This window comes from Tachysurus fulvidraco, chromosome 2 (assembly GCF_022655615.1).
Source record: "Tachysurus fulvidraco isolate hzauxx_2018 chromosome 2, HZAU_PFXX_2.0, whole genome shotgun sequence".
Lineage (NCBI taxonomy): Eukaryota > Metazoa > Chordata > Actinopteri > Siluriformes > Bagridae > Tachysurus > Tachysurus fulvidraco.
Window position 1 is genome coordinate 31,389,722 of NC_062519.1, and position 121,896 is coordinate 31,511,617.

The following is a 121,896-nucleotide window of genomic DNA, read 5'->3' on the forward strand; positions in this document are numbered from 1 at the left end:
AAACAGCACAACACTGAATGTTTTATTCCTTTCATACTGTATCTCCCAACCAAATAAAATGAACTAACAAGAACAGATTTAATGATCTTTTACTCAGTGGAATAGTCACTATAACAACTGATGTGGCTATGAAAAGAAACATCTGAACAAACAAATCAAATACGATGAATTTGTCTATAATAAGAACAGAAAACAATAAACAGCTTTGAGGACTTTCAAGAAGACCCTTGTCATATACATAGAGTTTGTCGTGACATCATATAGAAACTGTTATATATTAACCATTATTTCTCATCGCTAATCTTTAACTGCACAGTAAATCCCCTCGAATGTATTTGCCCAAATATGCTAAACATTTTTATATATTCCTTTCCTCTGGTTTGACTCAGAGCCTGGTCATCTCTACTGTATCCAAGCCTGATTGGGTTTCAATGGGTCTGCATGTGAGCAGGAAACAGAGCCAGGCTTGCTTCCTGAGCGCCTCCGAGAGGAAGGCCTGTGATAGGCGAGGGGGAGTGGGTTAAAAATAGAGGCTATATAAGCCTTGTTCGAGGTCTCATTCCGGCTTAAACTCTCACTTGCGTACTTTCTGGCAGGACTTTGGTTTTCTTTTTTGCCCGTGCACCTCGAAGCAGACTGAGAGTGAGCGCGAGGCTGAGGTACCCCACTCAAAGAAGAGCAGGTGTTTCCCTGGGGTTTGAGTTAAGCCATGAAATATGTGTTACACTAGAAAACCCAAAGACAAGAAATGGCCATTTCCAAATAAAGTTTCTGTGTGTACTACTTAGAGAACAAAATAGATTCTCCGTGATCACATGGAGAACAAAATAGATCCTTTTTTCAGTCTACTCAGGAAGTGAAACTGCATTTATATGCATTTATGAGTTCATTCACTTTCTTGGTTTGAGCATTAGCACACAAAGCCTGTTTTGACTTTTAATAGCAAATCTAAATAATCTTCTATAAATTCAGACAATAAGTTACAATCACAGCATTTTTTACCTTCTAGAAAATGAGCAGTAGAAATATTTTAGTCAATTTTTTGAAAACCTCCAAACACCTGCTCATTTATGCAGTTATCTAAACAGTAGTCAAGAGCATCAGTTAATGTTCACGTCAAATGTAAGAACGTGGAGGAGGTGTGTGATCTCAATGACTTTCAATGTGGAATGGATGTTGATACCTGTGAGCAGAGAGTCTACACGCTGAAACACCGTGTAGAGGAGAATGACCAGACTGGTGTTTATGTCTGTATTTCAGGTTATACTGTTAGAAACACTTGCACTCTACAGGTGACTCATACGCTTATTCCATACTGAGGCCCTAAAGTTTATTTGATGCAATTCTCATTCAGCAGGTGTCTATTCAATCCTCAGGTGTCTATTCGTTTAACTCCAGGACAGTTTAATAGTTCTATAGGTGTTAATCTAGATGTTTTTTTAGTGCAGCAAATGTTACCCAGGTTCAATACTGGAAGTGTTGTAAGCTACAGCAATATAAAATAAAAAAAAAGACACACTGCAACACTGCAGGTGTTAATTAGGTGATTTAGCAGTGAGAATTTGGTTAGCTTGATATAAGATCATCTGTAGAGAGAAGAGCCTGATGTTAGTGAGTGTTTGGCCCCCTCACCGCCCCAGGACATTTTGCACCTGAATAGACTTTTAACTTGTAAATAACTGTGGTTTACAAAGAGCTTGCAGTGAATAAGATGCTGATAAACTTGGTGCCTGGTGGCTGTGAGACTGTACGAGAGCGAGAAAAAAATCACTTAACTGTAACACAGCCTAATGGAGTGGAAACAAAATTGATCAAGGAACCTTCTTTTAGTGCAAATTACTGAAGAGCATAAATTAACTCTAATCAAATCGCAATCCGAGAAATTATTTGGTCTGTTTCTATAAGAACAAGAATTACACTGTATCAAGAAGCAAATGTTGGAGGTTTGGCAGTACATACACATTTCAAACTAATAATATTTTATTTGCTGGCAGTTGTGTTTGTCTGTTTCAAAATGTTATTGACTTTTATGAGACACCTAAATGTAAAGTAAGTGGCTCAGTCTGTTGCATGCACAACGGTAGGTACCAACTGTGAGGAAAAAGAGTTTAAACAAAAAATGGTCACATAACAGCATAAACATATATGTTTGAGGTTATACACTATTCTTACGGCTATTCTTTTGTTCTATGGTTTCCGCACCAAACCATCTTAGTTTGTGGAGAAAGGGGGGTGGTCTCAGAGTTGCTTTTTTAATATTCTGAGTTAAAAAATGACAAATTGGCAAAGTGACAAAGAGGATTTTTTTTATGATTCATGTTCTCTTAGGGCACGGTGGCTAAGTGGTTAGCACGTTCGCCTTTCACCTCCAGGGTTGGGGGTTCGATTCCCACCTCCGCCTTGTGTGTGTGGAGTTTGCATGTTCTCCCCGTGCCTCGGGGGTTTCCTCCCACGGTCCAAAGACATGCATGGTAGGTTGATTGGCATCTCTGGAAAATTGTCCGTAGTGTGTGAGTGTATGAGAGTGTATATGAGAGTGTGTGTGTGCGCCCTGCGATGGGTTGGCACTCCGTCCAGGGTGTATCCTGCCTTGATGCCCGATGACGCCTGAGATAGGCACAGGCTCCCCATGACCCAAGAAGTTCGGATAAGCGGTAGAAAATGAATAAATGTTGTCTTATGGTTTAACAGTTATTTAAAAATGTAAAAGTTATAGTTTGGACTAGTTTATACTTAGTGTGTAATTCAAAAGTATTTTATTGCACTGGAAAAATGAAACTGTTATTACAGTCACCAAGTCAAGTAACACTGAAGACAACTTTATGGTTTCTGTAAGCATTTAATTTATGCTATTCCTTGAATGTGTGTGTGTGTGTGTGTGTGTGTGTGTGTGTGTGTGTGTGTGTGTGTGTGTGTGTGTGTGTGTGTGTGTGTGTGTGTGTGTGTGTGTGTGTATGTAAGGGATATGGAATAAGGGATGTAAGGGATATGGAATAAAACACACACAACCTTCTGTCAACAACTGTGTCATATGTTTTATCTAATCATCGTTACATTTAATGTCTTTGAAAAAGTTAGTTAGTCACGTTATAGTAGCTATAAACAGGTATTCCCTCACCAACAATTTTTCCCTTTTCTTGTTTGTCATTTTACTGAGCAACATACATATGTACATAATTACATATATAACAATCAGCCATGACATTAAAACCACTGACAGGTGAGGTGAATAACATTGATTATCTTATTGCCACCTGTCAAAAGGGCAACAGAACGGTCAACTGTTGAAGTTAATGTGTGGGAAGTAGGAAAAATAGACCAGTGTCAGGATCAGAGAGCATTTGACAGGGGCCAAATTGTGATGCTATGACTGGGTCAGAGCTTCTCCAAAAGAGAAGCTCTCATCGCTTGTGTTCCCAGTATGCTGTGTATATTACCTAAAGAGACTTGTCCAAGGAAGGATGGGGCTGCGTACCTGTAGATTGGACAGAATGTCCGTGCTGACCCTTGCACACCACAGAAAGCACCTATAATGGGTACGTGAACAACAGACCTGGATTATGGAGCAATAGTAGAAGGTGGCCTGGTCTAATGAAACACATTTTCATCTACACCAGCTGGACACCTTGGTGTGTGTTTGTGACATTTCCCTGAGCACAAGAGATGGCACTAGGGTGCACTATGTGAAGAAGGCAAGACAGTGGAGGCAGTGTGATAATCTGGACAATGTTCTGCTGGGAAACCTTGAGTCCTGGCATTCACTCGGATGTCTTTTTTCATACACCACTTATTCATCAGTATTCCTTAATGGCAATTACATCTTTCAGCAGGATAATTCACCCTGCCACACTACAAAAACTGATCAGGAATGGTTTGTGGTGCATGACAAAGCATTCAAGGTGTGGACTAGGACAGATTGAGTAGAAGTAGTAGAAGTTTTTTTTGAGCAACCTACATACTATTAATAAATCACCTGTGTCACAGATGTTACTCAACTGTTTGTTTCAGCAGGTTAAATGGAGGCCTTTAAAATATTTATATAGGTATGTTCATGTACTTGTTTAGAGAGTTAATATTCTTATTCAACAGATTAATTAACTACAGTAATTAGCTTGCCTGTAATAGGGTGTTATCTGAGAAGAGTGGGTTTTGTTTCACTCTGTTAAAACACTTCTATACAGCTGTAATGTAAAGTACATTTTATTATCTTCATTGTCTCAGAATAGTTGTTGATGGTCAAAAACACACTGGTTAAGTATGCTATATACTCTCACATAGGCATGACTCTAACATGCTATATACTCTCACATAGACTATACTCTCACATAGACATGACTCTAACATGCTATATACTCTCACATAGACATGACTCTCACATGCCATATACTCTCACATAGACATACTGTAACTCTCACATGCTATATTAGGGCTGTCAAGTGTCACGCATTGAGACTGACAGTCACACATTTGGGTCTTTTGTCACGCTCTCCCGGCACACATTGTATTTCTCACGCAGAAAAACTTTTTGACTATTTATCATATATTTAATATGCTGCAGCGCCCAAAATTTATCAGTCCGCATCACTGTCTTTATGGAACCGGGCAGGAATCAAGCACGTCTCCAATGGAGCTCTTAGTCGAGCCTGACACTTATCAGCCAATCAAAAAAAAAGAGGCTACACAATAGGCAATCAGAAAATAGCACTATCTGGGTAAGGTTTAACGCAACAACCAATGAAAAAAAATACATTAGCGAGGGTATTTTCGATGGTCGGTTTGAACAAAACCTCAACACGAAACAGCTTGTCTCTGGACGGGACATTGTCCTCAATCATGACCCTAAAAATGCCTGGGTTTGAGCCGAACTGTTTTAAATGGGAGCCAACATTACAAATGATAAAGGAATAGTTTGAACTATGCTCTCACATAGACATGACTCTAATATGCTATATACTCTCACATACTCTCAGACGTTTCCTTGGTCAAACAGCTACTGTTTGTTGTTAGCATATGAACACATTCTGGTGGGTTTTACACTGAAGACGCTTTATCACGTTTTATTATATGAACATTGTTTACATTATTATTAGTTTGTACGTTTGCTGAATTACATCCAGATGATACCCAGTAGCAGTTTTGGTATTGGAGCATCTCTAGGAATTAGTATTTGTTGTGCAAATGATATTGTTTACATTCTCAGAATACAGTAAGTGACAGTAGCTAAAAGCTAACAACAGCTGTTTATTCACCAGTGCGTGTTGTATTGTGTACACAAACGTGTAAAGTGAATTAATTGAGTTTAGAAACAGCGTTAAACTTTCACGCCAGAGCTCCTAGAGCAGCTCTGAGCTCTGACTAAAAAACTTCGCCTAGGTTTTATATACTAGAGCTAAAATTAGGGCCGGGCGCGTTATTTCCTCCGCCTCGCGCAATTGGTCGGCACTGAGCTCGCGCGTCGGTATTTATGTGCAAAGCAGCTTCATAGAGAGTCATAAAGAGAGAGAAAGAGCGACATAGCACGAGCTGGATTTTTACTAACACACACACACACATATACACGTATATATATATATATATACGTACACACTGAGTGCTTGTGCACGGATCACGGATGCTCACTCTTGAAGCTCGAGCAGCCTTGAGAACGAAATCCTTTCTTTAATACCTTTTTTTTCTCTCCCTGAATTGACTGGAGATGGCCTTAAGCGGGACCATTTTGCCATCTATTTCAACTTTCTCCGCACAGAGGGAAAAGTGCTGGGAAAACGTGAGTATCGAATGTTTGTATTTGCAGGTTGAGATTTGTGGAAAAGTGTTGAAAGAGTTTAAAACGCAGAGATAGGCGTCTGATTGTGCGTTTACATTCATTCACGTGTTAGGGTAACAATCTTTTTTTCTTTCTTTTTACACATTTTGGAGTCTAAAAATCTCGACAACAACAACAAAAAAAAACAGCATGACGGATTCAAATAATCTACAGTACATGCATTATGCATCGAGCAAAATCAACATGTATTTGAACCTACAACCTATTGCATGTATCTTTAAAGCTGTTTCTTTATTATCCTACGAACAACTCTAAAGTTTTGTAAACTAGAAAATATCTTCCAAGTGATTAATCAGATCCAGTGCAAAAGCAAGCTAAGTCCTACTTTTATCGTTGCAGAGATGGAAGGATGATTTGGACAGGTCCATACTGTCCAGCTGCTCAGCTGATCTGTCTCAGAGCATGGACGCCTTTATTAGAGGAGATGACGAGGACCTTGACAAATTCCTGGACCTGGAATTTATTCTGGCCAACACAGCAGGGTCCGAGAGCCTCTCGGCACAAGGCATGAGTGTGGCAAACGATTACAGGATGCAGGAGTGCAGAAGCGTGTACACATCAGCTCCTTCTTCTGTCTATCCAGTGCCTGAGCTGAACACTTCTCCACCACCTTACGGTGTCAGCCTGATGGCCGAGCTCTTGCGTCCAGAGGTGGATACGTACTGCCCACCTCCTCCCCATCCTCATCCATCTCCTTCCAACAGCAACAGCATTGTCCAGGGAAGATTCCTGGTCCGATCAGCTTTCTCCACTCAGGATGTCGCAGATCATATCAAAGTGGAGCCATGTGTGGATGGTTACGGACCTGTAGTGGGCATGGTGCCTAAAATTAAGCGAGAGAGCGACAGTTCTTGCATGAGGGCTTACGAACAGCCTCTGCTTGCTCATTCGCCTCAGGGATCTGGGAGCATGACGCCGCCTTTAAGCCCAGCCGAGATCAACGCTCTTAACACAGATGCTCAGAGCCAGCTGTGCCACTCGGTGCCATATTCACAGAGCTACGCATGCCACGGCCCCTCACACATACAGCTCCCGTATCAAAGTGCACCGCCTCGCTTTGACACCATGGCAGTGCCCAGTGGAGGGCAGAGGGTTCTCCTTACACCGCCTTCATCCCCATTAGAGCTAGATACCAAACCAAAGAGGGGGAGACGCACGTGGCCGAGGAAGAGAACGGCAACTCATACCTGCACTTACGCTGGATGTGGCAAAACTTACACAAAGAGCTCACACCTGAAGGCACACCAAAGGACACACACAGGTAAGATTTCTAGTATAATTAGCAAATATTAACTTTTTATTAGAGTTTAAACTATTCCAAGATGCAATATCCTGAAAATATTTAAATATTGTATGATGTGCTTTTGGCAGGTGAGAAGCCTTATCACTGCAGTTGGGAGGGTTGCGGTTGGAAGTTCGCCCGTTCTGATGAATTGACTCGTCATTTCCGGAAGCACACTGGCCACCGACCCTTCCAGTGTCACCTCTGCGAGCGTGCCTTCTCCAGGTCCGACCATCTCGCACTGCACATGAAGCGTCACATGTAGAACCCGGAACTGAGCATGGACTAAAGTGCAGTGCTATCCTGGGACCATTTAAGATGTTTTTCTTTTATTGCTTTAGACAGCAGAGATTCTCAATCCAAACCTCTTGAGAAACTCTAATCTATAGCCTGGACATTGTGCTCAATGTTATGCAACCATTTTTGTTTTAGGGTGTAGCTGGTACTACTTTTTTGTATTTGTCAAAGAAAATATGAAAAGACACAGAACCACTTTTAAGAATGAGTAGGCTGGACCTGCACAACTCTGACGCAACTGGAATCAGTAGAATCATAAAACATGATGTGCCTCGCATGTCACGATCGTGCCTTTTTATTATTGTGTAGGATATACATCTCAAGTGCCATAAAATGCTTCAGACAATGTTTTTATCTTTTAAAACTGCCATACAAGCCATGGGAAAACTGAATGTTTTAGACAGTATATTTGTATGTTAACCTTTTAAATCAGGGTCTTTTTTATTTTAAATTGTATTGCAAACTGTCCCCATGTTCAAAATAACATGAAATGGGCTATAATTTTGAACTGTATTGGGACAAAGTCTTTTGACTTGTACATAATTTATGTGATGTAAATAGTGTATTTACTGTACATATTAAACTTAACTGAGATTCTATACATTGTGTTGAGTGTGATGACTTCATCAGAGAAAGCTAATCTTTTTAAATAATCTTTGTTCTTTGTGTTCAACTTTATAAGGTTTCAAATTGCACAAGTTAAGTAGTCAATGTTTTGATTTTTGAAGAAATCTAGTGAGCTTTGAGAGAGGCCATTTTACTGAGATGAGGCTCGGCTAGATTCAAGTCTGTTCAGGAGGCTCAAAAGCTGCGTTAGTGTTTGAGGTAATGTGAGTTCATGACCTTCAACCTCAGGTCTTATCTTGAATTGCATTCAGACTTGTAAGTCATTTCAGATACAAAAAAAAGAATAATATGAACTCAAAAATATACAAGAAAAGATATATCAAAAAAACCTACAGGCATCTAACATATTAAGAAAATAACAGATTATTTAAAGTATTTTTACATTTAAAAACAGGCAAAGAATATAATCCTGTCCAATATATACAGCTCAGCATCAGTGTGTACAACGAAGACCTTGTTCATATCATCAGTGGAGATGGACCATCATGACCATCCTCACTAATGAAAGATAAAATAAATTATGAGAGATCTCAGATTTGAGATTAAGGCGTTATTTTGAAATAAAAGAGGAACTGAGACAGGTATATTCAAAAAGGCAAAACAGAAAAACTCTCATATCACTTTCAGGTTTTCTCAAATCACTTTTTTCAGCCTGGGAGTAAAACTATTCATTTTGATAGCCCTTACTTATTATTTGGAACATACTGCGCATATCAGCCTCCACACATCTGTTCAGGTAATCAGGACACAGTATGACTTGGAAAGGTTTGCATGACAAGTGGGGATTACTATCATGTGAGTTTAAGAATTAACATTATTTGTTGATCTGATGAAGCTTTCTGGGAGGAAATATATTATTTAATGTTTATCGATGGTGTCTCCAGTGTCCAATAAAAAATGTAGGAATAAAAAGCTTCATTAAAAATAAAGGAAAATAAATCAACCTCAGGGTTTAAACATAACTCCGCTTCATCACACCACTTGATCATTTTACCAATATCAGGACAACGAAGCAATTGCTTTATTCCTTACAGCATAATGTCTTCTGACTCATCAGGAAATTGCAGATTTCAGACAGATATTGAAAGTATTTTCTTGTTGATTGTTAGCATGAATCATAATAAGAAATCTTTATGGGTTACAAGGCAGTCAGTAGTCAGAAACAACCTAGTCTTCCTAAACATCAGTGCAAGAATAGTGAAATATTCAGTGACACATTCCAAAAACACACTTTTATATTAGGTCATTAATATGTTAAGCATATCATAGCTGTTCGTCTGAAAGGAGTGTGGTAGGAATATCGGCTTCAGTCTAAATACGAGGGATACTAAAACAAACAGATTAAACTCCAGAAGCTGTAAAGTATATCCCATTCTGACTAATATTAATCACACCTTATAGAAGTGCAGGTGTCTTCTGGTGGTAAAACTACACCATTATTGATACCATGTGAATAATGCTTTAAAACATTCTGGGATGGTACAATGCATATCTCAATACTCAAACAGTGGAGGCTTGACAGCAGTCAGACGCCATTTGCTAATTTATTCCTAAAAGGTTTCATCTGTGCCATGAGCTGCTTCTTTTTCGTTAAGGAAAGCAAGAATTCAATCTGCATGGGATTCTACCTGAAAAAACATTGGAATGGATGGAATGAGCTGAACCCATTAGGCTGTATACACAGATGTAAGGCTCTTGAGAATGCTGGAATGCCACAGGAAGAGTTTGCCACCTGCTGGAATGCAACTGTAATTTCCCTGGGATAAGTTAAGAGTCCAGAGGAAAGAGTAGGATCTGATTCACGTCCATGGAGTGGAGACAGGACCTGATATAGCTCTTTATACCTAGGGTGGAATTGAACTAAAAGTTCCGGAGGTGAAGCCTGGACATTATCTCATTATCCTCCCCTTGCTGGACAGAGATGACTCAAAATTCCAGAACTTGGGATTTGACCTGGTCCTACTCTCCCTACCTGAATGGATCAACATGGTTCCATGTTGTAGAGTTGTATATTGGGTTAGGATAGTAGAAGGAGTTGAATCAGGTCCAGCTTTACTTAAAATTTTGGGTATTTTGTTCTACCAAAAGCACCAGGCACTAGTGATCATTCAGAATCAATCACCAATGCAATATGGGCCAAGAGAGATTTGAGCTATTAAATCTTGCTGAGATGGTGACGACACCATCAGGATCTGGTATCACTTATTCTGCACATTGTTATCGCACACACCTTAGCGGCGAATGCAAGGGGATAGTCGCCATGCCTGAGAGACAAGCATAATCCATCTGGCTCCCATTAGCTAGTATAACTCACCTGACAATCCGGTTGTTTGTGTCAGTACCACAATATTCCCCAGGGCAACATGACTTTACAGAGAGCTTTCAGACCCAACACCAGCCGATTAAACTCAATCCGCTTCACTGTATCTGGAACAACTCAAGGGCAGGCCAATCTCAGATTAGATCTCAGTCAGCATGCCATGAGGAACATTAAATGCATTGTGGGCAGATCTTTAAAACAGAATTTCACTGAGCCGACTAACCCCATGTTTATGTCTTGGACACTCATTTTTTGAACAAGCAGGAGGGATTGTGTTACTAGTATGATATGTGCTGCTCTGACATCCAGAGCTCTCAACGGACCACTATGCACACGTGTCGAAAGCACAACATTCACATTTTCCCAAAATAATATCATTCTGCTCAGCGAACACCTGCAGATAGTTATTTTCCACCATATCCTACAGAGAAAAGGATTAATGTTGTGTTCTTTATGCTGAAAAGTAAAACAACAGTAGATTAATCATTAGTTAATTTAGCATGAGAAAATTTTCTGAACAGTTCCAGGTGAAACGTTACGATAACATTAAATCCCTTATGAGTGCTAGGGTTTATTTACTTCGTAATTCCAGTGGTTCCTAGACCTGACCCTAACAATGACAAATTGTGTCAGTTTTAATTTTCTGGCTAATTAATTCTGACTAGAGGTATCCATTTTCATCTGGTTCAGACCTGGTTGTCATCACATTTACATGATTGCCTCTTTCTTTGGGAGTTCTGCAGGGTTCAGTTTTAGGGCCACTCTAGTTTTTTCTAGGTGCTAAATGATGAATCAAGTATTGAGATTACTTTATGTACCACTGCTACACTCATGGCATTTTTCGTTTCTTTCAAACGACTCTTACATCTTTCAGGAGACTGAAATAGTTGCTGTGGTCATTTCACTGGTCTAAGTTTGTTATAATCCTGCTGATGTTCCCCAGTGGTTGATTGAGCAAGGCAACTCCAGGACCAGGACCGGAAAACACAAGAAGGAAATTGGAAACAGCTTTATTCAGCCTTTACTAGTTTTAATTATTTAAATATTTTATTCACATTTTTATGTATATATTTTAAACATTTATATTTAAAGGCTCTCTATGAATGGAAATACCATTAGATTAGGGTTTCTGACTTATTTGGGCAGTTTTGAGGCAACCATCTTAAAAAATTACTGATCAGAATTAGTAGAAAGCAAAGGACTACTCCTTCAAAAAGTCATAAATACTTGTACAAACCACAGAATACACTGTGTTCAATGAGCAGGCTGGGTGTGTCACACTAGAGCATATCAGTCAGGAAATTTAGATGAAAGTGTGCATCTGATCTCTGCTTTCAGGACTGTCTTGATTTGACGCACTTAAGACCACTGAAACTTGTACCTTATAAGCAAGTGTTGCCAAATAGTCGGTTTAGTGTCACATTTGATATTTTTTACACTCATCCAGGGTCTGGTGTAAAGCCCAAATGTATTAATTAAAGATGCAATTACACATTATGACCAAAAGTGTGTGTACGTCTGACAATCATACCCATATGTGCTTGTTGATCATCCTGTTCCAGATTTAGTCATAGTATCATCAGTTGCTGTTATAATATCATCCCCTCTTCTAGGAAGACTTTACAGTAGTGTGGCTGTGGTGATTTGTCAATTCAGCAAGAGCATTAGTGAAGTCAGGCACTGATACCAGGTGAGGAAATCTGATGTGTAGTCAGTATTCCAGTTCATCACAAAACTGTTTAATGGGGTTGAGGTCAGGGCTCTGTTCAGGCCACAGGAGATCATCCACAACAACCTTGAGGCTCTTTGTATTCATGGACATTGCTTTATGCTGTGCTGGAACAGATTTGGGTCTCTTAGTTCCAGACAAAAAGAAAACTTAGAAAGCTAGTGCATATATTCTAGACAACTATTTGCTAGACACTTTGTGGTAACTGATTGTGGATGGCATCAAGGTATGATTTTTTTTAAATGTCCATTCATTTACAGCATTTAGCAGACACCTTTATCTAGAGCGACTTACATTTTTCTCTTATTTTACACAACTGAGCAATTTAGGGTCAAGGGCTCAGAGGTGGGGGGACTTGATAGACCTGGGATTCAAACTCATGACCTTCTGATTGGTAGTCCAACATACATTTGACCATATACTGTGTTTCATATAACTGAATTCCTACAGAGCTAAAAGACAGGCAAATCAGATCATTCTTCTAAACGTTCAGAGCCATTATTAACTCCACTGCAGTTCCTGAATATTGTGCTTTGAGCTGAATGATGGCTTGAATAATAAGCCAGGACTTTCAGGAAGTTTAGAATCTCAAAGAAAACAACGAAATATCTACATAAAATTGCCTAATCAGTCCTTAAATCTATTTGAATATCTCTAAATTTGTATTATTTATTCTCTAGAAATCAGTGAATAAGACCTCCGGGAAAAAGGAGGCAAATAAGCAGAAAAGAATGCAGCGCAAGTAAATATTAGACAGAGAATTTGGCAGGTAATCGAATATATCTGACTCCCCTTTCCTCCATTTTCATTGCACCACCATCAACACATGTCAAGTAAATAAAAAAACATAGCCTGGAATTTCCTGTTAGTTCACATGGCTTGAGTTAGCCAGCGCCGGCACAGGTTCATACTGCAGCTGCGCTTCGTTTTCATTTTCTCAGAGTCATAACTCTCTCTAGAAGCTAAGGCGCAATTCAATTAGGGGACATGAGTGCAATAAAATGCAGAATCATCACCCACTTAAAGGGTACATCCCTGCTCCATATTAGGCACCATTTAGGCACCCAAATCTAAAGAGTATATCAAATAATCATAGAAGACACATTTATTTACCTGAAATGGTATACATTTTATTCTGTGAAACAAAGGACCACATAGCAGGCATTGGTATCTTCAAATAAATCCAAGCTTTTCTAGTGACACTTCATTTCTGTAATCGTTTTTTAAATGCTTCCAGTTACATGTTTGGAGTTTTTTTTTAATAAGACAAATATAATATGTGATATTCATTATGTACTCATGGTTTTTAAATGCATTTCAGTATGGTGATTAATAATTTGGTTTGTTGGATGTCTACAAGCGAGGGAATAAATCAGGCCAAAAAGAACGCAACCAGCGCAAGATCGGTGGATCATCTGCTTTGACATGAACAGGCATTTAAAACACTCACATTTCCAAACAGAAATAAGAAAGTTAAAAATGAGTTTACAGGTATTTTAGTACACAAATAAAAATATACAAACTATTGCACAATGGAGGTAACGAAGACAAGTACAGCACGCCTGGGCATCTAATGAAATGTGAGGCTTCGTGTTATTTAGCTCCCAAAAAAAAAAAAAGAGGAAGTGAATGAGCTTAAGATGGTGTAAACTATTAACAGAACCTAACATCTGTCTGTACAGAATTTAACAAGACTTATTTTCAGATATAAATCTATTCAAAGGAGGTTTATCAGGATGTAGAAAAACAGTTCATCCAGACTAAAACTGTAACACTGTTAACGCTGAAACAAAAGTGGCGTGTTTCTGAGTAGGCATGTGCTCATGCTCCAGCTGTCTGCCCATGAATTCTGACCGATCAGAAAACATTGATGAATTTTCTATAACAGCAGCTCTGTTATAAATCACAGGTTTATATTGAAGTGCTCATTCTTATACATAATTGTTCCCATAGTAACAGTGTCCATGGGAACCTGATGGTTGATGGTCTTAAACATGTTTTTAACCTTTTTTTTTTTTTTTTTTTTGTCGTTCTCTCTTTTCATAGGAGTCATTACCGGTGTAAAATATTATAACTGTATTATAACTAATATTATAATCTTTGCATCACACCAACTAAATGATGATTATGTGCCTAAAACACAATGTTTCACTCCTTATTTGGTGTAGAACATGATCAATATTCTGCACATGCCTACTCATAACAGGAAGGGAAAAAATAAAAACTAAAATCACACCACTGATTGGCAAAAGAGTATTACAAGAGCAAACCAAAAATATTTGATTTTCAGTAGGCTATGTTACAGTTAGCAAGTGATTCTAAATTGCACACTGAATATCAGCGGCACCTTCATTCCAACTCTGCTAGTCCCTGAACCAAGTTCATTTCCCTGGCCAACAGAGAGGACTGCAGCTGAAGGGTGAGCAGTTAATGTTCGCAGCTTGAGGAAGTCTATAAAGTCCATGTGTCCATGGTGAGAAAGTTTGAACAAGAACAAATTCACTTCAAGCAACTCAAAATATTAAAACCACAGGTTTAAACATGGCAGGCAGTTCAAGTAAAATACAATAATGTTTTAGTAAAAGAACTCAGGAAACATCTTGATTAATACTGAAAGGGTAAAGCAGGGAACTGGCAATGTTAGCAGAATTTGTTCACAAGCTGTTTCTAATCAGAGTCTGGAACACGATCAGAACAAATATCATTGCATCTCACCATCTTTAGTGGATTGTACTTATGGAGAACAAATAAGCTTTATTTGGGGGGGGCGGGGGGGGGGACGGCAGGTGTCTCAATTATCGGCAGCAAATTAAAACAAAATGAAAATGATATGAGTGGATTATTTCACAGCCTCTCCTGCACAGGGTCAAGGTTTATACATCATGCGTCCGTGAACACTAACAAGTTGCAGAGCCGAATCGGCAAAGACGATCTGAACCTGTGCAGAGACTGGAGCTTTGTGTGTGTGTGTGTGTGCGTGTGTGTGTCAGACCAACAATAATTATATTAGACACCAGTCACATACCAGGCTGCTCAGCTCAGTGTCTATGACAGGAAAATAGAGAAGTGACTAAAACTTAAGAAATCATGAACATTCTAGTTTTAGTGTTTTGTCTTGAAGGCAAATTACAGAATTTCATGAATGGTCTTGCGTTTAATTTACCCGATTTTATACTTTGTAGTCTAGAAATGTTTGGTGTCTTTTTTTATACAAGAACTTTGCCAGTTTTTAACGTCTGTACAAACAGTGCTTATCTATGTGGAAGAGGGCCGACAGCAGTTTCCCAGTGTATTACGCTGCCCTGAGATGCAGCATTGATATGGCTGGCTGGCTTTACATGCTTCGGGTCTGTGAGAATGTTCTAACACAAAGGTAATGACTTTACCAACATGGAGTTCAGCAGCCAATGAGCTTCTTCTTCTGACAGCACATGTTTGGGGTGTTGTTTTAGCTCCATTGGACTGCACATTTTCTCAAGCATACAAAAAAAAGAAAAAAAAAAAGAAAAAAGAAAACCCTAAAAATGCATACGAGAGACACCAATCATGTCTTTGGGGTAAAGTTGAAATGTATTTTTCTTGTTTAAAATCAATATGGCTAGTAGAGTTCGCTCTGTCTCTCACTCTCTCACACACACACACACACACACACACACACACACACACACACACACACACACACACACACACAGGGTAGTGCAGGTTAAGTCAGTGCATGTAGAATGAACAAGCCCATTCACATAACACATGGGTTGCCCCGTCAGTACATTAAAATAAAACGTTTAAGACATTAAAAACTAATTACACACATCTCAACCACTCTCCATCACTCTCTCAGTCTCTCTCACACACTCACACACACACACTCACTTTCCTCTGCTGCAGTGATGTAAAGATGGTATACGAGATGGAAGAGCAGGTGTTCAGGTGTTGTTCATCTCAGCTTTGCTGAGTGCAATGGCCAGTTCCAGGTCCTCCTGCTCCTGCTGCCTGAGTCTCTTCAGCCTCTCACGCTCTGCTCGCTCGCTCTCGCGCTTGGCCCACTCCATCTGCTGCGCCTCATTCCCAAACTGGAGTATGAGAGAAAGAAAGAAAAAACAGTGGAGCTTGTGATCAGTGCTGACAGTTTCAACAAGTTGGCACATATAAAAAGATTTGTATGAGACTAAACTAAAATACACACACAGACAAAAAAATGTTTGGCCTTCTGTCAACATTGACCACCAAAACACGACATTTTTAAAATCGCTCTCCAATACAATAAAAAGTCATTGATTTTAGCAGAGGTGATAACACTAACAAAAGGGGACGTTCTAGAAGGCAGAGAGAAAGAAAAACACAATAACCAAATATTAGAGGACAAGAAGGCTATTTTTCCCCTTAGATGTACAGCAAGGAACAAGAAGAAAGCATTCCAGATATGAAGTGCTACTTAATAATAAGCAAGTCCTTCACTTCTTTTAACAGATTGACCACAAGCCCACCATCTAGTTTTCTATTGGCTCACAAGCCCTAAACTTGGGAAATCTCAGGTCAAAAGTTCACTTATTAATAATAATAATAATAATAATAATGATAATAATAATAATAATAAAATAACTCTTATTCTTGACTTTCACATCCTACTGTTCTTGATAAGACTGCTACTTGTATTGTCTCCTAAGTCACAAATGAAACAGATGATCTATAAATATCTGCACCTCTGAGCTATACAGTGGATGCAGAAAACATCACAATTGTCACATGATCTCAGCTTCCCATCAAAATACAGCCAATAAAGAAAATACGATAAACAGGTGAAGGATGTTTTGACACAAAAAGGTGTTTTGAACAAACCCCAGACCAGGAAAATGCCAATGCAGAATAACTGATTATCTATTAAAGGTCATCCTTCTTAATAAATATATGGGCTTGTAAGTATTCAACCCCCACTTGAACCTTTCCACATTTTATAGCGTTATAGCCTGCAATGGAAATATACTTGACTAGGATTTTATATCATGAATCTACAAAAATAGCTCATAAATTTGGTCACTTCTTTGACTAATGCCCCCTTTACCCGTATTGGCCTTTTTTGGCCTCCTCTAGGCAGTCGAAGTGTTCAGTGAGATTTCCAAAGTGTTTTTTTTTTAACTCTTAATTTTCCAGAACTGTGAAGTATGGTGGTGGTGGTAGCATCACAGGAAGGGTTATGTTTGAGCTATTGGTTGTTTCTCTGACTAATCCTCTCTGTACCCAGCCAGTGATTTTTAGTAGATGGACTCCTCTAGGCAGAGTTGTTGTGGTATTGTATTCTTTCTATTTAAGAATGGCATTAATGGTAGTGTGACTGATGATTGCGATATCCAAACCACTGAATGAATATTGAGGTCATGTGACACTTTAATTGCATACAGCTCGACTCAATCAACACATTATGTGATTCCAAAGGTTTCAAAGAAATGGGGAGTGAAAACGTCTACAATCTTAATGTTGTTTAACTGAAGATCATGTTGGTATTTTCCCATCACTTCAATAATAAGGGTCTATTTCCACTTAGTGAGATACAGGACGTAATACCCTTTAAGGCTGTTCTTCTACGGCTGGAAGAGTGTAAAGGGGGGGGTGAATATTTATGCATATAACTTTTTACATTTCTACCAAATTTTCTGATGATCTTACCTTCTTTTTTCCACTCCCTGCAAGTAAAAATTAGATCACACACAAATTTGTTTTTGAGAACACGTGTCACAGAAGACTGAGTGACTTGCACACAGACATAAGGCAGGATGAACAGACCACTAACACTAAGAACACACAATGGTCTTAAAATAAGGATTTTTAAAAGCAATAAACTCAAATAGGAAAATGAAACATGCACCAATTTCAAAATGTGAGGCTCCGAAACGCACAATTTCCATTGTCTTTGAGAACAGAAACTGATCAAACAGGATGGACATGAGAACAACATGCACATGACAAGGGGAAAAAAGATAGTGGCACTGGTGAGAACAAGGTCACCACTGCACAAAGGTGTGAAAAAAATAGCATTGCACTACAGAGCTGATCAAATCTGTATACTGTTTGATTAATTTCACATAACAGCAGCTCTCACAGCAGTGTAGCTCTGTATTACAGGTACATTTTACTGTGCTCTTCTAATACCTTATTGATTTTATAGTTACTTCCCCAGTTTCATTCATGTGTGAGGGGAAGTTTACAGAATTTACATTTTAAAGAAGTCTCCAATGTCCAAGTCTTATTAACATGCAAAAAGAAAGAAAAGAACGAGGTTAGTGAAGGAGCAGCTATTGCTCTCTGTCAATAATGCATCAAACTATAAATGAATACAAAACAAAATATAATGTACTTTAATAAATTAATCTAACTAACTGAATTACTCTCAGATTGTTGTGATGTAAGAGGAATAACACTGCGATGTGCTGTTACACGAAAATAATCAACGTCTATGTGGTAAATGCAAGTTTGCTTCACCCTGCCACCCTTTATTCTTCACATAAAGTCTCAAAGAACATTAAAGGCACTTTCTGGCAGAGGTGACCGATATTATTAATATTATTATTATTTAAAAATAATGGAATGATTTTATATTAATATATATATATATATATATATATATATATATATATATATATATATATATATATATATATATATATATATTTAGCATAGCCCATGTCCTCATTGCATGCACAAAGCACAAAGGCAGCACAAAGACAGGAGAATGACAGCTGAGAGAGATGATTAGAGATGAGTTATAAATAATGAATGCACAAACAAATCCCATGCTGAGAAATCTCCAGGCTGAGAGCTGAGTAGTGATACTGCTCCTTCCTGTCAACCAGTCACCATGGAAGCACCTCCAAAAGCCCCCTACTGCCAGTAACCCAAACCATTAACAACCCTCGGCCCCAATAAACCTACATGCAACCTTTTCACTTCCTGTCCTGTCTCAGAACAGTCATGTTTAACTATAACTATGAGAATGATAACCATTTATGTTGGAAAAAACATCTGGAAGACACTTTTATCCAAAGCAACTTAAATTAAATGTGAGGGGGAAAAAAAAAAGCCATGCTAACGGTCCAACAGTGGCTTTTTCTCTGCATGCCATGGGTCCGAAACCTGATGCTGATATTAAACAGATCATTAAAACAATGTTTTAATGCTATGCTTGCCTTGATCATGTGCCAGCTCACCATTCAGCAACACTGGCTATCAGGCTATATTGCAGTGTTGGAAACCTGGATTCTTATTGTTCAGAAGGTTCATTTACTACAACAGTCACGTTAAATTGTGAATTATGATACTGTGATATAAATCAACAACAAAATTTCCTGGGAGGAGTGTCAAGTGTCAGCACTTTTTTTTTTCCAGTTCTGCTTTGCAATTTCTCAAGATTACGACCGTCTTATTTATAATCTTTTTTTAATTTTATCGAGAGAGAGAGTAAAAATAAGCGAGGCTATTTCATGGACGTTCTCATGATTGTGTCTTTGATGTCTGAGGATAAATGGAATTTCTTTTTTTGCTAATAAAACTAACACCAAACATAGAAAGGTAAAGTACTGTAAATATATATATATATATATATATATATATATATATATATATATATATATATATATATATATATATATATATATATAAATATAAAATCATTTATAGAAAAATCTTGTTCCTCTGGCTTGTACCTAGTTAAGGTGAAACATGCTGATGAGTTTTATTTAAGAATAAAACTAATATATTAGGAGATTTCTCATCGTGATTTTTCATCGCAAAAAAAGTGGCATTTTTGCCCCTGGAAGGGTGGAAGTAGTGACCTTTTTGTCAAAGTGCCATATGAATCAGTATCAGCATAAACTCTTTGCTGGGGATTTTCCCCTCTCTCAACGTTCTACATCATTTCACGAAGTTGGTTAATCTCAAAGAGTAATGGCAGTAGAGATGGAGAGAAGCCAGCATGAGGCAACAGCATAGACTGAGAGCTACAGAAGCCAAATGGTGTGGTCTGTTCCAGAAACCTCACTAGAAAGCAGAGAGAATGTTTGAGGGAACAACGAAAATAAAAAACAATAAAGAAAAAAAAAAAGGTGGACTGGACAAGAAGAGTAGTATCACTAAGCTCAACTTACAGAGCTGAAGTCTGCAAAACCCAAGGAAGAATCTTTAGTGGCTTTACTTGAAGCAGATGGAGCAAACGGATCTTTGCCACTAAACGGGTCGCTGGGGCCCTTTTTATTCTGAAAGGGGTCATTAGCGTCTGAGCCAAAGGGCTGGAAGGGATCGCTCGACTTGGCTGAATCCACAGATCCGGATAGGTTAGTTGGAGTGCTTTTACCTGGAAGAGTTAAAACATAAAAATATTTTTTTCATTTATAAGCATTAGACAAAATGTGAGTCACATCCACCAACAGCAGCAGCTTCGTGTACAGTACACCAGGACGATCATAACTGAGCAGTAAAGAGGATGGGAAGTTTGTTGGTCAGACCATGAGTAGGGGTTTAGTGAAGTCACAGTTAGTCAAAGCATGTGATCCGGCGGTTACCTCAATGCTGACTCCACAAACATTTTACTCCTGTCCCTCTGTACTGTATGCTTTAGCTGTGTTTCATCTTGCATTACACTGCTACTCTCAGCATGTACCGAACTTTATCATACACAGCAGCTCTCAAAAACACAAAACAACATGCACTGTTTACCACAAATTAACCTAAAAACTGTTTGTTTTTAGCCGGTTCTCTTGTTTTTTTGGCTCCGCTTTTCTTTACAGATGCTCCTTCTTTAAGCTTACAACAACTGCATGATTAGCACGGACAGTGTACACTGTTTACTAACAGCACTTAAAGCAAGAATCTCATGACTTCCAATTTCAGATTCTTTGATTTTTATTTTAAACCCTTCATGGGCTTCCTGACAAGCACTCAGACCTTATTCTCAGCTGCCAGGTCTCTGATCTGATCCTTTTACATGTTTGCTTTCTGTCATATTACATTGGATGCCAGTGTTGGTTTATCTTTGTATGCTAATTCCAATTCATACTGCTGTGAAATATCAAGTCAAGTAGCTTTTATCGCCATTTCAACCATATATAGCTAACGCAGTCTCCAGGACCCTGGTGCTACACAGAACAACATTTTGCCGTTTTACAAAAATACCCTGTAGGTAATGGATGTGAGCTTATACTGTAACCATGACGCTGCTTTACTGTTCAGGAGCTGCATGTTATTTACATTTCCTTTCTGACTCCGAGTTATGAACTGTTAAAACTGTGCCACACCCTGATCAAGACTTACGCTTGTTTTGAGTCAGGAGAAGACTGTTTCTGCTCCAAAAACTGAACTGGGGAAGTGCTTGCGATAATATTTATAAAATGTACTGATTACCAGACACATGCATGCCTTTATGACTAACACAAAGCCTCTTCAAAAGATTAAACACCCACCCCAAAATCCCACAGCCCTTTCAGTCACACTTGTGGTGTGCCAATAATGCCACTTAAACTTCCAGTACAATGGCATAACACAAAACCAACTGAACTAAATTATAATAACATTATTATTGTTATATAATAACAATATCATTTATATTACATATTTTTAGCCATCATACCATTTATTATTAAAACTTGCATGTAACAAAAAATGTAAAACGCTGATGTTTGTCAATTACATAAAGCCAAAACACACTAAAAATGCTTACGTGTAACACTTTTTCGTGGGGGTGTGTACAACTGGCATAGCATCTCTCATGAGAACTTTAAACTGGTTCTTGGTTCCCCTTAAAGGTGTTAACCACAATGTGAACTGGGCTGTTATTTATATTAGACCAGCAATCAGTTTCTCTCTTTCTGTAAACGGAATAGCAAAACCACAACTTCGAGCTCCACCCTGACAGCTCAAACCCAGCGAAAACACAACCAGTGCTCATCATTGCTCCATTCACACCTACAATAGAAGAGTATGTGAATATAAGACTCAAAAACCTTTAACATAACGGGAATGTTTCCAGTCACCAACACAACCTGTCTGCAGTTTCATTGTTTTAACAAAAAAAATTCAGTGTAAAATAATATAGGGAAAAAAGGTAGGATATAAAATGGCAAATAATCTTAATTAGACAAAACGTGGATAATGTTGTGATAATATATAATAGTATAATTAGATGTGAGAGAGTTTTAGATGTGAGAAACATTTTAAACAAGAAAAAGAAAAAACACCGACACACACACACACACACACAGAGAAAGAGAGAGAGAGAAAGGAGAGATAAAGAGAGAGAGAGAGAGAGAGAGAGAGAGAGAGAGAGAGAGAGAGAGAGAGAGAGAGAGAGAGAGAGAGAGAGAGGAAGTGGGGAAGGGCGTGGAGATCAGCATTATGCTGCCATTGCAGGCAAACCGCAGTTGACGTGAGGCGCTCAAGTTTGTAACCATACCCCCTTTAATATACCAACTAAACCTCTACATCTAACCTCTTAAACACATTCACAATAAATAACATTTAGGAACAAATAAAAACATCTGTAGGAAGAGCTAAAAATAATTCAATAAAAGTTTCACTGCTTGAGTGAGCTATGCTGATTCTGCGGGAAAAAAATGTAGCTTTCTACATATAGTAAAAAAAACCTCTCATATAGTAAAATACACAGCATAAAATGTGCGTGTGTGCATGTGTGTGTGTGCGCATGTGTGTGCATGTGCATGTGTGTGTGTATGCTTGTGTGTGTGTGTGTGTGTGTGTGCGCGCGTGTATGCGGATTCTATTTCTTATTTTAGGAAAAAAAAATGCTGGTGTTTACTGCAAAACCCTTGTAATCATTTAGGTCATTTTTTTGGCTGAAAAATTTCAGTAGCGTCCCTAATAAATTTACTGATGTTCACTACAGATGTGCCTAGTGATAGCCAAGTCAAGTTGATCATACCAGCAAGCGAGGCTGAAGCTTTCAAGCAAAGAGAATCGAGTTAAATTGTGTGAAACTATTGCGAGACTAAGCGGGTTGGTATGAAGCCTTTCAGCTAATCGGTTCAGATCAGAGTCCAAAAACACAAACACAACTGTCAGTCACTCCAAATTCTCACAGAATTCATGGTGTAATTTTGAGTGTGAATTTATAACAGTGTTAAGTAGGTCAAAATGAGGCACTCCCATGTATTCAAACACCATCCATTGCTCCCTAAATGAAAGAGAGGAATTCAATACAAAAAGTTGAACTGAAGAAAAAACATCCTACCCACTATAAGAGATGTACATGCAGTTTTTCATTTACAGTCTTTTAAATTATTATTTTGTAAGAAGTAAGGCAAGATGAGTTAAAAAAACCCAATACGGATCTATTCTAACCCTTCAGTTCCTGTTTACCTCAGGGAAGAAAAGAAAAAAAAAAGAGTGATTAATCTTCATCTTGATAAACTGTGAAACTGAGTGTGAAACATGTGGGCAGGTTTGCTGCTAAGCGAGTCACATGAAACACACACGGAGACCTAAGAATGAATAGTGTAAGCACTGTGTGACCTGTGTGACCTGGTGTTCGCCACTAACACGTAAACCTACCGCTGGGAGGCTTGGGCCGAGGCGGTATGGTCTTCTTGGGTGGGAGAGCTGGAGTGTCCTGGTTTTGGTCGAAGGGGTCCTCAGAGAAGGTCTGCTGTATGAAATCACAGACATGGACATGAGGTCAGACTGACACATCAAGAGGATGTTCAATCACACATGTACGAAGGAATAATCTAAGTTTGAGAGGGACTGGAAAACAGACACCGAACAAATTTTGTTTTTTTAATGTATCTCCTTGAGAGCTTGTAGAACTGTCAGAGCTACTGTTAAAGAAAATAAACAAACACCATCTAACTAATCAGAATCGAGAATTCACCCTTTGAACTTACCTTCGACATCTGACTGAAATCAGCAAAGCCACTGTTGTTGCTGCCAAATGAGCTGCTGCCAAAAGGGTCCAGAGTCCCAAAGGGGTCTGAAAGGGGGAAAAATTGTAATCATTTTAATTTTATATATATATATATATATATATATATATATATATATATATATATATATATATATATATATATATATATATATATATATGTGTGTGTGTGTGTGTGTGTGTGTGTGTGTGTGTATATATACACACACACACATATATATATATATACACACACACACACACACACACACACACACACACACACACAGACACATAAGTACACACATATATACATACAAATGAACATTCTTTTTAAGACTTTTTCAGACCTAAATATCTAACAAACTTTCTACTACAGTTTGATTGTCTTGTCAAAGGTTACAGAAAGTCTCACTGCAACATTTCTGTCTGCTTCTTGCATTCATGTAACATTCTTCTCTTGCATATATATATATGCATAATCATTGTCATTCTTTTTTTTTTTGTCTTCTAACCACTACAAATAAAAAACACAGCCATGCACTTCCTGGCATCGCTGTAAAAACAGTGTAACAGAACATGTTTACTGAAACAGCAGAGGAATGTCACATCCTTTTTAAAATTGGCAGAACACTCGAGAGCAAGCAGTCAGAATGCTGAGCATGGGAACTCATTTCACAGCATCTTCTTGCTTCACAGCTTTTCAGAGCCCTGTTTTGGGGACCAGAATTGACTCTGGGGTTAATATGTGTGAAACCAGTAACCTTTTAAGAGCCACAACACTAAGACTTTTAGAGAAGAGCTGAAATGGATTCAAAGCTAGAACTGTCATTTACTTTGATAGCAACTTTTATTTCATGACAATTTATATAATCTTGACAACAGTTATGTCAGTGTGATGAAGTGGGAGATGACTCCGCAGAGACGCTGTACCTGAGCCTTTGTGTTTGGGGCTGGTGGAGGCGAAGGGGTCGTTGCTCGAGAAGTTATGAGACTACAAACAAAGAACAGAAGGGGTGAAAAAAATTATTATTGGCCAAGCACACGTATTTTTAGACAGCACACACTGTAAGACATTAAAGACAGGGACATAGAACCCCAGAGATAAAGTGTAATAATAAACACACAATTTTACAAAAAAAAAAAAAACAAAAAAAAAAAACATAGCACGTGTCAGGCAGTGTGGCCCTGTGCTAACAGCAAAAACAATCAAATCGGAGTGTATTTAGCTTACTCTGTATTTAAAATGAACACAAGTTTATGTAGGTTTATGCAGTTCAGTTCATGTAAGAGGTAAAAAGCAAATCACCTACATAACACAAACTTCAGTATATTACATTGCAATGCATAAAAACCGTAAATACTCTAATACGATTTTTCACCATGCTATTTAATTCACCAGTGGTTCAATCAAGCTACATTAAGGTAACAGTGGTGACATTGTCGAGTGCCACTTGCTATTTGAGGTGAGTCTAGAAGAAGCAGTGGGTAAAAAAGCAGTGTGTATGTATGAACTTTTTATGTGCTGTTTGTGAACTCAGACGGAGTCTTACAGAGCTGGAAGGGTTCGAGTGGGTCAGTTTCATTTCAGTTCGAGTTTATTTACGTTGAGACGTTTCCATGCTGAAAAGTGAGTTTAAACAAAAAACAAACAGATCCACACTCTCTCATGCCTGCTTTCTGAGTCCTCTTTCTCCTCAGCCAGTTCAGTGAGCCAAACCTATAGAAAGAATGTACATTCTTTGTGTTTCACCATTGAAAGAGCCTACAGTCATAATTGTTTTCTAAACTGTAAAATGCTATGATTAAACTGTAAACGCTGGCAGAGCTGTGAACAGAAATGGATACTAAGCAATTAAGTGCAAGTTAAAAAAAAAAAAAACATAACAGTTTGCAACAAGGAGAGAGTCACGGAGACAAATACTGGTCAAAATAATGTAGGTGTCACGGTCCTCAAATTTATGAGGCAATTGATTTCATGAGGAAATAAGCTCTTCTGGTTTCTGTTGTTTTTGACACACACTGAAGTGAAATCAAATATGCTGTGACCAGGGGGCGAGAGGTCAGTTCTCTGTTTGATGATTGTTTTCTGTTCACTTCATGGCTCTGAAGGAGAGTGGGTTTTTGAGGGAGGACAGGATTGAGTATGACTGGCTGAACAGTTTATCCATACAATAAGAATGACCAAAAGCTGTTCTAACTGTCAGCCTTCCACGTGTTCAGTTTAAGTGGGAATCTGGGTTAGGACCAGCGTTAATTCAAGAAGGATGATGTAATGAAGGAATATTTTTAAATGCTCAGTTATGGACAATGTTAATCTATTCAATTATCGGTAATTTTGATTAGATAATAAATATTAACCCATTTTTACCCACCGGTTGTTTGTACTGTTTAAAAGTCTGGTTCCAAGTTGTCCGATATCTAATTGTCCACCTCTAATTGCAACAATAATAATGATTATGTTTACTCCTGGGAGACGCAATTATTAACCCAAACTATGTAATCATTATAGAATATATATACACAGCAATAACTTTATAATCAGCTGAAAACAGTCTTTTTGTTCCAGTCTTTTGTTCCATACACATTAGTAGCATAAAAATCCACATAAACATCTTGCAATTTAATGGTGCAAATTGATTTTTTCTTCTTCTTTTGGCTGCTCCCTGTTTGGGAACACCACTGCAGATTAGGTGGTCCGAATATTAGATTTGGCACAAGTTTTATGATGGATGCCCTTCCTGATGCAACCCTCCCATTTTTATCTGTGCTTGGGACCGGCACTGAGCGTTAACACTTTAGTGGCTGGGTTTGCTCCCTGCCCAGGAATTTGACCCTGGCCATGGCAATAAGAGCACGGGATCCTGCTGCTGGACCACCCGGGGACTTACAATTTAATTTCACAAATAGAAAAGTTACTTTATAAAATTAAGTGAATAAGTTAAAAGCTTCCAACTTGAACAGTTACAATGTGCATACAGTAGATATAACTTACATCATCAGTAGTTTAGTCTGCCTAATCAAAAGTATTTGTTTTCTATTTTTATTGTCTAAAATGATTACACACAAAAATCACATCACAAGCCTTTTTTCCCAGCAAAGGAATATCGCAATCATATAATGTAGCAATATAATTGCAATATGCTATTTTTGTTCTCATTTTGTAGCCCAGTGTGTTTGGCAACACAGAACAGACATTTGTCAAAGTGCATGGCGAAGGTTGGTCAAGGTTTAAAACATATAAATGGGAGTTTACACTGATAACTAACATCAGAAGTCACTTGTTCTTAACTGAAAATGATGGCAACATTATGAGGCGGATTCAAATGAAATCAATCTGGGTGAGAATCTGGCATAATGTCCACATAAGCTGTGACTCTTCAACATACATCAGCTGCTTGTTGTTAAAAAGAATTAGCAGTTTATAGCCTCGGGTAGACTTTTTATTGGCTGTATGACAGAAGTGAGCATAATGACTGAACGTAGTGACTTTTCCTTAACTGTGACTTATTGTTGATCCAAATCTTGACTATCATCCAAAACAGAATTTAAAAAAAATAAAAAATCTAAAGCCATTAAGAACAGTTACAAGCGGGGAGGGTAGGCAACTCCTTTTTGCCAAAGGCAATTGGTGCCAAAAAAACAAAAACAAAAAACCCCCACACAAACCACACACACACACAAGATGATTCTAGCAATCTACAGTGCTACTAACTTTAGTGATAAAGGACTGTTGGGAGTTCAACTATTTTCATGTGGCTTGAATCCAAAACACACCAGATTGAGCATTCTGCGGAGTTTCTTTTTGTTTTCAGCATTCAGAACGTCTACCACTAAGTGTATAAAAAGGCGTGCCTCTCATGACAAACATCTTCCTGTCCTAAAATGCTGTGAGGATATTTTTGACTCACTTATGATATATATAGCCCGCCGTATTGTACCCCTTGTCTGGCTGCATGGTTACCTTTACAGGAAGTGTAGCACTTTTACTGAAAGGGTCCGAGCTGGTGAAGGGATCAGCTTTGGCCGGTCTCTTGAAGAAGTCTTCTGACATGGACTTAAATGGGTCGGTCTCTTTGAATGGATCTCCGCCAAATGGATCTGTGTGGGAAGAGAGGAGAAAGTTTTCATAAAGAGATACAGTATTAGGCATCAACCAGTTCAGTACCACAGATTCTACTTAATTTCTTTAAAAAAGTTCCTTTTGTCGGATTATATAAGACGATATAGGCACTGTAATTATTAGAAAGTGCATTTTACTGTATTTAATATTTTAGTCTTTTCTAAATTCTAATATTTTATGTTTTTTTATTACAGTTCTAATATTCTCCTTTAATTACATATACTAATATTATATAGATTCTATTAATATATATCAGTCTTATCAGTATATGTTTGGAGTATGCCCGAGATTTTATTTATCGGATTGAAGGCCAAATGTTTTGTTCTTTTTTTTTTTATTATTCCTATATTTTCTTTATGATTATTTGTAACAATATTTTATTGGCAGCTTAACTGTAAACTACATTGTGTGCACATTCATTTCTTACACAACCTCATTATGATGCCACACCTTTAAAACAAGCCCACTGTACACTTTCCAAATGACCTCGATATAGTATGAGAGTTGGAGAACTGAAAGCTGAATATGAGAAAGAGAGAAGTGTGCCACTGCAACCCAACATGATGCTGCAATCCATGCAAATCTCAATGCAAGACCAGACTGTTTCCCATCATGCATTAGGACAGAGCAGATACCTGTTGCTGTGGGAGGCTGCTTGGCAAAAGGATCATTCTGGAAGGGATCACCTAGACAGAAAGTGAGCACGGACAGAAAGAAGAAGGAAAAATAGGAGAGAGGAATTTATATGCCAGCGCAAGCCAGACCTCAAAGACTAGTCACATGATGTCTCACATCCAAGTAACAAAAACAATCATTTCAGCTCAGAGACAGACTCAGACTTGTGAAGGACAAGGGTTTAACAAATGTTTACAAACACACACTCTCACACACACCGAGAGAGAGAGAGAGAGAGAGAGAGAGAGAGAGAGAGAGAGAGAGAGAGAGAGAGAAAGAGAGAGATAGAGAAACAAGACAGACAGAGAGAGACAGAGTGACAAAGACAGAAAGAAGAGAGAGAAAGAGAAATGAGGATATGAGCAGAACCTTTGAAAGGGTCAGATTTGAAAGGGTCTTCAGACTGAAAGGGGTCTGTGTGCATCTCCTGAGAGTTCGTGCTGAACACACTAGCCTTCACTTTAAATGGGTCGTCCTGCACACACACACACACAAAAACAACACAATGACTATAAATAAAATGTATAGTTACGTAGTTAATTCAACATCATTTTAATAATATGAAATATTATGAAAAGAATATGAGAAACAATATGAAGGTTATACCATGACACCAAAGCCCCCGTTCTCCTTGTCGGGAAACCCCTCGCTCATGTCAGCTAGGTTAGTCATGCTGCCTCCATGTGTACCGTTCAGAGCACTGCTGTACTGCTCAATGCTTTTGCTAATCTCGTGCTGATTGTCCTGAATCTGAGAGAGCTTGCTGCGAGCCTACAGCACAAAACACAAACATAACTGGAACATATAGACAACAAATACACTTGCGAAACAATATTAGTCTACATTCACAACATATTACTTCTATCGTGAACACTGATGGCTAAGTGTGGACACATCGCCCTCTAGTGGACTGCAGTACAATGAGAACACCTACACATGACTACACATGTAACTAAACATAACGTGTATATTTTAAGCTGTTTACTGATATGTAATGTGAAGTCTCCCTTTAACTGTGGCAAACAACCTGATCCCCAGAGTTCCATCATTTGTCTAATGTTTTCTACTAAGAATAAGAAAATCAAGGTTACAAGCTAGCTTAGGTAATCAACAACAAACTGGTCGATATTTCTTCATTCGTTCATTGGAAATAAAAGAAATATTTTTCGGCAGTGTCTTTTTACTACAACGAATGTTACTATAATAAATACTATATATTTTACTATATTTCCTTTTACATTACTGGTGAAACAGCTTCATGATGAAATCCCTGACTCAATACTATGAGACTTATGATGCAGAGGAGTTAAAAGCTCCACAGCTGTGACCTGGTTGATCTCGTCTTGCGTGGCCTTCAGGGACTTGATGATGGTCTCGAGCTGGATCTTTCCGGCCTGCAGACTCTGCTCCAACTGACTTTCCTCCTGCTGTAGCCGGGTTAAGTCCGCTTTAGCCCGACTCAGCTCCTCCTCCTGGTTCAGCAGGTCTGACTCCTGACAATGGATCTGACTCTGAAGCGAGGAGATCTGAACACACACAAAAATCAAACTTCTTTTCTTTTAAACATTGCACTCATGTCAAATGAACTCTTGTTCATGTTGCCCTCACCATTTGGGACTCTTCCTGGCACTTCTGTCGTACTTCATTGAGCATGTCCTCCAGCTTGGCTTTCTGCTGATCCATCTCGTCCAGTCGATCCTGAGCGTCCTGTTTCTGGGCCTCTAACTCCTGCAGACTGCATGTTTCTCTGTCCAGATCATTCTGCATTTCCTGATTATAAGGACCCAAAGTAAATCAAGTCCAGTGTCCTCGGAAAAGATTTACAAACCCCAAATATTAATAAAGTTACTAAAGCAGTTGAAGTTGACAGTGCTAGCATGATCACAAGTATAATAAATAATGTATAAATCTAACTGAAATTGCTGTTCAATATAAATTTGTGGTCACAAATTAAGCAATGATTAATTCCTTTTTTAATGTAATCAATTCATATTAAAAAAAAAGAAATAAAAACTGCTACATTTTAAAAAGTAACGAGTTATTGTACTTCACTGTTGTATAAACTTTGAGTGAACCTGGTGGTATACTTTAAAGATGTACTATATATACTTTAAGTGACATAAAAAGAAAAATCTATACATTTTTTTTAAAGAACACCGTGCACATCATTCTAGTACATTCTGCAGCATTCAAAGTCACCAGGACCAAAGCAGCTTCATACGTGTTGACATGTCACCACACCTGAACCTCAGTAGTTTTGTGTCTGATGGCTTCCTCTGCCTCCCTGATGTCTTGCTCCAGTGTGTATTTCTCCCTGATAACACAAAGAGATGAACAACAAAACACAAGATTAAACTGTGTGTGTGTGGGGGGGGGACACACCTCATCGTGTCCTCTCTCCATCTCAGGTAAACCTCTTTCTCTCTCAGCTCTTTGGCTTTGAGTTGCTGTGACACTGTTTGCTGATGTCTCCTCCATCAGCAAACAGTGTCACAGCAACTCAAAGCCAAAGAGCTGAGAGAGAAAGAGGTTTACCTGAGATGGAGAGAGGACACGATGAGGCTTACGTTTTAAGGAATATTCACAGACAAAAAATTTTTTTATTCCGTAATGTAAACAGCTGCAAGCCTAGTGATTTCTGTGACCCCCAGTCTTGACCAGCCAACTTTTTTAATCCCAGATTACAGCTAAGGACTGTATGCTTTACCACAAGTGAATAATAATCTATGAAATATTTCCTTCCATTGATTTATCAGGTCTATAAAGCAGATGTGATAAAAAAAAATAAAATAAAAAAATAAAATCATGCCAGGGTTAGAGAATATGGCTAACTGTAAAGAATATTTATAAGTGATGTTTGTGTGTGTGTGTGTGTGTGTGTGTGTGTGTGTGTGTGTGTGTGCGTGTGTGTATTCACATTCATGCTTGTGCATCTTGTGTATATCTGGGTGACTTAAAAGGTGACATCCACTAGATGGCACATCAGAGCTGAAACTTTCCTGTCTTGCAGATTTCCAAGTCAGACAAATATGATTAGCATTTTCATTAATAGGGATTAAATGCACGGACAAGCACTGACTTCCATTAAAAATTCTGCCGTCATCGTCACTGTTGGCACTCTGTGGTCATTCATTCAAATGTATGTGCTAATCGAGACAATCAACATAACTGGTACACAAAACAGAGCTTTCAGTGAGTATGAAGGTGACATGAGAGGTTTGTAAACTTCAGTCGCTAACTATAACAGGAAAGCCGGTTAGTGATAGAACTCAACAGCAAGCTAGAATAGAAAATCAGTTCGGAAGTGGTAATTACGAGAATGTTGTCTACACATGCTTTGTTGTCAAAAAGAAAATGAAACATGGATAACGTCAGGTTCATTCATGCAGCATTCATTTAATTGTGGCTTGTTTGAATATGGTAAATGGTAGCTCAATGGTTGAGATGCTGGTCTGATCAGAAGGGTTTGAGTTCAGATCCCAGGACCACCAAGTGGCCACTGCTGGGCTCTTGAGCAAATCCTTTACCCCTTCACTGTTTATTTGTAGAAATGCGATAATTTTGCACTTATGCCTCAACTCTGCCAAAAATAACACATGCCACATGGAAAAAAATAAACATAAACCCTTTTCTCATAACAGAAAGATACCTCTGCAGCTGAGAAATCTCCTGACTCAGATCATCCAGCTCTTTGATTCCTGTAAATTCGCCAGATCCCACAGAACTGGAGCTGTCCTACAGAGGAGTACACACACACACACACACACACACACACACACACACACACACACCACACACACCACACACACCTCTTAGTCTTACAGCCTTCAAAAGGAAGGCAACACCACAGCACCTAACAAGCAGGAGGGCAAAACACCACACATGAAACCACCAGGAGAGGAGAAGAGAAGAGAAGAGAAGAAAAGAGAAGAGAAGAGAAGAGAAGAGAAGAGAAGAGAAAAGAGACAAGGTGCTTAGGGTTCACCTCCATGTTTTCTACAACACACATCACCACTCACAGCACAAATGCTTTTTAACACAACACTGCTGCTAAAAGCATTTGCTGATTTCTTTTTTGGTACATTTTACATACCCAGGAGTTGTACATTATTGTCTGATATAAGAAAGACACATCAGCAGCATTAAATATAAAAAAAGAAAAGAAAAAAAAGAAAAATGTTTAATGAGCTGCATTCTCCTTCTGTTTAATTTGTTTTTTTTTGGGTTTTTTTTAAGAAAAATAACTGACTACCAGTGTTTCTGGACCATAAGTATTAAACACTACCTGAATGTTGTCTGCCACATTAAAGCACAATGCTGTGGTGTTTACTGACTGGGGCCATCCTTAAAAATATTCGTGTTTGCTGTAACCCGACCAACTCAATTTTTTTCCGACCGACTTGCCGGTTGTAAATTTGCGTTAAGACCGACCAACCTTTTTTTACTCTTGCCTAGGCCTACATACAAACGAAGGCTACGTTCTTTCTTTTAAATAAAAACCCGTGACGTCATCCATGTTTACACTATTGGTTAACGGATGTCACACTATGGCCTGTGCTTTCGCTTCGTCTCATTCTCTCATTCACTGTCAGAGTCAACGGTTCGCGCTGCAGCTATAGTAAACAAAATGTTCGCGGTCACCTTTCAAAGTCATACGGGTTCGGGCACCATAATACATCTAAAAAATCCATTAAAACAGCTCGACACCGCTTTAACTTGGCGGTTGCAAATGAGGTTTGCAATGATGCGCCCGAAGGCACAGGTTGAAGACCCAGTCAGTGACGTCACGATATGCTAATCTGTTTAAATTCATACCTACGTAAATCACCATCACCAAAATTGTACATAAAAAAATATATAGACCTACCTACCGACCCCTTTTTTTTTTTTTACTGTTACTGCAAACCAAAATATTTTTAAGGATGGCCTGGGGTTTATTCAGTTTACAATAGCAATTACTATGTTACATTTTTTCTAAAGTGACAACGTGAAAAGTAAAAAAAAAGACGTATGTTGATCTGACAACATTTTCTGTAAGGAACTGTTTAAGATTATTAAAAAGAGTTAAAGGTAAAACTAGGGTTGGGAACCGACCCTATTTAAAGCGGTCACTTTAAATAGCCATGTCTTACCTCATGAATATTAATTGTTTACAATGTTTACCGTCACGCACCCAAATTAACGCAGCTTATCACAGAAATCAGTCACGGTGCTGAGGTACACTTTGTGTTAAACATGTCTAAAAAAAAAAGTCTAAAGTGTGGATTCATTTCCAAAGCTACAACAATGAAGCAAATCTACCCCCTCTGAGCGAGTTTTCTCCACAGCTGGAGATAGAATAAGCCAGGAAAGGTCTCGTCTTCGACCAGAGAAAGCAGACATGTTCGTTTTTCTTCAGAAAAATTGCTGTTTTGCTAAGTTGTAATTCTGGATGTTAAATTTGATGTTGGATTTAGGCCATCCTTAAAAAATATTTTGGTTTGCAGTAACAGTAAAAAAAAAAAAAAAAAAAAAAGGTCGGTAGGTAGGTCTATATTTTTTTTTTTCAAGTTTCAATGTTACAATTTTGGTGAAGGTGATTACGTAGGCATGACTTTAAACAAATTAGCATATCGTGACGTCACTGACTGGGTCTTCAACCCGTGCCTTCGGGCGCATCATTGCAAACCTTATTTTGATGCTGAGCACAGTTTTTCCAGAACTTCGTTAAAGCGGTGTCGAGCCTATGTTTACTGCCACCATAATACATTTTTTAAAATGTACATTCTTTTTTAAAATGTATTATGGTGGCAGTAAACATTTTGTTTACTGAAGAAAAGTTCGGTCGGACTTGAAGCAAAAAAAAGAATAATAATTTGAGTCGTTCCTAAATTGACAGGGTCGGTCGGGTTACGGCAAACAAGAATATTTTTAAGGACGGCCTTATTTAAATTGATATGAATTGAAATGCTCTGTTTAAAATATTTAAGGAGTGATTAATAAACACAAATGGAATTGTTTAAGTATTGTGCATTATTTTTCACATTTCTTTAATTATGGATTCGGAATCAGAACCGGGAATCGTAAGGCAGAACTGGAACCAGAATCGGAACCGGAAAATTTCTTTTGATACCCAACCCTAGGTAAAACTGTTACTAACCGTTTTGATAAAGAGGATTTTTATGGTTCCTCAGTACAATAATATGGTTTGATTTCCATTTTCACTGGAGCAACGAGATTAGTCTATAATTTGTCATTTCTGCTTACACATTTAACATTTTTAACCTGACATAATGCTTAAATAATACTGACAGAAGCCAGAATTGTATCACAAAGTAACTTGAATCTACATATTTTATTTGATAAATGCCTTTATTTGAAAATGAATATATGCAACATGTTTATTTATGTGTGTGTTTAGATTTACATCATGTCTTGGCTGATTGAGTGCTTTTGAAAGACATCCGTTTCTCTGATACATTTCGTTCTCTGATTAACTTTGACGGCTTTTAATCCTACTGTCGTTGCATACACATTTATATACATGTATCAAATCAACAGCATGGACTCACTCTGCGCATTTCAGTCAGCGCTGCCATCTCAGAGCCCACAGGTGTCATGTACCCTGACATATTCTGTGGAAAAAAGAACCATATTAACAGTACACTAAACTTCTCCTTCACTTAAGCAGTACACTACTCCATTACTAAGTAATATAAGCTGTCTCCCAACTCAGCAACCAATTGTTAAGGTCTTCATTAGGGTGTTGAAAGTGTTTGATATTTATCTATTTATTTTATAAGCAGTAAAGTTTAGTTACTCACAGGGGTTCCTCTCTCGGACGGAGGGATCATTTCTGGGGTCAGTGCCTGTGGAGGATCCAATCCTTTGCTCACTTTCTGCTGAATGAAGTACATGGCCAAAGCAAACTGCTCTCGTGTCAGCTTCCCAATCTGCCGTGTGTCTGACAAAGCCCTAGACAGACAACAGGCTGAAAGTTACACTGCATATACTCACCTGGCCACGCCCCTTCCTCTCTTAAAAACCCTCACCTGACCACACACCTTCCTCTCTTAAAAACCCTCACCTGGCCACACCCCTTCCTCTTAAAACCCCTCATCTGGTCATACCCTTCCTCTCTTAAAACCCCTCATCTGGCCATACCCTTCCTCTCTTAAAACCCCTCATCTGGCCATACCCTTCCTCTCTTAAAAACCCTCACCTGGCCATGCCCCTTCCTCTCTTAAAACCCCTCACCTGACCACACCCATTCCTCTCTTAAAAACCCTCACCTAGCCATGGCCCTTTCAGCTCTTTCCTGTGTCCACCTGCCCCGACCCCCTCTGCACTGTACTCCTGTCCTATTACTTTCTTGACAGTGAACCAGATGTGTATTATTTCTCCATCAGTACAATGGTTCTCACCATATATGTGCCAGAAGGTTCTGTGGAAGGCCAGACTGCATGAAGATGTCTTTCACTTCATGGCCGCTGACAAAGCCATCGAGGTCGGCGTCGGTTTTGAGGAAGATGTCATCGTAGCGTCCTCTGTCTGCTGCTGTCACCACCCAGTTTACAGAGTGCTAATGACACATAAATGGAAAAATAAAGCAGGAAGCTTATAAATTATGTAAAATGCTTTTAGCGGTTCACTCTACACACTGAAACCGAGCTTCATCTGAGCTAATGCACTTGAGCTGGATGTCAGCATTAATAATTCACAACTTTTCTTTAGAAATGATCAATAAAAAAAGAAATGGAGTGTGAAATGGTATCAGTCTTTAGTGGTGCCATCTGCTTCCTCTTTCCTACATTCTGTGTTAGTGTGCCAGGTACACAGTGTTTGTTTCACAGTAACAGTAAAGAAAACATTCAAATACAACACCAACCTAAAGAATTCAGAGATATTAGGTCTGAGAAACATGGATAGAAATCTTATCTGATACAAAGGCATTAAAAGTGTGAGTGTGTGTACCTGTGTGGATTTGAGTGTGTGTTTAGGTGACAAGCTCCCAGCGCTGTTCAGTGAGTTCATGCTGCCGTGTGATGGTGTGGATCGCAGGCTGTCTTTAGGAGGAGGTGGGCTTCCTGGCAGCACGGGGGTCATGCTGGATAAGGATCCCACAGACTTCTTGCGTTTGGATGGAGGGATGAGAGACGAGGGCAGAACAGAGGGAACAGGCTCCTTCTCCAGAGCACGATACACCAGGTGCATGGCCTGAGATTAAAAACAGATCTGTTTTCTCCATCATATTTAAACATGCTTTAAAACATCCACTATCACATTCATTTTAAAGACTATATATATATATATATATATATATATATATATATATATATATATATATATATATATATATACACACACGTATATATATATATACGTACGTATATATATATATATATATATATATATATATATATATATATACGTACGTATATATATGTATATATATATATATATATATATATATATATATATATATATATACACATACATAGCTGGGCAAGTTAACGAGTTTTTATCGCGTTAACGCATTAATTAATTAATAATTAATTAACGCAGACAATTAGTTTATCGCGCGTTAACATACTTTTTATTTTAAAAGTCCGTTGCTCACTGCGTTTGAATACACATAGATAGACTGGGTCACAGGAGGGGTGGGATGTATATTAGTAGGCTACTGGCTGCTTGGGATAAGCGTCATCACGCGTCTCAACCAATGAAAGCATTTGTTGTGTGCCTAAGAGAGCTACAGCATGAAACAGAAAATATCTGGTGCGGACAGAAAAAATGGAAAAAGGTACCGAAATCTTCTGGACATAATTTTTTTTTTTTACAAACTAAATAAAAACGTTAGTTTTTTTTTATTATTGTTTTAATGTTTATTTATACGTTAATGTTATATTTAATTTGATTACATTAATGTTTAAGTTAAGATTTACAAGAAGTGTTAACTGCTACTAACTTTTAACTGCTGTAAAAAAAAGCACTTTATTTGTTTAAAGTTTTGACAAACCAAAGGTTATTGCACTTTTGTTCATACAGCAGTAGTTTGAAAGAATAGAATTACACAATACACTACTTTTGATTTCATTATTGAATTTTGCGCATGCTGATATTGATCGCGATTAATCACAGAAAAATCATGCGATTAATCGTGATTAAAATATTTAATCGTTGCCCAGCACTAATATACATATATATATATATATATATATATAGTTTTAACATATTTTACATATACACAAGAGGTGTTCCATGTCATGCTGGAAATTAATCAACAAAGTTTCTGCAATCTCAATGACTAGGTTTTCCTTTGAAGAGCATGTCAGAAAGTCTTTTAGTGAAGATCAATGTTCTCATTTATGTTCTAGCTCAGGGGTATTCAATTAAAATTCAAAGAGGTCCAGTTACTAAAATTTCCTCCCAGCAAAGGTCCGAATCTTATATTGTCACTTAAAAAGTGTACCCTCATGTTAATAAAATCAATAATGCACATACAATTCTATATAATTTATTGTTAAATTTCAAGTGTTTTCAAAGTCTGAACTTGTATGGCACTTGAATGGAAAACAATCCTGTAGTTGCCTTTACTACATGTCAAGTAACAGACAACAGACACTGAATTTCTTCTGAATAAAATAAATAAAAAGTGCAAACACACCTTTGAGCAGCCTGAACTTAGGGCCTATATTTCAAGTAATGTAAAACATTCACAATCTTCTGAACAAAATAAAAGTGCTTTTAATCTTTAAGAAAAAAATTCAACAAAAGACTTTTGAGCTGCCCCTTTTTTAAACATTAACTACATTAATAACACAGGAACCTCAGGCAAAAGAACATTTCAAGTAAAATAGAACAGGGCAGAATTTACTGAATAAAAGAAAAGTGCAGAGCTTTGAGCAGCTCCCTTTTTCCTCTCTCCTTTCCACCTCTCCTTACTCCCTTTCCATCTCCTTACTCCCTTTCCGTTCCTAGTGAGAGAAATGGGCATGTAACTGTCCTATCAGCAGTTTGAATCTTAATTGTCCTGCCAGCGTAATTAGGTGCATTACTGCCACCTTCTGCTCTGGAGTATGGAACTGAAACAATCTGTTTTTGGCTTGGCTTTTAATGACGCTCCTGTCGTAATAACGATTAACTGCGCATGAATTTTATCTTTTTATGAATATCAAAGAGCTTATATAATCTTATAATATTAGATTATAATAAGGAGATGCTTAATATGATAATATTAGAATTTTAACGGGTCCGGGGCTGACCCGTCGCTCGGTCCGGATCCGGACCGCGGTCCGCCATTTGGTGGCCCGTTCTATTAGCTAGAATCAGTTGTACATTCACCTATATCTTTTTTTCGCTCTCTTAAGAAATGCAGTTGTCATGTTACCAAGAAACCACAAAACAAACTCCTATCCTGAAGATGTCAGAAAGCTTCAAGTTACTTTACCTCTGACTCTTTTAAATTCTAACACTAAAGACCCCTTCCATAAATGTTACATAAATGCCCACCTATAGAAAATATCTCCATATCATTGATCACACATTATTCCACAGTTGTTACCAATGAAAAGGAAAATATATAGGGAATTTAACTCACCACTGCAAACTCGTCCCTGTCCAAGTGTCCATCTTTATCAATGTCACTCAAATCCCAAACCTGGTTAAAGAAACATTACAATTTATATCCCATACAGTCAATCTAGCAAACATACAAATAGGCTGTAAAAATGACACACAACAGGTTCATCATGATTAAATAATGAATTTACCTTTCCTAGCACATCCACCGGCAGCTTCGAGTTCATAAGGACTGGCTTCACCTTTTCTCCAGACAGTAACCCATTTACAGGCACAAGACTGTCGAAAATACCATCAAACTTGCTTTTCTCTTCAGGCTGCAAACCACAAGCATAATGAATATGGGTTGAGTGGATCTCAGAAACAAGGCTCATAAAGAAGATGCTTTCTAAAACCACCAGACAATGTGCAGTACTAGATATTTGGTTTCAGGTTACACTTTACATTTTCTGTGTCCTTGTAGAAATATTTGCAGGGCAACGAAAGCCTTGGACAAGGACAAGGGCAAAAACTACAGCCTCTAGTGGTTAGAAATTTGATTTATGTTTGATCCTTTAACAATAGTTAACTCCTGCAGCACAGTAAGAGCAAATCATGTCAAGTTTATATTTTGTGTGTGTGTGCGTGTGTGTGTAAATGAATATAATATGCAAAATATGTCATTTAAACATTTTGCTCCGTTACATGATTCAAAGACTTACTCTAACGGCCCAGTGGCTGTCAGTTGATGAAGCGCCACCTAATGACGGGCTACTAGGGTCCTTCTGTGATACAAAATCATGTTAGAAACAAAATCAAGTTTCATGGTAGGATTTTCTTATTATATTTATTTGATATTCTTAAAGGTGCTTTCACATAAAGAGTGTTTAATGAATCTGAACAGAACCCTGGTGTGTTCTCAGATGAAAACATGCCGACACACTCGACTGTGAAACGAAACAAGCGAGAGAATCGTTTTAAAGTGATTTGACTCAGACAGCTCCATAAATTGACAGCTTCATTTGTACTCTATCAACAAAAGATTTTTACAAAAGCATTTTCAGCCCCACACAAACCTCTGTTCTGTATTTTCACCTTATTAAACCCATGCATGCAAAGTGTGAAACCAAACCAAACAACAAAAGACCTGAAAGTAAACAGACTTATGTGAAGAAACCCCAACAGAGACCTTCTCGATCGTTTGCAATATTAAACACTTACGAATTTAGGTGGGGGAACGGTGAGGTTTAAACTTGTGAGAGAGACATCCTGACCGCTCTGTGCACAGGCCACAAGCCGCAAAGCAACATAAAATCCCTGTTAACATAAAAACAAATCAAATATACAAATCAGATGACTTGCCTTGTATTCGGTCACTCAGTAATAAGGAATGCAGGATTATTTACAGACTAGCAGATGAGAAAATGTGGGTTTGACCTGCTTGTCCAGGAAACCTTTTCCATCTGGATCAGCAAGGTCCCAGATCTGTGGAAGAAACAGGAACCTCAGAGAGAATCCAGCAGAGAGACAGAATTTCTATTTTCAGGCACATTTACAATTCCCAGACAGATGCATTTCTCTCCTGCACCTTTCCCAGAGTGATATCCGGCAAGCCTGATTTCTTCAGAAACAAAGCGGCCTCTGTAGGTCCGACCCTCCCCGTGTTTCCTGGATCGACCTTTCAGAGCAGAAAACCATAAGACCATTGAGACGGTACTGTGGGGTCATTTACATGAAACAGTTTTGTATGATTAGGCCTAGACTCGGCAACGTTTAAGGGCATAATTGAAGCAGAAAGCCAGAAGTGATGGAGATGATACCTCAAGCCTTGTCCTGGCTGGTGCACTAAGCCCTGTGTGTTCCATGATTTGTCACTATGATTGAATCCAGTTGAACTGATAAACAAATCATGTTTACAAGTTTAATAGTAAAATCTACCTTATCTTATCTTTGTAAGTGTATGATCATCAAGAGCAGCGTTATCGTGGAACGAAATTCAGTATATTTCATTTCAACTCTTTATCTTCATTTTGGTCTATTTTCCTACATTACCCACGATGCCTTGCTCTCGAGACGAGAGTGATGCAGCACTGCTTTAGTCCTCTAGTGTGTCTGGCCTTCCTCTTCTGCCTCACTTCCTACTCTATACACTCTGCTCAAATGGATCAGATTCCACAGCTTTAACTTTCACCCCGTGTCATAAACACCATCACGCTTGCATATTGTGTTATGTTTCAGAGGGGACTTTTCAGCACTGATACAGGGATGTCAGAAACTGGCTAATACTCAGAACTCTGATATCAGTTTCGTACAGAAAATGGAAAAATAAAAGTAGTATTGATGCATTTTTACTGAAGGGAATCACCAAGATTTGTTTAAATTACAAAAAAAAAAAGAAAAGAAAAGCAACTGCATTAATCTGAGCAGCAGGTGACTTACCTGTCTGTAAAATGTTTCATACACTGGGTTCCCACTCGACAGCTGAGGAAGAAAGTAAAAAAACAAGCATGTTTCAGTGTTGGGTGTAACTTATATACTAGACTGAAGTGTGGCTAGAAATATCAAAATCTCTCTCTAATTTCTTCCCATCCCTTTCCTATTAGAAATCAGTGGTGTGATCAGATCACTGAACTCGCTGTAGTCCCTCAGCTCTGATGCGCACGGTCTGATTTGGTAGCTTCACATGGTTTCTATTCATTATCTCATTTCATTGAGGAGTTTCTTTAGATTTCATTGAGTTTTTTTGGGAAGTCAACAATGCTTGATTTTTCTTTTCAAAATGTATGAAACACTTGAATTTTTGGAATTGTAAGCAGAGGATTCTTCCCTCATACCACCAGGGAAGACGTGCATGTAATTACTTTGATGATGTCTGTACTCATGTTTGACACGTGTGAATTGAATAAGGCTTTGTATGTATTTTAGAGTGGAAAAATAACATGTTCTAAAAACATACACCCACCACTGGGATCTGATATAGAGTGATAAAAAGGGATAGTGCTGCAACGACACTGTTTACATTCATCTCGCGTAATGGCGGCTACTGCTCCTGGGAATGGAGAAAGTTCCAGTCTAGACCACGATTATCAAAAGTATGGGAATACTTTAAACAGAGGCCAAAATAAAATGGCAGCACAACTGCGATGCACGAGCACCTCAGAAGAAAACATCCTGGTGCTCTCCGACCTCAAAAGGACGAGCCATCTTTGTAAGTATTTATTATAACAATTAGTTTTGGGAGTAATTGTTGCGTTCTTACCTGCTGTGTTTTGGTCAAGTATTAATTAATATATGCTAGGTAATAATGGTAATGCTAATCGCTAACGGGATAAACTGTAAATATATACTGTATTTAATGTAGATAAATAGGCTACTAGTGCATTATTGTTTACTTTTGGCACAAGCCAATTAAATAAAATATAATCATAAGTATGTGATTAATAACAAATTATCTCATTAGTTAAGAGTTTAAAATGCTTTCTGTATTTCATAATAAAATGACATTCACTACACTTTCTGAATACAATTAATATTGTAAAGTAATCATATTAAACATTGTAATTAATCACATTCAGTTCATTTAAAAATATGCAGATTTCAGGAAGAGGTGTGTACAAGATATCTTTCATAAAAATGATGTCACTGTTTGCATGCCCCAAATGGCCATTCATGCAGTGCTTTTGTTGAATTTATATGGCATTTTGAATGCTTTTGAGTTTATATGGCATTATTTGTGCCTGATGCTAAAGTGTTGTTTACATTTTATTTTTGGCACTTTATTTTTGTATACTGTAAAAACTTCAACCACGTTGAAGTATTTTTTGGAAAAAAAATTAATAAAAGTTGAAATATTATATTAGAAGTTGTATTTATCATTTTTGTAAAGTTATCCAAAGGATTAACTAGTTAATCAAAAAAGAACACTAGATTAAGCAAATAGATAGATAGATAGATAGATAGATAGATAGATAGATAGATAGATAGATAGATAGATAGATAGATAGATAGATAAATAAAACAAAATCGTTATAGTCGTCGACTAATCGAAAAAATAATTGCTAGACTAGTCGACAGAAAAAATAATCGTTAGTTGCAGCTCTTTAAAGGGATCTGATGAATTTATAGATTTAACCTTGCTTTTCCTTTTCCAGTCAAGCAGTAAATGGGGACAAATTGTGGGTAGCAGCTTAAGCTCTAAGCTGAGAACAGAGATGTGAGACCACATGTGCCATAGGATTGGTCTGAAAAATCACTGAGCCTCATACCAATAATTTGTATAGAATTGAAAATCCTGACATAATGGTGCTTGAGATGGCAGCTCTGTGGCTTGCGGCTATATAGAAAACGCTTTATCACTTGCGTTAGTCTGATATTGATGGCATTTCATTTTGCATCCATAATCGTGTGCCGTGTTCGAATTCTCACTCACTGTCACCTCTATACAGCGTAATCAATAAACTTAAGCTCACTGTAAGGTACTGGCAGCTCCATAATACTTTATTGCTTTCTTGGCTGATCAATCAGCACGCTCACTTTTAACTCCCTGATAACCAAAGACACTTCACTCTGTGTAAAAGAGTCTGTGTGTGTGTGTGTGTGTGTGTGTGTGTGTGTGTGTGTGTGTGTGTGTGTGTGTGTGTGCGTGTGTGAAAAAGTTTCAGAATTACATTATTTCTCAACCGCCACCTCAATCTCTTCTTTTCGCATTCTTTGGGTTTAAACTCTTTCAAATACATGCTGCAAGTTAAACATTGGAGATCATTTACACACTTATAAATATTTAACATTAATGTATCTTTCAAAACTATTGTCACCCTACACTCGTAGTAGTTGTAAAAGAAAAGTACACATGAAAAAGGAGTGGTAGCACAGTGCTTAGGACATTGGACCATGTTTCAAAAGGATGTGATCAAATCCCACAACTGTAAAACTGCGACCCCTGGGTCCCTGAGCATGGCCCTTAACCCTCAACTTCTCAATTGTATTAAATAGGACGTATGTAAGTCGCAAATGTAAATGTAAATGCAATAATTCTGCTTTAATTGAAAAAAATAAAGCTTGGAGCAATACCAGTATTCAATGCAAAAGAAGCTAAGATGTGGCTAATACCGGCTCCTCTCAGTGGCAGGACAGATGGTGTTTGAACTTGTTAACAAATCATTAACAGTCACTATGAAATGGTTTGAGAGCCATGATTTGACTTTGTGCTCGATGGCAGTGGAGATATGCCAAGCCACAACCCTACTCAATTTATACAGACCTGACAGTAGCTCAGTGAAGTAGCTAAATACAGAGATAGTTTCTGCGTGCATTTTTGCTTATTATGTGTGTATTTTTTAACCTGTGATGGATTTCTCAGCATGCCTTCACCCATGCCTCTTCATTTTCACCAGGATGAGGCTCTAGGATAGCCTAGATGCCAAAACATTGTGTGTTTTTGGAGAAATGCCATACAAACAAGATTAATGGTTGAGTATCAGTGACCAAGAGCCAAGCTCAGCAACAGGAGACCTGTGATGCATCAGAGTGGTGAGGTTTAGTTACATATTACGCTACGCACAAAAATACTGACTCATGCTGATGGAGACGCTGTGTGCAAAATCATGTTCTATGTATGTCTGAGGCAGTTATATTCTGCCACTGAACAGGAAGTCACAATATCACCAACTTGCAAAACTCCACCCACTTTCAAAACAAATAAAATCCAACCGTTATATCTCCACTAAACAATGACTGGAAAAGGAGGTCAAAAACACACTGACAAAACATGTTTACTGCTAATGAGCAGTTACTGTACAGCAAAACACGCCCTTGGGGGCGGGACATAGACATTGCAGAAGGCATTTAATTGGACAAACACAAAACAAGTACAGGATGAGTCCGTTTTTATCCTTTTTCCAAAAAAAAATTTTTTTTAATTGGACAATTTTTAGATATACTGTTTGTAACCTTAAGGGACGTGAAGAAAAAAACTGAAACGCCAAATTTGTGAGACAAATGCAGCGACTTAAATACCTTAAACACCGGTAATAAACATCACAACACAAGGTTTATTTAAATAAATCCCGCTAGCTTTCATTACTGTTAAATTAATGCGCTAATTGAAAAGCTAGAACATATTCCTCGATATTTATGGTGAATATTTCCTATAAATAACCTCTACAGTTAATATTTGGTCGGTTACAAGGCATTTTAAGGTTACTACATCCTAAATGGGCTTTATATAACTCTACTAAATTCATACAAACGCTTGTTAGTTAGCTAGTGACGCTACTAAATCATTTAGATCACAGAAGTATTAAATCATCCTCCTATAATCGATTAACGATTAGCCGGCTAATGTTAGCTGGCTAATTGACCGTTAGCTGTGATAAGCAAGGTCCATCGCAATTGGCACAAAACCACTAATTTCGTTGACAAATATCTAACAGAAAATTTCTCATCGCTATTCTAACAAAATGCACGTCAATAAATCAGATTTCTCCACAACGGAATATGTTTTTAGCGGCTATTTACCTGAGTGAGGGTGGTGAGGGCTGCCATTTTCCCTGTTGCTCCGGGAACGGCGGGGAGTGCGGCATTATGTTTTCCCAACCGTATTCCGACAAGCCCCGCCTCCTGGTCTATTATTGGGTGGTAGTATAGCGGTTATGGATTACTATTTGCTAAAACGATGCTGCCCGCTCAGAGAACTGGATATGAACCAGTCCAAGAGTTGTGGGCGGGACTTGTATGGATACGGGTAGGAGAAAAAATTAACCAAATGAGATTTCCAGCTATTTTCTCATATGGTACAGATTAGGTGATGGTGCGCCCCACGGTGGACATGATGCTGCTTCATGTACATTTTTACATTCAGTATAATGCAGTATAATGTTGTTCCTCTGTGAGGACAAGGTTATCAGGGATTTGTCCTACTTGTCCTGTTTTTCTAATCTGAGTAGAGTTGCAGATAGCATGACTTTAGGAATAAAGTAAATATTCGTGTCGAATGAAGAAAAAACGGTACTTAACTTAGCACTTTTACTTCTTATGTTGGAATGTAAAAAAATATTATATTTCTTTTGAAACTAAAAAGCTTTAAATATAAATGATTTATCAATTTTTTTATGTAAAGGACAACTGCTTGAGAAAAACACTCCAGTTCCAAGAATTGTAAAGAATATCTGCAGATATACAGCACACGTGGGATATGTTTCAAAGCTGCCTCTAATTCAAATGTAAAAATAAAGTTCGTCATCTTCATCAGAATATTGATCTTAAACAGGGTTATTTTAGACTAAGCTCAAAAGAACTGCCAAATGTCAGAAAGTAAATTCTGACAGAATGATATGTAGAAGCAAAGCTGGAGTTGATTACTTTCTAGCCCAGGCTGTAGACTCATGCAGACTATCCATCACAGTGGTGTAAGGTGATTACACCCTAGATTTGATCCACATTTAAACAAATACAATCAGATTTACAATACAATCAGTGAATATGTGCATTGCCGATGCATCTTTAAACTACTAGACGTTTATTGATAGGCGGAGATAAGAAGGCACGGTCTAATTGGTCGAACGCTACTCTGCTGCGCTGCTATTGGCTAACCGTCCTGTCCCGCCATTGGCGCTTAGAAACAGCGCCACAATTTATTTTTGACTTAATGGAGGCGTCTGTTTTGTTTTTACTTGACAAGCGCATCACACACTGTTGCTAACGTGTTGCTAACCTACCGAGTGAAGTAAACCATTAACTAATCCGTCAAACCGGATTTACTTTTGCCGCGGATGATACCGCGGATGATGTTGGAAGTTAAACGGTTCATGATATGAGACATTTTAGCAGAGAAACTAGCCAGAAGCTGCATTTAGCTTAGCTAGCTAGCATTTAGCTTAGCCAGCTAGCCGCCCTGGGTGGAGCAGAGAGCCGAGCTTTACAGAGCGACGGAAATGCGCTGACTGAATCCCTTACAAAGTTCAGAATAGGTGAGATGAAATCTTACAAAACACCCACTGTTAATGATATTGTCTGCTTAGTTAAAAGGTCACGTAAATGTGATGCTACATCTCGGTAGCTTACTAGCGTCCTATGCTAACACGACTAGCCTTGCTATTTAAAGCGCCAGGAAACGAGTTCTTAGAGAAATAATTTTAATATGATTATTTTTTTCTTTCATATGAAAATGACATTTACAGCGGAAACATGAATCGCATACAGGTGAATTTGCGAGGTTTGCCGTCTCATGTATTGGAAGCAGTGTGCAGACCAGATACAGCACAAAACACCAGGTAAAAACACCCCAGAATTTCTACATCACTATAAATAATACAAGAGAAAAACTATTAATAATCTCAAGAATTCTATTATGATTATTATTATTATTATTATTATTATTATTATTATTATTATTATTATTTTAAAGGTTACCAGAAAGCATCATCAGCCCTTTAACATTTCCTAAATCAAAAATGCACCTTTGGGATCCGACTTCTAATGGGGATCTGGTCAATATTCATCTTACATGCTACAGGTGAGTCTGTGTTAAAGAATGAATAAACACTGTGGTATGCTGTTGTTGGAAATTAATAAACAAGCAGATGGTGGGATAAAGCAATTACTTTGACCATCTGAATGTTGTGTAATATTCTATACGGCATACAATAATCCTCTTGAAGGTTTGTGAACCTTTTGGACATTTTCTTCGTCTTGAATTAAAAAAAAATGAAGAAAAAAGTTTGAAGATGGTGAAAAACTTCAGGTTACAGCTTTACCTTTGTTACAAAGCACTAGCACTGGAGACTTCTTAAAAATTTCAATTACACCTTACATGTTTATGTAGAGCATTTACTGTACAAGTATACATGATATGAATCACATGCAAGCACATTAATGTAAACTGCTGTATTAAATTATGAATCCGTGTCATCAAGCCAATCAGATTCCAAAACTCAGCAGTGCTGTTTCATGTTTTTTTTGGTTTGTTTTTTTCTCTTCAGTTGTTGCTTCCTCATGAGATGTTTGGGTTTGTATATTTCAGAAAGCCGAGGCTGCTACTCATGGAGAAGGCGTTGCGTTTGGCTCATCGTCATGCACGACAGAGCAAGAAGCCACAGTTTTTCTGTTTCCTTATTGGGATGCTAGTTGTGGATAGCGGTGAGCACAGTACTCTTCAGTGACCATTTTGTATATCGATTCACTGATAAATGATGTCACAACATTTCAATGCCATTTATTTGTAGAGCAAATTTAACAACAGACTTTATCACAAAGATAAATTTGTAGGAATTTAGATCTTTAATGAGAAACACAGAGAAACACTTCCAGGAAAGAACATGAGGAAGAAACCTTGAGAGACCCAGACTGGACTCCCAGATCAGGGAGTCTCATCTGAGTGATGCCTGAGAGTGGCAATAGGAAGCGTTACATTATCCTGCAATAGAAGAGTAAAGTAGTGTGGTTACAGGAAGTTTGGTAAGAGCAGATTGTGGAAAAGGTATTTAAGGTAAAGAAAGCATTTACGATTACAGCAGCAGCTCTTGTGTACAAATCTAGAGTATCCAGGTGAGAAACAAGAAATATTAGACAAAGTCTGTAAACTAGCTTTTGCATCTTATCTTGCAGATTATTAACTAGTTGAATTTCAGTTGCATTATATAGCTGCATTGCATTCTGGGATTTTGAGACCTCCACTGAATTCTGCTTTGGATTCCTTATTACTCTGACCCTGAATTTAACACTGCTGGAAACGTAAAAGTATGGAAAGAACGTTTGGTTTTTGTGAGATAAGAGTGAAAACTTATTGAAATTTTTTGAGCTGCACAAGCTATGACAGAATCAGCCAGTGATAAGGGTGAAACACAACCACTAATGTCTCTCAGGAATAAATAAAATACTGCACCATCCACTAACCACATTAATGCTAGAATCGCTGAATACATGGTTTTGATGGATGTGTTTCATGGCAGAGTTTTCCTATGTACATCTATAATCTCTCATTTCTGCCATGTAGATGAGGAAGGTGTATCGATCACTTTGGATCGGTTTGATCCTGGCAGAGAGCAGCCTGATGGCTCCACAAAATCTCCGACTGCTCTCCTCCCCGGCGACGTTCTAGTGCCATGCTTGTTCAACACTCAGCATGTTCCTGACAGTACTGTGTACTCCGCACATGACCTGGACATCACCTTTAAGGTAGCTGATCATAGTGTGTTCTTTTGTTTGTCGGTTATGTGTAAGTGACATGTGGTGATGATGGAGCAGCTGTTAAAGAAGGTCTCAAGACACTCAGGTCATGGTGTGTCACAGCAGTAATGAACGCTTTCTCTGGCAGTTACTCCAACCTGTCTGTACCAGCTGCACCTCAGGGAGAGGCAATTACTGTGGTGTGTGTGTGTGTGTGCGCGTGTGTGTGACTCGGGTGGTATGTGCACAAACAACCTTTTCATTAAGTATTTATTAAAAAAAAAAAATTAACATTCCTGATTCTTGTTATATCTAAAGTGTACATTATTATTATTAGAGCAAAGAGGGCCATGTACATTAGTTGGTTTTTTTTGTATTTTTTTTTTTTTTTTTTTTAAGTTAAGAGTTAAGTTTTGTTAAGAGAAGACCCAAAATTTGTTCCCTGTATTCAAATGTACAAAATCTGATTTTAACAATAAATAAGCTGATTTACAGAAATGTGTATTTTTATAATCTGACCACTGGCCTTTGTTTATGAATAAGCTGTTTGCTAGATTTATTTAAATAGAAAAGGTGTCATTTATATTCTAAAGTGATATTTTTCTGTAAGCCTGATTTGTGACATTGTACATTAAACTTAGTGTGTTAAATAGATTTAGGGTGAGGTATTTCAGGACCCTGTTTACATCACCGCTTCAATGAATTGTAGAACTGTGGAAAATCCTCTTATAAGTATGAATGGATCTCAATTTAAAAAATTTAAGTTTGACAATATTCTGCTGCTGAATCTATTATTTACGTTTCCCCAGTGGGGATAAAGTTTCCTCTTGTCATGTGTTTTCTCTCTTCCCCTGTATTTCCTGATCCCTCGGTCAGATGTTGGAGCATTCATGTAGCAGCAGAGAGCTGATGGAGCTGTGTAAGCTGATAAGTCTACGTGCGCGTCTCAGCTGTGTGGAGAACATGGACCGGCTGAGCTTCGGCGTGCACTGGGCAGGCGTGACGCTGGCAAGCTCACTAGAGGCCGTCCCTGTGCGTGTGCTGCCAATCATCCCTACTGCACTGGCCAGGAACCTGAGCAGCCCAGCCAGCATGGCACAACCACTCCACACACACACTAATACAAGGAAACGAGGGTGAGTCAACACACTTGTAATCACATGCACTGCATGGAAAAATGTGTGGAAAACTCTAACTAAAAATGTCATTCATCTAAAAGTAGAGATGGCACAGCAACACATTTTCTTTTCTTTTTTTAATTGCTTGTATTTTTTTGTGTCTTCAATTTACAGACCATCTTTGTAACATTTCAGTGCAAAAATCCATATTAAACCCATCACCCCTTCCCCCAGATCCCAACTCAAATCATCTGAGGAAATCCATACAAATTAAAACAGCTCTTTAATATGGAAAGCATGGCTCTTTTATAACTTTTAATAATAATTTAATAATCCATTCCTACTGTGCATGACTTCGCAGAATTCTTCCAACTTGTAAGAAGAATCAGTGGTCCTATCATTAACGCTGTCAGCACCCACAGTCTGTGGGGAAAGTCCACATAACACCCCCCACGTCCCCCAGGACAGATGGCACAGGCACTTTTTCTTCTCTGAAAGCTTGATATTGATATTTTCTGTGAAAACTACTAAGCTTTATAAAAATTTTTTAGTGAAAGCACTTCTACAGGCAAATACATGAAGAAAGATCAAAGCTAAAATCTGCTTGTACAAAATCATTCCCACTTCAGAAAATGTTTTACAAATCCAGTCTTTTCCATCTGATACAGAATTCAATCAAATGCCTTTTCTTTTCTCTGGTATCAGATCTGATTTTGCTCAGGTTTCATTCTGATACCGATCCCTAGCTATCAAGTCGATACCTGCTCTCAGTCAAAATGCATTCTGAAAGCAGCAACTTACAGCAAAATAATAAAAGCTAAAGTTAAAATGTTTCCAAGCTGTTTTTTTAGCATTAGATATTTGTAAGTGATTCATGTTTGAGGCTGTACCATAATTCTGTTATACTGTCTTATATCATATTCATCAAAAACAAATTGTTGCTTTTCTAATGATTTATTACATTACTCGCCTTTTATTTTATTACATGATTGCATATCAATTAGATTTGTTTTCCTGTTTAGATTCCTGACCATGGACCAAACCCGCAAACTGCTTCTCATCCTCGAGTCAGATCCAAAGGTCTACACGCTTCCACTTGTCGGAGTGTAAGTATTCTCAGTTTTGCACGGGTTATGTATCAGTTCCACATGACCTAGAATATAAAATAGTACTAAAATTACAATTAATTCTGCCACTGGGAAAGGGAAGAAAGTATATGATGAAAGATAACATGTACATATGAATGCAGATGGGTGAAGAATATGACTGTGGAATAAAGTGCAGACGTGACAGTGTGCAATTATAGTGTAGAAAAAGGTGTGTGGTACGTGTAGTAACTGCTCACCTTTTAATCCTGCTGCTGTGGTCATTTAATCTACATTAATCACAGCCTGACCAAAGCCTCATGGGAGATTTGTAATTGTTGTGTGTGGATAGTGAAGGTAGATGAAGGTTTTTTGTTTTTTTTTTCCTGCATCTCTCGTGTGACAGATGGTTAAGTGGCGTTACACACATCCACAACCCAGCAGTGTGGGCGTGGTGTCTGAGGTACCTGTACAGCTCCTCCCTCCATGACAGGTGAGTGCTGCGTCCATCTGTTCATTCTGACACTGCTGTTTAGGCTCTCTCTGTCTCGTTCGCTCGCTCTCACAATGAAATTTTCACCAGATGTTGGTAACAACTAGGGCAGGGCGAATTGGCCTAAAATCAAAATCTCGATTAATTGAACATTTTAACTCGATTACGATTAATGAAAGATTATTTAATTTTTTTTTGCCCTCATTGTTCACTGACAAGTTTTGTTTAGTAAATATGCTCACATATTACAAGTGAGATTTTTGACTGAAGGGTGCATTACTTGATTTTAAAATAATTGAAGGAAACATACACTATCTATTATCTATGATTATTTATTGAACATCAATGTTGAACAACTGAAATTAAAGCACACATTGCCTAAAATGAACAGTCACTTTGTTCTTATTAAAAAAAATAAAAATAAATAGCTTGCACTTTTGGAAAAAAAATAAATTATTTTCAATGTTTTTCAGATTAAAAGTAGAAAATAAGCAGTATCTCTTCTTGTATATCCTGTAAATAATATTTTAAACAGTGCATTTCATTGTCTGTCGTAATGGCTGAAAGTTTTTCTTCCCGTGAAGTCCCATTCAGAAAGCATATCTTTCAGACCTTGCGCAATCATATCTGCCGTGTGATCAGCTGGAAAATATGCCGTCTCAAGGCATCTCTGGCTCAGCTTCCAATCGTCGTCAATGTAGTGCAAAGTAAGGCTCAAGAATGGGTCCATCGTCCTGCGCAGTTTTAGAAAAATGTGATCGCGATGGCACAGTGTATCTTCTGTCAAGAGTTTTAACGAGGTGTTTAAACCCGCTTCGCTCCACTGTAGCCAAGGGAGTCATATCCTTTGCGATGTAATAACAAATAGCGTCAGTGATTTCATTCCATCTTCTTGAACTCTTCACATACTGTGTGGCATTTGTGAATGCATTTGTTATCGACATCTGCTTTGCGGAGGCACTTGTTGCTGGGCGCTTGTTATTCTCTTTTTGGGTTTTTTTGAGCCATGCACTGTTCATATTCAGTAACGTGATTGCGCTCCAAGTGTTGAAACAAATTGGTGGTGTTACCTTTGGGCGTCAAAACTGTTTTTCTACAGTGTCTACATCTGACTACATTTTGTTCGATGTCATCCTTACCGAAGCCAAAATGTGTCCAAACAACTGAGACTGTGTTTCTCTTTGATACAAGCTGCTCTTGTTGCTCAGTTGTCTGAGTGTTTAAGCTCTCCATGCTCGACATGTCGGCGGAGTAACGTAACATAACGGAGCGGGGTCACGTGACTCCACATGCGGTAGTGTTTTTAATGGGAAAGTAATTCGAAATAATCGACCTGGAAAAATTTGATCGATTATAGGTTCTGAATGTCGATTTTGATTACTTTTCAATTAATTGCCCAGCCCTAGTAACAACCCATTCAATCCACACATGCAAAGAAATCAAACCATAGATGTCTGTAAATTAAGTTATGTTTAATAATGTTAAATGACACAGGGAAAAAGTATTGAACATGCTTACTGAAACACATTTAATACTTTGTACAAAAGCCTTTGTTGGTAATGACAGTTTCAAGAGTTGCATGCATTGCTGAGGTGTGATTTTGGCCCATTCTTCCACACAAACAGTCTTCAAATCTTGAAGGTTCCGTGGGCCTCTTCTATGAACTCTGATCTTTAGTTCTTTCCATAGATTTTCAATTGGATCCAAGTCAGGTGATTGGCTGGGCCATTCTAGCACCTCGTTTGGGATCATTGTCTTGCTGAAATGTCCACCCTTGTTTCATCGTCATCATCCTGGTAGATGGCAGCAGATTTTTATCAAGAATGTCTCTGTACATTTTCCCATTCATCCTTCCTTCAATTATATGAAGTTTGCCAGTACCGTATGCTGAAAAACAGCCCCACACCATGATGTTCCCACCTCCAAACTTTACTGTTGGTATGGTGTTTTTGGGGTGATGTTCAGTGCCATTTCTCCTCCAAACATGGTGTGTATTATGGCATCCAAAGAGTTCAATTTTGGTCTCATCTGACCAGACTATATTCTCACAGTATTTCACAGGCTTGTCCAAATGTTGTGCAGCAAACTTTAAACGAGCTTCAGCACGTCTTTTCTTCAGCAGTGGTCTTGCTTAGTGAGCGTGCATACAGGCCAACTATGGGTCCAGTGGTAGTGTGAAGAGCGAGTAAATCAGAACGTGATTGGCTGGAGTAGACGGTGGGCGGAGTCCACCTATTTGTGGATTCTTGTGCACGTCTTGACATTAGAAATGTTTCAAATCCACAAATGCACAGAACGCAATCCACAAATGCGTGCAGTGATTCACAAATGCACAGAACGCGATTCACAAATGAGCAGGAAGCAATTCGCAAATAAATACAATTTATAAATAATCCCATTTTATTTATTTGTGAATTTCATTTCTTTTTGTGAAATTTGTAAAAATATTTGTGAAACTCTTTATATTTATTTGTGGATCATAATGTATTTATTCAGAATAATGAAACAATTCTGACCCCATAGTCAACAACTGTACCTGCTGATTCCAGGTCTTTCTGATACGGATTATGGCCCCAACAGTGCTCACTGGAACATTCAGAAGTTTTGAAATCCTTCTGTAACCAATGCCATCAGAATGTTTTGCAACAATAAGGTTGCGAAGGTCTTGAGAGAGTTCTTTGCTTTTACCCATCATGAGATGTTTCTTGTGTTGATACCTTGGTAACGAGACCTTTTTATAGGCCATCAGTGTGGACAGAACCAGCTGATATTAATTTGCATTGACAAGGGGCAGGATTGCTTTCTAATTACTGATTGTCTTGGCTTTCTATGCCTTTTTGCTCCTCCCTTTCTTCATGTGTTCAATACTTTTTCCCTGTGTCATTTAACATTATTAAACATAACTTAATTTACGGACATCTATGGTTTAATTTCTTTGCATGTGTGGATTGAATGGGTTGTTACCAACATCTGGGGAAAATTTCATGTCAATAGCACCTTTAGAAATAAATTTACTGAGAAAAATGGTGACGTGTTCAATACTTATTTTACCCGCTGTATATGGGTACTTGCATGTTTTTGGTAAGTCTCCATATAATATTTTTTAGATTTTCTGTTTCCTTATTATTGTGTATTAATTGTCAAAATGAAATTTATATATTCTAAAACATACAAACAAAATCAGATTATAATGAATGTAATACCAATGTGATGTAAGTAAGGCAAGCAATAATCAGCTTATTGATGAAAGTGTTAGAGTGAAGCAGCTGGTGGAGTGACACTAAAACTATACATCATTTTGAATAACAGGCGTGTAATCGTGTCTTTTCCAGAGTGATGTCTGAGGATGATGCATTTCTAGTGGTCCTGTACTCGCTCACTCACCGGGATCCTGAGTTTTACCAGTGCAAGCTGCATGGGCCAAAAGATGTGAGCTTTCAGCTTCTCAGCAGCAAAGAGTCCCTCACACTTTATAAGGTCTGTTCACTAAGTGTGTTGAATTTCACCCAGCATTCACACTAGCAAGCAGTGAAGCAAGACTTGACCATTCATGTTAGGCAGATCAGGTTTAAATGAATGGATCTTCAGTTATTTCTTGGACCAGTCCTTTGGCATGCTTGGTTTGAAATTTCTCTCAATGTTTATTTTCTACCTTCAGCATGTTATTATCGTGTCGTTATATATATATATTATATGACCTCTTATTAAATGTCTATAAGACATTAAGAGAAATACAGATTGGAAGGTTGAAGCAGAGATCATTGGGCCCTCTGGTGAGTTTACATAACTAGTACAGTTACTAGTTATGTTACGTTACTCTCTCTCTATTTGTGTGTGTGTGTGTGTGTGTGTAGAATGTGGAGCCAGCAGAGGGACGTTTGCTTCACTTTGAACTCAGTGCTGAGAGTCAGAATCAGGAGGCTGAGCTCTTTAAAGAGGCACTGTCTCGTGCAGCGTTATCAAGGTACAGTAACCTTTCTGTATTCTGACTGGTTAGATGATGCTGAATTTTCTATAACAGCAGCTTTGACAGTAGTTTGGCTACCGGTTTATATTAAAATGAGCATTTTATAGTGGAAATGGTAACTCCATCATACTGCCATGTCTAATGGAGAATCCATTCTCATACCTCAGATTTGCCTGCAATCAGTATTCATTGGCAATGACTGTATATTTTTCTTTCCATCAGAGCTGGAGCTTCATCTTCAGCTGCAGTCCAGAACAAACTGTCCATCAGTGACCATGACTCAGGAGTGGAAGATGAGGATCTCTCTCCTCGGCCATCTCCTAATCCTCACCCCATCAGTCAACAGGTCTGACAGCTCTTACATGTTCATCTGCTGCATTACTCAGTAAAGATGTGACGCTAGTATTTTCTTTAAAAACTGCTACACTTTGTGTGTGTGTGTGTATAATATATATATATATATATATATATATATCTAAAATTTTTGGAAACATATCATAGCACATATCATGGAAACATCACAAAACCACTTGCACTGTAAATCTATAAATATAAATCACTGTAAATCTTATAAATTAAATATAATCATGTCAACAACAAAAATAACTTTTCTTATGGTCTCTTTATATGTAAATATTTCCAGTCCAGAAACACATTTGTTTTCTTAATCCAATTTGTGTCGGTTTTGTTACAAGGTCAGATATCTGATACCTTTTTCTATCTGATCCTCCTTTCTGATTCTGGTGCATTTCTATTACTCAATAATAAGGATATACATTACGTTCAGTCACATGTTGTAATTACATTCATGTTAATGAAATTCACTCAAATGTGCCATTCAAAGTTTCCTGAACTAAATGTCAGAATTTGCATCTCTAACATTGGGTTCTTTCTTTCAGTCATTGGCAGTCTTTGTTTTCAAGAATAATTTGTTTCTATTTCAAATGTGGGGAAAATTGTAATAAATATACTATGAAACTGAAGTGTTTGTGTACAAAATCATTTGAATGGTTAACCTGAGACTTTGTTAGTAATTCTCAATGAAATTGATTCATTCTGTTTAAAGGTTTATGGCTTGTGACAATGTCACAAGCCATATTATTATGGCTTGCAGATTATTACAGACTGATTATATATATATATATATATATACACATACATACATATACACACAACACATCCTGCACAATTATTTATTTATTTATTATTTCCCTTTTTTTCCCCAGACTAGACAAGTCCAGCCTTCTGTCCCAGAGCTCTCCATGGTTTTGGATGGCAGCTTCCTTGATGGGAAGGTAGTGGAATCCCATGAACACTCCCTCATGCATCCTGCCCAATCCAGTCTTCAGCTTAGGGCCTGTAGCAGTAACACACCACCCTCCAACCCGGTACCACGACCAACTGCTCAGAGTGGCATGGCTGGTCCGCCACCAATCAGGAGACCTCTGACCCCAGTTTTGTCACAGCCAAAGCTAAATAGAACACACTCCTCAATTGGGCACCAACCCTCCACATGCAGAAAGTCGGTTTCCTCTGTGGTCCGAAGATCAGGCAACAGCTTCTCTGCGTCATCGTCTTCCTCATCATCGTCCTCACCCAAGACTGGTGCATCCCCAAATGGCTCTCTCCATCATCACACACCGAGATCTGGTCACCAAAACCAAAAGAGCAAAAAGGTGACCATCATGCCAGATCAGACACCACTTCTGCCTCCTTCTCAGCATATGGTGTTTCACAGCACCCCAGCTTTTAATTCTACCTGCAGCTGCTGCCCCACACACCATGCCCACATGCCCATGTACCAGGGCAGTACCTGGCAAGGGACTCCGTCTCCACCAGTGCAGAACCCTGTATATTGTCCACCTGATGGCAGTCCACATCGGGACTGCAGTCTCTCCACTTCCAGGCCTGCGTTATCTCTGCCGTGCCGCGTCTCACCTGCTAAGAGCCCTGTGTGTCATGCTGGTATTCCCCTGCATTACACTCCATTACACGGGCAACACGTCCCCAACACCAACCCCTGTGGTGGAGCTCTGGACCAGGCGGTGCCTGTGTGTCAGACTCAGTGCTGCCACCACCAGCCTGGTCCAGTGGCAGTCAGTGCACCAGACATAGGCATGGGCCTTCTTCCTGCTGATGCTTACAGGATGCTAATGGAGCAGGACCGGCAGCTGAAGCAACTTCAGGCTCAGGTTCGTTGTTTATGAAGCCATAAGAAGTCAGGAACAGCACTGGGTAATAAAATTCCATAGCAATATTATCAGGTGACTTAATCATATTAGTATGATTTCCTATAACACCATGTCAAGGTTTTTATTCTGTGATGAATATAATTTTATGGCTGTAAAAACATGAATTGATTAGTCATCAGTTACTGAAGATAAGAAGATTCATTAGCAAGTATAATGAGTGACCTGAGGTCTTGTGAAATCCACCAGACCGTGGTCAGTCTGTTATGAACCTTTATTTTATTTTGTGTCTCTTAGATTCAGAAACTTCTTGATGCCCAGAGCAAAGTGTCAGAGCCACTTTCAGCATCTCCAGAGGTGCAGCAGGAGCAGGTCATTCAGACCTCTACACTTTCTGACCCCCTAAAGAAGACAAGTGTGAGCATCGCAGTAGGAACAGGTACACAGAAAAACTTTGATTCCTACAGCCTTTTTCAGCCTTCAAGAACCCATCAGCTCAACACCTTTTAAAAATGTTTATACAGGAGCCAGTTTGTTCTGGAGCTCTCCCAGTTACAGCTCTGTACATGAAGGTCAGTCTATTGAGTGTCATTCTGAGGCTAACAGCACAGTGTCCTCCAGACTCAGCTCAGAGAACATTCTCCATAGTACAGTAGAACAGAGCCCTGCAACACCTCGACTCTCCACGTCATCGCCACAACACAAGTAAGACATCTGCTGTTAATACACTTTTAAATAATCTGCTTTTTGTGCTACACCGTATATGTGATTACATTTAAAAATGTATTAACTATTTCTTAACTCCCATTTACAACATAAATCGCAGGAATAGCTTGAAGAATGCTGTTGTAAAATGGAGATTTTATGGAAAATAATGAGTCAGTCAGGGTGGAGTGACAAAGTTCCTACCCCAATAACAGCACTTCTGAAAGTGCTTTGTTCCTCTTGTAGCATAGCAGAACAGCAAGTCGTGCTTTCTTTCTGCTACATTTAATACCGTTGGAAATACAAATACGAGCTAGTTAGTGTTTTTACTTGCATAATAGTAGTAGTAAACAATTGTTCCCTCTCTAGCCTATTTATATATTTTATTTTACATTTAATTAGCACATATTAACAAGATCATTGCATAGCATACTCTGTCTGTACATTTGAAATAAACGATTTTTAATAACTTCAACAGAAAATCACTATAAACAGCTATACACTATAGAAATGTTAACAATATGTTTCAAGCTGTGATGAGAATTACAGCCAGATCTATTGTTAGAGCTGCTGTTATTGAAAATAAATCAACACCGTCTGAATAATTGAGAATTCAACAGTGCTTTTAGTATTTTGGAAAAATAGTATGATTATAGATATGTCATTGTAAATCTTGTGAGAACAAGAATAATATTTGTTTTGTTTACATTCTTACTCCAAACTATTTAGATTGGTGTTACAGAACTTGTCTGCTGACGTTTCTCTCTCTTTTCGCAGCACATCAGATGCAGCAGTTTCTTTTCAGAGTCCTGTGCTAGGAGAGAGTGCAAGCATGTATTTTAACTCTCAGTCTAAAGACACAGAGGGCTTCTCTCAAAATGGAGAAATACCTGATCATAGATTTTATCAAGAGTTACTAGTAAGATCTCTTTCTCTAGCTCTCTTTTACTGTAGTCTGGAATCTTATATTGTGACGTGGTTCATCCTTTTGTTCTCCACCCCACCCCATAGGGCCAAGTGAAAAGCCGTCTCCAAGACAGTGTAACTGAAGAAGAAATAATGGAGCAAGATGTTTACAGCCTTCATCCCAGACACAGTCTTTCACCAAGGAATTCTTCTCCAAGTAAACCTGCACTCAGAGAACAAAAAGTTGAGGGTTTAGAAGAAGACCGGGTGTTCAGCGCCACACTAAAACAGCTGCAGAGCCTCGGCGTCAGCGTGGAGCTTGATACAGGAAAGTCCATCCGCAGCACTGTAGAGAGTGCCAGGTACGTGAAGCATCCTATGCTGTGATATGTGTTGTCTTTTTCTGTGCTCACACTGTAGCTTGCCACTGGCCACAGGCTGTGTATCATGTATTCACAGTCCTGTGAAACTTCATGCATGTTTCTTTGGCAGCTCTACATTTTACAATTCTGAGTATTCTGCTAGAAATATAAAATCTTTATAAACCTCTGAGATTTGTTTTGTTTTCTAATATGAATCTTGTTTGTGTTTAGCACACTAGCTTGCATAAACCCTGAGGCAGTCATCCCAAGGCTGGCTCTCTCTGAGTCCGTGGGCACCAGTATCTGTGGGTTGAGCAGTGGCGTGGATCTGAGTTTAGAAGCCAATGCCATCGCTCTAAAGTACCTCAGCGACTCTCAGCTGTCCCGTCTGTCACTGGGAGGCAAGACTCCTGGAGCCCAGTCCAATGCCAGTGCACTGCTTTTTGGAAGAACTCCGCTGGATAAGAACAGCACCGGACTGAGTATTCTTTCTCCCAGCAACATGTCACTAGCCACCTGCAAGTACATGAAGAAATATGGACTGATAGAACGTGGAGAGGAACAGGATGACTGCGGCATGAGAGCACAGACTGACTCTGCGCTTGGCTGCTCCATGCAACTTGACACATCAGAAAATGTTTTGCGAGAGAAGGAAACTGGTTTTATTCTAAAAAATGTAACTAATAAGAAGCCTGAGCCACTTTTCTCTGATCAAGAATCTCAAAGCAAGCTAATACGAGACCTGAAGCCTAAAATGCAGCTTCTTACTCACACAAAAACAAGCCCAGAGAAGGAGAACATCCCGAAAGACATTATTTCTCGACCTCAGCGGCGATCCTCTTTATCTGAGAACCAGAGACTTGCTTTAGTGGCAGAAAATCAAGGCTCTGTTGGGAATTTTCTCGACCTCAGCAGGTTGCGACAGCTCCCTAAATTGTTTTAAATACCTTTTTTCTAATGCAGGAATTGTATGGATCTGAAATTGTTTACCTTTTAATTGTGCCTTTCTTAAAAATGTACATTTACCACTAATGCTTGTATATTTTATGCTATTATGAAGATACACTTTGGAGATTTTAACGTGTTTGTGTGTCCTATTGTACAGTCTGGAATACTTTAGCTTTCTTTTATGGTGGTGTTAGTTGTATTTTCTTGTAGTTGTAGAAAGTGATACCAGTCTTTTTATTAATTAAAGAACCTTAAACAGAATTATTTCCTCTTTCTCTGTGCATACGTGTGTGTGTGGCTGTGGCTCCTAATGGTCCAGTGGCAGGATCTCAGACTCTCATTGCTGCAGTCTGGGTTTGAGTCCTGGCCAAGGAGCTAACCAATGCCCCTGAAAAGTTAACTCTCAGCGCCCATCCCAAGCCCGTATGCTGTGAGAGGGCTGTGCCAGAAAGGCAAATTCTCTAAAAGTTCACTGGAAAGCATGTAAAGTATATTTTAGAAACAAGATCAATTATGTTGGGGGGGGTGGGTTTACATAATTATAGTCTATATTTATACACACCACTATGTATAGATGGATAACCATTTCCCCACATACCACTTATCTTTTTTTGTACACACAAGTACAAATGTTTTAGGTGTGAAAAGATGATATAAAGTTAGAATGCTTTTTTTTTTAAGTGAATATTTTTAGTCAATTAACGAAATAGAAGGTAAATGAAATTAAGAGAAATCAAATCAGTTTGGTGGCCACTCGTTGCCTGAAAAATTTTTTTTTCTAATTACACTTGCACTTGAAGGAACTCAGCAGGTAGGTTGTTAGAAACATATTTGAGAACTAACCTCAAATCTTCTGTAGATGTAGGTTGCCTACAATCCTTCTGGTTGTTCATATAAATCCCAGACAGACTTGATATTGAGATCAGGTCTCTGTGGGGGCCAAATCATCACTTCCAGGACTCCTTGTTCTCTACACTGAAGATAAATCTTATTGATATTGGCCGTATGTTTGGGATTGTTGTCCATCTGCTTGTATTTCTCAGTGTTGAGGACACATTAATCCTGACCAAATCTCAAACACCTCTTGCAGAAATTCTGCCCCAAACTTGCAAGGAACCTCCATCATGCTTCACCTTTACCTGCAGACAATCATTGAAACTGCTGTACAGCCCTTTGGTGAACAACATGATACTTAATCAACATAATATGTTTATATTTATTTGTCACTGAGCAAGCCTGAGGTGACCAGGGTGACTGTAGCAGTGAAAGATCTTCCATTAAACTGGCCAGATTTCTTTAGACCATAAATAGGTGTACCTGGATCTCACTGGTTTCCACTGATGGTACTGCGGGATATCTTCCAGTGTCAAAGGGAAGTAAGCATGATATGTATTTCATTGGCTGTATTGTTTCCCTGCCACTTTGTCTATGGGCCTCAACACTGCCTGGTTCTTTGTGCTTCTTCAAAATAGCTGGAACAACAAAGCCCAGTCTGAAACCCCAGTCTGCTTTGAAATCTTTGCCTGGGAGAGTCCTTGTTAATGCAGGTTGTTCTGCTCAGTCTTTCCATGGTGTAGGGGCTATGACATGAAACTGTCTTCCACAGTCTCACCTTAGTGGCACAGCTGTTTCAGTTGATTACTGTGTTTCAACCTACACATAAAACTATAATAATGATTATTAGCACCTGCTTGGTATAATAGGTTAATCATACACCTGACGTTGATCCTACAAAATAACTGACTTTGTGCAAGTGTAAGAATTGATGCTGCTTTAAAGCCAAAGTGTAGTCACTAAATATTGATTTAATTTAGATTTTTCTTCTGTTTGCTCACTTTGCATTTTGTAAATTGATTAAAAATAAAATTAAATATATATATTTTTAAAGCATTCTTACTGTACAACATTTTTCACACCTTCCTAAAACATTTCCACAGCACTCTGTGTGTGTGTGTGTGTGTGTGTGTGTGTGTGTGTGTGTGTGTGTGTGTGTGTGTGTGTGTGTGTGTATTTGTGTTTATGTATTTGTGTTTATGTATTTGTGTTTATGTATTTGTGTATATGTATGTGCCCCATCTGAGAGTTAGTTTCAGTGCGCATGCGGGGTTTGGTTCCTTGTCTGTAGTTTTAGCTAAGCTGATGCTGCTTTGCTGTAGCGCGCGCACATCCCCGTCGAGATGATGACTGAAACGAAAGCGTTTTATTTGTCTATAGACCGCTGAAAATGGCACGACTTAAACACATATTGTGAGTATATACGTATTTACTTAATTTCTCTTGTCGGTGTACTGTTCTTTTTGAGTTACTAGCTAGCTAGCTTGCTTGCTAACAACTAGCAGGTTCCCTCACTTGCTAGCTGGTGCGTAATGTTGCTAGCTCGCTTGTTAGCCGCACAATAGAGTTATCTCACTGGCTAACTTTGCTGATATTAATGTATAATACATTTTAAGGTCATTTTTGTGCACGATGACAATTCTACAAAATAACCACAAGATACGCTATTAAACGCATTTGTTTTCTTGCTTTTACTGAAAACCCGTAAACGATTAGATACGCTATGAAATATGTGCTGCTATCATTTGATGAACTAGCTAAGATAGCCCAATCGGCATATTAGCTTGAATGTACAATACACGTTATTTTAATAGACCTTGGCGTTACGTTTGTTTGTTTTGTGATTTTATGCTTTTGTTTTTTTATACAATATCTCTGTTGTTAATTTAAGCACTAACTTTGTTTGCGGTGCTAGTGGGCCAAGTTGAAGCAGCTTAGCCATTTTTCAAAATGGCTTTTCAGTGCATCTGCAAGAGTATCTGAAAACAATCGTTTATGCTAGAAATATGAAAGAAATTCGTGTTTGTCCGTTACAAAAAAAAAACGAGCAAACAGCACTCCCTGTGACCGGTACGTTGTAAATAAGGAAATGATTTATCTTCTAAAAAGAAATTGTTTAATAAACTAGAGCTGTTATTGTTGCGTAAGTAGATTCGCTAGTTGTTCGGTGATCATCAGCGCAAATTCACTTTTATTAACAAATAAAATGGAACATAATCTTCTGCTACTGATGGAAATCGATCGAAAATAAGTGCTTTGTTTTTTGTGTGTATTAAGTTTGATTTGTCCAGATGAGGCTATAACGAAGCAGCCAGCCATCGCATTTTGGTCCTGCGATTTACGAAGCTTGTGTTTGGATTTATTTAATCGCTCAGCATCTGGACAAAAACCCCACATTTATATTTGATGACTGATCATCAGTACAAACTTTGATGTGCATAAAATGCAAGGGACGTTGTGTGTGTTCTGTCTCCCAAACCAGGCTTTGTCTAGAGTGGGCTAGCTTAGCTGTTTGTGCTAACGTGGTGTGTGTGTGTGTGTGTGTGTGTGTGTGTGTGTGTGTGTGTGTGTGTGTGTGTGTTTCTGACCTGGATTCCACCTGCATTACACACACTTAAGTAATTTAGAGATCACACTGGGGTGTACACACCCGACCCCACCCTGTTGGCTATTACTTGCTTAAACATTTTCATCAGCCTAGAATTTGGAAATTTCCAAAATACACAAAAGCGAGTTTCGGGAGCGTGACTGGAAAATACAGCTCAGGGATGTGCCGTTTTGGACACATTGTTTCGACTCTTTTACGGTGAACGAGTCGATTCTTCAACACGAGTAGATTATGTCGATCACAGGTGGAGAATAAACTGTCTCGTACATATCAGCTTTTACTACTTACAGTCTACAACTCAGGAAGTGCTGTTGATTAGCTGCCAAGTTTAAATCAGTTGTGTTAGAATAGAGAAAACATTAAACGGTGTAGTGTGTTCCAGGACAATTGTTAGGAAGGTTTAGATGTAAGCATGTTCATTAGTGAATTGGGTGTGTGTGTGTGTGTGTGTGTGTGTGTGTGTGTGTGTGTGTGTGTGTGTGTGTGTGTGTGTGACTCAGATATATGTGAATTAGCGAGACAGGGCTGATCCACTATTCTACTGCTTGTTAAAGATACTATATTTGGCCTTTGTGGCAAGCAAAAAGCATGTTTTTATTGTTTTGTATTGAGTTTCCTGGTTCAACTTTAGCATAGTGCTGTAAAATGACTGCTCCAAATGAACGCATTGTAGTGCTGTGATTTTAAAATAGATTTTTATGACACAATATCTTTGTTCATTAGAATGTAGAGGTAGGTTTCTCAAACTGGTGTTACTCAGTGCTAGACATCATATCCTAATATCCCTAAAAATTCACACGTGGGTTTATATTTAAAAAAAAAAATCACTGAGTTTTCCTAGAGTCAAGACCCATGTCATCTGTGTCAAACAATTTGAAACATTGGAACATCTGGATTTCGCATCTCTAGCAAGATTGACTTAATAAGATTATTATGGGCATAAATTTCCTGACTGACTTAAAGTGCCATTATTGCATAACAGCATAAATCCTGTTTATGTAAATTTTCTCATGATTGGGCCAGTTTTTATTTGACCTGTCATGGCTATAGAAGGGTAATGGTGCTGATGTGAAGCGCACCTCTTTTAGCATGTTTGATGTGTTCATGATCTGCTTTTAGTTAATGTTCCACCAGTTTGAGAGAGGGCATTGATAATGTAAGCGTTGTCAAGAGATTAAAGAGTTTAAAATCCATTTTTGTCTGTTACTGTTTACTCACGCTTAACTTACTCTAGAGGTCCTCATCACTTTTGTGTCCGCTGTAACTGGTCCATCCATCTGGACTCATTACAAATCACATGTCTCTCAGTGCAGGGACATAACTGTACCACAGGCTGTATTTTAAACTGCACTTGCTGTAAAGTCATTAGTGTTACCTCTGCTGTCACAACAGGTATCAGACATGCACAGCACCAAACCATTACTGACCACAGATAAACCAAACAGCTTGTTACAGCTGCTTCGTTTTGTGGTTCAACATCATTTTTAAAATGATCTTTCAGTATTAAGAATTTTTTAAATGATGTTTGTTACATTTTTACATCTGGTTTGACAAATGGATAATTAATACTGTGATATGTTTGAGTAGTTTATTGCACTGAGAAGCATTTAAAATATAACACAGCAAATCTTACCTTTAACTCCAGTTTAGTTCAAATACTGTAAAGTGTGTTAGTATTTAAATGACTAATTGTACTTCTCCCATGTTTGGCTTGTTTTCATAAAGCTGTGAGAAATGACAAGCTCACAAAGAAAAATATGAAAAATGTGTGAAAAGCCACGTGCTTGAGTGACGTGAATAAGAGTCATGTAATTCCCAGTGGACTGTTTACTCACGAGAACTTTATTTCCCGCTCATCATTACAATGCACTTTCAACTCTTCTGTACCTACACACACACACACCCTGGAGATGATGGGAACTGATCTTGTTTACACTTTGGCCCAACTTTCTATGCATGTGTGTGCTTGCGCACAGAACAGCCTGCCCACAAAATGAGGATCATTTTCTAGTGAAGTTTCAGCCATCGTGCATGTCTTATCAGTACTTTCCAAAGTTCCAGGTTTGTAATAATCTAGGAAAGAAAGAAAAAAACCTTTCCAGTACGACCGCCCCACAGTATCTAATTTTAGTAGTGAGGGAACTCCTCCAGATCGAAACTTGCGCTGGGATAGGTGAGAGTGAGGCGTGTCTAAGCATTGGTACAACCATCAAAACAAGGAAAGAGGAAGTTTCTCAGGTCAGCGTCTGCGAGACCTACATAGGCATGACGAGATTACCAGAACTGATTTGAATATACTGCGTGCAGATGTTTAGACTGCAGATGTATGCTTTTAGCAAATGGTATTTCCTTAAACAGTTCTTACTTTAAAAACAAAAGAAGTGTCTGCAGTGTGCTGGCCGAAAGCTGTGTACATACAGCACGATGAGCTGAAAGCGTTTCTCTGAAGGTGAAACTTTCCTTTTTCATTTTTTTTTTTTTTGCCTGACTTGACATTTTCTCTTCTGAGGTGGTGTTTTTAATCTTGAGTCACTTTCTGAATATATTTTTCTTGTGTAACTCTTGTTTTTGTCTCACATGGGTTACTAATTATAGCATTACAGTTCCTGCTGATGATTGACTGATGAATCAGAATGTGAGGCCTTTATTGTTTTGGCATTTAACCTCTTCTGCTTAGTGTTTCTTTGTGTAGCAGCCCAGAGCATGCAGCATGTTGATTAGTCACTCAAAATCCCCTGCTTTTTATTTCCATTTAAACATTTGTAACATTTACACTCTGTATTAGAATTAAAGTCGGTAGCCTGAAGGGATGATTGAGACGTCTGAATAATCTCTCTTCACTATTATAAATGAAAAGTACTCTAGATTTACATTCTGACTTTTTAACTGCATCTCTACAGTGGTTCCAGTAAGTGTACTAAAATTCTGCCATTTCTTAAACTCTCTTTTGCAGGTTATGTGTTCAGCACTGTGTGCTACAAGTCCACGATGCCTGAAGATCTTTAAAACCACTGTTCAAGGAGTTTTTGATTCCTGTGGAATCTATACATTTGTCGCCTCTTGTTTGTTTTTCTTCTTCTTTTTTTCTTTTTTCTTTTGACAAAATCTACCCACGTCTGTGAGCACGTGGATATCCGAGTCGTGTCAGACATCTTTTTTGGTCAACGATGCCCGTACAAGCGCCGCAATGGACCGAGTTTCTGTTGTGTCCCATCTGCACACAGACATTCGAGGAGAGTGTGCGCAAGCCCATCAGCCTGGGCTGTGGTCACACTGTCTGCAAGATGTGCCTGAATAAGCTGCACCGCAAAGCCTGCCCTTTCGACCAGACTACCATCAGCACGGACATCGAGCTGCTGCCCGTCAACACGGCACTGCTGCAGCTCGTCTGCCCTCAGGTCAGTCACTTGCTGCTAATTGCTTGGGCTGTGAATACAAACCAGTATAAAAATGATAGAATCATGATAAATTACACACATCGTAGGAATGTTAACACTCATCTTGATTTTAGCAAAACAAAATAATTATGAAAAATCATAAAGTAAGTTGTCCTTGCTTTATTAACATTTGTTTTAAATGTTTCAAAGCATTTATAGTTTTGTTTTTATGCAACAGTTCAGTTTCTTATGCACATATGAAGTAATGTTCATCATTTTTTCAGTATATATGACAAATTGCCTATATACAGTTAAGAAGGAAGCCAAACCGCTTTCTGCTGCACACCGTCATGGTAGTTTGAGCCCTTTTTGGCTCATTACACCGTGTTTCCTCACAGCCTCACTCACTTTTTCAGTAAATAAAGACAGCATGAGGAATATGAGGGTGTAGGCTTGGGGTATGTGTGGATTTGGTGTTAGATAAATTTTATCAGTTGTGATGGCTAACAGTCTTGATGATTTAAATGTCTGTCGGGAAGCAAAGTTCTGTTTTATCTCGCAATGTTGTTACCTATTTTGAATTCTAAACAAACCTCAGTATCGTGTTCTGGCTTCAGAGCAGAGAAATAAACCATCCATCTCTGATACGTCTTAGCTTACCGTATCCATGCTGCCCAACTGATAAATGTGAATGTCTTCTCTCTCTAAAGATGAGTGGGGGGACTTGAATATAAAAAAAAATAATAATGATCAATGCTCAATCAATCGAGTACTGTCAGCCACAATATAGGAACACAGTGCATAAAATAATGGGGGTACAGTTAAAGATCTCCAGTCAGTGTTTACAATGAAACGTCACAATTCTGGGCATCATGCAGTATGATTTTACCAGAGGAGCTGGTCTGAATATTTCCAAAACTGCTGTTCTCCTGGGAATTTCACACACAGCAGTCTCTCGAGTTTACACAGAGCAGTAAAGGGTGTGGTCTCAGTCTTTTTTCATATTGGCTAGCAAATGGCTGGCAGATCATCCAAAAACATGCTTAAAAACTAAAACACGTACTGGTTAAATGCACATATGAAGATTTTGGAGCATGGGTTTATAGTGGCGCTCATATCAGATCATAACAGGAACTAACCTGTCTCACTGACGTTCCAAAGCAGTAAATATAGTCATAAAAGATGAACACTATGATGTGACCCGTCTTAATAAATTACAAATGCATAACAAGTGTGCTGGGACAGTAATGTCATCATGTTCTTGTAACAAGGCAAATGATTCTTGTTTTATTCCTTACATTACACCACACCCTAAGATTGTGATGCTCTATGTTCTTGAGCCTTTCCAGAACAGCAAATACTGATATTCATATTCATTCCTAAACAGAAGTGAAATGCAGAATAAATGATAGGCAAGGAAAATCAAGCAGGTTATTTAACACAATTTGGTTTTTGTTCGTTGTTTCGTTATGGTGTTGCTGCTGCCGCTTCCCTTCATGGACTAGAACAAGGAAACTGATTAACCAGCAGAGTGTGTTTTGGCTGTACCCAGATAACTTGCTGGTTTTATTTTGATAAGTCTATTTTAAGAAGCATGCATGTAATGCTGAATTGCAGGTAATGAATAAGAAATGTGGAGATAGAAAAGTGGGCATGGCCAGTTTGTTATTCAGCTGCTTACCGGTGTGTCCAATTACGCAAAGAGAATTAGTTGTGGTTCTTCTGATCTGGTTGGACTGCATGGTGTGTGCGCACGTGCGCACCGTGCGTGTGTGTGTGCGTGTCTGTGCACACATGAGCATTATAAACTGCTTAGTCACTATGGTCATATTTATTCATACGGTCTAAAGCCACTTCCTTTTCAGTATGATTCCCTTCCCTGGAAATTGTAAAAGTGGCTTTTAAAAGACCTGAGACGATATTATTGTCAAACATTGTCTTTTATCTCTGTAAACTCCCAGGACACATCGCTGGGTTCTGACCTGCATTTATGTTGTTCTCCTATTAGTGTCTCCCACGCGACCTGCCATCCTTCACATTGTGTGTAGGAGCTGTTACTGTGCAAGTCTGTCACTTATCTGTTTTAGTTAAGAATATGGAAACTAGTGTAAATTACATCCACAACAGGAGACAAGCAGCTGTTAAACACTGCCTGAAATACACGCTTCAGATATTTGCTCAGCATTGGAACCTTTCAGTATGTCACTAAAAGGAATGATGCACCAGTTTAACTTTGCTCAACAATGGAACATCTACACATCATTTCACTTTGTTTCACATACAAAGCAGGAACACGTATTGTCTGAATACACCATGTTCTGTTGCATGTAGTAATTAATATAAGATTAATCACAACTTTTGTTTATTATAATTATTATAGAATTCCAATATTGTCCTTCAACCTTTCTGCAGGTACCCAAATCTCCACCTGTCACCTTAGTGAAAGGAGCAGAGGACATCAAGCATTATGATGAAGCACGCACATGTGTGGAGGAGCTGGCTCTCTACCTCAAACCCCTCAGCAACACCCGAGGTCTCCACCACCTTTATATACCTTTCCTGTGTTGCATGACATTTTAGATTAATAAAAGGCCTGAATCCACTTCAGCATCAATACATGATTTAAAGTCAAAGGCATGTCCATATTTACACCATAAGAAAATCCAGATTCTATCAATACAGAAATGCAGTTCTTCTTTCTCTAATAAACTGTTATAGCATGGATTCACAGTGTCAAATAAATCCCTATGAAGGATTTCATTATAAACTGCCATACAGTTAAGTACATTTCAGTTTCATTGCTTATATGTATTTTAAAAAAATGTACACACCACAACAGCACATTTGTGTGTCACTAATAACAACAGCACAATGATGTGTCACTAATTCTACAGGAAGTGGTCAAACTGCTGACTGCAGCTTCTTTTTTTCCATAGTACAGCCTGTGAGCTTAGGAGGAGATTTGACAAAAATATTTAATCACCAATATTCCAGTGTTGCAATGTGGCTAAATGTGTAGCTATAATCCTCCATGTGTAATTTTGGGAAATTCACTGGTATTTGATGACGTCCTACCTTATCTCAGTCATAGGGAAAAATTCTTGAATTGTTTCTTGCAAAGTCACAATAATTTCAAAGAACCTTCTTATCTTCAGCATTACACCAATCTTAATTTGATTGGCATTACTGATATAACTAGGAAGAAAGATAAGGGTGATAAAAGTACCGATTGTTATGACCGCAGTGTGTGCTGCATGAATCCCTTTTGATTTTGACTCGTTCTACCTAAACTGTCTGCATGCTGTATGGATTTTAATATGGACTGAATAAAAGAATGCAAATGATGCTCTGTTTATGCTCTTAACCTTCATGCAATGATCACATGAGATACAGTTAAGCTTCAGGAAAGACTTCTGTCTGTCCTCATCTAAAAGGGTTTGTTTACTCTGTGTATGTTTGCAGGTGTAGGGCTGGGCACTGCGAGTCAGAGTCTCCTCAGCAGACCCATGCAGAGGAAGCTGGTGACCCTGGTACACTGCCAGCTAGTGGAGGAGGAGGGCCGTATCCGGGCCATGCGTGCAGCCCGCTCTCTTGGAGAACGTACAGTTACTGAGCTTATCCTACAACATCAAAACCCCCAGCAGCTCTCTTCCAACCTCTGGGCTGCTGTTCGAGCACGTGGCTGCCAGTTCCTAGGCCCTGGTAACGTCATATTCACTGTTCTTCTGATTGACCACTCATTTAATAGTTTTAGGACTATTTTAGTATTTTACTTTTAACCATTTTATTTCCTTCACTGCCATGATGCCATTTATTCCAGTCACTCTAAAGGAGTGTTTATTCCGACTTAGTCTGCACTTTGAGTTCAATTTGAGTTCCTAGAATAACAATAACCTTTGTTTATGTCCAAATACTGTATCTACGGACCTTTCTGTACATTGTGATGCATTCTCTAATAACAGCTATGCAGGAGGAGGCTCTAAAGTTGGTGCTGTTGGCGTTGGAGGATGGCTCACCTCTATCCCGCAAGGTTCTGGTTCTGTTTGTGGTCCAGAGGCTGGAGCCACGCTTCCCTCAGGCCTCAAAAACAAGTATAGGGCATGTTGTACAGCTTCTGTACAGAGCCTCATGTTTTAAGGTAAATTGATGGTACATGTAAAGTACAAAGTTTGCTAGATATTAATGGCTTACTATATAACAGTTCTCATGTCTGATTAGTCAAGTGATTTATCAACAGCATTAACGATAGGAACTGTACATTACAGATTTATATAGCTGCACTAGTTCTTGTACATTTATTTAGCAGCTTAACAGCTCAGTCACAGGGATTTGTACAGTAGACCTGCCACATAAAAAAATCTAAATAAAACATAACTTCCTGTTATTTTTATTGATCTGGTTGAATCCCTCTATTTTCTTTACGATATAAATTGTCAGAACAGGAACCGACTTGTTTGACAGATGTTCCAGGACATTAGATGTAGCTGTAATGGATGGAAATAATGTCATTTTTTTAATCAATAAAATGTCATTGTTAGCTGTAGTATAATAGGAATAAACCACTTCACAGCATTTTGGTTTTTTCCCCACTTTGAGATGGAAACAGTTACTCATTCATTATACAACAATCTTTTAAACATAGTTTTATGTAAACACAAATGTAAGGGAATGCCGTGCAGCCCCACACTACAACATTTCTCATGACCACGTACATGGTTGCATTAATGTTTTTTTTTTCTCTTATCTTTTTCTTTTCCAGGTGACAAAGCGAGATGAGGACTCTTCTCTGATGCAGTTAAAGGAAGAGTTCAGGACATATGAGGCTTTGCGGAGAGAGCACGACTCCCAGATCGTCCAGATCGCCATGGAGGGAGGCCTGCGTATTGCCCCTGACCAGTGGTCCTCCCTACTCTATGGGGATCAATCCCACAAGTCCCACATGCAGTCCATCATTGATAAGGTATGAGAAGCAAGTATTACAGTGTGCCATTTCTGCTCAGTTTGATTAAAACAAATCATAGTTTCAACAAAAGAAATACAAATTATGCCAGACCAGTTTGACTGAACTCACGTCATGAGTTTCATACACACAAATGGATACGGAAAACGAAACTTGTTGCTCAAGTGAAGCTAGGAGGCAGTTTTGTTTGTCACAGTTCAGTCATTCTTTTGAATAGTGAAAAATAGAATTTTTTTCCTTCTCCAGGTGACCTCATCTGTCACTATCTTTTATGATTATATCTTAGCAAGAATCCAGGAAGTAACTATGGCAAAAGTGTACATCTTAGCAAGTGGAAGTATGCCTAATAAGGAACAAGATTATTGATATATGATTATTCAGATGGTTTGTTTTTACATATTTCGTATTAAATTTGGCTTAAACTAGTAATTATTAAATGAAATACATGGCCAAAAGTGTTTGAACTCTATATCCATGCTATCTGTTAAACAGCAGTAGAACGGTTCATACTGAAAAGTTCAGTGACTTGGCATACAATGAAGTCAGATTGTGAAATATCTCCTTCTGGGAAGCATCTAGGAGCAACAGCTCAGCCACAAACTGGTAGACTATACAGACTCGCAGAGCACAAAAACCGCATATAATATGTTACATCACTTGCTCCAGAACTTCCTATTGCCTCTGGAAGCAACATTAACACAAACTACTCCTCGGGAGCTGGATATATTCTCTGAAGGGATGAATCCCTGGCAGCATGGTGGGTGAATCATGGTTTGCCAGAAGCCAAGAGAACGCTACCTATTTGAATACACACTCACCGGCCACTTTATTAGGTATACCTTACTAGTACCAGGTTGGACCCCCTTTTGCCTTCAGCACTGCCTTAATCCTAGATTAATTCTTAATTTATTGTGGCATAGATTCAACAAGGCACCGGAAACATTCCTCAGGGATTTTGGTCCATATCTACACGATAGCATCACGCAGTTGCTGCAGATTTGTCGGCTGCAAAACCATGATGCGAATCTCCCATTCCACCACATCCCAAAGGTACTCTATTGGACTGAGATCTGGTGACTCTGGAGGCTATTTGAGTACAGTGAACTCATTGTCATGTTCAAGAAACCAGTCTGAGATGATTCATGCTTTATGAAATGGCACGTTATCCTGCTGGAAGTAGCCATCAGAAGATGGGTACACTGTGGTCATAAAGGGATGGGCATGGTCAGCAACAATACTCAGGTAGGCTGGGGCTTGACACAATGCTCAATTGGTACTAATGGGCCCAAAGTGTGCCAAGAAAATATCCCCCACACCATTACACCACGACCACCAGCCTGAATCGTTTATACAAGGCAGGATAGATTCATGCTTTCGTGTTGTTGACGCCAAATTCTGAATTTCTGAAAATCTACCATCCGAACGTCGCAGCAGAAATCGAGACTCATCAGACCAGGCAACATTTTTCCAATCTTCTATTATTTTTTTAGGACTATTCTCTGTAAAACCTAGAGATGGTTGTGCGTGAAAATCCCAGTAGTTCAGCAGTTTCTGAAATACTCAGACCAGCCCGTCTGGCACCAACAACCATGCCATGTTCAAAGTCACTTAAATCACCTTTCTTCCCCATTCTGTCGCTCGGTTAGAACTGCAGCAGATCGTCTTGACCATGTCTACATGCCTAAATGCATTGAGTTGCTGCCTTGTGATTGGCTGATTAAAAATTTGTGTTAACGAGCAGTTGGACAGGTGTACCTAATAAAGTGGCCTTTGAGCGTATAGTGCCAACAGTAAAGTTTGATGGAGGTGGAATGATAGATTTAGGGCTGTTTCTCAGGGTTTGGGCTCAGTTTTAGTGAAGAATAAATACAGATTTTTTTTTCTGCTATATAAATGATGGTCAGGTGTCCATTTGGCTTTATAGTTCAAGTTAACTATATTTAGGATCTGTATGGTCAGGTGCTAAGTGTCATTTTTACAAGGTGGAGTTGTTTATTTTAGAATGTAGTAAAAAGTAAAATGCACAGTATAGTTTCAACAAAAATAGGACTTTTGTGTTTTGTGTCTACAGAAATAATTGTATCTTCTTTCTCTTCAGTTGCAGACTCCAGCCTCTTTTGCTCAGAGTGTACAGGAGCTCACCATTGCTCTGCAGAGGACAGGAGACCCGGCCAACCTCAACCGCCTCAGACCACATTTAGAGCTGTTGGCAGACATCGACCCGAGCCCAGGTCTGTGCACTTACACCCTGACATACATACAGGACACTAATAACCAGATAACGATCCACTACTCAGTCCATGTAATTTTGGCTTTTGATTTTGTTGTTTGTTTTGCCAGCCTTGTATAAGGCAATTATGTGTAAATAATCAAAAACATGGTGGTATGATGAAGCTCAGTTGGTAGGGTGTTGGACTACTGATCAGAAGGTTGAGGGTTTAAATCCCAGGTCCACCAAGCTGCCACTGCTGAATCCTTGCTCAAGGCCCTCAACCCTCAATTGCTCAGTTATAGGGGGGAAAAAAGATAAATATAAGTCTCTCTGGATAAAGGGGGGTCTTCCAAATGCCATAAATGTAAGCAGAATTAGTTAACACCCAAAAGGTTATAACTTTCCAGTAACAACACTTCCTGAAGTGTTTTATTCCACTTCTAATTTTGGAATTTTGCCATTGATTACATTTTGAAACTTATTAAAGAAAAAACAAGTTTATACAATGTCAAACACCCTTAAGGGAACTACTGTTTATAGTTGCTGTAAGTGGGAAAAAGTCTTTTATCATCCTCTCTTTAACAAGTCAAAGGAAGACCAACAGAAGACCACAAAACATCAGCTTCTCTGTCCTGAGGACATTCAAGCATTATTACAGCTTTATCTCAAAGTGCCTGATCGTTTATTTATTTTTATTTGTCAAATCCATTTATGTTGTATGTGTCCCTCAGTCTCTTTGAATGAGATACTATAGAAAGGATGGTGTATTAGAACAAGCTATTTAATATAAACCTGTGAGTTTTAGAGTACCTGCCTAGTACATACTGTATTCCCAGCATACTGTGTATACTGGTTGTTTTACAAGCGGTTATCACTGTAAATGAATTTGTGATCTGTCTCAAATAGATGCCCCGGCCCCTACATGGGAGCAGCTGGACAATGGGCTGGTGGCTGTAAAAACAGTAGTGCATGGGCTTGTGGACTTCATCCAGAACCATAGCAAGAAGGCTGGAGATCCACAGCAGGTGTGCAAATCCATCTTCACATGGCACAAACATTACTGCCTTATTTGTTTATTTACATTTTTCAATATGTCACACATGCTATTCTGACATTCTCGAAAACAATCAAAGATTCTGGATCTCTAACAATGGTTCATGTGTTCCAGGCTCCTCAGCACAGCAAGTACAAGACATATATGTGTAGAGACATGAAGCAGAAAGGTGGGTGTCCCAGAGGAGCCAGCTGCACCTTTGCCCATTCCCAGGAAGAACTAGAAAAGTGAGTGACTCCTCTTTGCTCAGTGTCTACACTCGTGTTTAGTGCAGTGTGGTTTCAGTTTTATTCCTCTTGACTACAGGTTTCGTAAGATGAACAAACGTCTGCCTTTGAGGAAGCCCCTCAGCCAGTCGCTTACCCACCTCAACGACATGGACGTAGCTTGCAGCCCAGGCCTTCTGTCTGATGAGGGTTTGGTTGTGGAGGGTCTGGCCCACAAACCTGGCCTGGTCACTAATGGTATTCTCCCAGTGCCACCTGGATCAGAGCTCACACATCTGATCTCCCGTGGATCAGCAACTCCCTATGACACGGCTCGAAAGCTGGGAAAAGCAGACACTGGCAGTCTCAGTGCTCCTGAATCAAGTTCAGATTCGTAAGTTCAAAATGATTATTGTGTAGCTTGCTCTCTAGATTTAGATGCATGAAACTTCAGTTAAAGTGAGGGGTCACAGCATGCATTAATGTCCCCAAAACTGGTTCATTTTTATTTTAGTCAAAATGCAGCATTGAGATATTGGCAATCAAATCATCCTCATCTTATGTCATCAAGTCTCATCTCTTTGTATATTATTACCTTGCATTTGACAACCACACAGGCTTCATAAGAAAATAACACAGTGCTTTTTGTGATTTTGTTTACAATCATAACATTTATATATACGGTAAGTGTGCACTCAATCCAGACTTTTCACAGGAATTTCATGGACAGAAGTGAGCAAAACTTTCAGTTACAATACAAAATATCTCCAAATATCACATATACAAAGTGTATGTTAGTAGATAAAGTTTTATTCCATCTCTGTTTTGTGCAGACTGGAATCTAATCCTAAAGTGGTGATGACTTCATCTCATCCTAAAGTCCAGAGAGACAGTCTGGCTGGACACACACTGTCTGCAGTCTCCAGAGTTGCCCAGATACAGCAGTACCCTCCACATCAGCCTGAGGCCTATTACCCAGAATCCAGAGTACCACCACCTGCTTCCCAATACGAGTCCCCTCAGTATCCCACTGGTACATTATTAGTATTTTTACTGCATCAGTATGTCATCATCAATCTTTAGACATGATGTAAACCTACCATGAAGAAGCGGAATATGTATATTTTTTTGAAGTAGATCATTTTAAAATACTTTTTAACAGGTTCTGTTTGACCGTGTTTTCTAAGAAAATCTGCTATTATCTCTTTTTGAAAGTGTACTTTTAGTACATCTTAACATGAACAAATCAGAAAAGCAGTGTGATGGCATAACTGGGATGAATACATGGGAGAAAAGCAGTTCAATGTATTAAGTAGAAGTACCCAATTATATACAGAAAAAAACATCCATACATTCTGGGTGAAAATAAAATGTGTTCAGTTTGTAGAGATAATGTTTCAAAAGTTATAATCATTGCTTTTTTAAAACTTTGCTATTTCCTTAGGCAACTCCTATGCATATCAGCACTTGCAGCCTCGCTACACTCGCCCACCAGTTGACCCTGTCTTGGCACAATACCCAGACCCCTATCCTGTCTCCTACGCCCCTGAACGCCAGTACCCTGCTCCGCCATCTGACCCTCGCTACAACTACCACGACAGTCGCCGCCATGCAGCTTATGGAGGCCACCCTCCACTCCCATCATACACTCGAGATGAGCTGGGTCACAGGAGTCCTGTCCCTTTGGAGATGCCCCCACCACAGGCACCAACAGCAGGAGCCTCGTCCTCCTACCTCCCAGAATCACGGGATCGGTACGGCCCTGAGGGTTATAACCACTCCGGCCACAACAGCCATTACACTGGCAGGGTGAGGCATCAGCTATTGTTATTTTATAATATTTATGTGATCATATTACAAGGTATGGGTAATATAATTTCAGGGTTCCTAGGATTATCCTTCATTAATTCAAAGCTGTACTGATTTTATTGAAAATGTTTTAAAAAAAATTAAAACTATTATATTAAAATATAATTAAATATTAAATCTTTTTTATAATGTGTATAGCAGATAGAGTAGGTGGAACCATTTCCTGCTAATAATTAATTAGTTAATTAATTAATTAAACTTGATGTCACTCTTGTGTGATGTACAAACATTTTCAATCCAGTAATGACAAAAAAAATACACTTGTCACCACTTGCCTTCACACCCTATGTTCTTTCTATTGCTAAGCAAATAAATCTGGTTGCATGTGTACACGCAGGGTGCCTATCCCCGGCCACAGCCCAGCCTGGACTATCTGCACCGTCGGAGGAAGGAAATCATGGCCCAGCTAGAGGAGCGGAAAGTTGTCTCTCCTCCTCCCTTTGCCTCCTCTCCAAATCTGTCCCATACTTATGACCCCAGTTATACGCAAGATGTCAGGGGGCAAAACCATGTAAGCTCATTATTCTTCTGTGTAAGGGTCACCAATTCAAAGCAAACACAATGAGATTTAAGCACTGAGAAGGTGATTGCAACATATCAACCAGCAGCTGATGATAACTTGATGATAGAGTTTACCATAATGACCACCTACATGAAACCATGTCAGAGCTTTCAGTTTTGTCATTACTTGACCAGTTATAATATTAAATGAAAGTTTTTAACCCCACACTTGACCATAGTTTCAGTTAATCGGCTTGAGGTAACTTGTGCTATTGTCAGGCAGTGCAGCACTTATTAATTATAAAGTAATGTTCAAAACTTTCCATGATTCGGGTTTGACCTGTATCACAGTCTGGTGTTGAGCACTGCATCCTATTGGCTCCCAGGACATTTCATGCCCCTGAGCTATTATTATTATTGTTATTGTTGTTATAATTTTAATACTGTGTTATTAATATATGTAATCCATTTATTGTATTATCTATTTTTTGTTTTTTTCAGGTCTATTTATTTAGGTTTATTCTTTAAAAAAAAAATTAAAGTTTATAACTTTCCTAACTAAAGTTTTTTTTGTTTGTTTGTTTTTCTCAAAACTTAAAGAAAATCCTTATATAATCATCAGGGGTAAAAAGTACACTCGGATAAAATTGCAGCTCTTTGGAATAATTAGGTCTGGTGTTTTGGTGAAACTACATTAAAAGCAAGTGCAAATATTTGTGTTGGAGGTCTTTGGATATTTTGCATATGCTAAACTGTTTTTGGTCTGCAGTATATGGGAGAGAAACCTCCAGCATTCCAGAACATCAGAGAACCTGAATATGCAGCGTCATACTCTCCATGGTCATGTGACACTTTTGTTCCTTACATCGGCACCAAGGACATGAAGTCCAAAGATTGTCCTGCCCCAGGCTACATGGAGATGGTAAGCTGGATCTCCATCTCTGTTGAGGTTATAAAGAGGCTTTAAAGGTCTCAAAATTATAGTTGTTTGGTATGAATGTTGGTATGCAGCTCTGTACGTGGGAGCATAGGAGCAAAAGGTCGTTATTGTTTACTCTGTAGAGTTTACTTCATAAGAACACACTGATGGACCAAAGGCCAAAAATAATCAGGAGCCATGATATATCTATAGCCTTCTTGAATAAATATTGTGAAATTGTTTGAATCCTTTTTTCTTTAATGTTTGTTGTTCTTTTTTATCTTTTTTTTTTTTTAGAAAACTATAGAAAAAAGCTTGAGAGATCCATCTCTGGAGCTGCAGCGTCGAGCAGCAGAGGTCAAAGACGATGACCCGATCATCCCATTTGGCTCATTGCCCACCATCTCTCGCTTTGGAGCCATATCTCGTACGTCCAAATCAGGATATCAGCCTGCTGGCCTTGTTCCAGGCCCCTCAGTCAAACACACTGCAAATGCAGGTACATTGTAACAGCACTGCTCTCTGTACAGACTAAAGCCATGTGTCTATTTACTGCTGTGTGCCATAGAGCATTTAACCAAAAACACAAACATGCACATAATCACATACACGCACTATATTTATCCACACTAAGTTTTGTAATAATAAATCTCTAATACTTTCTCAAACTTTATTGCCTGTTTCATGATTTTCTAATGATTCTGTCCATTTCCCTCAGTTGATTACAGCTACGGGAATCACGGAGGATGGGGTGAAGCCTCTTATGCCCAGCACCAAACTATGCCATCTCAGGGACACTTCAATGAGCGGTAAGGACCCTGGTGTTGGCATAACATTTCTATCCAGAGCCATAGAGTTTTAGAAATCGTATCTTCTGTGTTTTTACTGTTTAAATGTCAGTTCTTGTGTGTCCAGTCTGCCCCCTGCTGGACAAGACAGGGAACAGCTGAAGATGGAGCTCCAGCAGGTCAACCAACAGATCACGCAACAGACTCGCTATATGGAGGTAAGCTCTTGTGAGAACTAGCCTCAGTTTTCTTTGAAAAAACATTTAAAGTAACCCAGTACAAAGCACAGGCAATACTAGATTAGATTTATTGATGTAGCTTGGTCAAATCAAGCCACGGGGAAGATTAGGTATTGACATGAGGGTATTTCATTACTTAGATAATAGGAAACTTGGTAGCATATGTGATTCTACATCTTAACCATTGAGCTACCACTGCCCTCAAAACCATGTTCATAACATCCCTTAACGTCTACGCTTCAGTGTCTTCTTTACATTGTATTTATTTATTTGTTTGTTTGTTTGTTTGCAGAGGGAACCAGGTTCAGCAGCTGGCCAAGTCGCTCCAGTGGAGTGGTCAACATCTAGTGTTTCCAGTGAGCAGCTGAGCATAGAGTTGCACCAGGTGGAGAGAGAGATCGGCATAAGGACACGTGAGATGGCCATGGTAAACAAGATTATACTCACAGAACCATGAAGTTTCTCTAAGCAGCAATGAAATGTTCTGAACCAGATACTGTTACACAAAGCAACATTAGAAAAGCATTGCTGACTAAATTATTATCCCTAAATAGGGCAAAACCTACTGCTTTAGTTTGTATCTGGTTTGTCTGTTTCAGGAGGTGGCTGGCATGAAATATAAGCTGGTAGCAGGAAGTGAGAATGGACAGAGTGAGCACAGTTTACAGCGTGAAGATCACCACCTAGCCCTGAGGTAAGTTACTGGAGATGCTTCTAAACATGTGCTGCAGTCACATGATTGGCTCATTGGACATTTGCATGAATATAGAGTTGTACTGGTTTTCCTATTGAAGTTGCTACCATATTTTCCCACATAAACTTATTTCATTTCTGATGTATTTGTAGTGAGGGGTCAAACGGTTCCAGTTCTGTGGTGCAGGAACGTGGTTTGGGCAGCACCAGCATGCCGTCCTTGACCAGCAAAACCTCCTCCCTCAGCCTGTCATCTGAACTGGTGGGCAGTAGTCCGGATCTGGCAAAGAATGGCGTGGCTCACGTCTGCACATAGTTTGTCTTCAGCTAGATACTACCTTATGAGCTGGTCTCTTTGTCTCCCTCTCACTTTTCCACCCTCACACACAACCACACACAGTCTCTACACTCTGAGTAGAAAGTTGTATCTCAAGATCACCTCCAATTTGCAGAGGCTACAATATACCACCAACCCTTCATTAATGAACTATTTAACAAACTCCACTCATATTGGGTCACTTTTTTCTTTGCCACCGCAGTACTGGGATGTTGAGCATTCCATATATTCAATGCCTTCAGCTGCATTTCTTACCACTGCTTGTTTAAATAATCCAGAATTTGATGAGTCCTACTTGCTCACAACACCTACAGGAACTTACAGGAATAGGAATTAGCAGCATCTGCCTTTTCCCTTCTGTGAATGTTGTTTTTTTCCCTCTTATAAATTCTTTCATTGCCTTAATGAATCTTTATAATTCAAACTAGAGCATTCAAGAAACATTTTACAAGTATGTTTACTTGCAAGTCAAAACAGTAATATTATTTTAATAACTAATAGTAATACTCACATGCAGTAGACTCAGACTACATTCTTAGTAGTTACGTTATCATTCATGATGCTGACTTTTCACCTTTTGAAGTTTACATTCTGCACAGTACTCTTGTGAATTTTCTTACAATTTCTGTAGGAGCCTCCTGTCGTGCTGCATATTTGGCATATTAGTAACGGATGGATATGATAAACATTGCCTGTTCAAACTAACTTTTAGTTAAAACCAGACTGTTATCTTGAGTTGAAGCTAGTATTGTTGCCCGTCAGCTTCATATACAATTGGTCAGTGTTCACGCAACGTGGCTTTGCTCAGTATCTTACCAAAACATAACTCGGGCCCCGCCTACACGTATACAGATGTGTGTGCAATTTAAAATGAACCTTTTTGAATACACTCTCAAGGCTGGAGAATTTTTGTTAATCTTTCGTGGATAGGAAAACTGTTTTCTTGGCGACCCCTATTGCGATTTGGCGCGTACCACTCATCCACGATGGCGCAGCGGATGGCGGTCTCAGTGCTAATGCGCTTTTTGTCTCGTTGTAGGACTTTTTATAAAATATCTGCCAACCAGTTTGTTCGTTTGTGCTGCATTTTCTTTCAAATTTAAATTAAATAAAAAAAAAGAAGAAGAAAAAAAACCCACCCTCATGCTCACGGTATGGCTTCCAAATACACCGCTGCAGGGCTACAGTTTTATACTGTGAACATCCTGTGAGGTTTCACATACGATTTTTGTGTGTTTGAGTGCAACATTGAAGCAGAACTTCCATTTCTGTCAGTCCATGCATATGAATGTTTGTGTTTGTTGGGTTTGATTTGTTTTGTTGTAGCAATTTTGGCCATGGTGGTATTTTTCTACACATTGCCTCCTCTACTACTCCGTATGCAGTGTATGTTATTCTTGGCAATTCTTCTACACAACAGTTTGACATCCCTGTGAGAATTTATATTGAATTAAAAAAAAATTGAAGTTGCTGGATGTCAAACATAGATCTCGAAAACAGACAAAAATATCTGTATACGTATGAACGGTGCCTCAGTCTTGTTTCCTGTGTAATTCCTGCCATTTAGCTGGGCATGCTCATGAGTCAGACAGAGAGTCCAGGTTTTACGTGTTATTTCACAATTCCACTCAATGCTCAGTTTGAAGTTTGTGACGACATTCTTCCATGCCGAAATCAAGACTGTGCTCTTGAACCGACCTACAAAATCTGTTTGCCTTACTGGAGAAAAACGGCCAAATTCTTACTGTTTTATTTGGCTATATATAGATTTTTTTCACTTCCCAGAAGCTGAGCTTCCAAAAATTGCTTTGCTTCTTCAGAGGTGATCAGAAATGTCTAAAGCATGTGGACAGGGCCAGAAAGCCACTCATCAATTGTAGCCAATTGCACTTGTTTTTTATTTATATATTTAGTTTTATTACTTTTTTTTTTTTTAGATCATGTACTAACATTACCTCTCAGCTTTAATGTTTTTAACCAGGGATATTTACTTGTTTCATCCTGAGGATGGAAAAAAAAAGCCTAAGAGAGAAACTGAAAGGACACATTCTATTTTATGAATGTTTTTTATATATATATATATATATATATATATATATATATATATATATATATATATATATATATATATATATATATATATATATATATAATAAAATTGTTTCAGGGAAAACTTTGATCTGCATACAGATCTTCATAACTAGAAAAGTAATGAAAAAATGACTAAAGCCTTACCGTCAGGGTGCTGCTGTGGTGTGTGTTAATGCCTTTTGTTTTAGGAGTTTTTTTTAGTTTGTATTTTTACACACACTGGCCCATTTAGGACGTTTATGTTCTAGAAATTTTCAGATGAGATTCTGTTCTGATCACCTCTGTTTGGACCTAAAGCTGTGTTTATTTGAACTATTTTTTTTGTTGTTTTTAACTTCTGTGAAGTTGGTTTTGTCATTGGCATGTTAATGATTTCTCCAGGAGGCCATTTCAAGGGGTTCAGAGCTGATGCAACTTCTACACTCACTCTCTCCCTTTCTCTCTATCCCACTCTCTTCCTCTCTCGCCTTTCCTCCCTCTCTCTCCCTCTCTGTCTTGTGCTCTTCCTCTGTCCCTCTCTCTCATGCTCTTCCTCTCATGCCCCCCCCAAAAACCTAAAACAGACTGAGAATCACTGCCAAGTGTAAACCTCATTATTTACATTCACTGTATGAATTTCAAACTTCCCAGAATTTTCTGAAAAGGTTAAGATTTCTTATTCATACCATGAATAAGAGCTTGTACTGCTGTGACGATTAACAAATACTATTTAAGATACAAACAACTTCATGGGATTTTGGAGCATTGACCTAAAAAAAAAACTTTGGACAGCATTATTTAGCTTGTTGAACATGCAGTATTTTCAGTAAATGTAGTAATAATGAGACAGATAAAATAGGGTTAATGTGACAAAAATACATTTGAAGTGCCAGTGAAATCATACCTGTGGTGGTCATTGAGCGTCTCTAAATGTAATTAACAATCATGTACACCTTTATCAGACATAACAGTTGTTCAGTGTTTAAAGTATTGATACTGTACCTGCAGTGGTGGATTGAGGGTACATCATGTCACCAAGCTGTGTACTAGATCCTGAATGCATTTGGCTGAAGTGTGTGTGCAGAAACTGAACTACTGATTTCTGAAACCCTGAAAATGTTTGTATCTTTACTGCAGGGGTGGACAAATCACTTTGCAAGGAAAATGTCCAGTGTTCTGCCAAGCAGCATTTTAGTTGCCAAGAAATGTGTGGCTAAAAAGTGGTAGCTAGTGTAATTTAACAGCATATTACAAGCTAGTTAGCTTGTTGAGTGCATTAATATAGACAGAGAGCAATCCTTATCCTCTAATGTCTCTGATGTAGCACATGGTTTCAGGTGCTGTCACAGTATCACAAGTTGTTGGTGTGCATTTTTGTGATTGTAGCATTAATTTTGTAATTGTTTCTGTAAGACTCCCTGATTTTTAAAAAGTTCAAATTAATCTCTGCAAATTAACCTAGTGAGTAAAAACCAAGCAGATGACCCCTTGAGCTTTTAAGATTAATTACTAACTGAAAATTGTTTTGTGAAAAAAACAAAACCCTAGTGGTTGAAACTGCTTGTCCACAAGGCAACTACAGATAAAAGTACAATGAATATAAATGTTTGTTCCAGTGTGCCGGATTTGTCCACTCCTGTATGCATTAGCTCCTTTTTCATCAACAGCAATAATGCAGTGTTTTTGTTTTTATTATGGAATTAGTATTTTTTTTTATTAGTTGGTAAAACAGTCAACATCACCAGAGCATTGAATTCCTGAGACTGTGGGTGTAACTGCATCCACTGTTGCTGTGCACTCATTACTTCATTGCAAACTACTTTCACATTTTTATTCTAATAGTAGATCGATTGGACACATTTTTGTGCATGTTTGTGTGTGTGTATACATTCTGACTGGCTATTTAATTGCCATTCTGTGCTGTATTATTTAACACACCGGTGGCAGATTTTCGTTATTGCTTGTGTAGGAGCTGATGACATCGTTGTTTATGTTCATGAATGCGATGGCAGTGAGCATTAGGCCATACTGTACAGGTTTTGTGAGGTATTATGCGGAAACCGTTTTTTTTTCTTTTTGCGCGCTTTCAACAAATCAGCATGTTGCCATGACAAGGGGAAGAAGACGCTTTTGTTCAAAGCTTGAGAGGAAACCGCGGTGCCTTGCACTTTTATGTTGCATCGTCAGCCAGTTCGATTCGTCTTCTGATTGTAAATCTGCTGTTCAGAAGAATGTTTTTAAGGCAATTTCATGATGCTAATTTTTTCTTCTTTTTTTTTGATATCTTAACGAGAGAGAGTTGTTTCATAGCACATATAATTAAATGAACCAAAAAGGTAAAAAGCGTGGTGTTTGGAGGGCTGTAAATTGTCTTCTAAAATCTCTTTATTGTCCAGATATACAGTGATGGAAAAATGTAAAGATCACAATCACTGAAGCTTGGAAAATATGGAGTCTGTGCTAAATAAATGATTAGAGAATTATATAAATAACAAGTGTATACATTTTGTCATATCCAGCATTTATCTTCATGTTTATCCAAATATCTAGAACAATAAGCCATCGCTCTGTGTTTCATTGGTGATTCACTCTGTGTGTGCGTGTGTGTGTAGGTAGGTGTACATTTTTCTTTGTTGTGCAAGATTTAAATTTGAGACTGGTTAGAATTTGTTTCCTTACATGAAACGCAGTGATAAACTAGTCTCTTTCACTCAGAAGGGCTTCAGTTACTGACCTGCTGAAGGAATTGATCAGTCTTTTAAGAACTGCTCAGCCGGTTAACTATTGTTGCAAAGCAACATCCACATACAACGTCCCATCAGGCAGTGGGAGAAACACCTTAAGTGTAAAAGGGGGGAAAAAGGGAGCGACCATGTTTACCCACTGACTCAGTGTCATGTCTTCTCTAATCAGTAAGCAGTAAAACGTCTCTCGTTTTCTGTAGAGAACTGTAAATTTTGATCACATTTTTATGTAGTTTTCATTACGAACTTTCTTTTTATTTGAGAGTAATTTGTTTCAAGCTCATGTACAGTAAAGCAAGCTGATGTACAGATTTTTTTACACTCTGTCCAAGACAGATAGAGTGGGAGGGGCTTCCATGTGGACCAATGAGTGATTGCTAAACAGGAAGTTGAGTGTCAGGCACAAATGCTCAGAGAAGCTCAGGAAAGACTCCTCACTTGACACCCCCACACACATTAACACAGGTGTTAATTGTTCAGCTCGTAGGCATAGGATGTTTCAAAATCTATGATCATGTATGAGTCCCGATGGGAGTGTGGTTTTTGTAGTTTTTTTGTTGTTCACGCTGAACATGCTCACTGCTTGCAGTCACCTGTTTTTGTTGATTTTTTTTCTAACACATTTAGATGTTCTTGTGTTTGTTTAATATTGTTGTTATTTTTTATTAATTTGTAAATCCTGACCTTGGGAAAATGTAATTGCTTTTGATGATTACTCTCAGGTTGGCTCATAATAGATTGCTTAAATTAAGGTACATATACCAGCTGCAACATGAGTAAGAATTTAAGGGTTTCTTTTTAATATATAAATATATATTATACTCCATTAAGGAATGTTTAGAACTATTTCTCCAATGTGGATTTAGCTGTTAACCTTTTTTTTTTCTTTGTTAAAATTCACTGTGTGAAATTTTGGATTGCATTTTTGTATAATACAATTGCTTTTCTTCATGGAATGGGGGAGGGAGGGGAACTGAATAGAAGGCTGAATTAGATAAAACATGAAATTATTTAAAAGTGTAACTTAATGTGCAACAATAATTCTGTACTGGCAGGGATTGTGAATAAATGATATTGTAAACAGCATTTCTTGTTTGCTTTTCCCCCTAATGATTTTTACATTCAGGAGCGATCGTTCACCTCCTAAGAAAAAATACTAAAACAACACATTACTGTACACAATACCACTATCAAATAAGCAGCATTGGTCCGATATCAATACCAACCTCACTGTTACTACACAAACTACACCTTATTACTATACCAGTAACCGGATTTCAAGTAAAACCATTGTACCAACAACACTATTACTATACCGGTGACCACATCACTGTACCAACACTATTACTATACTGGTGACCACATCACTGTACCAACAACACTATTACTATACTGGTGACCACATCACTGTACCAACAACACTATTACTATACTGGTGACCACATCACTGTACCAACACTATTACTATACTGGTGACCACATCACTGTACCAACAACACTATTACTATACTGGTGACCACATCACTGTACCAACACTATTACTATACTGGTGACCACATCACTGTACCAACACTATTACTATACTGGTGACCACATCACTGTACCAACACTATTACTATACCGGTGACCACATCACTGTACCAACACTATTACTATACCGGTGACCACATCACTGTACCAACACTATTACTATACCGGTGACCACATCACTGTACCAACACTATTACTATACCGGTGACCACATCACTGTACCAACACTATTACTATACCGGTGACCACATCACTGTACCAACAACACTATTACTATACCGGTGACCACATCACTGTACCAACAACACTATTACTATTCCGGTGACCACATCACTGTACCAACAACACTATTACTATACCGGTGACCACATCACTGTACCAACAACACTATTACTATACCGGTGACCACATCACTGTACCAACAACACTATTACTATACCGGTGACTTTATCACTGTACCAACAACACTTTTACTACACAGGTGACCAAATCCCTGTACCAACAACAATGTTACTATACCACTGACCAAATCCCTGTACCAACAACAATGTTACTATACCACTGACCAAATCACTGTACCAACAGTTTTACTATGATGGTGACCAAATCACTGTACCAACAGTTTTACTATGATGGTGACCAAATCACTGTACCAACAGTTTTACTATGATGGTGACCAAATCACTGTACCAACAGTTTTACTATGATGGTGACCAAATCACTGTACCAACGCTGTTATTCCTGTGAACAAAACAAGGTTACTGGTGACCAAATTACTCAAACAACTCAAAAAACAAACAAACACTGCAAGAAGCAACACAGTTACTTTACTGGTGACCCAAACAATTGCTGCACCAACACAACTATACTGTTAACATTATTACTATATCAGGTAATCTATTAATATATCAGTAACACAATTATAATACTAATGCTATAAATATAACAACTTTACTAGTAACACAGTGATCACTATATCAAACATTTATGTCACTTTAAATATGCTACAGTAAATTAAAACACTTCAATAAAATTAGTCCCACATATAAAAAATGAAATACAGTCTTTAACATTTGGTTGGTTTGTACAGCACAAACACAGAATAAAGCAGCTCCATTGAATGACACTAATGAGGTTACATTTTTATGTTTTGGTTTGTTTTTTAGTTAAATGTGCTTTAATGCCCCAAAACATCATTCAAAGTTTTATGATGTTTTTTGAAGTCACCAACTTTATAGAGGTAAAAAAAAAAATGTTGGGTAAAAAAATACAGTAGGCTGTTTATCCTGACTTCAGGAGAAGAGACGAGCTGATCAATAGCTCAAAGGTTGCACTGAGTAAACTGTCAGTGCTGTAGTGCTCTGTGGTACACTGACCTGTTCGGCTCTGTTACATTTTATGCCTTACTGCTGATCAGCTTCATCTGAAAATCTGCTCTCTTAGAAAGGATTAAAGATCGTAACAGGTAAGGCAGGATTCTGCAGCAATAATTTTGCGATAATAATGCATAGCGATTATTCAGAAAACATGTTGTAGCCTGTCGTAATATCTTCGTAATATACAGTCACAGAATCTCAGTACCTGATATACAGGAGTCAAATAAAAACCTTTCACATTTTATAGTCGTCACAACGTCATTTTTCTACCATTGTTCTACATAATCTCCATTTTTATACAGTGCCTGTTTTATAGCACTTATTTAGGGTCCGGGTTCTTCTCAGACAAAAAAAAAATTGGTTCAATTCTAATTCATTAGACTTTTTAATACTTTATTTAACTTTGATTATTATTATTTAATTATTTCTGCAAGACCTTTTTTTATGCGGAGTGACAAATCATAATCGTGTTTGTGAGGTCCCTCACAATTTCCCAACAAAAGCAAACAGAGTCGACACCAAACCCTACAGATTTTTCTCTTGGTCAGTCCACTTGCCTGCCTTTGCTGAATCTGGTCTTTCATGTTTTTTTCTTTATGTTCTAGCTTGTGCAGGTTGAACCCTAATATGTCCTTCCTGGGGCAGAAAAAAATTAAGGGCTTGAATGACTTAAACTCAACCTTTTAAATGTGTCTATGTTTTAAATACTCTAATCAAATTGAAGTGAAATCAGAGGAGCAGCAAATCCCTTTTCACATACCAAGTCTATTCATGTGTAGAGTTTCCAGGTATGAGCACGTCTTTTCGTGTACCTTTGCAGATGATCACAGCACTGCTTTATAAAAGAATTAACTTATGAGATAGCTGAGACATCAAGGCAAAGCTTCCTTCTGTACACTTTGAAAAACATTAATCTGACCATCAGTTGAATCTGAAGTCCAAGTGTTATTGACAAACCATGCTTTAGTCACTCAGTCTACTTTCAGAGGACGCAGGACCTCTCAGCTCAAACTGGCTGAATCTCCAAATGCTTTAGATTCACTTTATAAACATAGTGGCCACTTTAATAACACCTGCACACCTGATTTGTTTATTCATGATGTTATCCAATCAACCAATCATGTGGCAGCACCACAATTCATTAAAGCACGTATATAACAAGTGGAGACTGTGTGAAAGGAAAATAAGGAGAAAGAAATAAGATGAAGATGAACTGAAACTTGACCTTTATTTGCATGATTGGCTAATTAGATAACTGAATCTAAATCAGAACAGGTGTTCAGGTGTTTTTATTAAAGTGGACAGTTCGTGTATTCTCAGAGATTCATCTTCATTCACTAAAATATAGCTCTATTTACCTTGGTATTAATAATAAAATGTTGAAATAAACTCAAATTGAAATTCAACTTGGTTTAATTTAATCCAGTTCACTATATCAGAGCCTAACTGTAACACAGCATTGTGAAATACATATAAAAAACATAATATCAGATTAGTCTACCATTAAAAAAAGGATACATACCACATAATAATAGAGTTTTTCAGTTTCAAGCACTTGTATTGATTTAATGAATCGATTTGATCCATAATACCTCCACACTAGCAAATTTGTGCTCAATGTCTAAGCATCTTTACACATCCTCGCATTTTTCTAGATGAGAATGAAGTGGGTGGTGTTTGTAGGTGTTTTCTGGATCTTCTCCACCTTCATTGCTCATGCAGCCATTGACATCTGCAGCCTTAAGCCCAAAGATCTGCCCCTTGAACCAGCATGTATATACCGCAACCCAAACGTCCTAGATGAGGAAGAAGCAGGAACTGAGGCACCCGAGACGATCCCTGGGTCCACAAACCCTCGCGTGTGGGAGCTGTCCAAAGCCAACGGGCGCTTTGCACTCTCTCTCTTCAAGCAGCTCTCCAAAGGCAAGCCTGAGAATGCAAATATCTTCATGTCCCCACTCAGCATCTCGACAGCTTTTGCTATGACGAAACTGGGAGCGTGCAACAGTACGCTGGAGCAGATTATGCAAGTAAGGCAGTGAGATCATATGCAACATATATGTTTACAATCAGGTCAGATAACCAGTATATGAGTCTGTTTTATAAACATGAAAGCACAGGTCTTTTTGTTCTGGGAGTAACAAAGAGGTAGTTTTAATACAATCATTTCTAGCACCCTCTGCTGGCTGTGAGACCAATCAAAAGCAGAATGAAAACACTGATAGCCAATAGTGGAGCTATGCAGCACTGCTCTGACTGGGGGTGGAGCTCATTTTAGGGTCACAGAAATATAAACAGAAAATGGACAGATCAATAATGTTTTTTTCTAAGTTGTCCCTGAAAACATGACTGCATGTTAAAGTACTACAGCGCTGTGGAATCTTCAAATTTTGATTAGCTAACTAGTGTTAATTCATTTTTTTTATAACAGCAGCTCTGACAATAATGCAGCTGAAAATCACAAGTTTATATTAATGCACTTGATCATAAAAGAGGTTTTAGTGATTAGGTTTGTCAGGAAGTGAAGCTGACCTTCCAGCTATATGCCTCATTCGCAGGTGTTCGAGTTTGACACAATAAAGGAGAAGACGTCGGATCAGGTTCACTTTTTCTTTGCCAAGCTGAACTGCCGCCTATATCGCAAAACACACAATTCCGTGGAACTGGTCTCGGCCAATCGTCTGTTTGGAGAGAAAACGTTCGATTTCAACGAGAACTACCAAAACATCAGTGAGATGGTCTATGGGGCCAAGCTGCTGCCGCTCAATTTTAAGGTCTATAACAAAACATGAGTATCTAAACATTTAATACTTTCTCCTATATCCATGTTGATCAGTCTTGGTTCCCTTCCTGCAGGAGAAACCCGAACTTTCAAGGGAGAGGATCAACGAGTGGATTTCTGAGAAAACAAACAAAAGAATAAACAACACTTTGCCTGAGGGCTCAATAGACGTAAATACCATTCTGGTGCTGGTCAATACCATCTACTTTAAGGTAGGCAGATCTGGGATGTCCTGGTCATTGATATTCTACTTGCTAGAAAACTAATACTGATCAACTGCAAATCACCCAAACCTCTCTCTCTTTCTCAATGGATTAGAGATTTCATTTTGAAAAGATGGAAAAGATTAGACTTTCATTAAAGGATTTCTTAGCAGTTCTCAAAATGGTACATGGTTCTGTTTTTTTAAGGCTATATCATGATTATGGGATGCAAATCAATGCTGGTTTGTAGAAACAGTAAGAGAACAGAACAAAATAAAATCAAGCACAAAGCTAAGAAAGTAAAGATAAAAATATCTTTGTGTGCAATGTAAGGACATAAAGCTACACATTATTGTGTTAATGTTCACCAATGACTTTGAGGGCACAAATGCTAATATCTACATTGGAAAAACTTAACAAGAATAATAACAATTATTATAATTCTTCGTTGAATCTGTTAATGCTAGTTAAATAGCTGGTTGCCTGTTGTACATTGTTAGCTACCACTGTTTTGTAGTCATTTCTATATAATGGCACTGAGCAGCAGACTGAAGGTTTTTCTTGATTATTGAGCTAGCTGCGTTTTTGTTGAGAGTCCAATTTATTACATATCAATTTTCCGCCAGAACGATATTTTTTAGCAAAAAGGAATCTGGTTTGTTGTTGAAAAGGATTGTTTTAAATTGTAGGTGTCCATGCAATAATATTGCATGAAATGAACAGAATGAAAGAAAAGGTATTTTATTTACAATGTTCAGTAGATGTAAGTGACTGGATGTCTTGAAGGCATTTTTTTTTTTGCTGGAACAACATTTGATGTACATTATCCAGGGCCAATGGAAGCACAAGTTTAACAGACATAATAGCATGGAGTCCAAATTCCACGTCAGCAAGACTCACAGCTGCCCAGTGCAGATGATGTACCAGGAAAACTCATACCAGTATGGAAACTTCCCAGAGGACAAGGTAAAGGTGCTCGAGATGTTCTACAATGGAGAAGGCATTTCAATGATGATTGTATTACCGGACAAAGACACCAAGCTGGCCGAGGTACAATATTCCAGTTCTTCCATTTTCAAGAAATAACCAATCATCTCCTAATTTTAGCATTAAACTGTGTTCTTGCCTCACATTTTACATCTCTTTAATAAAGGTGGAGGAAAACTTAACCCTTAAGAAACTCAGTGGCTGGTTGAGCAACATGAAAAATAAACCAGTGGCAGTGCACTTCCCGCGCTTCCGCATAGAGGACAACTTTAGCCTGAAAGAGAAGCTTCAGGCTATGGGGCTCAATGATATCTTCAGCACAGAGCATGCAAGTCTACCAGGTAAAGCTGCTCTGGTTACTGCAGTCTATTCTTGTTATCAATTTCACAAGACATACATAAGCATAACTGCGTAATCCAGTCATTTTTCTCCCTCTGCAATCTGCTTTCAGGCATGGTAGCAAACAATCAAAATGAGCTTTACGTCAGTGATGCCTTCCATAAAGCTTTCCTTGAAGTAAGTTTGTCAATCAATCTAATTAGGTAAATGAAATCTGTTTCAGTAATGTTTACTGACAGTGAAAGTTCAGTCAGTGGGTCTCATTTCTCATACTGTGCAGTATAAGAATAAATTTTATAGTCAGGGGAAATACCAAAGTACACCCATGTCAGCTCCAGCAGGGTCTAAACTGTTTTTCCCAAAATGTAAACCAACATTCACGATTCTGCTTCCACAATTAAGTGAGTGATTAGCAGCCAATTGTTACTAATGACAAGCACAATATTAGTTACTCATCAAGAAGTATGGCTACTTCCATAAACACAGAGCATTTGGTAGTTCAGTGTTCTGGAGCACTCAGGTGTGTCTAAAAACAAAAAAGTACAACAGTCATGACCTCAGAGAAGCAACTGATGCTGTTCATCATTCTATGAGGTTATAACTCCATTACTATAATATTTAGGTGGAGCGCTTTCAAATTTTGAGGTTATCAGCTCTTTGTGAGCTTTTGTTTATGGAATGTTTTTGGCCATCACCATCACCATCACCATGCCGTGAACCTGCTTGGTGATTTCTAGGTGTTGATAAGTACCTACACAAACCCGTACTGCCTGGCAGCAAAATATAATTCCCTGCTGAATGTTTTGACAGCATGCATTATATGCAATATATATTCTGTATTAAGTGACATTAGGTTTATCTGGAATCCCAAACAACATTAGTCTAATTGCATATGATATTTACCTTTAGATAAATGTAAATCTCCAGGCTGAAGCCCTACATAACATTCAAGCTTCAATAGATGAAATGGATAACAAAATAATAATAATAATAATAATAATAATAATAATAATAATAATAATAATAACAATAACAATAATAATAATAATAATAATAATAATATCTGCCTTTCTTCCAGGTGAATGAAGAAGGCAGCGAGGCTGCAGCGGCTACTACTATCCTGTTCGCTGGTCGCTCCCTCAACCTGAACCGTGAGGTGTTCGTTGCTGATCGGCCTTTCCTGCTCTTTATCCGGGAAACCACCATCAACACGCTGATCTTTGCAGGTCGTGTGGCAGATCCCTGCTCGGACAAATAAGGAGATCCAGATTCACTCCTTTACTCATGACGAGGAGAAGAGAGAGGAAGATGATGATGAAGAGTTTCATGACAGTGTTGTTATTCTCATCCATCAGGTGGTATGATGGTGTTCCAAGTCATTGTTCATTATAAATAAACAAAATAAAATAATGTCGTACTGTCTTACTATATTATTGACACAGCATGATCAATAATGGAAGATTCCCATGGAATCTTTTTTGAGAGCTGAGATTTTATTCCACATGTTGAAGTCAGTAGGAAGTGACAGTATGTTCACTTAAACCACACCACCACCACCACCAAACTGAAAGTACCCTGACAACAGCTTAGTGAGCTAGCTAAATATGAAGAACATCGTTGAGTTTCACTTCCTCTTGCTGTTAGAGAAGGCATGGTGTAGAAAAAAGTCTCTATCAGGCTGAGGAAGCAACATAAGCCAGAACTGAACCACTCCAAATTGGTAAAACACCTGCAAAGTCACAAAAAATGACCTTCCATAACTCCACACTTTTGAACATGAATCATTTTCTTTTCATAATCCAAGTGATGGTCAGAAAATGGAACATTGTGCATGCAGGCAAAAACACCAACAAACCATGTTTACTGCTAATGAGCTGCTACTGTAGAGTACGACACCTCCAGAACAGGTATAGACTTATACGGGGTTAATATCATTCTACAGAGCATTTCACTGGCCTATTGTGGATGTGACAGCTTAGTGGTTGGACTACCAATCAGAAAGGTTGTCCGTTCGAATACCAGGTCCACCAAGCTGCCACTACTGGGCAATTGAGGGTTTTGCTCAGTTTCCCTCAATTGCTCAGTTGTATTAAAAAATGAGATAACATATCTGTGGATAAGGGTGTCTGCTAAATACTGTATTACACAAAATGTCATACAGATACGAGTCATCAAAAAATTGTGGTTCTTTTTCTGGAAGTGATGAACTATAAAATTAAAATAAGAAAACTCCAGAACATAATATTTTCCCCAAATATTGTATTGTATCAGACTAACAGACAGATACAAGAAGCTCTGAAACAGCATTTTTAGTTTCAGGGACAGTTAATATATATATATATATATATATATATATATGTTTCTTCTATATTCCTTGACGTAGCAGTGTAACAATTTATCACCAGACATGAGGGAAAACTACATTTGCTAGAGAAGATATATAAAAGCTCATTGTATATACAAACTGAACATGCTTCATCACTCTTTCCTTGTTACATGGCCTGCATTTTTGCATACTGGAACATGATTGGCTCTAATATTTTATGATGTAATTCTCTAATAAAAAATATAAATTAGTACATGTATCCTACAGTGTCATTGAAACAAAAATAATGAAAAACAAAAACAAATAAGTACATAAATACATACAGACAGACAGACAATCTGCACTGTAGCTTGGATTAAAACAAGTTTATTTTTCCATGTTAGAAATTTTGGGTTTAACAGATCACACAATGTGGGCTTCGTATAATCAGGCATTTATAGAATATTGTAATAAATCCTTCACAGTTAAACACTTAAAGTGCTTCATTTCCTTTTAGGAGAATGGATTTAAAATCTGCTAGTGAGGAAGAAAGAAACAGTGGTTGTGAAAAGACGCATTCACATTATAAATCACTAATAATCACACGCATCTCTGTACCTTTTCCAAAGGGAGAGCAAAAGTCGGATTTGCAATAATTTGTTTTCTTACATTATATTACTTTCAGAGTTATTATTAACAATATTCTGGTTATTACAATAAATGTCTAAAATTTAAATATATGTGTAATTGATGTCTAATACACTACTAATCATTTTAACTTAAATAATCCAGAGTAAAATACCTTAGTTTAAAAATATGCTTAATTCATGTTAATGTAAAATAAAATATATAAGGTATGATTAAGGGTAACATGAACAAGACAGATGTAGAAATATATTTATAGACTATATTGCTTTCAGGACATAAACAATATAGCAAGACAAAATTATGAAGGGGGAAAAAAAAGTCATTATTTTGGCATATATTGGTGCAACATGTTTAGATGACTGGAAACATTCTTATAAACAGACTAATGTTTGGCCATCACAAATGACAAAGACATGCAACTTAACAAGTAACATTTCAAACTGAGTCTGTTTTTAACCCCCCCACCCCTAAAAGACAGAGCGTGAGGCTGCAAAAACGAGACCAAAAAAAAAAGCGTCTCTGTCGCAGCCTCACAAATCAACAGTGCTGCTGTTCTGTTAGAAAAACTTTGCATTTGACTCGTCTAATATGTTCCCTGTCTAAAATATTCTGAGGGACGAGACAAGACTGAACAAATCTGTCCGATATGGCTCAGCACTGTCGTTCAGTGTTCCCAGGTTGTTGATGTTTTTTTTTTTTTTTAAATAGATGAGTACATAGTAAAGTCATGCAACGGAAACTTCACAAGCTTACTGGTAGAAAAATTGAGAATCTGAGGTAAGTGGAGTTGCTGAATGAGGAGCTGCAAAACATTTCAGTGCATTATCCAAACAATATATAGAGCTAACTAACGTACAGGATCACTAATGTCCACAGATCATGCTCTTATTTGACAATGAACTGCTTTACTTGCATCTTGTAGTGTTTGGAACATATTTTGTACATTACAGAGCCTCAACACGACTCTAACATTAGACTCAGATGCTCCATACAGTGAACATCTTTTGAACACTGATTCTGGCCACAAGCTTCACAATCTTAAATATTGTACTCTGACTTGGCCTTCACATTTCACTGCATCTGCACAAGTGATTAGTGGAAATAGAAATATTTTTAACAAATATCTGAGCAACCTACAATACAGTCAATAGAGAGATGGAAATGTGGTTGGTCTTTTCTTGTGCAGGTAGAGAATTCATGCTCTCACTAGTTAAAGTCTGCTGCAGGAGACTAGCAAACCATTAGAGATAAAACAATTGTAGATTTTATTATAAATGATCTAAAGATGTCTAAAACCTTGCTAGCTAAGTGTAATTTAGTCACACAGTCAGCATCACTGTGAACACCTTCCTGGATACACTGTCACAGCCAAGCAGACCTAAGCTTAATCAGTTCGGGGTCAGATACTGAGTGTCAGAAAGGCTGTGTTGACTTTCTGAGAATTCAAAAAGTGCTACACCATTCGATGGGTTGACCAACATGCAAACAGCTAAACATTTGAAACAAAATTTCACAGAGTGAAGATTTTTCCTAGCATGCCCTACGAACGCATGTGGGTAAAAAGTTCTGGGTCAGAATACACTCCGGGTGTAAATGGGGTCTAAAGACACCTACTGATTGGATAACGCACTGAAATTTCTTGCGACAGCTCGGTTTTCCTGTAAAGTCCGACGTGAAGACGTGTAACACTGGAGTGTGCGTTTAATACAGAAGACTTGCTCAGTCAATGCAGTCTGTATCTGCAGTAGCTGTGCTGATTATTATTAACTTTAAATAGCACTAGTATTTACATTGTGATAATGTGTTTCTCCTATGTGATTAAAGCTTCCAAAGCAAACGATACAAATGAAAAGGTGAAGGTCAGAGAAAAACAGGTAACTGAACCAAGAAGAGCCTTGGCTTCTCAAAAAGTGTAAAAAAGATTAAAAAAACTTTAAAAAAAGGCTTGATGGACGAAAATGAGGGTTTTTTTTTTGGACACTGATGAATATGAAGTGATACTGCACATTAGTATTAGCCCTAACATTTTACACTTCTGATAACGTTCTGCATGTGGGAATGATCGACCATACAAACAAATCCTTTGCATTGTACTGAAAAGAAACAAACATAAGCACAAACATCAGAGACTGAGATATGTCCATCACCGTCACTATAACCACCACCCTGCCATTACGGGACTGGCTAATATTAAACAATCTTGAAACATGGAGGGAATAAACAAACAAAAAACAAGAAAAACTGCTTACATCGTGTCAAACTAGGTTATGAACATAGAAATTTGTAATCTACATTGGCTGTTCTCATGAGGTTGCGCTGGAGTAAAAAAAGAGACCCGCGACATTGGCGTGTTCTTCATTAACCTGACTGACGCACACTGCACTGCACGTACACACAGTTTCATAACGTTTTCGTGTTGCTACTGCTTCTGAGGCCTTTACTACAGAGATGGTTTCTGCTGCACTTCTGAAGTTGAAAGTAACGTAAGGTCCAAGGAAGTCAAAATAAACGGCTTTTAGTGTGGAGAGTAAACATCCAAAAAAATGGACAGATTTCCTGATATCTTTCTAAAGAGGTGTTGACCTGCGTTCACGGAAGCGACAGAAAACGGTAGAAAAGTCTTGAGGAGTCCTGAATGTTTTTTTAAGAGGATAAGAGGTGCATTCCATTGAAAATAATCAGTAGCTGTTTCTCTTCTAGGTTCTTCCCAGTCATCAGGGAAGGTGGAAAAAAAATTATGGTCACAACCACGTGTGATTCACAGCCTTAAAGAAATAAAATCCCCACCATCCATCCATCCGATGAATTGCCTTGCACTTTACCAAATCTTTTCGTTCTTTTCTTATTTTTACACATACAAAAAGTTGTCTCTATATGCATAAGTGATATATAATTAGATATTCAAAAAAAAAAATTAAGAAAAAATCCCCCTTCCCACATAAACAATCTTATCTTTAAGTGACGGATGTAATCTCTCTCTCTCTCTCGTTTTATTTTTAATAATAGATTCCTCGGTCTTGCGCTGAGTTTCAGAGGTATAACATCTACGATACGTTTCTGTTCCTTTGGTTCCCGAGAGCTTCTGTCACTTGAAGTCGAATCATAGCACCATCTGCTCAGAAACGAACAAACAAACATTGGACAAAAAAATTGGACTCCACATTTAAAGTGCTCTCCTCTGAAATCTCACAGTCATTCCGTGGCGTTTCGGGAAAAAAAAAATTCCTTTTAGCAGACGTACATGTGTCCTGGATTTGGTTCCATTCCCGACTCCGTTTCGTTGGACGTTTGCCATGAAAATGTTCTTTGCCTACGAATGGCGTCCCGCCGACTCTAACATGCTCCGTCACGGTCAGAGCGATACGGAAACAAAATCTACAAAATACAAACCTCTTTTTGTTCACTTATTACAACAAGATAAAACAAACAAACAAACAAAATATAGAAACATGGAGAAAGAAAGGTTTAAAGGTGAAAACTGAGTTGAGTGCATCCACCAATCTGTGTGTAACAGATCTGTATTGCGTAGTGATGAGGGAGAGGTAACTGAGTGGTACTGTAGCTTATCTGAGGTTGAACACTTTCCTGTTTTCTATAGTACTGTATTAATTATAGTCAGCAGCTGGATTTGGAGAATGGGAATGGAAAAAAAACTGAATTCAGTAACATCATATGCTATCATTTCCCCCCAAATACCGATCTCAGTCTTATCACTGTTTTTTAGAACATGCTGCGTAATGCTAATGAAGCGTCCATCAGCTGTCTTTTTTTCTTCTCTAGGCCTATCGACAAACAGAACAATTTAAAACAAAGCCAGGTTGGCACTTAGAAACAAACTAAACAAATTAGGAATCTGGCATTAGAGCATTAGATCAGACCTGAGGGGCCCTAACGAAGAAAAACAGAACCCGTTTTTCTAGCCTAGCTATAGCTGGGGAGCAGCAGCGTTGAACCCCAGATCAATATGTTAAGATTGTCTCAAGGCAAAGGTAACTGAGGACTGAAACATCCTCTATTTTATAATCACCATCTGGCACAGAGAAGTTTGGCAATTATCTGAACACAATTTGACCAAATCATAACACATCATTTCTTTGTCCTGAATCCTGTAGCTTTTGGAAGAAGAAAAAAGAAGAAAAAAAAAATCCCACCGGTAACACACATAAAAGACAGGAAAGGCAAATTAAAAGAAAAAACCCAACAGAAATAACTGCATCCAGTGGTGTGAGGTTGTTGGAGTGTGGCTTGTCTTCATTTGTTGAAGTAACGGTTCAGTTTGTGCAATTGAAGGTAGATGCGGTTTAAAGCGCATGTTATTTTTTTGTATTTATAAATACCTAATTACTATAGTTTAGTTTTATAGCAAACGGTCTTAGCATTTGTTTTGTTGTCTCATGTTTCTTTGTTTACTTACAGTTGAGAGAAGGTCTAAGAAATAAAGATAAAATATCACCATACTTTTTAACATCAGACTGACAGCAGCTTTTCCAGCAGCCGGATACACCGAGCTCCATCAGCTCCTGCATGCTCATGGTTGACTGGCTTGTAGAAAAGTTCTTTTTTTGTTTTCTTCTTTTTCGCAAAAAGCCCCAAATGTTTTTATCTCCTCGACCTCCATGCATTTTATCAAACCCAATCTCTTCAATCGGGCCCGGTGGTGGAGACTGACGGTTGTATTCCCTCTCCAAAAGATGAAGCTCCTCCCCTGGCTCCTGTGCCGTTTCCCTCAGACTCGTCGTCGTCATCATGCTGAGTGCGGCGTGGTGTGGCAGCGTTGGCGTTTGTATTGTTGACGTTATTGTTGTTGGTGGTGGTTTCAGGTGAGGCGCTGTGCGAGCCCTCGTGTGGCGTGCAGCCTGGATGGTTCTTGCGGAAATGCTGGTTGAGGATAGCCTGGAAGGGGAAGCTCTTGCCGCAGACATGACAGTGGAAGGGCTTGTTTCCCGTGTGCTTGCGGATGTGGTACTCCAGCTGGTCCTTGCGCGTGTACTTCTTTCCACACATGCGGCACACGAATGGCGTGATGCCCATGTGAAGCCGCATGTGACGATCGAGGCTGCCCTTCTGGTTAAAAGACTTGCAGCAGTAGATACAGGTGAGGCGTGGATTGTAGCGGAACCAGCGATCACCCACCTGCTCACGCAGATACTCCTCGTACCCTCCCACATCAAACACAGCTGTTTCCTCTGCCTGCAGAGCAAAAAACAAGCATGAGCTCTTGTTGCATGCTGAGAAACACATTCTAGCACCCCATATTTTCTTGTTTTTTTGCACTTTGTGTTTGAATTGCATGGAAACATGTGCCAATGTGTGCACTGTATTAAGTGGAATACATTTTAACAATGAAGCTTTGTTGAGGATGATATAGGAAGAGTAGAGACAGGACCATTTCCAGGAACACAAGGTAAGAATGATAAAGAATATAAACCTAATAAACTCTGCACTCCTGCGGCTACCACAACACTCCCAGGAGAACACACAATCCCTTAACACAAGTACCTGATTAGCAAGAACAGAATATCTGTTAATGAAAGAAATGAATTAAGAGGCTATAGAACTAGACCAAGCTAAAAACTAAGAGCTCTGATCGATTGAAAAATGTAGAATCCTAATTGAAATCTTTTTCCATCAGAATAAATACCACACCCCCAATTTAGGATTTCTGAGTTCAGTTGTTTTTGTTGTCTTAAATAAAGAAACAATAATACATATTAAAATAACATTATCTGCACTATTTGCTGCTAGGAAATAGACAGCAATCATCTGCTTAACTTGTTTCCAACAATATGCAAACATGGAGACATCCACTTTCCTACTTTGTATGTCAAACATACCAAGGTTTAAAATGACAATACCTCCGAGCAGTAAATTACTACTTCCAAACAATCCTGAATAAAATATTAATTGGCCTTAACAAAACAAATTATGAAGTTTACCCAGCACTAGTAGTAGAATGAAGACAAAAACTCCTGGTCCTACTCACAAGTTCATGTCATTCGCCTAAGCAAGAGGAAGAGTGACCAGAACAAAAATAAGAAATTGTCTGAACAATGCAGAGGAGTCTCCTGAAGGGTGTCTTTCCTCACAGCCATAGAGCAGATCCAAGCTGAAGAGGCTTATCTCTGGTATATCAGCCTCCCTCATTACTGTTGCTCAGCCTAGGCTCACGCTGAGAATACTTAAATGCTAGCAAAATCAAACAGCTGAGACATGGCATGGCAACTTGATTCAGATACATGTGCATGATTTAAAAATAGTGATACAGAATAGACAAAAAGAAGCTGCGACCTATATACCACCTTACTGACAAAAGAAAATCACTCTGCATCTTCACTGTAATAATTCAGGGTTTTTCCTACATTGAAAATTTTTTGGCAGCTGCCAAAACGAATTTTTTGTCCCGACAAAGCCTTATTTCATCTGTAATTAGGTTTCGTCAGTGACGGAGAGAACGAGCACAGCGCCCCACCCACCCCTGCGTGGGCACTCTCCGTCTTCAGTTCTGTCTTTGCTCTCTCCCTCGCATCAAAATCAACTGATCCTAAAGTTCGGAAGACCGAATCCATGTTTCACGTGATGCATTCGGGGAATATTTTTGCTGAATTACCGCTGGGTGTGAAAGTTGCCGTATCTTCTCATACTTGTGACAAGCATTCCGCACATGCAGCTGACATAACTCTGAATAAACGCAAAAAAAATCTATCTAGTTATGAAGTGTTTTGTGTGTGTGTGTGTGTTTGTGTGTGTGTGTGTGTTGACAAATCTTTTGCGATGTCCTAACAGCCAGGATTCCCACACAACACGTCCGCTAAAGTCCGATTCGCGACCTAATGATTCATTTGAGCCGATTCAATATAATGCATGGTTAAAGCAACTGGTCTGCCTGTCAGTGTCTGAATCGGTGTATAACAAATTACTTCTTAGAAGAACATACACATCTGAAATGAGAAGTGTGTTTACCCCATTTAGCAAGAGTGCTTAGTAAAATTTAGCCTTAATAATCCACAGTATGTATAGGCCTATGACAATGTGTAGTAAATTACCTATAAAATCATTTAGTTTAAAGTTAGTTAGACTGGAATGAGATGAAACTAGATCAAAGCACAAAGCAAGCTGTTGCTAGCTAGCTGCTAATTTTATTACATTTTATATGGTAAAAATTACACTATTACACCTTTTAACACTACGTTTTTAATGCTACTTTTTAATTGATATGATTATACTAAAATGAAAAAGGACCAACATTTAGACGTATGCTGCAAGGTGGCTGTGTATGAGCCCCATCAGGATGAAATCGACTACAGAGATCTTGTAAAAAGGTTCTACAGTGTTAATAAAAAGAGAAGAGTTAAATGTTCATCTGCAGGCCGTGATATTTGTAAATAGATAAATTGTGATTCCTTTGACATTTCAAAAATACTTTGGTATCGATGATGTTTACATGTAAAATAAGTTGTAATCGCTTTCTTTTACTATCTAGCCTGACAGTCAACGTTTTTTCATGAATAAATAGGATAAGAAAAAAATCACAAACTGTTTCTTTGTATTTATTTAAAATTTAACATTTATCATCACTATTGGGGTTGCAGATCATGTGGGTACTAGGGTACTCTTTGCTGGGTGTGGATGACCAAGTCGGTCTGCCACCACCAAAGACCAATTTTGACCCAGGAAAAACCCTGTAATTGTGAGAAAGATCTTTTCCCAAAAAGCAACTCCATGGCTGATGGCTGGAGTGATTCCAATGACTACAGTTTTGTTATCCTAAGAGCCAGTGATGGGTTAAATGTAGCTTAATAATTAGAAAGTATTTGGTATCTGAGCCCAAAATGGTTCAAATGCAACATTTGGTGTGAAATGTTTCACAACGTTTTATCAAACTATTAGCAATGGTGAGATACGGTCAACAGTGTCCTGGCAGCCTGATCCTGATGACTTCATTGCAGTCAGTCCATGTGGGTATATGGGGGCCAAAGGAAGTAAGGGTGAGCATTGGGCTGTAAAAATGGGAATTATATCACCAAGTGTAAAAGATCTAATCTTTTAGATAAAGTCTAATAGTTTTGGTGTCTTCAAAGAGGTCGGTATAAAATTACATATACTTTTGGTATAAACGTATTCATAAAGTATTACTGTGCACTGTGCCTGATAAACAATCAAAGGGCAGTCCTGGCCCCAGGAGACTGAGAAATCAGATGGGATACCCCATTGTCAGGTGGCTGAAACCCCACTTCCTTTGGAAAAACACAGCTGAATTACAAAGACCATTCAGGGACTATAACATGAGTATGAGCAAGTAGTAGATGCAAATACACAAACAAACAAACAAACAAACAAACAAAAAAATAAACAAAACATCCCTTCTTCAGATTTAAAAAAAAAAACAATGGCAAACTGCACAGCAAATATAAGTGCTATAATAACCCAAAGCTGTGAAACTGAGCACAGCATAGTACTGATTGTACCAGCAATGGAGATGCAGATGTCTGGTACCAGCAGCTGTCCTCTGAAACACCCAGTTGCCATATGAACCCACCAGTGGACCTGTGGGACCAACAAAGGAGCTTTGGGACTACAAGCTAATATCTGACATATCTGAATATCTGACCAGTCGTCTTTGGTACTACTTGACTAGTGAAAAAGAATTTGGAATGACATATCGTAGAAATTCCAGAAATTTTAACCAGACTGGAAAATCCCCAACCCAAATATACAAAAGACAAGGACATTTAACAAGGCCTGCAATTTACTCATTATCACCAAATGTACTGGCCTAAGCTATGCCTGTGGGAAGGATAGAGGATGTGCCTGTAAAAGCAAGAATCCAGCAGTCCTAAAATTCAAACCCAAAAACCCTTTACCCTATTACTTGCCAAGGACTAACAGAACTCCCTCCTGCCAGAAGCTATTGAATACAAATGAAATCTGAAACTTCTCTAACCCCCATAGTACAGTATAAAATATGTTTTTCATCTGACAAAGCTTCTTCTGTCTGAGTCACTGCGAAGGAACTTGCCAATCTGCAAACTGTTGTTTTCTTCAGAGCATGCCATTGCCTATGATTATTATGTCTGCATGTGTGCTAACACTGCCTTGGACTCCCACAACCATGAATTTTTTAGAAAAATCATAAATAAAATTCTTTCATACAACCATTTTTGGATCCTGGTATTATAACGCCACTTTACTAGGCACTTGGTAAGCAGATTTCAGCTTTCCCTGTGTTATTAACAGGAGCCTCCGAGCCTATAGACATTACCAGGGCTGCAATAGAAATACATTTGCCTGGTTCTAAGGTGATTTTGACTGGTTGCTTTTAGGACATTCAGACCATACAAAGCCAGGCATCTTTATCATAAAGGGATAGTTACATACCAGGCAAATAAAAACTAACGGTCATTTAACATCAATGATCAGTTGATTACAGAAGTAGTATCAGAAGTGTTCCTGGTTGGATGAAATAAAAACCTGAGATCCCAGAAACACTGAAGCACAATGCAGTCTGTTCTTGCACACTTCACAAAGTGGTCAGCAAAATTATCATGTTTTCTTTTTGATACCAAAAAAATACAGAAACTCGATATTTTTAAAGTCATTAGCCTCAAACATGACTCACAGAACCACAGCTTTCTTTATTCAAACTAATGTATGCAGAGACAAACAAATTTGTGCAAATTAGACAATTTAAAATAAAAACCATAAACTGAAATTCTAGTATAATATCTAGCTTAATGCTGTTAGATTTACCGTGATTACTTATTTTTATTATGACCTACTCTTTGTGCGATACATTACGACAAAAAAAAATTATTCCATATTTTCCCTCCAATAACTGATTCAGAATTTTTCAGAAAGTTTCTATCGACCTCAGTGACCTTAATGCAGCAAACAGCTAAGTGACATTGCCAACAAAATCCATTCACATTCCTACTGCACAGATGTGCATGTAACGTTAATTTCAAATAGTCTGCAGGTTCATTTCTGCATAAATTAGCGTAATTTACATCAGCACGGCCCTTGCTTTAATAAAACAATTATTTTTGTCCTACTGTATATATAGAGTTTATGTGCTGTAATACAATTACCTAAATAATATGTCGAGTCATATGATCTAAACCCTATCCATGTCTTGCTTTTCTCCAGTGTACCTGAGAGGTAGGATGCCTCTGATCGTCCACTCTTCCCGGAGACTCGCTTTTGGCCCTCTGTCTTTCAGCCATGACCACCACACTGCCAGTTGGGCTAAACCTGATACACAGAACAGCTGCTGTGAACATTTCTTAATCAGAACAGAGAGAATTGGTGAATAGAAGGCTTTCTAACCTAATCTGTCTATAACTGTTTATACGAGGACCAAGATCTAAATACCAATACTACTATCTATTGGCAGTTAAAGGATTTAGTAGCAGTCATGTAATTTTCTCCTTCCTTAATGTGTATCTGTACTTACAAATTACCAAGTCACATGCCTTTTGCAGAAGTGTTTTTTCTGATTAATTAATGTCAATGAACTTTTAAAATGTTTATTCACACACACACACACACACACACACACACACACACACACACACACACACACACACACACACACACACACACACACCTTTCAGATTCGCTGAAGCTGCTGGATGGCTGAGAGCTTTTGGCTCTGGATGCACCAGTAATGAATCCCTCCTGCACCAATGTGCTGCGTCCCGAGGTGTCAATCATCACTGTAGGCCCCTCCTCTGTCCCGCTCCCTTCCTCAGCTGAGGCTTGAGTCTCTGCCCCCATCCACTCCTCCATGCGTTCGGTCTTGATGCGTAGACCTTCCACAACATGCATGGTCTCATCCCTGCTTCTATCGATGTCAGGCCCAGCCTCAACATACCATTGCCCTGCCCGATTAATGCGCAGTATGGGCTCGTTCACTGCACCCACGGCTTCAGGCCCGAGCCCGCTGTGCTCGACAATCTGTGGACTCATGGATTCTCCAGGTGGACTGACCTCTCTGATCTCGCTCACTTCCATGACCCCGGTAGCAACTCCATGCGTAGCCAAAACTCTTGAACCACCATGTCTGGGACTGAGTGAACGTGAGCCACCTCTCTCAGCCTCAATGGTTCGTCCTGTGCTCCGACGGCCACGCAGCTCTTCCTCCACATCAGCAAGGCTGATCTTGAAGTGGATGCCCTCCAATATTTGTGTGCAGCGGTCAATGATGTGCTGCATCTGCAGGAAGCTGGCTGCTGTCAGGTAGCTGATGATATCGGCCAACTGCAAGCACAGACGGCCTGTGTAGCAGAAGGAGAGGAGCTGCTCAAACACAGACGGGTTGCGGATCACTGACAGGGACACAGTGCTCATCTCACTCAGTGCCATGTGGTCCCGGAAATAGGGTGAACTGGCAGCAAGGACCACTTTGTGGGCACGAAAACTCTGGCCCTGTACGTTCACGACGATGTCACATAGCCGGCCCTGCATACGCAGTTGGTTCAAGTGGGACAAGACAGAGTTGCTGAAGTCAGGGATGTCCAGCTGAATGCTTCCTGCTCGCTCCATGTGACCTGCACTTTAAAAAAGACTGTAATGAGATGGGTAAAAAATAGCAGATGTGTTTCAGGCTGAACTGAACGTGTCTAATGACAACATGACCAACATGACACGGGTCATGGATGTGACAAAGGTTGCACTGATACTATCTTTTTCAGAACGAGCACATGTACATCTTCCATTCTACAGTTTAACACTATTCGGCATTATAGCATTAGCCTGTTGATTGTAAATAAAGCGCTTTATCTAGCTATGCTGATTTTGTTGCGGGTCAGAAAAGTACTTCTGTACAGCAGCAAGTAAACTACTATTTCTTGTTTCCACAGTTTCTGAAGCTAGTGTCACTGACAATAGTAACTGATCTTAAGGAACATCACCGATCTGTCAGAGCTGTTATTTAAACTCAGTTGTCTGGAGATTTTCCTCCTCCAGCTTGTGTTTGCTGATAGTAACAGAATCAGGTAGTAAACCCCATGTGCTCAGTTTTATCAGGCTACTTCTCTCCAGTTCTCTTTAGTGCACAAGTTTGCAGTCTGTTTTTTTTTTTATCATTAGTCTGTCCAGACTGATGTCATTTTTCGTGTCAAACACAACATGAATCTGTAAGTTATCGTCCGATACCCAAAACTCTGCTCTGTATCGTGATGCTAATGAGTAAAAAGTCGTATCGATGCACCCTTAATAATAAAACACCGGTCAAATCAGCATTCAAAACATTACTGACACTGTATAAAAATGTAAAAACAACAAAATAAACACTTACCTTTTTCTAATATCACAAACCCTGTAATTTTTCGGCACTTTTTTATGGAGAAACGGTTGTGAGATTATTTGTTATTTGTGGACGTGACATTTCCGCTTGCATAGATACAGATGAGTGTGAATAATGAGTGTGTGGCTGCTGCTTAGCTTTGAGCCATTTCTGTGTAGCTTCGGTCACTGCAGCTGAAGCCAAACCGAAAAAAACCCAGCTACAGGGAGGCGCCTTGTCTCACTCAACGCCAAATAACACCAAAAACCCAACACGACCAAACACGTTTTCTCGTCTCTCGCACAGATAACAGTTACAGGATTACATTAGCGTCCTCCTATTGCTTCATAACCGCTTAATTATTTTATTTAATGCCCCCCACGTTGCTGCTATTTCCCATATCTTCGCCGCTCTCATATTCCCCATGTATGAAAATGACTCGATGTGCAGAAACTGCGCGGAATTCTGGGAAATGACGTCGAATGCACAGCTTCGGTGCACCGCAGGAAAGCAAAGGAACGCCTTAATAAGACTCAGTTTCCCACGACGCTTTGCGGCTATGGCACGGTTAAAGGAAGGGAGGTGTAGTTTGGTTGCATTTCGAGGACTAGCCCTTCTTTTTTTTTTTTCTTTTTTTTTAACCATGCTAAAGAAATTGATAAAAATGACTGCACTATATATATATATATATATATATATATATATATATATATATATATATATATATATATATATATATATATAATTTTTTTATTATTTATTTATTTATTTATTTATTTATTTATTTATTTATTTATTTATTTATTTATTTATTTATAATTTTGTTTAAAAAGGTGATTAAAGACGAACAATGACCAAAAAAATTGAAATAAGGCTTTGGACAATTTGGACAATTATATAGCTGTAGGAGAGTTGGGCAGATAAACTGACATCATTTTCTATTCATTTTCTATTATTGTTATTAATAAATATAAATGATCATGATAAAAGCATATAATGTATTATTCAATTTGCTTTCTTTAATACCTTAGTCTAACTTTGTTGGAATTAATCTGGTAAATCCTGACATGCTCTTCATTTTAAGATTATTTTATTTTTATTTTATTACAAAATGCAGGTTGCAAATTTTTGTTAAGAGTGAACTAAGAATCACAGACAGTTATGTTACAGTTTATTATTAATTAACAAGCATTTTTTAATTTCCTTTTTTTATACTCTTCATCCTCTACATATATTGTGCTTTACAAACATCTGCACATATACCTATATATATTACATACTGTACATATGTTTACATATATACCTATGTATATTACATGTATATTACATATATATTACATGATGTACATGTGCTACATGTATATCTGCACTAGTCTATTTGCACAATTGCTACTTTTTGCACTTCTATCTATCTAAAATCAGACACACTTGTGCAGAACAATAGCAATTGGTAATGATCTATTCTGAGATTATTTGGGCACTTTAACAAGCTTTAAGTGAAACATTTAAAACAAAACTAAATACTCAGTTAAAAATCATCACAAAAAAGCAGTGCTGATAGCACAAATATTCATTCATTCATTCATTCATTCATTCATTCATTCATTCATTCATTCATTTTCTACCGCTTATCCGAACTACTTCGGGTCACACGGAGCCTGTGCCTATCTCAGGCGTCATAGGGCATCAATGCAGGATACACGCTGGACGGAGTGCCAACCCATCGCAGGGCACACACAATCTCATACACTCACACAATCATACACTACGGACAATGTTCCAGAGATGCCAATTAACCTACCATGCATGTCTTTGGACCGGGGGAGGAAACCGGAGTACCCCGGAGGTGGGAGGGAGGTGTGAGGCAAACCTGCTAACACACCTGCTAACACACCTGTGTGTGTGTGTGTGTGTGTGTGTGTGTGTGTGTGTGTGTGTGTGTGTGTGTGTGTGTGTGTGTGTGTGTGTGTGTGTGTGTGTGTGTGTGTGTGTGTGTTTGCATGTTGTATCCTCCAGATGGCGTTCTCTCAGCAGAAATGTGATCCCATGTGCAAACGAATGTGTAAATGAATAGGGCTGCTCAATAATTCTACTAATGTTCAATTTTCTTATGTTCTTGTATTGCTTCTTGATAGTGACTGGTGGCCAGATATATAACTGACTGTAAAAATGAGCATTGATTACTGTGGTGTACTATGTTTTGATTTCTGAACAATAAAAAATAATTGAATTACAAAATAAAATTTTTCTGTGGCCTGAAAGCACATACTTTCAGTGAAGATCTCAATTGTTTGTGTGTGTGTTTATGTGATGCAGTTTCCTTCACTTTTTAATACATATGGGTCAGTTTTAACACTATCACTGAGATATAGCCAGGTTTTTAATGATGCAGTGAGATACTAATTCTCATTCACATGAAATATGCAGAATAAGTATAATGTGGCTACTTCTAACTTGTACATCTTAAACAGGACAAACATTGGAATTAAAAAGCATAACTCTAGGTTTTTTTTTGTCATTTTACTGAGCTTTAACGTATGCCTCTAAATCGTGAATATGGTTAATATTGAAGACATGTGGTGAGTGCGGTGAGGTTCACTGCTACATTAGCTAGTTAAACGTATATGCTAGTCGACCATTCTGAATTATACCTCTATTTTGGAAGCAAAACCTAACCAAAATGAACAAGATTTGATCACTGTTTTTAACTGACATATAGCTTGCTTGATTGTTGGCAATGTTAGGCTTACATAAGAGTTCAAAATGGCTGACAGTGTTGGGGGTCAGGGTTTATTATTTATTGGAGGTCAGAGCTCAAAGACCAAAGCAAATTAGCTAGTAGTCATGTGATTGATGTATTCATATGTCATGCTGTGCTCAACATTTATGCGTCTGTTTAAATATATGCTTTAGAAAGAAAGTGCTTTATCTAGTGTAACAATTCTACAAGTACAGAATTCTGTGCCTGATGATTAAATAATTAGAAACAATGTACTTATATATTCCACAGATGTAATAAACTGAGATGTTATAACTGACCACACCTTTGTTTGACCACAGGTATTAGCAGAAAAAATATATAACCACTGGTATTAGCAGAAAAACTGTTCTATAACCTCTATAGTATTTTCCCTGTATAGTAATCTACTCATGAGACAGACAAAATAATGTGATAAATGTTGCACATGACCCCATGTTCTGTTATCCGTGATTCAGCTTTTTCTTAATCTAGCGTTCTGTACAGTTCACATTAAAATAAAAATCAATAATAAATGCTATTGTGCGTTTGCTGGGTCATGTGGTAGCCTAGTGGTTATGGTGTTGGTCCACCAACTAAAGGTTGTGAGCTTAATTTTCAGGTCCACAAAGCTGCCAATGCTTGGCCTCTGAGAAAGGCCCCTAACCCTCAATTGCTCAGTTGTATTAAAAAAAAGAGAATAAACGTAAGTTGCTCTGGATAAAAGCATCTATCAAATGCCGTCAATCATGAAATATCATTCCTATTTTGCCTTCACACACCTTTTGTATAGTGTCAGAGTGAACGAATATAAGCTTGTAGCAAAAATCTGATACAGCAAAATCTGATGCATTTAATCCTTTAAAACAGGAAATTTCAAATTACAAACACCCAAAGCTTTGTTGTTGTATTTGTACAGCACATATTTATTGACAAGCTAACAAAACACAGACACACAAGTGTTACAAAGTGCAAAAAAACAAACAAACCACAGGAACAAAACCAGCTGGTAACTAAACCTTTTCTCTGAATCCTTATTGCTAAGTGATGCATTTTGAACCATGTTTATACTTTGTAGTTTTTCAGTACAGATGTTGTAAAGGTAGGATGATGATTAAGATGGTGATGCTTATGCATCTGATCAGATTCACATTCCCCGCATCTGTCTGTAATACATGATTCATTTGTAATGCTAGACCCTCATATCTTATTTTCACACATTTTGCTAGACTGCAAATGCAAAGCAGTTTGTGCACATGCATTAACTAGCAACAAAACAGTAAAGCCTAAAATCTATAAAAGTGGTATAAAAATGACCTTTAATTTCATGATGCAATAATACCACATTGTAATTCAACCCTTATTGAGGTTACAGGTGGATTCAAAATTAATTCATATCGCTGAACTACTGTACATGCTAACTAAATCTCTACTGCTGTTGGATGAAAGGTGAGATTATATTTATGAAAATAAAATACATTCTCAATCAGGGTAGTAGAAATCTCACTAAAAGTATGGCGTTAAGTCAAAGAAACACAAGTACCTTTCTTTTACTGTATTTCTTTAATAAGACATTTACCCTTACCGAAAAAGTTCTGTTTTTTAGAGCTATTTTTAGAGTGATATGAATGTGTGAATTTTCCCTCTTCATGTTATTTTTCTTTAGATGTTTATTTACGTTTATGTGATATGTGCAAAAAATAATGGGTAAAACATTAAAAAAAAAAAAAAAAAGGTTGTTTTTTGCTGTAATGGTACAAAAATGAGCCCAATATTCTAGTACATTATATTGAGACAGTAAAAGGCCTGAGATGGCTCTCAGAGAGCACTTTTACAACAAGTGCTGTTCTAAATGTTCCTCATATTAGAACGTTTCCATGTGATAAATAAAAACAGTGGGTAATACTGATTAATCAGCTTTACAGAGCTCAGGTTGTTAAGTGCATTTTGCGATAGACGAAGACGTTTCAGTGATGCCATGACCTTCAAGAGTCTTGCACTTATTTCATATTTTTGTAGCTCTGGATAAAAAAAAGTATTTTTCTCGTTTCAGTCTGTTCTCCCAGTTAAGCCCTTCATACAAGTTAAAAAAACATTGACTTAGAAACTGTTGTAAATGTTGGAATGTTAACAAAATCATCCAAACACACTGTACATGACAAAACAGGCCAATTTACACACAAAACCTGTTTAAGATTAAAGTTTTTTTAAAAGTTTAAGTTAAAAGTTTTTTTTAGTAATCCGGATTGCTTCATTCCATTTTTTCCCCACTTTAATCCACACCAGCTCCAGGAGAGATGTGAATCAGCTATGCATGTAAGGACTCTGTCCACTCATGGACACTCAAACTTTGTACATGCTGTGAAACATTATTAAAATCAAACTCTAATGCACAACATTATAATTGTGCAGCATGTGGATGAAGAACCAGCTGAGAAACAAACCCCAAACGTGTTGATTGTTCATTGTCCACTTTGTCCTGGTCCGCTCACTGCCTGTCTCCATGATCTGCTAACACTGTTGTAGACGTAGGTGTTAGTTAGATAAAAATGAAGCTTTATTCTCACTTACTGAGAGTAGTGTGGATTGGACAAGCTCTCATTTACTGTAGGTGTCCAGCAGGATCTCCACACAAATACATACATTCACTAAATAAGAAAGAGCAAGAAAATGTCCACAGTCCTTTTTACGATGATGAAGCAATGTTTCCTGAGGACACAGCCGTTTCCCTGGGTGAGTACTCAGGCTCTTCCTTATTGGGATGTGACGAATTGTCCGATTTGCTCCGGCTGAACTCTGCCCCAATGATGGGTCTGGAAAACTTGCCAGCCGGCTGAGTGCACACACTGCACAGCAGCATCTTGAGGAAGGCCCTTCGCATCTCATTGCTGGTGAGTGTGTAGATGAGAGGGTTCATTGCTGAGTTCAGAACAGCCAGAGCAAGGAACCACTCAGCTTTGTAGAGGATATAACACTTGCGGATCTCACAGGCTACATCCAGCAGGAGAAGGATGAAGAGTGGCGCCCAGCAAGCAATAAAGCAGCTCAAGACAATGATGACTGTCTTCAGAAGGGCCATGGACTTCTCCGAGCTCTTATTCCCGCTCCCGCGGCCGTTTGAGACCTTGCGGAAGACAAGTTTGCGGCTGCGTGTGCGAACCAGTGCGTAGATCCGGGCGTATAGCACCACGATGGCCATGAGGATCACACTGAACACAGTGGTGCAGAAGAGAATGTAGGTCTTGTGGTAGAGTGGTAGTACTGTTGAGCAGTTCTTCATGCTGTAGATGCAGTTCCAGCCCATGATGGGCAAACCACCCAGGATGGCAGCAATGAACCACACTGTGCTGATCAACATGAAGACACGGCATGTGTTTCCACTGTTGTGAAGCTTCATTTTGAGCATAGTAAGGTGCCGCTCAATTGCAATGGCCAAGAGACTGAAGACTGAAGCAGCCAGCGCTACAAACATGCTGCCCTCACGAAAGAACCACTGCATGGGACTCAGTTTATATGTATTAGCTCCTGAGAGCAGGATGTTAGCTGTGTATACCACTCCAGCCAGTAAGTCTGAAAGAGCCAAGTTTCCAATAAAATAATACATGGGTTTGTGGAACTTTTTGGTCTGCCAAATGGTGAGAAGAACCAGCACATTCTCAAGAATGATAAAGCAGCACACGATAATAAACACGACAGAATCAGCCTTGAGTCCAGAATCCTTTTCTAATTTACGGAATTTCCCAGTGAAATTGTAGTGCTTTTCTATGAGGTCCACGTCAGCCATGGTCCTGATCTCTGGCTGGACTGCTTACCACCCGTGTAATCCACCCTTCAGTCCACTAAGGGGCTCTGGAATACCACTGTACAGCAGTGACCAAATTTCTTATGATGTAATGTCATGAAGTGTCCCTTAAGTCAGGTAAAAATCCTTAGCATGGAATACTGGGAATAGAGCATGCAAATCCAAGAACGGCATGGTGAACAAGGCTGAAAGGAGTAAACAAATAGATGAATATGATGACTGACAAATGATTAGCTATAATTCATTTAAAAAAAAAGCAGATTAGAGTTTGTGTGGTTTCTTTGCGGGAAAAAATAATAGAATTAAAAACGTAAAAGAATCTAAACAAAAAAACTAAAAACAGCTATTCGATTCTTGAAAAACAGCAATAAAGTCCATATGGGAAAAGTACAGTTAATGCAAAAGTTACCACTATTAAAGAAAATATTTACTGTTTTATTTTGACAAGAAACTCTATATATTTTTTTTAGTTATTTGAACTTTTCCTTTAGTTTCTTTAGTCATCAGTTTTCCTTTTTCTAGGTAAACTCAGACATTCTGTCTAAGAATTCCTATAGACAGCAACTGCATTTCAAATAGTAAAAAAACAAAACAAAAAAAAGGATCGTAAGATTTTATATATTTATATATTTAATATTCATTTCTAACAGAATTCCATCCCTGTGCAGGTGAATCTGAACCACAGGAAAAACTGGAGGCAATTTTAGATGAAGCCTTAGAAAGTTAGTGATACACTGTTAGTGACAGTGATTTTGTTACAGTATTTAAAGTGTAATTATATCTATGAAACTTTTCCGTTTGGTTTTAAAATAGAAGAAATGAACACGTACCTGCACTGCGCGTCAAACCGAGTCCGTCTCTTGCGATGAAAACCGTTCAACTGATCGCGAGCTTGATGTAAAAGAAGCTCCGCCCACTCCACCCATCCCGCCCCTTACATACACACACACACACACACACACACACACACACACACACACACACACACACACACACACACACACACACACACACACACACTCTCTCTCTCTCTCTCTCTCTCTCTCTCTCACACACACACACACACACACACACACACACACACACACACACACACACACACACACACACACACACACACACAAACTAAATTAAACAAGAATATAATTATATCTATATTGCTATTGTTATTTTACTGCTCAGAGCCGATCGGCCCTATACGCTCACTAGGCAAGTTGTGTAGGGTCCCGCAAATTACGCAAGGCCCCGCCTCCCCTGCCTCATTTTACAGCGCGTGTTAATGTTTATTGTGTAGATCACAATATGAAGCGGATATATCCATCTGGCCATGAAAAGTGAAAAAAGAAACAAAATGAGAGTGAAACGCGAGAACAGCAATCAGGTAAACTTGTGTTCTCCTCAAGTATGATGTCAGCAAGAGCAAAACAGTAAAGTTAAGTTGATGTGATTCTGTCTCTACTCTCTATCTGACTATCTAAATTAGCTGTGCAGTGCTGCCAGTGCATCTCTTGGCCTGTCTGTCACACAACATTTTATTGCGTGAACATTCGCGTGAATAAACGCCCAAGGGCAACGGTGTTTATAAACGGCAGTTCGATAACCGCGCCGCGCGTGAACATGCGTTCATATGCGCGTGCAATCGTGCACGACATGACAAGCGCGCTTTCCAGCAGCAACATCTGTGTGGGGACCAGGACAAAAAGTAGCGTCATACTGTACTCCTAAATGACAATGTTTATAGTCACTCAATCCAGGTTACAACAACGTTAATGCAATATGGAAACCAATGGATTTACATTGGAATGGGCATAATGCCAGGTCAATATGAATGCACATCCCTCAGTAAATAATAACCATCAGGGATCAAGTATTGCTCTGATGCATACTATAAAACACAGTGATACGGTATGGCAAGCCATTTTAGCTTTTATACATTCACATGACATGGATTTTTGATATCAAGAATTCAGTTTTCAATACTTAAAATGTAAATATTAAGAGTGTGATATCTAGTAGTAACCATATTTTTGATATCAGGAATAACATTTTACACTAGTAAAAATGTAATTTCTGATATCTGCTATTGCATATTCACTAGTTGAATATTGCAAGAGCCAAGTCATATTATAAATAGTATTTTATATTTGAAAATGGAAAAAGAGGAATCTGAGGGAGGCAGTTTAAGTGAGGCTTAATGCAGCTTACAAAATGAATAGGGTGTCAAGTGTGAATGTGTGGCAAATGGTTTACATGGTTCACGGGTCAGGTAGGAGGACAGAATTAGCAGAATTTTTCTTAGGGCCTCAGGGAGGTCAGGATCGGCTCTGTTACTGGTAATATAAAAAGCATCATTGAAACAATAACCACAAACACCTTCATTACTATTATTGCCGTTGCTGATCACCATTATGATTAGCTTTAACATTTTATGGCATTTTCAAGGTACGAAAAAATGTATCACTGCATAACAGCATTTGCTATATCATTAGGAAATGATTAGTTTGAATGCCAGTGATGCTACAGTCATCTGTGGCCAGAAGTTCTAGGGAGCATATGTGGCCATGCTTGTTAGATACAGCCATATCCCTGTCAGTCACAGCAACATTAGACAATCTGATACGTAAAGGGGGGCATAACTTTTCCTCTGAGTGTCTTACACTGCCCTGTGATGCAGCAGTGGAAACAGTTTGAAAAGATGGAGTTGGAAGGCTTAATAATAATAATAATAATAATAATGAAAGCTGAAAACTTGGCCAATCATCTCATATTCCTCTTTTGAACCCCAAACCCAAATGACTTCAGTGTATAGCAAAAAAAAAACAAAACAAAAAAACAAACAAACACACACACACACAAAAGAATTAGCCTTGGTGTTGTAATACACTCAGAGGGGACTGTATATATGTGTAGTACATAAGTTAAGCCATATTGCATTATGAGTCATGCAAAAAACACTAATAGATGTGAATATATTTAAGAAAGAAAACATTTAGGAAAGATCCCATGATCTACATTTAATTACTCAAAATATACTATTTGGCCAAAGGCATGTGAACTTGATCATCACACCCATATGTGTCTCTTCCCCATACCGTTGCCACAAAGTTGAGTAACACCGTTGTCTATCATGTCTTTGGTATTATAAATGAAATAAGAACTAAGAACATTATAAACTAAGTTATAAACTTAAAGGCAGACCCCAAACATATTCCAGTATGACTGTGCCCATCTGTTTAAAACAAGGTCCAGAAAGACATAGTTTGCTGAGGTTGGTATGGAAGAATTTCCACGTGTATGTATATATATATATATATATATATATATACATGTGTATATATATATATATATATATATATATACATGTGTATATATATATATATATACATAAAGTAAATTACCAACTTAATGCAAGTTATACATGGTATTGCACACACCATTATTGATGATATTTGGAGCAATATTACATGTAATTGTTAAACTTGATTCCCTTACATATATATTTGCTTTTAAGCCTAATTATTAATTTTGATTATGATGTGATTGTGACAGGCGCGTGGGAAGAGATTTCAGGTTGGGGGTGCTGAGTTTTTTCTGTCACCACTTTTGAATAAGAAACAATATCAAGGCTATAAAACTTGTCAAAACTCTGCGAATCACAAAAGTATGAGTAAGAAGTTGAGAACACTCGTTTAAACAGTGCATACACTCGGACTTGACTGCACATCACGTTTTACTTTATTGATACTGCTTTTAATCGTAATGCAAAGACCGGTCATCGGGACTTAAGCTGTCATGTACAATAAATGCGCCTGCGCAAAAAATATCATTTAACACAAAAAAGCCGCCTAGACGGTGGACTTGCTCTCAGGATTATTTTTTTTTGAGCGGCGTGTGGACGAAACAGAGCGTTGCCATGGACACACAGGATTCTAACCGTAGAGACGGAGCGCACTATTTTCTTTAGCGGAAGCAATACAATTGTTCAGCGGTTTCGTGTTGCAGCCACAGGCGTATGAGAACAACAGCGCGAAGCCGCGAACTCGTTCTGAATATTTTAAAGGAGTAACAGCTGATGAAAAAGGAGAGACAATGGTAGACGGAAATGAAGAGAGATTTTATCTTAGTTTTTAATTTATACAAAACATTTTCGTCTCGTCTTTTTTCGTCAACAATAATGCATGTTAATTCTTAGTCAGCGTTTTTGGACAGTGGTGCAGTCTTGTCATCGTCTCGCCTTAGTGATGAAAAAAAAGGTTGTTGACGAACATATTTCGTCTCTTCTCGTCTGACGAAATTAACACTAATCACAGGGGACAAGTCACTCATTTATGTTTGGTTTTAAGGTTTCAAATCTACTCCATCTTTATTGCCTCTCCATTTTGAAGGATTGGTTTGTTGTCTCTGCAGACGCACTTCCTGTTTTTTTTTATATCATTAAATTCTAGATCTGGGACTTTCTGTTGCGAATCAGCTAAGTCCAGGCTTCTTGTTATTATTTTATTATTAATTTCTGGAAATGTTCCACCTAATCCAGGCCCTGATAGCCTTAAGATATGTGATACACCTGAAGATTTTAAATCAAGGTCTGGCCTGGGCATTATTCATCTCAATGTTCGGAGTTTAATGTCCAAACAAGATATGGTTAATTTATGGGTCAAGTCAACTGACGCTGACATTGGTTTTTTGTCTGAAACCTTGCTGAATAAATCTTTTCTTTGATAACGATATTGGTATTGATGGTTATAATGTGTATAGTTCAGATCACCCAAAAAGAGGGGAAGGTGTTCCTATTTATATCAAATGCAAATTTAACTCTAGTTTGGTGCTTTCAAAATCGGTTTGTAAACAATTTGAGTTTTTGGCCTTAAACCTTGAAATCTCAAAAGACCACCAAATCAGGCTGGTTGGTTGTTATAGAACTCCGTCTTCATCAAATGACTCTTCCTTTACATTATCAAATTTGTTAAGTCAAGTTATTTGTAATGACACTATTGTTGTTGGTGATCTGAACTGGGATTGGCTAAGGCCGATATCTAATGCTTTTAAAGAGCAGTGTGACAGTTTAAATTTGACTCAGTTAATTAACACTCCTACTTGGCCAAATCCTAAATGTTCTGAGAAATCATCACTTATTGATTTAATCCTGACCAATGCCCATTTTAAGTTTTCTGCAATAGGTGTTTTTTCTAATGATGTGAGTGATCACTGTGTGATTGCTGCTGTTAGAGATACTAAGGTGCCCAAGTCTACACCTCGTATTGTTGAAAGGCAAAATATGAAAATGTTTGTTGAACAGGGTTTTTTTTATATGATTTGTTTTATTTTGATTGGAGTAGAATTGCTTTGTTTGATGATGTGGAATTAGCCCTGACTTTTTTCAAAACAGTTTTCTTGATATTTTGAACAGACATGCACCTATTCGTAAATTTAGAATTAAGGGTCAGGACAATCCCAGGTTTTCTTCTGAGATTTCTAAATTGCTCCACGAGAGAAATGTAGCCTGGGCAAAAGCAAGGAGATCGGATACTGATACTGACTGGTTTGTCTTCAGATGTTTGCAAAATAGATTCACTTCACTGTTCAGAAAAGTTAAAGTTGAATTTTATTTATCTGAAACTACAGAGAATCTAAATGACCCAAAAAAATTCTGGAAAACTATGAAGTCATTATCTGCAATGACTAACCCAACATGGTTTCCGGTGTCTCTAGTTAAAAATGGTGTGTCTGTATCTGACAAAGTAGAAATGTTAAATTGTTTTAATGAGCATTTCATATCATCTGGATCTTTGTTTAATTCTGTTGCTCCTATAGTGTCTGAGCCTGTAAATGGCTCCTTCTCTGTTACTGATGTTCATAAAGCTCTGAAACAACTGAATCCTCGAAAACCTGCGGGCCCGGATCACTTAGACCCTTTCTTTTTTAAATTAGCTGCAGATATCCTAGCTGAACCTTTGATTCATCTTTTTAATCTTTCTTTGATCACAAACAAGCTATGGAAGTCTGCTTATGTTTTGCCACTTTTGAAAGGAGGTGACCCTACCTTGCTAAATAATTATAGACCTATTTCCAAACTTTCAGCTTTGGCCAAAGTGTTGGAATCTTTGGTTAGTGAACAAGTGAAAGAGTATTTAAATGCTCAGTCAATTTTATCTAAGTATCAATCTGGTTTTAGGGAAAAACATAGCACTACCACTGCTGCTATAAAAGTAATTGATATAGTCAACGCACTTGATGATAA

The 121,896-nt window shown here is 38.3% G+C and overlaps 7 protein-coding genes across 21 annotated transcripts; 4 read left to right on the forward strand and 3 right to left on the reverse strand.

Annotated features, from left to right (window-relative positions):
- Window positions 1-5,481: 5,481 nt before the first annotated feature.
- On the forward strand, window positions 5,482-8,005 carry klf2a (Kruppel-like factor 2a). Its single transcript, XM_027159181.2, has 3 exons — window positions 5,482-5,767; window positions 6,167-7,088; window positions 7,199-8,005. Exons 1-3 carry the CDS (start codon window positions 5,696-5,698, stop codon window positions 7,372-7,374), a joined length of 1,170 nt encoding a protein of 389 aa, XP_027014982.1. The 5' UTR covers window positions 5,482-5,695; the 3' UTR covers window positions 7,375-8,005.
- A 5,314-nt stretch (window positions 8,006-13,319) lies between these two features.
- On the reverse strand, window positions 13,320-45,952 carry eps15l1a (epidermal growth factor receptor pathway substrate 15-like 1a). 10 transcript variants are annotated; one of them, XM_047806865.1, is made up of 27 exons: window positions 45,835-45,903; window positions 41,758-41,799; window positions 41,139-41,213; window positions 40,907-40,996; window positions 40,756-40,803; window positions 40,540-40,635; window positions 40,041-40,103; window positions 39,531-39,656; window positions 39,359-39,418; window positions 36,733-36,975; window positions 36,183-36,340; window positions 35,583-35,733; window positions 35,331-35,393; window positions 32,873-32,893; window positions 32,429-32,514; window positions 31,021-31,093; window positions 30,388-30,549; window positions 30,108-30,305; window positions 29,386-29,550; window positions 29,149-29,254; window positions 28,740-28,790; window positions 27,946-28,082; window positions 24,915-24,975; window positions 23,965-24,050; window positions 23,633-23,726; window positions 20,218-20,423; window positions 13,320-16,152 (listed from the first exon to the last, which is right to left on the reverse strand). In XM_047806865.1, the coding sequence occupies exons 3-27, from the start codon at window positions 41,181-41,183 to the stop codon at window positions 16,006-16,008; spliced, it is 2,736 nt and encodes a 911-aa protein (XP_047662821.1). In that variant the 5' UTR covers window positions 41,184-41,213; window positions 41,758-41,799; window positions 45,835-45,903; the 3' UTR covers window positions 13,320-16,005. The 10 variants fall into 10 exon arrangements, 9 of the variants coding, with proteins under 9 accessions (XP_047662821.1, XP_047662815.1, XP_047662814.1 ...); XM_047806859.1 differs by lacking the exon at window positions 41,139-41,213 and having other exon boundaries at window positions 23,633-23,723; window positions 45,835-45,952; XM_047806858.1 differs by lacking the exon at window positions 41,139-41,213 and having other exon boundaries at window positions 45,835-45,952.
- Window positions 45,953-46,923: 971 nt separating this feature from the next.
- Window positions 46,924-61,516, forward strand: stil (STIL centriolar assembly protein). The gene is made up of 17 exons (XM_047810388.1): window positions 46,924-47,285; window positions 47,496-47,588; window positions 47,723-47,830; window positions 48,338-48,453; window positions 49,310-49,491; window positions 50,359-50,618; window positions 51,623-51,706; window positions 52,092-52,178; window positions 55,511-55,655; window positions 56,033-56,142; window positions 56,368-56,491; window positions 57,372-58,337; window positions 58,632-58,773; window positions 58,859-59,039; window positions 59,817-59,958; window positions 60,051-60,307; window positions 60,539-61,516. The coding sequence occupies exons 2-17, from the start codon at window positions 47,503-47,505 to the stop codon at window positions 61,248-61,250; spliced, it is 3,702 nt and encodes a 1,233-aa protein (XP_047666344.1). The 5' UTR covers window positions 46,924-47,285; window positions 47,496-47,502; the 3' UTR covers window positions 61,251-61,516.
- A 1,830-nt stretch (window positions 61,517-63,346) lies between these two features.
- Window positions 63,347-87,752, forward strand: rc3h1a (ring finger and CCCH-type domains 1a). 4 transcript variants are annotated; one of them, XM_047810288.1, is made up of 20 exons: window positions 63,347-63,502; window positions 67,651-68,095; window positions 70,487-70,607; window positions 71,537-71,776; window positions 72,037-72,212; window positions 72,834-73,034; window positions 75,133-75,265; window positions 76,153-76,271; window positions 76,415-76,527; window positions 76,607-76,900; window positions 77,340-77,539; window positions 77,951-78,315; window positions 78,713-78,886; window positions 79,646-79,798; window positions 80,093-80,294; window positions 80,514-80,604; window positions 80,696-80,801; window positions 81,115-81,249; window positions 81,422-81,516; window positions 81,669-87,752. In XM_047810288.1, the coding sequence occupies exons 2-20, from the start codon at window positions 67,865-67,867 to the stop codon at window positions 81,829-81,831; spliced, it is 3,312 nt and encodes a 1,103-aa protein (XP_047666244.1). In that variant the 5' UTR covers window positions 63,347-63,502; window positions 67,651-67,864; the 3' UTR covers window positions 81,832-87,752. The 4 variants fall into 4 exon arrangements, with proteins under 4 accessions (XP_047666244.1, XP_047666246.1, XP_027014719.2 ...); XM_047810290.1 differs by having other exon boundaries at window positions 81,425-81,516; XM_027158918.2 differs by having other exon boundaries at window positions 80,711-80,801.
- Window positions 87,753-89,503: 1,751 nt separating this feature from the next.
- serpinc1 (serpin peptidase inhibitor, clade C (antithrombin), member 1) lies at window positions 89,504-95,293 on the forward strand. The gene is made up of 8 exons (XM_027159149.2): window positions 89,504-89,661; window positions 91,228-91,602; window positions 92,131-92,346; window positions 92,429-92,566; window positions 93,389-93,607; window positions 93,711-93,885; window positions 93,996-94,060; window positions 94,962-95,293. The coding sequence occupies exons 2-8, from the start codon at window positions 91,228-91,230 to the stop codon at window positions 95,139-95,141; spliced, it is 1,368 nt and encodes a 455-aa protein (XP_027014950.1). The 5' UTR covers window positions 89,504-89,661; the 3' UTR covers window positions 95,142-95,293.
- Window positions 95,294-96,553: 1,260 nt separating this feature from the next.
- Window positions 96,554-109,584, reverse strand: zbtb37 (zinc finger and BTB domain containing 37). 3 transcript variants are annotated; one of them, XM_027159093.2, is made up of 4 exons: window positions 109,132-109,578; window positions 107,440-108,382; window positions 106,985-107,084; window positions 96,554-102,026 (listed from the first exon to the last, which is right to left on the reverse strand). In XM_027159093.2, the coding sequence occupies exons 2-4, from the start codon at window positions 108,375-108,377 to the stop codon at window positions 101,478-101,480; spliced, it is 1,587 nt and encodes a 528-aa protein (XP_027014894.1). In that variant the 5' UTR covers window positions 108,378-108,382; window positions 109,132-109,578; the 3' UTR covers window positions 96,554-101,477. The 3 variants fall into 3 exon arrangements, with proteins under 3 accessions (XP_027014894.1, XP_027014878.1, XP_047666247.1); XM_027159077.2 differs by having other exon boundaries at window positions 107,440-108,387; XM_047810291.1 differs by lacking the exon at window positions 96,554-102,026 and adding an exon at window positions 104,403-105,380 and having other exon boundaries at window positions 107,440-108,387; window positions 109,132-109,584.
- A 3,105-nt stretch (window positions 109,585-112,689) lies between these two features.
- On the reverse strand, window positions 112,690-116,597 carry s1pr1 (sphingosine-1-phosphate receptor 1). Its single transcript, XM_027159194.2, has 2 exons — window positions 116,489-116,597; window positions 112,690-115,843 (listed from the first exon to the last, which is right to left on the reverse strand). The coding sequence occupies exon 2, from the start codon at window positions 115,638-115,640 to the stop codon at window positions 114,543-114,545; it is 1,098 nt and encodes a 365-aa protein (XP_027014995.1). The 5' UTR covers window positions 115,641-115,843; window positions 116,489-116,597; the 3' UTR covers window positions 112,690-114,542.
- Window positions 116,598-121,896: the final 5,299 nt, after the last annotated feature.

Coding starts and splice junctions, on each gene's coding strand:
- klf2a (XM_027159181.2), top strand. CDS start 5,696: ATGGCCTTAAGCGGGACCATTTTGCCATCTATTTCAACTTTCTCCGCA. Junction 5,768..6,166: donor GGGAAAAGTGCTGGGAAAAC/GTGAGTATCGAA, acceptor TTATCGTTGCAG/AGATGGAAGGATGATTTGGA. Junction 7,089..7,198: donor ACACCAAAGGACACACACAG/GTAAGATTTCTA, acceptor TGCTTTTGGCAG/GTGAGAAGCCTTATCACTGC.
- eps15l1a (XM_047806858.1), bottom strand. CDS start 45,861: ATGGCAGCCCTCACCACCCTCACTCAG. Junction 40,104..40,539: donor CCGTTCCCCCACCTAAATTC/GTAAGTGTTTAA, acceptor TTTGTATCACAG/AAGGACCCTAGTAGCCCGTC. Junction 39,657..40,040: donor ACAGCCACTGGGCCGTTAGA/GTAAGTCTTTGA, acceptor TGTGGTTTGCAG/CCTGAAGAGAAAAGCAAGTT.
- stil (XM_047810388.1), top strand. CDS start 47,503: ATGAATCGCATACAGGTGAATTTGCGAGGTTTGCCGTCTCATGTATTG. Junction 48,454..49,309: donor GATGCTAGTTGTGGATAGCG/GTGAGCACAGTA, acceptor TCTGCCATGTAG/ATGAGGAAGGTGTATCGATC. Junction 52,179..55,510: donor AGCTCCTCCCTCCATGACAG/GTGAGTGCTGCG, acceptor TGTCTTTTCCAG/AGTGATGTCTGAGGATGATG.
- rc3h1a (XM_047810288.1), top strand. CDS start 67,865: ATGCCCGTACAAGCGCCGCAATGGACCGAGTTTCTGTTGTGTCCCATC. Junction 68,096..70,486: donor TGCAGCTCGTCTGCCCTCAG/GTCAGTCACTTG, acceptor ACCTTTCTGCAG/GTACCCAAATCTCCACCTGT. Junction 75,266..76,152: donor AGACATCGACCCGAGCCCAG/GTCTGTGCACTT, acceptor TGTCTCAAATAG/ATGCCCCGGCCCCTACATGG.
- serpinc1 (XM_027159149.2), top strand. CDS start 91,228: ATGAGAATGAAGTGGGTGGTGTTTGTAGGTGTTTTCTGGATCTTCTCC. Junction 91,603..92,130: donor CGCTGGAGCAGATTATGCAA/GTAAGGCAGTGA, acceptor CCTCATTCGCAG/GTGTTCGAGTTTGACACAAT. Junction 93,608..93,710: donor AAGACACCAAGCTGGCCGAG/GTACAATATTCC, acceptor TCTTTAATAAAG/GTGGAGGAAAACTTAACCCT.
- zbtb37 (XM_027159093.2), bottom strand. CDS start 108,377: ATGGAGCGAGCAGGAAGCATTCAGCTGGACATCCCTGACTTCAGCAAC. Junction 107,085..107,439: donor AGCTTCAGCGAATCTGAAAG/GTGTGTGTGTGT, acceptor TCTGTGTATCAG/GTTTAGCCCAACTGGCAGTG. Junction 102,027..106,984: donor AGAGGCATCCTACCTCTCAG/GTACACTGGAGA, acceptor TTTGCTCTGCAG/GCAGAGGAAACAGCTGTGTT.
- s1pr1 (XM_027159194.2), bottom strand. CDS start 115,640: ATGGCTGACGTGGACCTCATAGAAAAGCACTACAATTTCACTGGGAAA.